This window comes from Aulostomus chinensis, chromosome 12 (assembly GCF_037954235.1).
Source record: "Aulostomus chinensis isolate RoL2024-O1b breed Wild chromosome 12, RoL_Achi_v1.0, whole genome shotgun sequence".
Classification (NCBI taxonomy): domain Eukaryota; kingdom Metazoa; phylum Chordata; class Actinopteri; order Syngnathiformes; family Aulostomidae; genus Aulostomus; species Aulostomus chinensis.
Window position 1 is genome coordinate 6,886,427 of NC_141331.1, and position 121,896 is coordinate 7,008,322.

At 43.1% G+C, this 121,896-nt stretch overlaps 18 protein-coding genes and 1 long non-coding RNA gene across 23 annotated transcripts in view; 7 read left to right on the plus strand and 12 right to left on the minus strand.

Moving 5' to 3' along the window:
* asic4a (acid-sensing (proton-gated) ion channel family member 4a) overlaps window positions 1-253 on the plus strand; it is a 100,365-nt gene extending 100,112 nt beyond the window's left edge. For both annotated transcript variants that reach the window (XM_086219805.1, XM_086219804.1), the window contains one exon: window positions 1-253. This exon is cut by the window's left edge and continues 2,690 nt beyond it. The gene's annotated coding sequence lies outside the window, so the exon portion shown is untranslated.
* A 4,827-nt stretch (window positions 254-5,080) lies between these two features.
* On the minus strand, window positions 5,081-12,726 carry chpfa (chondroitin polymerizing factor a). Its single transcript, XM_086219803.1, has 4 exons — window positions 12,227-12,726; window positions 11,021-11,585; window positions 7,880-8,062; window positions 5,081-7,720 (listed from the first exon to the last, which is right to left on the minus strand). The coding sequence occupies exons 1-4, from the start codon at window positions 12,502-12,504 to the stop codon at window positions 6,458-6,460; spliced, it is 2,289 nt and encodes a 762-aa protein (XP_086075929.1). The 5' UTR covers window positions 12,505-12,726; the 3' UTR covers window positions 5,081-6,457.
* Window positions 12,727-16,746: 4,020 nt separating this feature from the next.
* LOC147251854 (pyridoxal kinase-like) lies at window positions 16,747-23,682 on the plus strand. The gene is made up of 11 exons (XM_086219806.1): window positions 16,747-17,001; window positions 17,979-18,033; window positions 19,905-20,009; window positions 20,209-20,292; window positions 20,377-20,411; window positions 20,614-20,699; window positions 20,823-20,868; window positions 20,957-21,068; window positions 21,189-21,325; window positions 21,890-21,956; window positions 22,356-23,682. The coding sequence occupies exons 1-11, from the start codon at window positions 16,912-16,914 to the stop codon at window positions 22,481-22,483; spliced, it is 945 nt and encodes a 314-aa protein (XP_086075932.1). The 5' UTR covers window positions 16,747-16,911; the 3' UTR covers window positions 22,484-23,682.
* A 1,813-nt stretch (window positions 23,683-25,495) lies between these two features.
* On the plus strand, window positions 25,496-42,336 carry agpat3 (1-acylglycerol-3-phosphate O-acyltransferase 3). 2 transcript variants are annotated; one of them, XM_086219811.1, is made up of 10 exons: window positions 25,496-25,808; window positions 33,119-33,176; window positions 33,257-33,487; window positions 33,599-33,768; window positions 33,909-34,070; window positions 35,483-35,636; window positions 35,715-35,817; window positions 38,341-38,416; window positions 38,509-38,707; window positions 38,831-42,336. In XM_086219811.1, exons 3-10 carry the CDS (start codon window positions 33,310-33,312, stop codon window positions 38,920-38,922), a joined length of 1,134 nt encoding a protein of 377 aa, XP_086075937.1. In that variant the 5' UTR covers window positions 25,496-25,808; window positions 33,119-33,176; window positions 33,257-33,309; the 3' UTR covers window positions 38,923-42,336. The 2 variants fall into 2 exon arrangements, with proteins under 2 accessions (XP_086075937.1, XP_086075936.1); XM_086219810.1 differs by lacking the exon at window positions 25,496-25,808 and adding an exon at window positions 28,561-29,008.
* Window positions 42,337-45,471: 3,135 nt separating this feature from the next.
* Window positions 45,472-48,088, plus strand: LOC147251856 (uncharacterized; the record flags this gene model as incomplete). Its single annotated transcript, XM_086221171.1, has 2 exons — window positions 45,472-46,744; window positions 46,833-48,088. Coding segments are annotated over 2 exons (1,377 nt in total), but the record flags the coding sequence as incomplete, so codon positions are not given.
* A 2,780-nt stretch (window positions 48,089-50,868) lies between these two features.
* Window positions 50,869-52,058, minus strand: LOC147251857 (olfactory receptor 4B13-like). Its single transcript, XM_086219808.1, has one exon. The coding sequence runs from the start codon at window positions 51,883-51,885 to the stop codon at window positions 50,956-50,958; it is 930 nt and encodes a 309-aa protein (XP_086075934.1). The 5' UTR covers window positions 51,886-52,058; the 3' UTR covers window positions 50,869-50,955.
* Window positions 52,059-52,536: 478 nt separating this feature from the next.
* LOC147251858 (olfactory receptor 1D5-like) lies at window positions 52,537-53,985 on the minus strand. The gene has a single exon (XM_086219807.1). It carries the CDS (start codon window positions 53,845-53,847, stop codon window positions 52,879-52,881), a length of 969 nt encoding a protein of 322 aa, XP_086075933.1. The 5' UTR covers window positions 53,848-53,985; the 3' UTR covers window positions 52,537-52,878.
* Window positions 53,986-54,171: 186 nt separating this feature from the next.
* LOC147251859 (uncharacterized) lies at window positions 54,172-56,159 on the plus strand. Of its 3 annotated transcripts, none has more exons than XR_015118702.1 (3): window positions 54,172-54,879; window positions 54,952-55,451; window positions 56,130-56,159. It is a non-coding gene; the product is annotated as an uncharacterized LOC147251859 (long non-coding RNA). The 3 variants fall into 3 exon arrangements; XR_015118703.1 differs by lacking the exon at window positions 56,130-56,159 and adding an exon at window positions 55,534-56,118; XR_015118704.1 differs by lacking the exon at window positions 56,130-56,159 and having other exon boundaries at window positions 54,952-55,065; window positions 55,154-56,118.
* A 1,129-nt stretch (window positions 56,160-57,288) lies between these two features.
* On the minus strand, window positions 57,289-58,272 carry LOC147251860 (olfactory receptor 2A7-like). Its single transcript, XM_086219809.1, has one exon. The coding sequence runs from the start codon at window positions 58,270-58,272 to the stop codon at window positions 57,322-57,324; it is 951 nt and encodes a 316-aa protein (XP_086075935.1). The 3' UTR covers window positions 57,289-57,321.
* An 8,000-nt stretch (window positions 58,273-66,272) lies between these two features.
* Window positions 66,273-67,589, minus strand: LOC147251861 (olfactory receptor 5F1-like). The gene has a single exon (XM_086221123.1). It carries the CDS (start codon window positions 67,263-67,265, stop codon window positions 66,273-66,275), a length of 993 nt encoding a protein of 330 aa, XP_086077249.1. The 5' UTR covers window positions 67,266-67,589.
* Window positions 67,590-70,902: 3,313 nt separating this feature from the next.
* Window positions 70,903-71,820, minus strand: LOC147251862 (olfactory receptor 4B13-like). The gene has a single exon (XM_086221124.1). The coding sequence runs from the start codon at window positions 71,818-71,820 to the stop codon at window positions 70,903-70,905; it is 918 nt and encodes a 305-aa protein (XP_086077250.1).
* A 2,214-nt stretch (window positions 71,821-74,034) lies between these two features.
* Window positions 74,035-75,045, minus strand: LOC147251863 (olfactory receptor 52E4-like). The gene has a single exon (XM_086221125.1). It carries the CDS (start codon window positions 75,043-75,045, stop codon window positions 74,035-74,037), a length of 1,011 nt encoding a protein of 336 aa, XP_086077251.1.
* A 3,160-nt stretch (window positions 75,046-78,205) lies between these two features.
* LOC147251864 (olfactory receptor 52K1-like) lies at window positions 78,206-79,183 on the minus strand. Its single transcript, XM_086221126.1, has one exon. It carries the CDS (start codon window positions 79,181-79,183, stop codon window positions 78,206-78,208), a length of 978 nt encoding a protein of 325 aa, XP_086077252.1.
* A 1,526-nt stretch (window positions 79,184-80,709) lies between these two features.
* LOC147251865 (olfactory receptor 52E4-like) lies at window positions 80,710-81,687 on the minus strand. Its single transcript, XM_086221127.1, has one exon. It carries the CDS (start codon window positions 81,685-81,687, stop codon window positions 80,710-80,712), a length of 978 nt encoding a protein of 325 aa, XP_086077253.1.
* A 3,156-nt stretch (window positions 81,688-84,843) lies between these two features.
* On the minus strand, window positions 84,844-85,821 carry LOC147251866 (olfactory receptor 52K1-like). Its single transcript, XM_086221128.1, has one exon. It carries the CDS (start codon window positions 85,819-85,821, stop codon window positions 84,844-84,846), a length of 978 nt encoding a protein of 325 aa, XP_086077254.1.
* A 1,219-nt stretch (window positions 85,822-87,040) lies between these two features.
* LOC147251867 (olfactory receptor 4K5-like) lies at window positions 87,041-97,810 on the minus strand. The gene is made up of 4 exons (XM_086221129.1): window positions 97,791-97,810; window positions 94,672-94,921; window positions 87,744-88,031; window positions 87,041-87,085 (listed from the first exon to the last, which is right to left on the minus strand). The coding sequence occupies exons 1-4, from the start codon at window positions 97,808-97,810 to the stop codon at window positions 87,041-87,043; spliced, it is 603 nt and encodes a 200-aa protein (XP_086077255.1).
* Window positions 97,811-99,726: 1,916 nt separating this feature from the next.
* LOC147251868 (olfactory receptor 2F1-like) lies at window positions 99,727-100,653 on the plus strand. Its single transcript, XM_086221130.1, has one exon. The coding sequence runs from the start codon at window positions 99,727-99,729 to the stop codon at window positions 100,651-100,653; it is 927 nt and encodes a 308-aa protein (XP_086077256.1).
* A 2,956-nt stretch (window positions 100,654-103,609) lies between these two features.
* On the plus strand, window positions 103,610-104,708 carry LOC147251869 (olfactory receptor 2F1-like). The gene has a single exon (XM_086221172.1). The coding sequence runs from the start codon at window positions 103,678-103,680 to the stop codon at window positions 104,602-104,604; it is 927 nt and encodes a 308-aa protein (XP_086077298.1). The 5' UTR covers window positions 103,610-103,677; the 3' UTR covers window positions 104,605-104,708.
* A 2,128-nt stretch (window positions 104,709-106,836) lies between these two features.
* Window positions 106,837-111,974, minus strand: LOC147251870 (frizzled-7-A-like). Its single transcript, XM_086219812.1, has one exon. The coding sequence runs from the start codon at window positions 111,443-111,445 to the stop codon at window positions 109,742-109,744; it is 1,704 nt and encodes a 567-aa protein (XP_086075938.1). The 5' UTR covers window positions 111,446-111,974; the 3' UTR covers window positions 106,837-109,741.
* Window positions 111,975-121,896: the final 9,922 nt, after the last annotated feature.

A 121,896-nucleotide genomic window follows, 5' to 3' on the forward strand; every position in this document is an offset into this window, starting at 1 on the left:
ATTTTTAACCTCCCTGTAGTTTATCAGTTTGCTCTACTGAGCTTATCTGGCTTATCCAGAAAAAGGCTTTCTAAATAGTTTCCTCCCGTCATGTCCTCCAGCCTGCATCATCGGCCTCCAGCGTAACGTAACAAGGACAGTATGGTCGCACTTGCAAGTATTAGCCTCTTTTTCAAACCCCCACCGCGTAAGCTTGACTAGTGCACAGTGCTGAGTCAGATTCATGTGCTTCATCGTGTGGATTTTTTTTTTTTTTTTTTTTTTTAATAAATCAACAGACGACACTCCTGTGCAGAGCTAAAAGCAACTGGTAGAAAGTTTAGCTGGAGCAGGAATGATGCCGCGGAGAAGCGACATCTCCTGAACGAGCCACGTCTTGCTATGGTCGTTGTGCATGCTAGCCATCGTCCCCGATCCTACTGTCGTTTGTGCCTGCGTATTTCAAACCTCCAACACCCGGAGTCGAGTGCTGCAGCCATGACCTGGTTTATAGATGAACCTGGAAGTAAGCACCACCGTGGGTTCCCTCGGCTAAGAGGACACCTGACTTTTACGCTGAAGTTTGAAACTTTTTTTTTTCTTTTTTTTTTTTGGAAGAAAAAGAAAAGCTGCCATGTGTCTGGTTTGTCCAGGTGTTGCAAATAAACGCAACCCTGGTGATTCTTGAAGCAGAAGTGCCGTTGCTATGTTATATATTAAATACACTGCAGACACGTCACTTCACCGAAACTTGCTTTTTCTGTTTTTCCGCAAGATTCAATTGAACGCCTGCCCCCCCCCCCAAAAAAACCTGAAGTTTTGTTTAGCCACTTGTTAGCAGCCGACGTTTTTAAGACCCATAAACCCTGGAATGCACATTAAAAGTGCAGTATTTACTGATGTTTTTTACACATCAGAACAAAGTGTTTAATGATCTTCAGCAAGTATGAACCGTAGGCCTTATTTCAGACTTTTAACACAAAAACTTTCCGTGGGCTTTGAGACGAGGGACGCAGACGTTCACCGATGCTGACTTACTTCTGGGTTTAGCGCTCATTCCTGCAGCACCCCACTGACACGAGGTACGACTGCACAAAACAAACCTGCGTCCTAGGAGGTCTCCGACAATTCGACGTTCCAATTCGTCAAAAATTTAGATTTTGGGAAATGCAGGAAATGTTATGTGTACAGGTGAGGGCGTGATTTTTTTTCCGGTTAATTTGATTTTGTGCATTCTGTGGCTGTTAACATTGGCCGTGTAACACTTTAGCCCACAATGAGATTCCGCAGTCCTCCATCTGTCAAATCCCCTCCTCCTGTCAAGTAATCACGGGCTATACATGGCTGTTTAATATTCATAATCATGTGTCACTTTGACATTTTCAAAAGGTTCCCAATCACAGTCTCTGATGGCATCCTGAACAGGCTATGCATAACAATCTCCTCCTCTGTCATCAATAATTGTAGCCATCCTCAGACAAGTCACACAGGGCCTGGTGTGTTGGGATGAATATATTTTCACTGAAGAATTGTGTTTGATTATCAAAAGAAAGGGTTCTTCCTCCATGTCTTCACCAGACCACATCGCACCCGACAACCCGGCCGATTCTGCATCCGACAACACGAGAAGACGCAGACAGGGAAGTTGTCTGAGAGCTGATTTGCAGGTTTGTGCTGCAGCGGCAGCAGCAGCAGCAGCAGACGGGGCATCTTCCCATGTAGCCTGCATTCTTGGGATTCCCTGAGACGCTGCACTCGTCCTGCACAGCTCAACCTTTTTTTTTTTCTTTTTTTTTTTTTTTATAATACCATGACATTCTGCGTGTGCTTATTACATTTACCATCGAATCAATTTAATCCAGCCCGCCACCAATGTTCAGTTTAGAATATTTGCTGCTTTCTCCATGCTTTTCCTGTATTTTTCAGCTCCGAGAGGTCATTTGACTGTAGAAAAATATCAGAGCAAGGTGATGCAAGCAGCTGTCAAGAATTCAGAGGAAATTTCATCCCCTATCTGACTAAAATGGAAATGGACTTCACTGCAGGCTTACATTTTGTACAGAAGAAGTGTGATCTTGTGATTATTTCCTCTGTCAGAACACATTTTATAAATGTAAGAAGAAAAAAAAAAAACTTAAATATTATGATTATTAAAGTTTAGATTGGTAAAAACCAGTGCCTCCTAAATCCAGAGCCCAGTTCCCTTCCATGAATTTCTTTTTCTTCACAGCGGGCTGCTGTCACACATTTCAAAGCCTGATGTGGAAGGTTACGAGAAAACTGAATGCTTTTCGGAAGGTAAGCGACCCGGTTGAACAGGGTATTTAAATCTGTAAGTGGTCAACGGCGAAATGATTGCCCTCCGTGCAAGTTCCTGACAACTCTGGATGATTCTGCTTCTTTCCAACAACCTTCAGGTGACCCTGCACCGTCGTGAAAAACAAAACCCAAAAAAATTTCTGGCATCAGTTTCGGGAGGACTTGAAACAACGGTGTCCCTGTGTAGGGGGAGAAAGTCCTGGGATTGTACGTAAAGCCAAGTACAAAATGATGGCTTACAATTAAGTCCCAGCTGCTCTGTAATTATGTGGTTTTACGGCGTGCCTCGGGGTAGCGCATATGGACCCTTGAAATAACTAAAGCTGTAATTACATTTGCAACGTTTTCCCTGTTCTTACCCTAGCCAGACACCAGGAATACCTCCAGTCTGAGATGGGGAGGTATGTTAACTCCTGAGAACATTCCAGAACATTAATATGATCTACCTGTACCTGTAAGTGTACCTGTAAATGTCGTTCAGTTCTGCTCATCACGGTAGCTGGAGCTGCTCTGCTACCTGTGTCGCTAACGTGCTCTTCTGCTGACACCTAAAGGACAAACTGGATTTTACAAAAAATATCTTTCTTTTTTTTCCCCCTTAAAAGAAAAAAAAAATTAAATAAATAAAGATGGCAAAAAAATTATTAATCAGATTTTTATTTTTTTAAAAATCGCATTAATTCACAGTTCATTCAGAGTAATTCCATTAAAAAGTAAAATAAAATCAACACATAATGAAATGTGATGAGTATTAATTAAAATGTATTGCTTTGGTTATACTAGTACCCATATGTAAAAAATTATGTAAACCAGTCAGTCAGTCCAAACACCAATGGAGAAAAAAACGTGACCCTCTATAGTTGTTTTTTTTAATGAATTATTTGATTTCAAATGGTCTTCATGGTCAAATGACATCAGTTTCAATACATAAAATGTGGAATATATCCAATTTCGTTACCAAAATAATAAAATATAAATTGCTGTGTAAATAGAGCTAAAAAAAAAAAAAAAGTTTAAAAATACTGTCTATAAAATATTTATACATGTACAGAGAATTTCATGAAAACCTCTGCTGGTGCGGAAGTATTAAGAATCTGCATAATTCATAGGGAAATGAGAGATAAATAAATTATGGACACTTAGGCTCCACTTAGTGACAGTGGCTGTGTAACAGCAAAGGTGGGCAGTCTACCATGTTACCTGACCTGCAGACCCTCCCAGGTAACCCGCAGACCCCCATCAGAACTTCATATCGTCATTTCAGCCCTCCGTACGTCAGTGGTTTCAGGAGGATTTACAACTACGCACATTAATAGTGCCGTCAAAGAATCAAGGAAAACACACGTGTCACGACAGCAGAGTGCCGTCGCAAGGAAAGACTGCTCTCGTCGGTCAAGACAGAGATGCGTTACAGAACGAATGCAAGAAGTCAGAATCGACCTCCAAGGTCTGTGTTCACATGGAAGTAAATACAGCAAAAACCATTCAGGACCACCAGTGTTCTAAATGGTGTTTCATACAGACACTGACATTCAAATGACATAAAACGTACCTTTTTCATAGCGAGTCGGATGACGGAAAGTGTCTAGTTTCAGCAAAATACATTAAAAGTTCTTAGAAATTATTAGTGTACTTAATATTAAAAGGGACCAGTTTGTAGAATTTAGGGCGCAATCAATGGCAATCAAGTTTACTAGATCCAAGCCTGTTGTTTAGGCGGCCGTGGAATCAAAGCTACCCAGAATCTTGTCCGTCACCTATGGACACACTAAAACTCAACACTATACTTCCTCAGGAGCCAACAATGCACACACCAGGTTTGAGGTCCATCAGATGGAAGCTGGCTTCCATAGATAGGAGTTTTTAGTTGGAGACTAAGAATTTCGTTAGCTTAGCATGAGCTAACGTATCCACTTCCATTGCATTGTTTTACTGTCACTGGCAATCGTGCCGCTTGATGCCACTAAATAGTACCCATTGGTCCTGTAAGCAGAAAGCACTACTCTTTTTTTAAAGGGAGCATATTATGTTCATTTCCAGCTCTATATTTCTATTCTGGGACTCAACCCAAGTAGGTTTTAATGACTCAGTGTTAGAAGAAAAACAAAAGTTCTTGTGAATGTTGAGTTCAGCTCAAAATAAAAGTAGAGTGGCCTAAAGCTTGAGATTACGTCTACCCAATTAATTGAAACTCTGGACACACTAAACTAAATATTTGATATTATAACATATTTTATGCGACAGAAAGCTCGGAAAAGCATAATATGGCCCCCTTTAAGTAATGTAATAGACAGCATTTTGACATGCACATCGCTGGACTCGCAGCAAATGTCATGGAAATTATTGCCATCTGGAAGTCATCCAGTGCCGTTATTGTTTTATTGCACTTTTTATGTAATCTCTATTAACAACTGTCGGATGTCCAATACTGCATCCGCTACCAACGCCCAATAAAGTTGTAGCAGTGAAGCCTTCCACTGGCTTACACTTAGTCTGAGAGACGACCATTTCTTAGACTGAGAAGAGGACATGGAGGGCAAAGACATAACTCAATAACTTAAATATCTCAAACAATACAATCCAAGATACCTTGGAACACTTGAACATGTTAGAAAACTTCATAGAAACAAGCTACACATGTTGGAAGAGGTCAAACGTATTCAAACATCAGTTTTAATACTTTCTCAACTAATTCAAATCTGTTTCAAGACAATAAAATTGTAAAATAAAACACCTGGTTAACGACTCCAGGCTTTTTTTTCCTTTCCTTTTTTTAAAAAAAAAATCAAATTGTTGAAAATTCTTCTTGGCTTTCCGTGGAAAAATTCTGACCAAAAATTTGAAGAACAATTTTGAAAATTTGAATCAATTCCAAACTCCTGGCTGATCGTATACTGGCAGACCTACGCCAAGTCTTAATCCATGTCCTCTAGAGACCAGCAGCAGATTCTTTCTAGGAACTTCATTCCCTGGTTCCAGGCACATTTACAACCAAATCACCCATAAAACAGGTTAAACCAACAAAACATTCAATTCTCATACCCATGTAACAGGCTTTATCCACAGAGAACGACTGTCTGTGGCGACAATACATAAAACTCTTAATGACTTACAGCAACTGGAAGGATGACCTGCAAATCTATGTTTAAAAAAAAAAAGAAAGAAAAAAAATCATAAGAAAGATCATTTAAAAAATAGCCAGCATATGAAAAGTCAATGTCAAGGCACAAGACGTGCTTTCGTACGTTCTTAAACGAGCACATTTCAAAAGTGTAATGTTGCTTTCGTGTGAGGGGGCACGCACACTGCGGTGCATTACATCGATATCATGCAGTAACGAGGGATGCACGACTCGGTCGGCTGAAGTCTCTTCTACTCATGGTCGTCGTTCATGATGAGGAAACAAGGCGGTAAATATAGGGTTTATGGGCTTGTCCGAATCATTTGGAAATGTAAATTCACGTTTACATTGGTTTTGGACAAGATGAAAATATCATATGATCTGTCGTTTTGTTTTGTTTTTTTCTATTCTTTTTGTCAGAAATATTGATATAGGTAAATAGTGGCCAAAACATTTGGAAAAATTCTGACGTGATCAAATAACGTACATCCCGAAAACAAAATAACACCCCAAAGCTCATTTCAACAACATCTTTGAGATTTATGTTAAATACCCCCCCCCCAAATAACTGCATGCGTCTCCAAGTGCAAAGTAGCGGAGAAGAGTTGGTGCGCAAAAAAACCCGGGATTCAAATCCCAGTTAACTTTTAACAGGTGGGGGGAAAAATCAACAACAGAAGACTGGAATGGGTTATATTGTTAGTTCTGGGTCGGCAACTTTACCGGATCAACCACCTGTAGCTCAAGGCCCTGCTGCTGCGACTTAGTGGTCAAATATTGCTCGTGGTGGCTTTCACAATTGTGACAAGCAAAAATCATTTGGTTCTAGCGCCTCATGAGTGTAAACATTTCAGAAACCTGTCATTGAAATTTACTGCATTCATTTTAAGCAAACTAGCTCACGCAAAACACTCAAAGCACAATAGATCGTCAAGAATTAGTCAGAAGTGTCAGAACGTGGATTGCGTTTGGGGTTGAAGTGTTGCTCATGGTTCTCAAAGTGGGTCCTGAGCTGACGTAGAAGCTCCGCTGGTGCTTTTAAGTGCTATTTCCTTGTTCTTGTTCAAACAGCAGCATGGCGAACTGGGAGCGAGAGCCGAGGCCTTCCAAGTTGCTCTGAACACATCTGTGGTAGATGTCCTCACTGGCCCGTGGGTTGCAGATTTTGTAGTGGTACTGCTGGTGCAACGCCGGCTCAACCGCCCTGAATACATGCAGATCCGAATACTTGACAAACATGTCGTAGATGTCCAGCGTCTCCAAGATCTCGTCGTTCTCTTGGACATCCGCCGACATCCGCGTGTGTGCTGCCATATAGTCCGAATTGTAAAAGCAAGCCTCGTCAAACGACCAGCGATCAAACTGTCCTGCGTCCTTGACCAGGTCGATAGTGGCGGGAGGCTCCTGGTTGTGATACGCTATGTCAGGGTTGAAGTCCTGGAAGTGGATGGGGAAGAACACCTGCCAGTTGTTGATGGCGTTCATACGGCAGCGGTTCAAAAACTCAGTGTTGATGTTTGTTTTGACGCTAGCCAGGAAGAACAACGTGTCAACTGAGTGCTTCTTTGAGAGGATGTCCATGAATTTGATCTGGGATGGCGTTTCCGTCTTGACGCTTATCCAAGGGATTTTCACCGAAGGGTATTTGCGTTCGTAAGCATTAATTTGACTCTTCACGTTGGCAAATATATCATTCTGGTTCACTTGCTGTGCCTCCACGGGGTCATAAATAAACAAGAACGTCAGTATTGCGTTTTCGCTTGTCTCGAAGGCGTTGGAGGCAAAGACCTTGAGGAGCTGGTCGACAGCGCTCAGCTCCTGCAGTGTTAGAGGGATAATTATGTGAACCCTTGTTGCTTCTGTGACATAGGGCATGGGAATAATCTCCAACTGGCTCAAAGGTCGCACCAGGTGAACCCGCTTGGTGATAGAAAGGCTGCGACCTTTTTGGTTAACCACCTCGAGCTTCAGATCGAGGGTGTACTCCATGCCTCTGGTGGGGTCAAAGCGCCTGTAGCCGTTAATCAGCTGCTGCTTCTTCAGTTCCAAGACAGGCTTGTACTTCTTGTTGAGCTCACCCATGGCTACGTCAATAACATCAGCCACGTCCATGCTGTCGATGCCGCGCAGCTCACACTTGGGAGCGCCATCGATGCATGAATAAATCTGGTCTTCTGTAAAGTAGTCCCACTTCAGAACTTCAAACCGAGTTTTCGGCTCAAACGGCGGATTGATCCCCACTGGCCAGTGGGCGCTTCGGTTGCCTTCAAAAGCAACCACGCTGACGTTCTTTATCTCTGCCTGCGGAAATAAAAGACAGCGATATGGTTTCCAGCCGGCCCTGACACTGCTGTTACTACACTAAAACGTAGGTGCTTTAAACTGCGGAATTAAAGGCAGAAGGTTTGTGCATATTTGGTTGAACTAAAGGTGATTTGTGACAACTGAAAATCAGCTTACCTGCAGCTTAGCGATCTCATCGTAAGTCTTCTGCAGTTCAATCTCAGTGAAGAATCTGTGCAGCCGGTACATCTGCTCGGGGTCGGACACTGGATGGACAGTCAGGGCTTTCTTGAACTGCTCGTGCGCCTCTTTGGTCGGGTCGGAGTTTTTTTCCAACTCATAATGGTGATATTGGAGCCCCTGAGGAGAAACACAGAGGCCTGTTCATGAGGGGGTCTTAAGTCCAGCTTGACCGGCACACGTCTCACGCTTTATCAGGCTCTGCTGTCACGCCACACTTCATCCATTCGAACAAACGGCACACTTGCAGAGAGTGAGGTTCCAACCAGAGCAGCCTTTTGGTTATCTTGGAGCAACTTGTCACGGGAACAAGCAGACACAGAGAAGAAAGGGTGTAGTGATGACTTGGGATTTTTTTTCTTTTTTTTTTTTTTTTTATAGGTTGCACCCAAAACATAGAAAGACAGCCACTTAAGGGCACAGCCATTTAAGCTGGAAACAAAGTAGCACCTAAGGAGCTTGAGTGATTAAAAAAGTGAATCCAATCTGATCAAGCTATTAAAAGAACAAAGGAAGGAGACAACTCAGCTTAAGTGAGCTGTAAAGTCACCCGGCTGCAACCAGCATGTGGTGCTGCACTTACAGAAGCATTGTCTGGTTCTAATTGTCATGAATTTTCTCTCTTAAACAGAAAAATTGATGTGCGGCTCTGTGGTTTAAGCTTTTTTTTTTTTTTTTTTTCTCCCCTTTTCCCCTCCCCTCCCGTGCCAGGCCTCTTAAACCTCCACCCTGTTTCACTTATCTAGGGAGCTTGGCTGGAGCTTTCCTGGCTGGGGTTAGCAGTGCCACTCGCTCTCAACTGTGTAACGAGATGATTTCCTGCTCTTGGTCGAAGCCAAGAGGAGGAGTTTAAAAGGGCGCACAAGACAGTGCAGCATCAGATGAAGTCAACAAAAAAAAAAAGGGTACTGGCCCAGATTCAAGTGGTATGGAGTCATGACATGTTTGAGCCATATATCATTGTTGGCCAATATTCTCCTTACTGGCAGGCAGCACTCTGCAAACACGCTGGTATTTAACAATGTTTGCGCATCTCTAGTTTACACTGATACAGTCCAGGGAATGTGACTACGCCACAAACATTAGCACGGATAGAGCAGGCCGGGCAGACCTGTCACCTGAAAGGGCGCTAGCACAGATCAGGGCCACAAAGAGCTTGTTTGACCTTAAACACTAATGACATTACAGGAGCATAGCATGTTGACCCACAGGGGATTTTCACACCATTGAACCCAGGCAAGGCTCTGCTTGCCTGTTTACCGATTCCACACTGCTGCCGGAGCAGTAAAAAAAAAAGAAAGAAAGAAAGAAAGAAAGAAGGGTATTGGCAAACTACTCCGGAATATAACTACCACCTCGGTGCGAGTGTGGCAATTACAGTTTCATCCAGCCGTCGGTCAGTTTGAAGCCCCGATCCCGCAGCAGAGGCAGGATTTCTGCCGTGACAGCCGTGTTTTTCTGCTGCTGTAACCTGCAGCACATCTGTTCTGAGCGACAGTCTCCCGGCATTTCTTCTCCGCGGCTCCTCGTTCATTTTAATTGTGAGCTGCCCCTTTCTGCTTCCCCTTGAAGGGACAGTTCACCTGAAAATGAAATAACGCACTTAAAACAAACAGATTTCCCTCCCAACCCAACCTGGTGGTTTGAGCCTGACTTCAAGATCCTTAATTACTCGCAAGACAGGAACACTTACAATGTTACAGTGGGAGAACAGGATAGTCAAGGATAGTCAGTCAGACTGAGCCAAGTGCAAAACATCAGTAAACACAGAGCATTGTACACAAGTACAAGTAGTCCACAAGCAGCAGGAACCAAGATACAAAGAGATTCATGTAAATAAGTACATGTTTCATGGGAGTTCAAACACAGGAGGTCTTCAGCACGACACAGGTGTGTGAAGTATAGCACAGGTCGGGTTGTTCACGCTGCTCACCTTGTGCATGTAGCACAGGTTTATGATGGCAGACATCCCAAGACTTTTGTGGGGAGATTAGATGATGGTGATTGTTGTCAAACTGAGATGGTGAGCAGGTACTAGAAGTCAGACTCCTTCCATGTGTGGGCCTCGCCGACGTGTTCTGTTTCGAGCACGTGAGCGCGTCACTTACAAGTCAGGCTCTGGTGTTGGCGCGCTAGCGTGCGGCGGGCCCTCTACCCGGCGACTGTGTTGTTGATGCCGTTTATATTAGCGTTCCATCGGCAGCAGAGCAGCCATGATCATCACGGAGTGAAATCGGATGCTCTGAGCTTCCTACGGGGTTTTCTATCCTGAAGCAGCCTTGGGCTGAAATTCCTGGTGGTTCAGATTAGCACGTGAAACAATCTGGATTTCACCCCTGTTCTTTAATCGTGTAGTATCACCTCAGAAGAACCCAGATGTGACAGCGCGCACACACCCACACACACACACACACACCCACACACACACACCACATACCAAAACAATTTCACAATGCTTGCATTCACTTACATTACATGTGACAACTTCATGCTATTAAAAGAACCAATTAATTCTGTTACAAAATTTAAAAAAATAATAGATTAGAAACTGTGTGACAAAGCACGGACTGAAGGACATTTGACGAGAGATGTGAGTAACACACGCTATGACCGTCTATCACACAGATGCATGCCCTCTTTTTTTTTCTTTTTTTACACGCAACAGAAGGAATCTCACGCCAAACTTCCTGTAAAGCAACCTGAGCACATCTTGCCTGGAGTCATTAACCTCTCAGAGAAGATAATTCACCTGTGGAGTGCGGCTGAATGCAGGAGAGTCTGGAGTATTGTTCAGCCAAATGAAGAAGAAAAATAATTGTGGTATGAGGATATCTTGAAGCACCAGACAACAGTTATTAAAAACAAAACATTACAGTCTGGTTAAGTTCTGCTGTGACAAACACACAATAATCCAGTTTGAGTGAACCTTTAGTTTAGTGGAAGACAATGTGTTGACATTTTATAGAAATCACAATGTGGAGGATTGCATATAGATTATTGAAGGGGGGAGGGGGGGGGTTCGCTGTAAATGAGAGTGACATCAAGTCTTGAGATGTGCCGAGTGCTTTTGCGTCCTACCTCGTATTCACTGACACAGCCTGTGGAGGCGTAGTCGATGAGACATCTCCCGAGCCACTCGTCAGGCCTGGAGCTCAGGATGTCATTCCGACAGTTTTCCAGGAAGGGCTGAAGCCGCAGGAGCAAAGTCCGAGACAGGAGGTAGCCAAACCCGCCGCAACAGTACCTCCCCTCCATCCCCCCACCTATGAACTCCTGAGGCCGGCCCATGTAAAGCTCCCGGTCCACACTCAGGTGCCCCACCAGTTCTTTGATTCGGTCTGCTTCTGTGTACGCGTCGTCCTGGACGAAGTAAAACCAGTCGTACTCACTGACGTAGTGGTCTAAGATGTACTTGATGGTCTGAAACATGTTCCATACCAGCCTCTCGTCCCCGTGAGAGACTACAAACATGCCGTTGGGGACTTTACGCTGGTGCGTGCCCGTGAAGAAGACCACGGTGTCCAGGTGGTGGCTGATGGTGCGGTTGACGGCGACAGCCAGGGTGTTGATGGTGTCTTTGGACGTCAGGACTCCTACGAAGAGGCGCTCCCGCATGTCCAGCTCTGTGCTGATGTATCGAGCCCTGAAGAACAGACGCCAGAATTAGCTGGTACAAGTTCCAGGGTCACTTTAGTTTATCGACCACAATTAACTGGGAACTACAGCTTGGAGTCGGGGCTTTGAGGGGTCGGGATGGTCGTTAGTCCTGAAAACCCGTTCTTGCAATCGAATCTGTGGTTCTAACGAAATCTGGACACTGGGATGCTTCAGTTCCGAGCATCTGGGTGTGACACCTGTAATGTGGAGCTGACTGGCTTGACTCCTGGCCACCTTACAAACTTAATCCACATCCCTCTGATAAGAGTATGTTTTCAGAGATAATTAGTAATTGCCACCTCTCTAAATTTAATAATTATTACCCTTTTTTTTTTTTTTACCCCTATTGCTTTATATTCTTATGATTGGACCACACATCAATAATTGTATTTATGGTATTCATGGTAATGGTATATGTCTTTTTTTTTCGAAATCAATGACTAACATCTAAAGGATAGATAGATAGGTGCCATATGAATAAACATCATCGTCATAATAATAATAATGGCTTTATTAATAATCATAATCTAGCGGCCTGCAGCTCTGGAACGTCCCCTATATTCTATTTATTTGATTCTCTTTAAATGCATTTCAGAACGTCAACACCGGGTCGATCACTCCGCCTACCTGACAACTTTCTTGGCGGTTGCGTTGCTCTGCTGGACTTGTTTGTATGGGACGATCCTGGGTTCGAACTCCTCCTGGGACTCCAGGTCGTTGGTCGTGGAAATGGAGCTGGGTCTCCTGGCCCCGTTCAGCGGTCCATCCTGAGCCATGGTCACACCTTCTAGGTAGCACGCTTCTTCCGCCCAGTTCACGCTCAGCAAACTCAGCGTGAACCCCAAAGAGATGCCGATAATCACGGGTCCGACCGACCGCAGCGCAGAAAGTAGAGGAATTTTCATCTTGTTCGTCGGTGTCGGGTCCCGGCGCGCTTCAAAGGCGTGCAAACAGGCCTCGGGTCCGGTACTGGTTAACTGTACATCCAGCTTGTCGCGAAGCACGTATCTGCATCCAAACTTGAGGGGAGGACAGAGGTAGCTTCTTCCTTTAAGCTCACGCAGGATTCTTACGTGTCAGTGTCTGTGCTACCTGGCTCCTCCCCGGTCAGACGTTAGCATCGGGAGGCAGGTCTACTTCCCCGCTGCTGCGTAGGCTGCGCCGCGCGGAGGGATACTCAACAAGAAACGCTGAGTGAACTGGAACACACCAAGCGCGAGCCGGACCTGGTGATGTTTGAGACGGGCAGCAGTCATTCATCCATCCGTTCTCTGAGCCTCTTGTCCGTTGGGGGTCGCCGGGGGGGGCGGGGTTCGCCCTTGATGGGTCGCCAGTCCGTCGCAGGGCTATCAGGAGCAATTAGGGGCTCAGTATCTTGCTCAAAGATACTTGGACATCGTCACCAGGGGAGGTGGGGATCGAACCAGTGACCCTTAGGTTTCAAGACGGCCGTTCTGCCTCTGAGTCATGCCCCCCCCCCCCATTAATCAGACTACATACATTCCAGCTTAAAACAGTTTATTTAAAAGTTGTATCACCAAACTAATCCCACTAGCTGAGCAACACAGGGTCCATCCAGTTCTTTTCATGTAAAGTAGCCACTAAATAGTATTACTACATGTTGTACACAACTTTATTAGTACTGGTGTGCAGGAGCATTCTGCCTTGTTTTCCAACTAGTGGTTAAATATGACAGTTCTATCAGCTTTTCAAGGGAATTTCACTCACAACTAAGTATTTATGAGTTTTTTTCCAAAGTGATAAGATGATGATTATTCATCTTCACTCCTCACAATCGCAGTAAATTAAATACACAGTGGTGTGTATCATAATAACACAAAACTGAAGGACGCTTTGGAATCAGTGCAACACGCTACATGAGACTCTCCAGCGCCACTCGCCGTAACTCTTACAAATTAAATGACCGCCTTGTTGAGGACAGTGTCAGAGAAACCCGCAAACGGATGACACCGTCACGTCTAATTGTGGGGCAGTTATATTCCATTGAAATCGTGTACAGACGCGTGCGTTTCCGAATTTACCCGTCAAAAGTGACTATATAACGCAACAACTTGTGTGTAAAAAAAAAGAGGAATGAATGACTTTATTTTTAAATTTGAGTGAGTGAATCGTTTAAACGCGTGTTGATTTATGATTACACGTTTTTGTTTTTGTTTTGTTTTTTTTTTTTACAACCCAGTGAAATCTTCAGCTGTTCCACGTAGTTTAATTTACATACTTTTTTTTCCGGCCTCGGTTTTCATGATGTCACACTTCAGTCTCATTCCTCAACAGCCAGTGACCCCTGGGGCTCCTCTGCAGGACGTTTGCGCCGTCGTCTGCCCGGATCAATCTGATTTTTTTCAGTTCTCCTCTGACCCTGATCTCACCGGTTCTTCCGCCACCCCCCCCCCCCCCCCCCGACTCAGACGGGCCCAGCAGCAGCAGCAGCAGCAGCAGCAAGACCAGCACGTTCAGTTCCAGGTTCTGTTTTAATTTCTCACCTTCAGCTGAATTCAGGGTCAGGCTGAGAACAAAACTCAGCCCTTTTTTTGTGTGTGTGTGTGCGAATAGTGGAAATATTCCTGAAGGTCTTGAGCCAGTAAAGACAATCTCTCTACTCTGGTGCCCTCTAGTGGTGACAAAAAATGCCCCCAACATGCAAGTTTTTAATCACCACGGGGTGAAAGGTCAGTTGGGGTCAGAGGTGGAAGGAATTTACATTTGTTTACTCTCATTGCTGGAAGAAGTAACGATCGATCCAGAGTGTTGGAGAAGAAATAAATGTTTAAACATTGCGAAAAGGGGGAATAGTGATTTGTGCATTCTTACGATAATTTATTTATTTGTTTAGTCATTAGGCCTGTTCTTTTTTTCCTTTGTTTGTTTATTCTCACGTCTGGCCGGCCAAATCACACACAACGCTGAACAAAATGTGGCCTCGGGAATCACTTTGGCATCTAATTACATCCATGATGATTCAGCACTGAAAAGGTGCTTCGACTCCGAACACCGGAGGAGCAGATTTACAGCGTCGGCGAGGCTCCGTCAGACTCCTGCAGCGCTAAAAAGAAAGAAGAAGAAGAAAAAAAAAGCCATCAGTTGAATCTGGACGGTATTTTTGGAAAACAGGATTTCACTGAGGGCATAGATGTGACGTCTTCGCCCACACCAAGGCATTCGGCGTTGTGATTGTGACAAAATGAGCTTTTAGCAGGCCTTTTGCTGCATCTTGTGACCTCTTGGAGGAATAAGAGTCAGCCTTTTTTTTTTTTCTTTTTTGTTGAATCCAGAAATGGACGCCTCTGTGTGTTCTTTGTTTGTTTGTTTTTTCCCCCTCCGACCTTTCCATCCTAGTGCTTCTGTTGAAAGAATTACTGATGAAACCAAGAAATCATCTTGAGAGAGAACCCCCCCCCCCCCACACACACACACACACACACACACACTTTGGTTAGGAGCTCCTTTAATAACTGAGAAAATAACACGCGTATTTAAGCTTTCTTTTCCAGCGAGAATCGTTCCCGTTGCTGGGAGAGCAGCACTCAGAGGAGCTGACCTCCTGAGCTGTCGGCTCGTATCAAAGCTATCGCGTCATCCTGGAATCTCTGGTTAACGACCAGTTTAAAGCGATTCTCTCAGGACATTCTTTTTTTTTCTTTTTTTTTTTTGAAACCCTCACCAATCTGGTTCAGAGCAAAAACATCTCCACCACCCCGAGTAATTGTGAATGACACAGTGCCGGCCGTAGATGGAGCAGGAATGTGCCGCTCCTGTTTGTGGATCGGTAAAATGTTGCTTTTCGACACAGCTGAACACGGTCTTGAGAAAGATGAAGAGGATTACACACCATTAGTTGTTTTTTTCCAGTTCTGGAATTAGACTCCAGTGTGTGAAAGTAGATAATGATTACATTTACATTAATAAAGTAATTACACACCCTCAGTAACTTTAGTGTTTCAAAGGTAGTGGCTGAAACTAAGAACAAAGAAGACCAAATGTAGGTTAATCTCTGACTGAGGGGGCTGATTAGAATATATTTGCATGCGACCACTATCCATGGATTATTCTCTGGTAGTTTCACAGGCTATAAATATCGTGGTACCTGATCAGCCTGATATAGAAACACCATGTGACAGCCTTGCCAGTAAACTGCAGCAAGAAAAAAAGAAAAGTTGTTGCTTGTACAGGAACAGATCCATCTTTCGAGTGATTAGCAGGAAGTGGGTCATTGAGGCAGTTTTCGTGTCTGTCTTGGATTATGGAGATGCGATCTACAGACATCCTGCTGCCTCCGCCCTTAAACCCTCCAGCCTGGTGACCGTCCCACCCTCAGATCTGACTCTTCACCACCGGGTCGAGTGGTTGTCTCTGACAGAAAGCTGTGGCCTGCACCGTCATCTGTTTCTATAAAAAGACATTATTGATCACCCCCCTTATAGAGGATTAGTTATCTGGGCCATATTGCTCTCTCTCAGACTTCAAGCCCCCCGTAAATTCAATTTAGAGTACAAAGAGAGGTCTGAATGAGTGAATGAAGAAATAAATAACATGCAGACCTGAAGGACCCAAAAACCCCAGTGTGAACATTTTGTTATGTTTGATTGTTTAGTTTGTAATCCACTTGAAAATGAGCTGACAGTATTTGGATGCAGTATCAATTTCTGTTTTTTAAATGCTTTACTACCACTTCTACTATTACTACTTGTTTTGTGTACTATTATTTATACAACTAAACGTACCTATCCTACTAGCACTACGAGTACTCCTCCCTCTCCAACTATTACTCCTACTAATAATGATAATAATAATGATAATGATATAATTATAGATATTACATCATTATTGTGTATCAAATTTGTAATTTTTTTATTTTTCTTAACATTTAGAAAATACCACTCATTTTTTATAAGTTCAAAAACATACATTTCTATAGTACTATACTATAGTACTTGTCTAGTTTGTGTCAGCTTGTCTGTGGTGGTTTGTACGAACCACTGTGGATACCAAATGTTGTGCAGCTGTGCACTGAGGTGAATAATTTCCATGAAGTTTCTCCCTTTACAGGTTGACATTCTGGCAGGTGAAGTGACAAATCCGACATTTCTCCTGAACCCGAACGCACCAGTTTAGGTGTCCTTGCAGCCGCCTGAGCGGAAACAGTGAACCTCAAGCGTCGTCCTCCAGTGGTGTGGAGTTGTTATTCTCATGCTTGGCGTCGGCGTGTCAGGGGTTGCACACATCATCAATGCTGCTTTAGGACTCTTCCTGGCTCTGGTCTCTGTTCGGTGTTGAGAAACGCAGACAGTCTCATGGCGGATATGGAGTGTCGTGTGTTGTCCATTCAGAGTCATGTTGTCAGGGGATACGTCGGGAATAAGTCGGCAACATTCCCGCTGCAGGTAAGAACCAGCGATTCTGTCTTGGAGGCTGTGTAGCTAGCGGTACTTGCCTCCTAACGTTCCAAGCGTGACTTCCCAATTTATCAGAGGAATCCGGAATTTATCGGGCGCGTCTCATCTCATCATTGGCCGTCCAGTTACGACAGAACCAACTTACATGACTTACAGTGCATTTGGAATGAAAACATTCTGGATCTACTTAAGAATATGACGACATACCGGTGAGTGAAGCGGAAATAACCGTGACCCGGTCACGTTGCCTCCCAAGTAGCTACAGGTAGTAACCTAGCAACCAATATCCATACACCTCGAGATAAAAGTGTTTACATTTTAGACTTGAATCAAATTTTTTGAGACCCTCAGGATAGTGTGTGAGTGTTTGGTATTTATTTATTTATGCCATTGTAGCTTTAGCATCGCTGCTAAGCTGATAGAGTCGAATAACAGTGATTGGATGTTACCAAACTCAGTAGTTGTACTTGCATACTAATTATGAGGTACTTCTACTTCTACTTGAGTCTTGTCATGTCACTATCTCCTTATGGCAGTAAAGTCTTGCTCTTAAAAGACATATACATATGAATAATAAGCATAATAAAAGTGAATAAATCAGTTTTTCTGCATTGAAAACTTTACTTTTAAAACTTAAAGTAGACTTTTGTGTGTATGCTTGCAGAGTTTCAGTAAAGTAATAGTTTTGGTTCAAGAGTCTTTATCCTTTTGCACATAAAGGACGTGCACTGCACTACCATGCAGAGAAACCCTAAAGCTGGAATGTTGATTTCTTTACTTTACTTTAACAAGTTTTGCACACTGATGTTTGTAAAATCCGCCGAAAAGGAAAAGCGTTGAGCGCAGTGAGCTTCGTGAATCGCAGTCTGGTTCCTACGACCTCTCCTGACGTTCCCACACAGCTGGCCCTCCGTAGGCATCATTGTTCTCTGTTTTAACAGCTGCCCGCTTGTTCTTTTTCTCAGGTTCTGGGCTTTGAAGTGGACTCAATCAACTCGGTGCAGTTCTCCAATCACACAGGTGGGTGAGAACATACCAACACTGGAGCGTTTTTCTATTCAGATAGAAGCTTTTGATTAGTTGATGTGTTTTGGGAGCACTTGAGATGTCAGCCAGACATGTAACATAGTAAAGATTAAAGGTGCACTGTGTGAACTATAGACCACCAGAGAGACTCCAGAGGTCTCCTCTTATCAACTGGCCCCCACTGTGTATCACGTGACGTGCTCGGAGGGGGTGCAGATGCGGAGTTAATGACTGCCTCTTGTTCTTTGCCTCGCTCGTGTAGAGAACCCGGGACGACCTCAGTGAGAGGTCAACAGTGACTCATTGGTGCAGAAGAGGGACTCTGGTACTGGGTTCAACTCAGAGAGTTAATGTTTTCCAGCACCCGTTTTTCTGCAGCGAGTACATCTCACTGACATTTGCTGTGTCTATAAGTAAGTTACTTAAGGGGAATTCGCGCCAGCTCAGACCGGCTATGTCTGGTTAGCGCTCAGCTAACGAATGCGGATGACTCATCATAGTGTGCGTCTTTTTCTGACTTTCCAGATGTTGCCGGAGCAAAGGTAACACATTCCGATAGTGGAACGAGTGTTTTTGCGGGGGCTGTGTGATGCTAAAAACTAGTTAGTCCACCATTGTACATCCACTTCTTTCGCAAATGTGAGTTAATGGGGTTAAAAAAAACAAACCACCTTTTGAGGTCACAGTGCTTCACTAACACATCAGCCAGGTGCATAAAGAACAGAGAGTTTTCGTCAGTGCCCTTTAGTGCTGGATGAGCCCTCGGACATGACTCATTTTTAAAGGGAAACAGCAATTTTGGTGTAAAAATAAAAAAACCTCCGATAAGGTTTTTTTATTTGTATTTGGCTTTAACATGAGATTAATGAACCGTTAACACAGTGACACCTAATCATTTATTATTCATGGGACCTTTAACCTTATTACTGTGGTGTGTACTAGTACATATTTGAGGGAGTAGATGCAGTCAGGCCTGTCGGCTTCTTTCCAGGAAGGCTGAACAGTTATTGTGAAATACGTGCAGGACGAAGTAATTTGTGTAACTGCTGCAACATTCTGTTGACAGTTTGAAGAAAGCTGGGGCTCGTAACTTCTACATTTTGTTATCCTTTTGTACGCCGGTGCTGTAAAAATGTTACTCATTTCCCCCTTAAGATAAAGCAACATTTGAGGACAGTGTTTGAAACTGATAGTTGTTTGGCCAAAGCACCTGCAGAGAGAAGAGGAATTAATCCGGACGTCACGCTCCTAAGTATGTGAAGAATGTGTTTTCTCACTGCAGGGGCACCAACTAAACTCCAAATAAACGTCTGCTCCTCTGACAGGGGACCTTGGTCAGTGCTGATGGGCTAAATTACACTTGTGTTTGCGCTCTAATCTAGTCATCACACATCTAGTTTACACAAGCGTCTGTCAACAGTATTAATATTCTGAAAACCACCATTTCAGCGCAGGTTTCAACATAACTTTCCTCTGGAAAAACCTCCCTGCTAAGTCCTCCCTGTAGGAAGTGCACACTCGCTGGCACAGGATCAGGTTCAGGCTCCGTGTGAACTCTGCGCTCCTTTATGTACCCAAGTGTGTTTGTGTGTCCGTTCATTTGCACCCAGAACAGCTTTTGAGGGTTTATTCTAGGTTAATGGTGAGGGGCCACAAAGAAAGGGGGAAGCCTGCATACAAGCATCCTATTCAGGCAGTGAGGAGGCCCTGCCGGGTTTGACCTCACTGGATCCACAGAGGAGAAAAACAGATATTTACTGATGGCGCGACTCATAAGATACACAGACAGAAAACGTCTTGATGCGCTGAATCCAAACAGAACTTTTAAAACGTGTCCGAGTCTCATCCGGTGTCTCGTTTCCAAGGCTACACCCACTGGAAGGGGCAGGTACTGACAGCGGAGGAGCTGAACGTGCTGTACGAGGGTATCAAGCTCAATAAGGTGAACCACTATGACTACATCCTCACAGGTGAGTGGAGGAGTAGAGCTGCCCTCTGTGGACAGGTAGTAATCTGACATCTGACACCGAGTGAATGCAGTGACATCAGTGGTTGAGCTGGGAATTTTTTTTTTTTCTTAAAGGAAAATAATGTAATAATTTGAAATAATGCAGCTTTTCTGCTTTGTTTACCTGACATGAATTATTTCATGTTTTTCCCCTGGCCAAGGGTACAGCAGGGATACGTCCTTCCTGGCGATGGTGGTTGATATAATTCAGGAGCTGAAGAGGGCCAACCCCAGCCTGATCTACGGTCAGTGGAACGCCGGCTGTCCCAGTCAGAGAGTTCAACAATCAACTACTGTGTCTGAAGTTTACACCTCTGTTTTTCCCACAGTGTGCGACCCTGTCATGGGAGACCACGGTGCAATGGTGAGCATCTTGTTCTCAGTCTTCTCTTCTTCACGGACCACCTCTCGTACTTAGAAGAGGCTGGAGGCCATTCGAAAATTATTTTGGCTAAAATATTTTATTCTAATCCAATAATCTATTTGAAATGCATGAAGGAAATCCAGCACCATCTCCCCCAAAGATAAGTAATAGTAATTCATGTTGTGTTTGCTGCCTGTTGCAGTACGTCCCAGAGAACCTTCTTCCAGTCTACAGGGACAAAGTGGTGCCTTTGGCCGACATCCTCACCCCAAACCAGTTCGAAGCAGAGTGAGTACATGAAAATAAATGGGTAACAACCCTGGAAAACTAAGCGACTTATCATTCAGATGTCAGTTGATGGTGCAGAGACAAAGGCTGGGTTCATCTGTGACTCTTGCCTTCCCTCCACAGGCTGTTAACTGGGAGGAAAATCAAAACGCAGGAAGATGCTATCGAGGTGACTGCTTGTGTTTGTCCTTCTGCTGTGTTTGCTCTGCCACGCGGTCCAAAAACCTGAGTAAATGGGACCCTCTTGTATTCTCCAGGTGATGGATCTCCTTCATAAAATGGGTCCAGAGACGGTGGTCCTCACTAGTACAGATCTGCCCTCTAAACTCGGGGACCAGTTCTTAGTGGCCCTGGGGAGCCAGAAAACAGGTGAAACAGCAGGCCAGGGAGCCGGATCTTAACTGCTGGTCGAGGAAGCGTTTGAGGATTTCTTAAGGCTGTAATATCTGGTGAAGAGGCTTCATTCTCGCTCTGTTTTCCTGGCTGTAGTGAAACCAGATGGGGCCAATAGCTGTCAGAGGATCTGCATGGACATCCCCAAAGTTGATGCTGTATTTGTGGGGACAGGCGACCTTTTTGCTGCCATGTTGCTGGCCTGGACCCACCATCACCCCAAAGACCTGAAGGTCAGTCACCGATTCCTCTTAGTCAGTGAAGGTCAACCTAAGAGTTTTCCATTTTCCCGAACTCAGCAAATCTTTGACATTGTTTCCATGCAAAGCTTTGTTTAATTTTAACTCGGGGCTGTGCTTGTCAGTCACTTTTTACCCATTCGGCCTGTCATAGTGGATGAGGGGCGGGGCAAAGACCAGGTGCCACGTGGTACACGGATGAGTGCTCAGGGAGTCGAGAGCCCTAGTAACCGGAGGGTCTCCTCCACCGTCTCTGTGTGAATGGGAAAGCGAGGCAGCAGCACCTCGTGTTCCATTAAGATGGAAAAGGGATACGTCCAGAGTCCATTCAGCATTCATAGCAACCAAGACGTGTCAGCTGAAGAACAATACAGCACCTCCAACAGGTTCCAGCCTGGTGTTTACAGAGGAGCGTCTGGCATTTTCAGATGCAGAAAAAACAACAACAACAATAATAAAGTCCGCTGTGGTGGAGGCAGCAGCCTCCGAGCTGATGAAACCTAATGATACCAACCCTCTTTAACCTGCTCTTTGTTGGTTTGTTTTGTTTTTATACAGGCCGCCTGTGAAAAGACCGTTGCAGTCATGCATCATGTCATTAAGAGGACCATTACTTATGCTAATGGTAGGGTGTGTTCATATTGACTTGTTTGTGTTGCAGGCCTTTCATTTTATGCCAAGTCATGTTAACACACAGGAACACCGTTTGAGTCCGTCTGCTCTTTGGTGCTGCATCTCCAAATCAATATCAAGATATGAACCAGCAGAGTAGTTTATGTAGGTTCCTGCAGAACCATCTGAAAGCTCCTATCAAGACTCATATCTCAGTCGATAACGTCGTTCTTTCATCTGATGGACTTGGTCCCGGTTGTTCTGTATTGAGTAGAAATAAATGACTCATAGAAGGAGGCAAACACGTGATAACAGCTGCCTGGAAAGTGATGCGAGACCTTATGAAATCTAGAAAACGTCCAGTTGACTTGTGAGTCTGAAATCCTTTCTCAACGCTTTGTCTGTCTTCCAGAGCTGGCCGGGCCAGGGAACAGGCCCAGCCCTGCGCAGCTGGAGCTGAGGATGGTTCAGAGCAAAGCCGATATCGAGAATCCCGCCATTGTAGTGAAAGCTAAGGTCTTACAACAGTCTTCACAATGAAGATGGTGAAATTTCCGGGGAACATTCACTTTGTTCTGGTTTAAATCTGGGCAGTACATGTAGGATTTTTCCCATGAAAGACTATTACGCGTCTCTCCGCCTTACAGGATTTCTGAGGGTGTACAAGCTTGTCTTCAAGAGGAGGATTTGTTGTATGTAAATTCTGCACAGAAACACACTGGAATCACTGCCATATGTGTCTGTACTAGTGCTTCGGTAGACATCATCTGCCCTCGGTTAGGTTTATGTTTATAGACGGTGTACTCGAGTGACAAGTGTACTTGAATCCTCTTCTTTACAAAACGACGTGGGTAGAATATAACACCAGACTCATCGATGCATGCGTGTTCATGCCTCTGCTTGTTTTGGCTGTGCTAGTTCGTCCAAACTCATCGCGCACACATCGGCGCATCAGTCCGCTGTCCGCAATATAATCCAGAAACGGCGCGTCAGGCCAGAGGGGTCCTGATGGAACGGTATTTAGTGGGGATGCTAACGACGATGTCAGATTCACTGCATTTCATTGCCTTGTGGCATTTCTGGACTGATCGTAATAAAGCAGCAAAAAAAATTCCTGCGGCACGCGTGTAACGATCATAGTTTTACCGTCTTATACGTTCAGGCTGGACACATTTTAAGATGTGTGTTTTAACCCCCATAAAATTAAAACGTCATATGCAGTTCATTTGTAGTTTATAGCCTAATTAGTCCAGCTTATTTGACACTTGGATCAATTTTAACCATATTGATAATCATGATTGTAGTTGATGTCTAAGATTGTTCTTTTAATCGGTTTTCTTGAAATGTTTTTTTTTTTAAATTCTGCACCGTGTTGTTGAAGTAGCAGATGTGTACCTTGTTAGATCCATGTCTTTTAACATCTCAAATTGAGGTATTTTGCACAGATAATCTTTAATATAAAGCATAAACTAATGATCGCTGTTTTTTGGGGGGGTTTTTTTGTTGTTGTTGTTTGTTCTCATCGTTTGACTGTTGCCATATCTCCAGAGAAGAGTCAGTACGAGAGACCACAATGTTGAAAAGCCTTAAAGCAGCTCGCGAGAAAAACGTGGGGTCGTGAATGTTTTTGTGTACCGATGTGACGTTTGATTCTCACACATAATGTTAGAAAAGTGCCAAACCTTGAGCTGCTGCTCTGATGAAGAGCAATAGAAGAACAGAAATAATAAATTATTAATCTTTTACTGAAAACTGCTTCGAATCCTAATTTCATTGCTACATTATTGTTCACACACACACACACACTTTTGTTAGGTTTTCTCAGATGGCTACAGACAGACAATGTAATACTGAAATTATTGAGAAGTTTTGGTTTTTTCTTTCTTTTTTTTTTGTAAGGACGGTTATAATCACAAGATACAGGAGTACGTCCTGGTGCTAGCCGAGGCTAATTTGCAACCCCTGTTGAGTCATTTTTCTGCATGTTAATACACTCCTGGGGAACAAAAACAATCACAAAAAAACAGTTCCTGCAGAGAATTTGGTGTGGACGCTGTGAACTGAAGCGAAGGTGAACCACACCTGAAGGCTGAAGAGCAAAAAAATCAGAAAGGCTAAAATACTACATTTTTTATTTATATATATATATATATATATATATATATATATATATATATATATATATATATGAAGGCGTTGTAAGTAAAAATAAAAGTATTCTAGATTAAATATAACTGACAATCGGCCCTCCATGGAGGAGGAAGGTCAAGACTTCAAATAAAGTTTGGATGAAAAAGGGCTCAAACAAAACGTGTCTCTGTTTAAGAAACTAACACCAGGGATGTGGTGATGCCAATGTAGCAACAAAAAAAATGTGTTTACTTATGAAAAGATTAGAAGCGACTGCCTCGTCCAAGATGCATGATTTAATTAAAAGAAGAACCCGCTGAAGGGGGGGAGATGGAAGTCGTAAGACGAGGTGATTTAAGGTGGATTAATCAAGAAGACAGGTTCTGCGAGTCATCTGGCCAAGTGCTTACAACTGTTTATTGTGTGATTAGGGGCAGGTGAGGGCTCTGTCGTGCCCACGCTAATCCACAGAATGCCTAGCCAGCATTAACCCAAATAGCCGGACAGGCCGCCATGTCTGCCCAACTGTAACCTGAATACTTGAGAGGCCGTTGGGAGGACATGCTCCTGCAGGGCGGTGACCACCACTGCTGAGGAACTCCAGGTCCTGTTGGCAAAGACCAACACCGGCACTGAACGTGTCAGACGTGTCAGATCTGACATGTGAGACTCCTACATACGAGTGGTGTGCCTGCCTGGCCTCTACACACTGCATTCGGGCACCTGGTAGAAGTCTGGCATCTAGCAAGCCTGATCCCACAGCTCTGAACATGCAGCTGTTCAGAAACACCAGCAGAGGGCTCAAGAGAGCCAGAGTTGATCCTGCCTGCACCTTGAGAGCAGGAAGACGTGTTAGTACTACACATGAGGATAAAAATTAAAATAATAATAATGACAATAATGTGTATGCTAATTATATTTGTGTAAATAAAAAAAAATGGAATTTCAACTTTGAAAAAACAAAACTGGGGTGTCAACAAAAAGGCTTTTTTTTTTTTAGATTTATTAATTTGCCAATAACAGTTACATCAACCAGTCAAAGAAAGAAGTCTTTATCCTTCAAATTAAACGAAAGTCAGGTTTCCAACTAGTATTTTCTGATTTTATTGTTTTAACTACAAGCCATTTAAAGGCACTGTAGCACAGCAATATAACACTAAAATTGTTTCTATTTTAGGAGGAAAAAAAACTACCTTTATTCATGGCAACAACAACAAAAAAACTCGGAGTGCTTCAAGTCAGCAAGTACGACGCTGATCATAACTGTTGAGATGGGACCGAGATAAATGTATTTCTAATAGTGTAGTAATGCAAATATTCTCCAGTACATTTACCTTTAATGGAAATATTCGGTTCGGTAGGTGTGGAACTGTAGCGACCAATTGATACTAGTGTATTTTCTTGGAGAATAAATAGGGGGCCGGGCGGACCGGATGTTGGGCATGCCACCTTCAGATGGGCTTTGAGGAAATGTGGGGCTTTAACCGTCAAACAATGGTGCTCCTGAAAATCGCATGACCTCAAGTCATTCCGGTCCCGTTTCAGTTAACAGACCCAAGTGAAAAAAAAAAAAAGAAAAGAAAGAAAAGAAAAAAGAAAGAGGCTCCGTTACAGGCTTATTTTTCTTCCTCTTCTTCACGCCATCACAAGGCCGGAAAGCAACGGGGGAAAAAAGAAAAAAACAAAACAAAACTTAACAACAAAATCTACCGACTCTCCAGTGAATCATTTTCAGGTAAGCACAGACAAGAGTACGTTCGGTACCGCCACTGTCACCGCCGGCTAACGCGCGCTAGCTAACTAGCATAGCTCAACGTTAGCGAGCGAGCATCACGGGTCAACTACCAGTCGACCCCCCTCCCCTCTCAAAGGGTGTTATTGAACTAGAGATGTAGATTTGGAATGTTGTAGCATGCTAGCGTGTACCGTTAGCAGCCCGGTGTTCCTCTCGGTCGGGTATGCTAACGGCAGGTGCTGGCTCCCTGTCAGCTAGCTTGAACTAAGTTGTCCCGGCTACCGACCGTTAAACGGGCTCGTTAATCTTCTTTTCTCCCCCGATGCTTGTAACTTTTGTGTTCACCGGGCTGCCAGCTGACGTCCCGGGCACATGTGTCAAAAGCACACCGGTTACTGTTGGGTACAACGGGGCAGGGCATGCTGGCTAGCAGCTACCGGAGCATTTAACGAAGCTAACCATGCCGCACTTTGTGCAAGTAGTCACGCTGTGGAACGTCGGTTTATTCGAGGTGTCAAGCCCGACGTGCACCTGTGTTTAAGTGGTGTACAGATTGTGACGTGATACTGTAAAAGGGAAACGTATTGCACGGTTCGTTTTAATGAAAGGGGGTTGTAAAGCGTCTGCACCCCACCGCACTTCAGGCTAACCAGCTGTCTGCGAGTTCTCCTACGTAACGATGTCGTACCACGCATGCAGCTATAGGTTACTAGAGTTCATTGAGTTCACCATTTACCCACTGACGGCACAAGGGTCGATCCCTCACCCGAAACGCTGTTGAGTGAGTATTATAACGTTGTGGTGCTCATTGGGAACCAGCAGAGAAGTTCATTAGCTCTGTGGGAAATACAGCTACTGATTATTAGTGTCCCTTTATTCACCAAACACGTTCAAAACACACGGGTTGTGCTGTGTGTGGCGCTTGCACAGAGACTGTAGTAAGTGGAGGAGGTTGGTTACTCGTTAGTCCTTGAGACCATGTGCAGTAAACGGTGGAATTTCATTGTTAAAATTCACAGCAGTGCAAATTATGGATTAGCAGTTAATGCTTTGGCTAAATATCTGCTATGATATTGGTAATTTTCGACATGAGCATTACCTATTCATATCGCTTGGCCTTTTCTGTTGCTGTTGTCTTTTTTCTTTTCGTCAACTCAGTAATGTACCAGAGGGTGGAGGGAAAAAAAGTTTTTTCAAATTTAGTTTATTTTGATTGAAATGTTTTCGTTTAGTGAAATCCTGCTGGGAATTTCAGACACTTTAATTCTGCACCCCCCCCACACACACACACACACACCCAAAAAAAACCCATTATGTTGTATTTTTATTTTTCATCCAAATTAATTCACTAACAGAACTATCAAGGCTTTAGTGTGTGTGTGTGTGTGTCTGTCTGTCAAAGTCCAGTGACAAGTGCCTTCGCATGTGCAGTAACCTGCGGTGACCTGTTGAACCCTTATCGCCTCATCAGGCTTCGTCCTGTTGAACCGTGAGCCGTTTATGTGTGTAGATAAACGCCTATCTTCTAATGTGCCCATGCCGTTGAGGGGACCTCAGGTTTAAGCCATTTGTTTGATATCAGTTGACCACTTCCACGCCTTTACTGACTATGGAAAGAAGAACTGTGTCCTTGAGTCTTATCAGCCGTCTCTTGCTGTGGGGCCAAACCCAAAGCCCCGAGGGGAGCTTTGAAAAAGGGTGTAGCTGATTTCTATTGATGCAAGGAGATTCTCCGTTATCTGGCTGGGTGGAATCTTTGTTTGTTTGTTTTTTAGATTTTTTTTTTTCTAATTTTGACTTATTGTTTCCTATGTATTTTGAAACTACTCTGCAAATGTATTTTTGATTTCTGAAGAGCAGCTTAGCGTTGCTGTGGTATCCATGCGTTCAGGAGCACTCTGCCTCCATGTGTAGGTTTTATCAGAAGAATAAACTTCCTAGTCTGTATGTATACTGCTCAAATTTGACACCGAAATAAGAAATCTATTAAAGTTTATACGTATTTGTAATAAACTCCTGTTTCACTTGAATGACAACAGCTGGTTGGGCAGCCCTGAGTGAGCCTGGGTTAAAGTTATTGTTAGCTTGGAGGCTAAACACAAGAAATTGTTGAGGATTTTTACCAATAAATGATCTGACGTGTACACACAGAGGGCTGTTTGGGGCGAAGACATCATTTATTGATCCAGCATTGTTTCATTTCAGATCGCAGATGAGAGCTCTGCTTGTTGGAGCATCAGAAATAACTATGCTGGAAACTCAACCGTCTCCGTCGTCTTTTCCCACAAATGTTTGTGTGCGCGTGTGTGTCTCAGCACCTACAGGCTCGGGTACAGACATGTTGGTGCCTGAGACGGTGGCAGGTGAAGGCTTCAGGGGAGCGGACACATCGCATTTATATCTGTTACTCTTGACTGAACTGAAACAAAGCACAACTTGACAAGACAACAGGGGGTTACTTGAAGGTTATAATGGACACCCCCACTACTCTCACTTTCTATTTGTGGTCAGTCCCCCCCCCCAAGGCTGGGTGATAGTAACTGTTGGCCATTGGAAAGGTGAGGTAAGGATTGGTTGGTCTAGTGCACCAGATGCTGTTCTGCTTACTCCACCCTGGCTGGAGAGAGCCCGGCCTCCTCCCCTGTTAATGGTAATGAAAGGTGACATATCCAGGGTGCCTGTAGTTTGCTAATCAGCCCTAATCTGATCCACTGGATTAGAGGATGGGAATACATCTAAGACACTGCTTACAGAACCATGTGTGCCTCCCTCCCTCCAGGAGTGAGCCATCTTTCGTTCTGCCTCGCAGTCATCAGTGGACTCTACTGACGGTCACAGTGGCTATTAGATATCATTTCGGTGGCTGTTTTTATGTTTGGAAATCCATCCGTTTCTTGTGGGAGGAGGTTCTCTGGCCCCCAGTAAACACTAGCGCTGATCAGGTGGCTCCTCCAGCAGAAGGTGTTCTTGCTGTCATCATCATAATCTCCCTCTCGTCCTCTGCGGGATTATCATGGCTATGAAGCAGGACAGCCTGTGACGGTCCACTGCTCACTGCAGGCCCTTTCCTCAGTTTTTTTGTTTTGGCTTTGATTTGGTGAAGTACCAAAAGCCAAAATGCTGAACCAGAGCGCGGTGATGATCTTCACTGGGATCTGTGGGGCGTTGGTGGTCATGGCAATGGCCTACTACGTCTACTGGTGAGTTTAAAACCCGGGAGTGGCTGTTGGGACACTTCCTGAGTCTTTCATGTGAAAAGTGACTGCAATCAGTGGAGCGTAGAGCCTCAGGCCCAATGAATCGTGTCTTCATGGTGAAGGATTTGCATAGAAACTGCTCATCAACAGGTGTCATCAAATGCTTACTCACAGTTAAAGAAGTTGGAGGACTTGTGAAGCCAGTTGGCTCCTGTAGTCAAGTTGCTCACGATGAGTAACTGTGAGTATTCTAAAAAACATCTTCAGGAGATGATGGAGCCAAATTATTTCTCTTTTCATATTTTCTCTCTCTCGCTCTCTCTTTTTATAAAGAATTAAAATGGCATATCAAAGTTGCTGTTGCTGCCAAGACGAGAATGCCGAGAATGTTTTTGAAGTACTGTGCTTGTGGGTTTCGGTGTTCGTCTAAACAGTTTTTCCCATATCAAAGGTTCTTGGCAAACACAAACTACTTGTTGGCAGAAACAGCTGTCTGACCCTAAGCAGCTTTCGCCCAGTCACTGACTAATCCTTCCTCTAGGTTGAGTTGGGATGCTAGAGATGGGCCCGTGGGTGTACCAAGGGAGGAATACCTTCACTGGTGGAGCGGTAGGGCAGAACGTGTCTGTAAACGGTGCTAAAATCAGATGACAACAATTTAAAGGCCTATTTTTTTTGATGATCTTGAGGGGTCTGTTGTAAAAAATCAGTTTTATGGGTGTTCATTTAGACCTGGGCTCCACAGCCGATCACTGCAGTATCCACCCTGCAGGAAGGAACAATATCTGTGGAAGGCACCAAAGTAAATGTTAGGGCGCTTCAGAGATGTCATGCCAACCCATTGTACTCATCAGGCACAAGAAAACATCATGTGACAGGAAACACCCCCCCCCCCCCATAATGTGGCACCATTGTCATTTGAAAGGGTGTCTGTGACCCATTTAAAATGCCAGCAACGTTTGTCTCTCATGACAACAGGTTCATTTTACTATCAAATAGCAGCCCAAACATGAGTATTCACATGATCGCAGCATCACGTACCAGCGATCTGTGCAGGAGGTGAGCATAAAAATACGTCTTCTGGGGCCGAGTGCTCCGAATAAGCAGCATAGTAGCCTAGATTTCCTGTGTTAGAGCTTGTTCACGTGAATAATAGTCTTTTATACATTAGGAAGCTGCTGATTAACAACTTGAATCTTGCAGCAACCGAGGGCTGTGCTGACGAGCTCCTCTGATGATCAACGGACGGAACTGAAATGTCACGTTTCAGACCTAAGAATGAAATAAACAGGCCATAAGATAAAGCTCCGGCAGTTTGTCTTCTTGTTCCTCTTCAGAAATAGCAACATGTCGTTATGCTCTGGGATTAGTCTGGTGAGATGTCTGTAGACTGGGAGACCAGCGGCAGTAACGACGTCCCAGGAGTGCAGGGATGGCGTCCCACTAGAGTTGGCAGCCTAGGAAAGCAGCATTTTTTCTCAGTTTCTGTCGGGAGAATTGTCTGCGTGATCCGCCTCGGTCAACACTACAAAAACCACACATGTAAGAGCTGTTTAAACAGAACCTCCACAACAGTTTTCAGCTGATACTGATAAGTTTCCTGCTTTTCATAGCCGTTCAATAAGTGATTCACATGTCTTTATTTTGAGAAGTTCCTGTTCCTACTGTGCATGTTGTTACTCTTAAACCACTCGGTATCAGATGACCAGGTCATGCAGGCCAGGTATCTGGTGGCAGCTTGGGACGCTACGACAGGACTCTAAATGTGCAATTAGCCTGCACATCCTCAGCTTATTAATGTTCACCTTAGCACTCTCTGCCATTTTTGTGTTGCGTTTTAACGCCTCCACACTGTCTGTCTCACTCTTGTGAGTGCAGCATACAAGTGATGCCTCCAGGGAATTTCCTCCAAAATGGTACCACTGTATTGTACCTCACACGCTCAATAGAGAAGATCTGTAGGAGCCTGTTGCACTCTGAATAATCTTAGTCTCCTCTGGAAGAACAGTGTGTCCCTTCCTTTAAAAAGGCTTCAGTGTTGAGTTCGGTAATTGATTAGACTGGTAGGAGTTCTCCCTCTGCATGTCCTCTCCCTGAGTAACTACCAGGACAGGGGGTCTGCTGTTTCTCTGCTAGTCCACCTCAAGACCATTAGTCGTGCGTCTAAGCTGTCCATCAGTTAGTTGTCTGTGTTATTTACTTGAAATACCCTAAATTGGACTTGAAGTTGTGAAGGAATGCAACTGCATGCAGGACTTGGATCTTAGTTTGGCCACGTCTTTGACATCACCCTGTAAGCAGTCTTATAATAAGCCCCTTGTCTTTTACTGCATTATTGTAGAACCTAAAGTAACAGTTACTCTGCCAGTACAACTCTTGGCTTAGTAACACAGAACCAAGCAAAGCGTGTGTAACGTATGGATTCATACAGCATTCTGGAAGCCTAAACTCAGCAGCTTTTGTGTGTTGAAGGGCCGGTTCTATCATTCCGCTGGTTCTTTTCACACTGATGCTGATTTGGTACCATTACTGCCACTGCTGGTGGCTCAGAGGCACGAGGTTCTGTCCCCTTGTGTCTCCATCTATTTCCATCCAGGTGGCGAAGTGTAACAGCGCTGCAACATTCCCGCCTTGAAAGCGCTGCGTAAATGTTCCTGTTGAAAAGCACAGATTGTTATTGGACTGAGGAACTTTCTGAGACCTTTTTAAAAAAAAAAACAAAAAAAAAACAAAACTTGCATCCACAACCCGTAAAGCATGACCTATTTTTGTTCACCGTTTTAAAATCTCTTAGCTACTGTTGACATCATCATCATCATGACAAAGTCAAGAGTGATCTGTGCCACAGTGCAACTAAAGCGCTGCAAGTGGGAACAAAGGTCATATTTGCAACACAGATCAGATGAGCGTGAATGTTTGGACTTATAGTAAGATTAGTCAGGTGATCTGTGACACGCACAACCACGTGACAGCATTTCAACCACCCAGTGTGTTCTTACTTCATCTGGAGGCATTTTCACGGACAGTGGGCAGACACTGAGCTGAAGTACAGTGGATGCGCATGTAAGGTTTGAACTTCCTCAAAACCCAGACAACTCTATTTCTGTTCTGTATACTGTGTTGTGCTGTCATCGATGAAGGCTAATTTAAAAAAAGGGGGGGGGGTAGTGGAATGGACCTCTGCTCTCAGACTGGACGGATGCTGGGTTACTTATGTGTTTAAGTTTTACACGCTGGTAAGAAGACACTGGGTGCTGGAGAGGATTGTTATCTCAGTGTGTTTGAGTCTCACACATTGTTGCTGACACTTGTAACAGTGAAGGTGGAAGAATTGTAGACGTGTACTGTGTTCATGTTGCTTGTGTCGCAGTTGTATACTAATGAGACAGTTGTTGCCTCCACAATCGGGCCTAATTTGCTTCTAAATGTTGTTACAGAAGCTTTGTGTTTGACTCAAACATTCCCAGTGCACCGGTGAATGTTTCATTTTATATTCCCTTCATTTAGCCAGGAAGGTTTTGGAGCCTTAATTCTCTTTTCATTCATTTACAAAACATTAATTGCGTGTTCGACTTGAAATGGATGCTAATCATTTTCAGTATGCACAGATTGACCTTGACGACAGCTTTGTGGACTCACGCATCCCCTGAATGACTTTGTGAAAGCACAAAAATAAGCAGTTTGCAGCTGAACTTGTGACGTTATCAACATGATCCACTGCACAGTTCCTTGAGTTCAGATATGGAGCGATGTGGGACGAAGGTTGAGCCTACATCTTAAAGACAAGTTAAAAAAGTTTTCTGAGCTCTGTTTTTTTTTTTGTGTTTATTTTTAAATTGTGCCAGTGGAGTGAAAACTGTAATGCTAACCTATGCTTGCCTCCTTTTTTCTTTTTTAGAAAATTCTACTTAAATGTATATGGCTTGAGCTTTAACAATATTTTCCAGTGAAATTGGTTTTGTCGGTGCAATTCAGGACAAGCACAAAGTTTTAACAGCCCAGTGTTTAATAAAACAGGCTGACATACTAGATTCAAGTCTTTAACGGCAATGCACTGCTGCCTTCCAGGTGTTTCTGCCACCTCTCTGAACATCCTCTTCTTCTGTCTTTCAGGTCAGTAGTATTGGCTGAAGGACCGTGTAAACGCGGCTTGTAAAAGCATCCCACCGTGGTCAGAAACTCTCCTCTACCATCGCCATCTTGTCCCGTTCTTCTCCATCTCTCCCCTAAATGTTGTTTGTGCTCTCTCAGTTTGGTCGTAGTGTTTAGAGAGGAGCCCACTCACCTCTCCAGGCTCCTCCACCATGACTCTGCTGGGTTACCTCAAGAGCCTCTTCATCCTGCAGCTGTTGATGGGCTTTGTGTTTGTGGTCAGCGGCCTCATCATAAACTTCATCCAGCTCTGCACCTGCATCCTCTGGCCAATCAACAAGCAGCTCTATCGCAGAATCAACTGCCGGCTCGCATACTCCCTCTGGAGCCGTGAGTAGAATATATTCCTCACGTTTTGGGTATGAAAATCTACTCTTTTGTTCATCACAGGTGAGTGACAGGTCCTTACTGATGCACGTGATGTGTTGTCGTCCCTGGCAGAGCTTGTGATGCTGCTGGAGTGGTGGTCGGGCACAGATTGCACCCTGTACACTGACCAGGCTACGGTGGACAAGTTTGGCAAAGAGCACGTTATCATCATCCTCAACCACAACTTTGAGATCGACTTCCTCTGTGGCTGGACCATGTGTGAACGATACGGAGTCCTCGGGGTCGGTGCAGTCCCTAAATAAGATTGTTATCATGATGTAGTTCATATGAGATGCTCTTATTGGCCAGTTTAGACTTCAAGTCTGATTGTGAGAAATCCAAGCTTCACTATTTAAAACCTGTTCCTCCTGTTCTGTTCTAGAGTTCAAAGGTGCTCGCCAAGCATGAGCTACTGAAGGTTCCTCTGATTGGCTGGACCTGGTACTTCCTAGAAATAGTCTTCTGCAAAAGAAAGTGGGAGGAGGACCGTAAAACTGTCTTTAATGGACTAGACAGGCTCAAAGACTATCCTGAGTATATGTGGGTAGGTACATGCTGCTGCACATCCAGTCCTGCTGTTGCATCTGCTGCTCTAGTCCAAACTTCACAAGTTGCGCTGATGCGATTGAGAAATATCGTCTCCACACTTCCAGCGTAGACTCTGTCATTTCGTGGCCTGAGTAGATCATTCACTATGATGCTTCGTGGTCAGGACTCATTTCTCAGTGTTCACGTATGTTTGGCAGTATTTATGTTAGCTGCAGTCTCATTTTTTGCCGTTTTAGACATCATTTCTATCACTTATGATTCACTTTGATGATTTACCTTTTGTCGAAGGAGTCAAAGTACAGGCGACTGCTGGATATGCTGCTCGTTTGGGAAAAAAAATCACATCTCATCACCTAAGAAAACCAGGGAAAAGCTTCCAATAGCACAGTTGGACAAAGGTCTTGTTCACTGTTGCCATCCTGGCAAACACTGTAGGGCGTGTTTGTGCTGTGCTGTGTTGTACTGTGTTTGAAAAACGCTTGACTGTAGGTCAGAGGTCAAACATAACGTCTGTCTGCCAGCTGGGATTTATGTTTACAGTGAGAGCTTAACATTGTGGGTCATTACTGGCGGCCTCTTGAACTTCATGTCAGCTGTGATTCAGAAGCGAGCGAGTTAAAACGAGTGCAGACGTTGTTGACGTCCGAATTGATGGGATGAGATCCAGGTTGTGACCAAGCAGAATTATAATGTGAGATTTGATTCATAACGTGCTTCAAGTTTCATCGGAAAAGACTGGCCAGCCTTTGACTACACGAGGGACTCCAGACGCCGCCCTTTGACCCAGTTGTCTCTTACCTAGATTTATCTTGGCATTGACATACAAATGAAGTCCTCTGACAGGCCCAGCTGTATTTAAATCTCTCTACAGGAGGCTGTGTGATTATTTTCTTCTGTCAATCTCTCCACTGTGCAGAAACAGTCGGTGGAGTTTGTGTTTCTGCCATGAGATGCAAAACATCTTGTTTCTGTCTTATGAGTTGGCAGTGATTTACTCCCTGACAGTTTTAGAATGCAGCAGGTTCATTTTTCTTTTTTGTGATAGTTTTTAGCATCCCCCCCCAGATTTTCTCAGTAAGTTGACCAGTCAGCAGATTAGGCAGATCAGCGGTTGATCTTCAGTAATTACCCCACAGGTTAAGCATCTGTCACCGCTAATGATTTAAGTGTAGGTGTGTTCAGATAAACAAGGGGGTTTGTTAGAATTGTTGTGCCGACTTAGACAGAGTCACATGTTATTAGTGTAGCGTCACACTGACGCAAACTCCATCTGTAACTCACCCCAGCCTAGGCAGGGTCGCCAGTGGGACACCGGAGTGGCAGGCTCCTCACGTAGGCTGTTGATATGGTTCTCGTGTGTGTGTGTGTGTGTGTGTGTGTGTTAATGCAGCTCTTGTGCTTCCACAGTTCCTGTTGTACTGTGAGGGAACTCGCTTCACAGAGAACAAGCACCAGATCAGCATGCAGGTAGCAGAGAGTAAAGGCCTGCCCAAGCTCAAGTACCACCTGCTACCCAGAACCAAAGGTTTCACCACCACACTGCAGTGTCTTAAGGGCACAGGTGGGATGAACAGATATTCACACGTCACATTCACGGTGCTCAAAACACAACATTGTTTAAATCTGTGTTCTCTCACAGTGACTGCTGTTTATGATGTGACCCTCAACTTCAAAGACAACCAGACCCCCACTCTCCTGGGCATCGTCAACGGCAAGACGTACAAGGCAGACATGAGCGTGAGGTGAGCCAGCCTCGACTGATCCGTGCACCGCCACTGATCATAGCAGGAGCTTCTCTTGGGCTCATAACTCCTAACACATTAGCTGTGATGGTGCCAGTGACAGAGCAGACTGGGACCAGTCTTCCTCTACTGGCTGGGAACATGGACCTGTGACAGAAATAACTGAAATGGAAGAATCTGGGCAGAGGGTTGTGGTTGCATTTTTGTAAGCCTCATGTGGGAATGAATGTCATGTGTTTTAGCTGAGAGAGTCCCCTAGTGGTCACACAGTGGCAAAGACAAAGGAAGTGAGATGTTACCACAAACCGTTATGGACCCAAATTTAGTGATGGCGCTCCAACTGCCGTCCTGGCCTTAACATTTGCTCTGCCCACCTGCGTGATTGTGTGGCACCTAAGTAGTTCTTTAATGATCACTAAATGATTACGGCTGATTCTCGGGGCATCAGTCTCCCAGAGCTGCTCTGTACCGTAGTTGAAGCTTCTCCTTCAGTCTATGAAATCTTTTACAGCGTCTGAAAGCAGCAGCAAATGTATCGAGAAATCCGGTACCGCTGATTGGCTGTGAGTGAGAGCAGCGCCACCACACTTTACCCGTGAGAACTCACCAGTGCAGGTCTAACATGCCTGCTGTATGGAAAAAAAAGGCATCTTTTGTCATGGAAACCTCTTGCAGGGAAATGTGAGCTCGTTGACCTGACAGGAAATATGATTAAAAAAAATTCATATTTATCACAATATGAAACTTGATGAAAGGTTTCATTAGAGGAACATATAGTTGGGGTGAGTTATGTGAACAACATTCTGGAACCGTCTTCCTCTGTTAATAATGTGACGTGGTTGCAGCGATGACTGTTGGCGCACTCGCAAAATATTAACAGCACAATTAGGATTTTTGATTAGCATCCAGAGTGTTGATGCAGGAAACTTGTTAGAACAGCTGGAATCGTTTGGAGAGTCGAGGACAATATTTAAGACCTATCAGCACTATCAGTGTGAGATCGTGTTCTCAGTATAATACTGGTTGCCCAGTCACAGTGCGAATGCTAATGCTGCCACGTCCGAATCAGAATCATCATGGCTGAAGTAGCGCTGCTTTGTATTTCTGTATAAAACACATGAGCTTCATCATGGAGTCTAGGGCTGTAATCTCCCAGTCGACTGGTCGATTTATTAGTCGATACGTTCTGGCTCGACCAAAATTCTGATTGGTCGATTTTTTTTGCCACGTTAATTTCATCAGGAGGAAAGTACCGAAAGCACCCCCGTTTCATAGATAACAATCTATCTTTGAACACCCCCTTGTTTTTTGCTATTTTGGACTAGCCCGACCCGCTAGACACAGACAGACTGAAGAGTCCTAGAAGGCCAACGTCTGGTGGTTTGATGAATGTATTTTTAGTTTTGACGGTTTCATTTAAAGTCAGTCCTCGTCCACCAAGTCAAAGACATGTGCAGCGTGGCAGCATTTCATGAAAATAGATAATGGGAAAAAGTCGAACGCAAAGTTTGCAAACAACAGTTTTCATGTCACAGCTCCACCACAAACATGACGGCGTATCACCTAGAAACGGTGAGCTAACGTGTCCACCTTAGGTTGCCCCGTCAGTTTTGAGTGTATGAACATATCATATATAATATATAATATATATTATCACATATATCATATGTAATATAACATTGATATTTCAATGTTTTAGTCTAATAATTGTTTTGTTGTAATTGTAAAAATTCTTACCGTGGACTGGCCTTTTGTGTTTAAGAGTAAAGTTTTAATTTAAAAGTCTGTTTGTGTCTCAGCCGCGATGCTGAGCTCCTCTGTTCAGTCTCGCTCTGTGCGCAGGACAAATGATAGCGTCGGTCAATTATGATGACGTGACAAAAACAATTGTCTAAATATTCCTCAACAGGTTTTGTGCTGACAGTTGACACAGTAGAGTTTTCAGATATAAAATTATTCGAATTTTTGTCGAAATTTGAGGGCTTCAGTCGACCAAGAATGTCTTTGGTTGATTCCAGCCCGATTGGAGTCCTCAGTTCACCTCCCAGAAACGACAGGATTCCCCAAAGAGGAGTCAGCAGGTGGGGTGGCCATCTAGGGTCTTGAAGGGTCAGGGGTTTGATCCTCCCTTTACCCTGGAGACCCTGTCGAAGGGTGTGTGTGTGTGTGTGTACGAGGCAGCATTTTAAAGAGCATCAAGTACCAAAAATAAGGTGGAAAGGCTGAGTCCCTGTATTGATGAACCGTGAGCTGCTTCGCTTTTCCTCTTTCAGAGGTTATTAGTCGCCACCACCGTCACAGCAGTGGGCACCCACAGTTGAGCAGCCAGAGACTGACCATGTTGTTGTAGCCGTGGTCTGTGCAAGCGACCTTCGAACTGTGTTGTACACCTTCGTTCCTGAATGTTGAATCATGCTCGTCTGCATGGCTTATTCAAGAAGTGCAGCAGTCTTGCTTTGGAGACAGTTTCAGTCCTCTGTGCTCGTCTCACGTCTCTGCTTTCGCTCGTCTTTTCCCCTCCAGGCGGTTTCCTGTAGAGGAGATACCAGATGATGAAAAAGAGTGCGCTAACTGGCTGCACAAGCTCTACCAGGAAAAGGTAAAACACTGCTAGCATGGCTGTAAAGGATTGATGAGGATGATTTTATGTTTCTTAGTAAGCTAAAAGCCCCCCCCCCCCCCCCCCCCCAGGATGCCTTACAGGATATTTACAACAAGGAAGGCAAATTCCCCGGACCCACAATCATCCCACCTCGTCGGCCATGGACGCTGCTCAACTTCTTGTTTTGGGCCACCGTGCTGCTCTCACCCCTGATCAACTTTGCCTGCGGGGTGGTGGTCAGCGGTTCCCCCCTTCTCATCATCGGCTTCATCATCTTCCTCATCATCGGTAGGTTGACATTCTCCCCACGGGCCCTCGCAACAAAACCACTTGGTCTTCTTCATGTGGAAATTTACCGCTTAAAAATTCACCGTCGTCCTCATTCTCCCCACTCCTCTGTTCTCCCTCCAGCCTCCATCGCTATCCGCCGTCTCATTGGGGTCACTGAGGTTAAGAAAACCGGCTCCAGTTATGGCAACCAGGAGGCTAAGAAGCAAAACTAATGTGTCTCACCCCCTCCGTGTACAACCATTTCCACACGGTCGCTCTGCGGCGTCTCACCCCCACCCAACTCCATTCTCCTCCTACTGTTGAGTCAGTTGGTCGGTGGGGGAGGAGACTCAGCTGAGAAACCGTGATAGAGACCAGAGTTAGAAATACTAATGGCACTAGAGCAAGAGCATGGGAGGTGTGGCATTGAAGCTCTCTGGTTTAACACAGAACACAAGGAGGGGAGTTCCAGCACCGTGTTCCCCTGCATCCTAATCCAGCCGGCGACCCACTGTCCCCATCCAAGTCCCATTAAATCCTGGTTAACACAAGGTTAAGCTCCTCAACTATCTGTGGTCACATGGACAGCCAGTCAACTAGCCCATTTCCTGCTTTGCACTACCTACCTCCACTTCCTGTCGCAGTCATCAGCCAATTAGGGAGTGGCGGCATACCTGTTGTTTTTGGTCACAGAGCACAAACCGAAGCGCATTTGATCTTTTCTAATTGTAACCTCCATCCATTTCACTGAAGTGGGACTTGCAATGGGAACCGGTGCCTTGAGGCCCAGCCTGGTTTCCTTCATCGCACCGCCTCAGTTCACCCGAATCACAAAGGCCACCAGACTGAGTCGCAGCCGTGATTGACTGCTGCTCCCTTGCAGTGGAGGTGGATGTAATTTGTTCATGGTAAAATAACCTCTGCTGCAGTGTTTTTATGTCTCGCTTCATAGAAAAACATTGACAGCTCTTAGTGGAGGCTTTATTTTGAGGGTAAACTTGCCCCAGAACCTGCTAAACGATATCTGTTCTTGACTTTAAGTACAGATGTGTAACCAACTGAAGCTCCACCAGTGAACCTAAATTCACCCTGGAGAGTTAAATCACGTTTCCACGGCTGGAGTATTTTTTTTAGTCTTGTGATTGCAGTGAACTGACCCTTTATAACGTCCTGGTTTGGGAGGCTGGTGTCTGCTAAACTCATAAGGGCTCTGAATGTGTAAAGTGTCCTCATCAAGGTTACCTGGCTGCTGCAGGTCTCATTTGTAGCCCGAAGTACCGACACCCACAGACTCATTCCGATACATGTCAGTAGTCCTTCACCTGCTTTATTAGGATTCCATGGTGTAACACATAAACAGACCACCCCCACCCCTACCCCCTACCCCCTACCCCCTACCCCCCCACCACTCTCACCCTGATGTGATCTTATTTCAACCAGGGACTCTAAACAGGAAGGCAGCTGTCTGATGCCAGGCGGGACAGGTGAAGTGCACCCTGGTCTGGTTGATGGGACTGTTGCGCTGAACCCAGTTTCTAGAAAAGGTCACCGACTGTTGTCACCTCACCTCACAGCTGCTGGCGTGTTCTCCTCGTTGTAGTCCAGATTTAGACTGTAACAGTGATGTTTAACCTTTGCCTTAACTCAAGCTTGCTCGGGCAAGGGATCGCTTACTCGTCACCCCTTTAAAACACTGCGGTCCACGCATACACGTTCATTTGGGTCGATCACCAGAGGCTTTCAGTGGGAGGCCATTTTTAATCACTTGAAGTGGTAAACGATGAAGCTGCTGTTTCATTTACTGGACCGCTGCTCGACGTTTTACTGTCATCACTTGTCAGCCAGTCTCGGTGCACTCGCTGGTCTTTACATTTCAGGTTTGCATCTGTTCTACAGGAGTTGTTTTGTTTGTTTGTTTTTTTACTCTGACCCAAATTAAACGTTAACGGATTTATACCAAGCCACATTTCCTCATCCCAAATACACACAACGGTAGCACGGCGTATCTCCTGTCCTGCTCTCTCCTCTCAACCCCCCTGTCCCCGTCCCCCCCTGTGCCACAGGAAGTATTAATCATAACTTTGTTCTGTCGGTTTGATTGCTGGGATCATCACTCCTCAATAGTGTTATGTCGTGTACTTCCTCTGTATTCTAGAATCAACCCAGACAGATTTCATGCAAGCCTTAATAGTCAGTGCTGCTTAATTTTTGTGTGAAAATGTAGAAGCTAACTGAGCCCAGGTGGTAGTGATGCGTTTAAAGTTGAAAATGTCCTTCAGTATAGCAAGCAAGCTTGTGGGGCTATAATCCCAAATTTGCTTGTTGATACAACTTTAAAAAGAACTGAAGAAGAAGTCTCCTCTTGTGTTTGGAGTTGAAACGAGCTCTTTGTAACCAATCCACATTTTCTACAAGAAGATATTTTGAGTTGAGTTACCTCAATATATTTGTGAAAAGCTTTAGAATCTTAGCCTGTTTTTCTCTTTTCTTCAAAAGACCTGTTCTTATTTTGATCCCAACCTACTGCATCCGTTATGAAGGCATCCTGTCCTACAGGAGGGGAAAAAAAGTGTTTATTCTTAGAAAACGGGAGATGCTGAGACATTTTACACTGGATGTTTTTTATTCGGTAAAGTAAGTAAATGTTATTTCTGGTTGTTTTTTTTCTTCTTCTTCTTTTTTCTTTAATCAAATGTGACAAATTGACACCACTCTTGACTTTTTAAAGATCGTGACTATACTTCAGCTAGTTGGACCTCTTGCATCAGCGTTTGTTTTTAAAGCTATTATTATGTTTTCTTCAATTACAACACCTAAAGAATATTAAAGAACTGAACCACAAAGCAACTCTTTTGGTTTATTTGGATTTGTGTGAATTTCTCTACGCGGAAGGCAGCACAGCGTGATAGCTGGATCCACACACACAAACAACCTCCCCCACCCCCCACCCCCCCACATTCCCCGTCATCTCATCTTCACCGAGGCACGTAGGCATCCATCCATCCTCCACTCATCCTGCTCTTCTCCATCGAGATGCAGTGTGAAGTCCTAGAAGTGTGACAGGACGTAGAGGCTGCGTTACTTGAAAATATGTACATAAAACACATGAAGAATGTCACTTTAACAAGTTGTAGAGCTGTTCTTTTGCTATAGACCTTGTATAATTCCATCAGGCCAGACATGTTGAGATGCTGTATGAATGTGTACATAATGTAAATGAGAAATCCGTTTAAGGAATGGCAAACGCGTTCTTTTGTTGCTAAACAGGCCGTGCACTCAGGCCCCAACCAAACGTACCACTGACACCTAGAAGAGAGAAGCGACAGGCGAGGAGGATTAAGCTGAGCTGGTCTCCCGGGTGCAGATTACCTGCTAAGGTTATTCTCAATATCTCACCTTTGAAGGTGGAGCTGTAAATACACTGGTGATACCTGTCTTGTATTTAAAGCAACAAACAGAAGGCTGCAGTCACAGATGGTGCTTGAAAAGCACTTTTCAAACTTTGTAATCAATCCTGGTTTCTTACTGTAGTCAGTTACTTTTTGCATGATGTGCAAAACTGCACCGTCACTGAATCGAGTTAATTCTGACTCAGGGATTCTTTAACAGGCAATGCAACAGCTGTGGCATTAACTCTGAATTTGAATCTGAATAAAAAGGCTTTCTGGGGAAGCTGAAGGAGTGTGGGTGTTGCTTTTGTTAATACTTCACTGCACCTTTGACATTTATTACTTAAACCAGGGAGGAACTATTAATCCAACTGATCAAAATCGCTACACGACCTCGAAAAAAATCTTAATACAACACATTTCAGCAACAAGGTGCTTCTATACTGTACAAAAGAACATCAGAGTATATTTAAATAATAGAAGGAAATAAAACTAGAAATATGAGAACAGGAACTAAATCAGAAAGGGATAGATAGATAGATAGATAGATAGATAGATACTTTATTAATCTCCAGGAGAAATTCACAAGGAGGGAGATGAAACAGCTCAAACGAGCGGAATCAGGATAAAAAGACACATGAAAAGCAAAATGATGTGGAAATACTAACTTAATAAAAAGTGACATTAAAGTCATCAATCTAGTTTTGAAGGCACTGACGGTTTTAGCAGTTTGTTCCAGGTATTTGTTGCTTGGAACCAGAACATGTTCTGCCTCAACATGTTCTCCTCTGACTGCGGGTTCAGGTCGTGGACCGGTCTCAGATTATCTGAGAGGTCTGGATGCTTCCCGGGTCAGTGGAAGGTCTGTACTCGATTAAAATAAATAGACTTCTAAAATATGAGCGGTGACACAAAAATAACTCCCTCTGTTATTGTTGATGCATGTCGCAATTGCAATAAGAGTCAAAATGGTGTCTTTGGAATATGCCAAACCCCCTCAAGCACACAGTCGCTCCTATAAAACAGTAAACCCAGCGACAATCAAAGTCAGTTTGGGGAAACGATCGTGGAGTGGATCTATTACCTCGGGTCTGATTTGATATCCACTTTGATATTTTGGCGTGAACAGCCACAAAAGAGATTGCTTTATTGGTTATCGATTGACCCAGAAACCAGTGACAGCACATGACAACAAATAAAAGAGTTGAAAAGTGTCACCGTGGGAAGCAACTCCACTTGAACTCTGGTGCAGTGCCGTACAATCCAGTATCTGATTTCTCACCTCTTACGTGACGAGCGCTCGGCCGGACTTTGACCACTGAAAGAGAAAGCTGACTCGGACACTGTAACACGGGTTGACGGCAATGCATGTTTGGCTTCATTTTGATTATAAGATACAAGCATGGACAGATACAGAAGCTGAACCAGAGATGGAGGGGGAAGCTTCACCCGCCTGCAGACAACAGACGTGCAAAGGTATGATGAAGAAATACATCGACTCGGCCCTTTTGATATTCAAAGGAATCATAATCATGAATGCAGTTCATGAATACCCTCTGGAAACTTATTTCATATTGTATTTAGAGGCTGTTTGATCGTATCAAGTAATCTTCAGCCTCTGTTGTGACATTTTGTTTTTTCGGAGCAGTTTAACTTTCTTTCTTTTTTTTCCACGCCGAGATTGAAAACTGGCCGCTGGCAAAACAGTCACAAGGTCAAGGGCTGTTGTTGGATTCCCTGTCTGAAAGACTAATGTGCCTTCTGCTGTTTCACAATCCTAAATGAACCTCCAGTCTCCATTAATTCACCGAAAAGTTTTATGATTCAAACTGACCTGTAATGTTGTAGTTTATGTTCTGAAATCAGCTTCATTTGCACTGTTATTCAATGACATATTTGCTGCTGGCTCACCTCTGCTACCACCAGGGAGCAGTCTCCACCCACAGGACCTGAGGATGGTGCTCCTGGGACCTGACTGGCTGGAGAAGAGTGCAGCGGGTAACACCATCCTCCAACGACAGATGTTTGACCTCAGCAGGGACGTGAAGATGTGCACTCGGAGGCAGGGTGTCCTTGACGACGGCCGCCGAGTCATCGTGGTCAACACCCCCGAGAGGGGGATCCACTACTCGGTCCAAGACCCCAACATTTTGAATGGGAACATGTCAGCCTGCATGTCGACGTGCCCACCGGGACCTCACGCTTTCCTCATGGTCATACACGTCAGTTCTCACCGAGGCCGGGAGTGGTCCCTGGAGGCCCCCCCGTACCTGCTGGCTGACTCTGTTTGGAGGAGAACAATAGTGGTGTTCACCAGGTGTGGGAGACTAAGGGAAACATCTATGGAGGGTTACATCACATGTTTTGGAGAGGTGCGGAAACACGTACCACCTTTTAGACAAAAGCACCTGGAGGGAGGATGACGCTGCTCAGGTGACAGAGCTTCTCCAGAAGATTGACGCGATGGCGGAAGGAGGAGCCGGTTGTACAGCCGCAAATGACAACGTCTCCAGAATGACCGAGCCGGAGAGGAAGGAGGTGGAGGAGAGGGCGGCACGGAGGGGAGGGAGAATGCTGAGAGCAAGAAGTGCAATCAGATCTGTGATGGCCGGTAAGCGTCACTCAAAGCACCTGTCACCTTTCCCCAGTCGGCAGCTCACCGTACCTTCATTGCTTTCAGATCTTAAAAGGAAAGTTCACCCATGAATGAAAGTTCAGTCACTGTCTCCTCACCCTCGTGCCGATGGACGGTCAGGTGAAGTTCTGTTTTGTTTTGTTTTCAGTCCACAAAAAAACTGCAGGGTTTTGACAGTTAAATGTTGTGATTGGAGACCAATATTCAAATTTAATAAAAAAAACAAAACAACAACAACAACGTAAAACCAGCAGGGCTTCCATGCTGGTCATCTTGAATTAATCCAAGTGTCCTGAAGCCTCAACGTGCCAAGCCCACAGTCACGGCCTAAGCAGCAGGTTTTATTTCAACACTGTGTGGTTAAATTAATCAAGATGACATCATCCCGCTTTAAAACCCCTCTGTAGACACTCCCGTTGTTTGCTAACCTGACGTGTCAGATTTTTAAAAATTTTATTTATTTATTTTTTTTACAGAACATGACCTCACAATACCAGATGCAGGGCAAAGTGAGGTAAACACTGCCGTGTGTTGGGCTCTCAGGGCCACCGTACTCAGGAAGATTAGCTCGGCTCAGTTTACACTTGAGATGTGTCACTTTGTTGCAGCAGGTGCTCTCTGTGCTGGTCTCATTTTGCAGAGATCATTCAAACCTGTCAAGCCGAGACCATACGGTTCCCTAAACCCTGCGTGTTCTAAACGCAGGAAAGTCCCCTCCCCTTTCTACCCTTCGACTTCTGATCGTGGGACCCAAACACGTCGGGAAGAACACCATCCTGGGTCGAGATGTCTTTGATGCTGGACATCCGACGTCACAGAGCAGCGAGAGACGTGGCCGTGTTCCCAAGAGGCGAGTCACTGTGGTCGACACTCCAGGCTGGTATGGGAGATACTGCTCTGAGGACACCCCACGCCATGTACGACAGCAGATTTCCCACGGCGCATCTCTGTGCGCTCCCCTCCCTCATGCTGTCCTGGTGGTGGTTCGCTGCGATGAGACCTCCACTGAATCCGACCGGATCAAACTAGAGGAGCACTTGAGCCCACTTGGAGTTTGGGTGTGGACTCGGAGCCTGGTGGTCTTCACGAGGGGAGACAGACTGGGGGCCACTCCCATTGAGGAGCACATTGAGAGGTGGCCTGCCCTGCAGTGGTTGGTGGACAAATGTGGAAACAGATACCACGTTTCTGATAACACAAAGCAGGCTGGAGGGGTTCAGGTGTGGGAGCTCCTGGCGAAGACTGAGGAGACAGAGGTGGCCGGTGATTCTGAACACTTGCTGACGTGCTTCATGGAAGTCAAAGAAAGTAGCGGGAAACTGGATGAAAGCTTGAAAAAGATGACGAGACAGCTCAAGAGGGTGCAGACCAAGAATGAACACCTGAGGCAAACACTAGAGGAGAAGGAGAGGGCAGTGGAGGATATGACTTTAGCAGCTGCAGAGAAGGAAAAGCAGATTGAAGCTCTGACGGCAACAATAGCGTCGAAGAAGGAGACAGAAGAGAAGTGCAAGAAAGACGCTGAGGAGGAGATGGACAGAATAGCGGAGGCAGAGAGGGAGAACAACCATCTCAGGCACGTCATCCTAGAGAGAGATGAACTGATAAGAAGCCTGAGTGAAAGATCTGCTGAGAAAGACAGTGTGATAAAACCTGTGAAGCAGAGCGGTGAGGTGAGAGCAGCAGAGCTGGAGGAGACAGTGAGGGGACAAGAGCAAGAGATTAGAACCTTTAAGAACCTGTGGGAGAAAAAAGACGAAGAACTGGAACAAATGGCGAGGGATGGCAAGAGACAAGCGAGCGAGCTCAGAGGGACGATCGAGCAGCTGGCGAGGGAAAACGAAGACATGAGGAAGGTGCTGAGTTCCGCGATTAAAGGGATGCAGAGACAACGTCAGACGACGGAGACCGACGGTCAGACGGACGCCGAACACCTGACCACAGCGGAGAACCTCAAGCTAGCAGAAGAACTCAGCCGACAACAGACATGGGCCTTCACGGTGCCGTCAGGTCACCATGGCAACGCTGCCGGTGAGTAACCAGCAGCTCTCATCCTGCAGATATGAGCTCCATAGTTTTCGTTTTTGATTTAAAGATGAACGTCTCTAACATCTTAAAGGTACAGCGACAGATCAGGAGAGGCTGGCGGACTCTGACGGGACGCTGCCACAGGAGAAGGTGGGGGGAAAGTTCTGGAAAGCAACTGTTGGTCAGACACTGTGAAGGTGACATCTTTTTTTTCTTTTTTTTGGAACTTTTTATTTAAATTTTTTCAGTTAAACATTGAACAATGCCTGAGACAAGGTCAGTGATGTAAAAAGGTACAAATGGCGGTACAAATGTATATCAAATAAACATTACACATTGTGATAATAAGGATAAGCAAACAAGACGGACAAAAATGAATAAATAAATAGCTCATAATGAAAAAAAATGAATAAATGATGAGGTTGATAATAATAATTTAAAAAAAAAATAAAAATTCCACATCGTGTCAGGGTCCGTTTCCATTACTTTAGGAACAGCCTCAACAACCCAAATAGTTCATATTGTTAGATATTTTCCGACCAAGCTCCACCTTCGTTCAGAAAGGTCCACTTTCAACTGTAATGATGCGGTCATTCTTTCCATGAGATAAACCTGTCTCAGTCTCTGCTTCCATTCAGCCACAGTCGCTGCTTTAACTTTCTTCCAGTTTGCTGTTATATTTTTCTTGGCAACCAATAATAAAATATGCAAAATATATCTTTGGTCAGCAGTGAAGAGGTCGACCGGTACAGCACCCAGCAGGTAGAGCAGCATGTTTGATGGAATTTCTCTTTTCATAATTCTCTCAATTTCGTCTTTAATCTTTTTCCAATATTCAGGAATAACCGGACAGTCCCTGAACATGTGCGTGTGATCACCTATTTTACCACACTGTCTCCAGCATAGAGCTGCTGAGGGGTCTTCAACGAAATTTGAAACAGCTAAAGGGGTGCGAAAAAATCTGATTTTAAGTTTCCCGTCGAACTCTTTCCACTGCTGACTGCTGATACCTTTATGACTGCTGTTACAAAGTTTATCCCAAAGTCCGTCTACTATCATTATATTAGATTCCAATTCCCATTTTTCCTCAATATTATAGGTATTTTCATCTAAGTCTGATGAGAGTCTTTTATAGAGGTGGGAGACATGTTTATGTAATGGAAGACGTTTTTCCCAGATTCCAATGAAATCCATCCATCTTCCGCTTATTCCTACACATTAAGGGTCGCGGGGGGGCTGGAGCCTATCCCAGCGTCAACGGGCGAGAGGCGGGGTTCACCCTGGACAGGTCGCCAGTCCATCACAGGGCCAACACATAGAGAGACGAACAACCATTCACACTCACAGTCACACCTACAGTCAATTTAGAGTATCAATCAGCCTCGTCCCCTCTTGATGTCTTTGGACTGTGGGAGGAAGCTGGAGTACCAGAGAGAACCCACACAGGAACAGGGAGAACATGGAGACTCACACAGAAAGATCCCGTGCCCGAGCCGGGACTCGAACCCGGAACCTTCTTGCTGTGAGGCCACAGTGCTGACCACTGCACCACCGTGCCACCCCCATTCCAATGAAATATTGTTCTATATTATTTGGGGTTTTTCCAATTCGCTCTTTGTCTTCATGATTTGTAATATAGTGCCTAATTTGCAGGTATCTATAAAAATCAGTAGAGGGGAGGTGGAATTGTTCCTGAAGCTGGGTAAAGGACTTTAAGTGTGTTTCTTCAAATAATTGATTAAAAATAATGAGACCTTTAGCAGCCCATCTCCTAAAACCATGATCTGAGACCGAAGGTGGAAAATCAATGTTGCCCACTATGGGCATAGCTCGAGAAATAGATCCACTATCTTTAAACATCTTTTTAACTTCCGCCCAAATCTTTGTAGTATGTTTTATCCATTCATTTTCAAGCTTCATTTTATTGACATGTTTCAAATCCACAAAGGGTAGGACAGCCAACGGTGCACCTTTAACTTCACCCTGTTCTATTTGAATCCACTTGGCCTCCTCGTCGCCGCTGATCCACCCCACAATCGCTGCCAGCTGAGCTGCCCAGTAGTAAAATTTCAAATTCGGCAATGCCAGACCTCCTCTATTTTTAGCCAAATGAAGTATTTTAAGTCTAATTCTGGGTCTCTTGTGTTGCCATATAAATTGAGAGATTAATTTATTTAACATATTAAAAATGGAAATTGGAACTCTTATGGGCAGCGACTGAAATAAAAACAGGAGACGGGGAAGCAAATTCATCCGTACTGTTTCGACTCTGCCAAACAGAGATAGCGGGAGGGCTTCCCAGCGGGTCAGATCGCTCCTTATTTCTTTAATTAGCTTGTTATAATTTGCTTCAAAAAGTTTTGTAGTTTGAGATGTTATAATAATTCCTGTTTAGACCAGTGAAATGTCTCATTAAGCTGATCTGGCCACGTCCCTGATATCATCATTGCCTCTGATTTGCTTTGATTAATTTCATATCCCGAGATATCTCCATAATCTTTCAGACACTGCATGAGTCGAGGTATTGTAGTAATGGGATGTTTTATAAAAAGCAAAATATCGTCCGCAAAGAGGGAAATTTTATGAATTCTCCCCCCGCCATCCTTAATCCCTTCAATCTGAACATCCTGCCGTATGGCCTCTGCCAGAGGCTCAATGCTGAGAGCAAAGAGGACGGGGGAGAGAGAATCTCCCTGTCTTACTCCTCTCTCTACATCAAAGAAATCCGAGCAATGCCCATTTACTCTGATTTTCGATTTGGGATTTTGAAGGTGACATCTTTGCTGTGTTTTTATGACGAGGTTTCATCCTCTGGCGTACAGGAACAGGCTTTGTTTCTCATTGTATTCTAAGTTTCTCCAGAGTTTATTTTCTCAGTGTTTTTTGTTGTTGTTGTTGTTGTTGTTGTTGATATTTTGGATGATTGTCACAGATACACTTTGTCCCTGCCTCCTCATCTCTGTTTGGCTCCGCCTCCTTCTTCACCCTCCAATCAAAACCATTCCAGTTGTGATTTTGTGTTCACAGGGCGCTATCGCCAACCAATCGCTGTGACTTGAGGGAGGCTGGCCTCCGTCGTGGCTGTGGGCTGGAGGGGCAGTGCTGGGGGCTGCGTTTGGGGCGGCCACTGGCTCCTTCAGGTTAGCTCCAGGACTGAGTACCAGGTCAGCTGTTGGGGCTGCAGCCGGGGCTCTGCTGGGAAACATGCTGCTCCAGAGAGTCAGGCCCCAGACCAAAATAGAGCAGGATGCCAGCTATGAGTGAGTCTCAGCCATGACAGTGGCCCAGATAACAAATTATATTCAGTATTGTGTTATTGTTCGCACTCAGGGAGCATCCGTCACCCTCCGATGCTCCTCTTCATCCAGAACTCCCCTCTGAGCCGTTTTTCACTGTTTCACCACAGACAAGAGGCCTGATTTTCTCTCTGTGGGCTTTGATGCTCAAGAGCGACTTCTATGTTGTTTGAAGCATTCAGTTAGTGTTTATTTGCATGAATGCCAAGTTTTCAAACTGCATACATCCAAGTACATTTACTATGGCTGACCTGGGACCAGCTGTCTGCTGTGGCTTTGTCAAGTCAAATGAGTAATAGTGACATCAGGGTTATTGTGCTCTTTGTTACAATTCATGTAAGAAAAAAGTGAAACCACCCATGTATATAACCTGTGTGTGTGCGTGTGAGTGTGTTTGTGAGTGTGAGGTGGTACATCATCGTTGACAGGATGTAGTGACTAATTTTATTACACTGCACAAAAAAATATCAACATATACACCAATCAGGTTATACCAAACAAAAACATTTAGATAATCAGTACACACTTCAGTAGTGAGGAAACATGCAGTCAACTGTGGAGTGAAACATCACATCATGATACACATAAACTGATATCAAGACGGTATAATCAAATATAATCCAATTAAACGGCACTCAATAATACTATTTTCATGAAGTTTCTTAAAATTTGGGTTTAACTGTTATTACGGTTGTAGTTTGCAGTGCCGTTGAACTGGACCGCACTGATTTGAGAGGTATTTCAGATATGGTGCCTCATTTCCGTCCGATCTATTACCTCCGATCAGGGGAAGCGCGGCACAGCTCAGCTCAGAGCCGTAGTGCCGGACTGCAAAAATATTGTACGTAATGAAGCAGGCAGGCTACAGGAGTTGCAGACATCCCGCACGCAGCACATCACTCACACTGCTTCTTCCTGTCATTGTGTTTTCACGTAAATCAAACTGAAAATTCTATTTCGGATCTTGGTCAGTTTGAAGCCGTATATGAGAGGGTTCATGAATGGAGGGATGAGCAGAAACTCTATGGCTATGAGGTTTTGAAGGCTCTGGGGTAAAACCGTGGCGCTGAATCTCATATGCATCAAATCAAAAACTATCATGAAAAGGAACGTGAGTAAAGAGATCAAATGAGGCACGCACGTCTGCATAAACTTCACCCTGTCTTCAACAGACTTGACGCATTTTTTAACAAGATGCATATACGTCCAGATTATGAAAAAACCATGAGACACATACACCCATATTGTAATATTTGCAAACACTTGGTTTGAAAAGGTGTCTGATTGAGGGCAGGCAAGTTTCACAATGGCCCAGTTGACACACAACAGTTTCCCAATGTTGGAACTACAAAAAACGAGTCTCGACGTCAGCAAAATGTTGACGGCAAAAATGCAGAGAGGCGTCAGCCAGGAGAAACCGACCAGCTGGGAGAGTCTTTTCTTTGTCATGACGGAGCGGTAGTGCAGGGGGCGACATATCGCCAGGTATCGATCGTAGGCCATGACTGCTAGAATAGACAACTCGCCGCAGGCAAACGAGTACACGATGAAGGCCTGAAAAAGGCAGCCGCTGTAAGAGATCTCTTGAGAAGACGACAGCAAATCCAAGAGGAACTTGGGGTAGAAACCCATGGTTCCATAAAGGCCATTGATGCACACGCTGCACAGCAAAATGTACATGGGCTCATGCAGATGTTCAGTTAAGACGATGATCATGACGAGAGCGATATTGACAAACAGGATAAGGCAGTAATACATTAAAGTGAGCGAGAAAACGGCCACCCTGTAATTCTCATTTATCCCTGAAAGCGTAAACACTCTTACCGCCGAAACGTTGTCCATCCCCATCTCTCACCACACGCTCTGTACCGCCGGCGGTCGGCTCTGACACCGACCTACCATCACAGCACCAATTAATAATCACTTTGACAACAATAACAACAACAACATCGCTGGGATTTCAACCCAGAGGGAGTATTCACACCTCCCCACCTCCCCTTCAACGGCCCTTCAGAGCAAAAAAAAAAAAGATTCTGTTTTGATGGCAAACTTCTTCTGTTATCCAGGTGATGGGGTGACTCGGGGAATCGGATCAGGACCAGGAAAACAGAAGAGAGATGGAAGTTTGCCGTCAGAACAGAATCTTTCAGGAAAGTTGAAGGCAGCCTTCAAGCCTTCTCGGCGCGGCGTGTTTTCGTGATGCGGCTCAGCGTCGCGAAAAGACGGTGGAAGGATTTCGTGTTGTTAGGGTTCACAAATATCAGAAGTCAGAATTAGGAAAAGACAAATCATGAGCTGGGGATGAGATCCTCAAAAACATCACGATAGTGACAAAGGTAATGAAAAAAAGTCTTTCACATCCACACCATATGTTCTGTATTGCATGTAAGAGAATAGTCTCGCGCAGTTTCATTGTTTTATTAAAGTTCGTACTTGTGCTTAATTCATCAACGCACCAGGCTGCGAGAAACGGACGAATCGTCCACTTTTGAAGGACCACAGTGATAGAATGTCACAAACATGAAGAAAAGTGGAAATGAGAAAGTTCAGTCAGACAGTTTTTTTTCCAGTTTCAGTCCAAATGCTCAAAATGTAAATGCAGCATGAGCTGGCGCTGTGAATACGTCAGTGGGAAGTGAACTTGTCCTGCCCAGGACCCCCCGAGAGGGGAGGGCAGCCTGCGTCTGCAAGCAGGCTGTAGAGACTGAAGAGAGGTTAACAAGTAAAACACAGATGAAACCGTCCGTACGCGACGTGGCTCAAATCAGACACGGCCGTGCAGCCGTGAGTCGTTACAACCCGTTTAAACCTTTTAAAATTAGTCATTCAAACTTCCAGCGATTAAGACAGGAAAGCTCTCTCTCGATTGGTCTGCGTGGCTCTGAAGCTCTCTTTCTGCTCCTGAAAAAACAGAAGGATCTTTCTTCGAATTTTGCTGAGCTTTAACCCGTAAACAAGAGGATTCATAACTGGGGGAATCAGTATGAATTCGATCGCCATCAAGTTCTCCAGGCCCTGAGGCAACATCCCGGAACCGAACCTTGTGTACATCAGATCGAAAAGAACGGCAAAGATAAAGTTCATCAAAGAGATTAATTGTGGAACGCAGGTTTTCATGAACTTGCTCCTGCTCTCCTTGGATACGAGACAGATTCTGACCAGATACACGTACGACCAAAAAAGGAAAAAAATATGAGCGATGTAAATAATAATGTTGACATAAGCAACGTATGTATTTACTATTGTGGTGGAGCAAGCGAGCCTGCTGATCAGATGGTTTGAACAGAACAGTTTGGGTATGCTGGAGCCGCATAACTCTGACTGAAATATCGTCATGGTGTTGGTGAACATGCAGCACAGGGGCAAGAGCCAGGAGAAAGCCATCAACAGAGAGGTTCTTTGCTTCGTCATGATGGAGTGATACTTCAGCGGCCGGCCGATGGCCACGCATCTGTCGTAGGCCATCACGGCGAGAGTTGATAGGTCGCTTCCAGAAGACGAGTGTATCACAAAACTCTGCAGAAGACATCCGACGTAGGAGATGACGTGGAGAGGAGACAAGAGATCCACGAGGAATTTGGGATAAAATCCTGCTGTCACGTAAAGTGAATTGATACAGAGGTTACACAGAAAGATGTACATGGGTTCATGGAGGTTCCTGTCCAAAACGATGGTCACAATCAGAACCACATTCAGTATCAGAATTATCAGGTAAAACAGCAGCGTCAGAGCGAAAAGAACGACCCGGTGCTGCACTGTGTAGTTCAGTCCTGAAAGAAGAAAAAATGTCTTTGCTGAAACATTATCCATTAAACTGTGTCAGCGAGCAGGGTTTCATTCATTTAAATGGTCACAACAATCGCAACATGAATACCACATAATAATAATAATAATAATAATAATAATAATAATAATAATAATAATAATAATAAAAAAAAGTCTCAGGAAAAGATTCCTCTCACACACAAATGTTCTCGAGTTGCTGGTCGGGCAGCCAAGACCCCGGAGCCGAGCGTCTCTGTTTTAAATCATCTCCCTCTCTGATGACTTAGCACAACCTGGGAATTCTGGCGCTGGAATTGACGGCGAGAGACAGAAGCTTCTGGGGAAAAAACACAAAAAAAAACAAAAAACAAAAGGTGCTGACGTGTGACGGATCAGAAGGCGAAAGTCAGAAGAGCGATTTTGAAACACGGCTTCAAACCGCCTCCTGCTCAGTTTCGTGACTGCGCCAGGGCCCGATGGTCCCTAAGTAAAAAATTCTACTTCAGCAAAAGAAGAGAGGTATTTGCTATGTAGTTTACATGAGTATCAGAAGTACACGTTGTACATGATTGCTGTGTACTTCAGCGCTCAACCTCTAAAGGTCGTGCAAGTGTATCCTAGTTTTATTGTTCTGGCTATGTCCTCTAGAAGTTAGCGGCCCTCAGATGCAAAAAAAAAAAAGAAAAAAAAAAGTTCTCTTCAAAGTAACAATTCAGCGATGGTTTCAGATAAATATAGTAGAGTAAATAAAAAAAAATACAATTTTCTTTCGAAATTAAGTGGAATAAAAGTATACATTTCCTAAAAATGTACTTGAGTAAAGTACAAATACTCGTATGTTGCGCTTGAGTCAAATTACTTCAGTTACTTTCCATCACTAGCATCTTATTTCGGACCAACACAAAAATCCATACCGATCCAACTGACGAGGTAAACACAAATAAAAACAGAAACAACAACAAAACTAACTTGACTTCCTCCCGCCACATATTAGTTTGGTTACTTTCCCCTGGAAAACCGAGAGGGAATTTGCCACCAACCGTTCCCGCTAGACAGTCTCTGTCATGGGGAACTGTGGTGAGGGCTCATGGTGACGCGAACCACAACATTTTCCTAAATCACACTTTAATTTAAACTTTGGTTTTCCAGGCCCAATGAGTCAGATGAGGCTTCCTGCCTGGAAACCTTCGTGGAAACGTCTCCCCGGTGCTTCTGTCCTACCATCTTCGAGCAAGGACACCAAACCGACAGACCAACGTCAAGGTATCAAGTTCAAGAAGCTCAAACCATAAAAAAAGTTACTCCTAAGAGCTTCAATGACAGTAAACAGGATGAGAATAATTCTTAACAGGTGAAATGCGATGGGTTTTACGCTCAATGCGCCACAAGTTTATCAAAAGCGAGCACGATGGAGTTGCGGCAGGCGGAAGCTAACGCTAGCTAGTTAGCTAGCTGCAGTAGCCGCGTCGAGGCCGGCGTCTCCAGCCCACCAGGGGTGCGTCTCCCTGCCGCTGCCTCACACACGGAGGACCGGCCGACTGGACCCGGCGGGAACGTAAAGAACCAGGGGGTGAGCCTTGCCCTCAACAGTAGAACTACAGAACCAAGAATTTGGACGCTACCAAGCCCGTCTGGTGAACTGCTAACAGGTGAGTACATGTTTTGACTTTTCAATGGGGTGAAATTCATGGATCTAAATTAAAAAGCAGTGTAATTTCTACCTCTTATAAGGTGGACATTCCCACCAGCGGCTGGTTGTGGTGACATTCGGCCGCTGATGAGAGGGGCTCAAACTCTTACTTGGTGTCAGTTTGTTCTGAGTGTTTGTTGTCAAGCTGAGTGGTGGAAAGTAACTTCAATATTTTCAATCAAGTACTCTATGTCAACAAAATTTCAAGGTATTTGTACTTTACTTGAGTAGTTCACATTTCATATATACTTGTTTTTTGTTTTGTTTCCATTTTTCTGAACCCACCAGTATCCTGTCGTTGCAGTTGTACTTGAACGCTCCAAAACACTGGAATACACAAATACCGTGTGGGATGTACACGTTGAAATTTTTAAATACTAACCTACTTTTACCTGAGTAAAGACTTTTTTTTTTAACCTGTGCCATAGTTTTATTTTATTGGGGGTATTTATACTGTTACTTTACTACTAAGCTGTTTCAGTGGTTTGATAGGTGGATAAATCAGGCATGAACAAGGCATCTCTGAACTGTTCAGTACCCTAGAGTTCAAATAAATTGCTGTGAGTACGTTTGAATTTTTAGCTTTTGGGTGTATTTATCTGTTTGTTTGTGTAATAAGAGGTGTTTTGTGGGTTAGGACTTTCTTCGGCGAGGCGGCTTGATTCTCAAGAGGGCTTGTGTCCTCTGAGGAGACTGTGAGGAAGAGGAAGATTTTATTTTCATTGCACATAGAGATCCCTCTGTAGCGTCAGATCTCATCCTGATTTGATTTGGGGTCCAGTTAAAAAGAAGAAGAAGAACAACAACAACAAAAAAAAAGGAGCTCTGCACCCTGAGGTTCAGTTTTCAGCATTTTATTAGGACACGAGTGATGGTGATGGTCTGAAAAGAGACTCAGTAAATTTGTTCTCCTCTTAGACATTTGTATATTTTATCATAGGTTTGTCTCACATTTGTCCGTTGTGTGTTAAAGTTGAATTGCTTCTTCGTTTTTCTTCTTTTTTTTGGACATTTGGTCGCTGCATTGTGACATATTTCATGATGGTATATTCAAATCGAAAGACAGCTGGCATGTAGATGTTACATGAAGGTGCCTTTTGGAAGTTGATTTTCATCTTTCATTTGTGTTTTCTCCAAACAATCTTCCCATCAGTTATAAACACACACACACACACACACACTCAAAAAAAAAAACATTTTAACCAAGAACACATTCATGAGAACAAGTGCTGCTGGTGGACAAAACTCTCATTTGCTTGTCACATGTTTAACACTTAAAAAAAAAACGAAACAAAATAATGAAAATGATATTAAAACATTCTAATATCCTTTTAAGCGTAACTGAGTTTTAACATTCAAAACATTATTCTGTATATTTTATTTTCATGTAATTACATTTCCATCCTCCCACAAAAATCATACTATTTTGGAAATTATTTGGCGGCCCACTTGCGATACCTTCACGGCCCCGTGGTGGGCCTTGGCCCACATGTTGGGAATCACTGGTATACAACTACGAGATATAATGGTTCACGAAGGCTTTTATCCACAACGATCACTCCATTAATTGTCACATTCAACAGCCAGAACACCCAGTAACAAAGTAACGTAGTGGCAAAGAGAGGAAGGCCAGCCAGCCCGATGAAGAGTTTGTTGTAATTACCGCAAAGGCTTCATCAGCTCTGGCTTCTTCAGATGCTACAGTTGCTACTGCGACATGCAATTTAATGCAGAGCAACGTAAAACAAGATTATGTAAAACGTGATTTTGTAATAATTTATTAAAAGCCAGAAATGTTTTAAAATGATGAAAACCAGAGTTGTTTGATTTCAGAAGAGTGGCTGCAGTCTAGGTTTACAACTCTTACGGCACATGACATTTTTAATTTTGTTTCTTATCCGTGTCAATTTGAAACCGTACATGAGGGGATTTAAAATTGGAGGAAAAAGGACAAATTCTATTGCCATGAAATTTTTGACACTCTCTGGTATGTCTTTTGAGCCAAATCGCATGTACAGTAAATCAAAAAGCAAACATCCAGTAACAGTAAATAAAGAAAATAGCGGAGGCAGACATGACCGCATAAATCTACCCCTGCTCTCACTGGATGTGAGGCACTCTCTAATCATATGTAAATAGGACCAAAAAATAAAAACAAAATGTCCAAAATAAAACGTGTAATTAAAAGCTGGAACAATAATTCTTGATATGGAGGCAGAGCAAGCTAGATTTGAAACCAGCCAATTGACACAGTAGATTTTTGGTATATGTGAGCCACATAACCTTGACATTGATGTGGCTATTGTGCTTATGAGCACCAGGTAAGTAGGCATAATCCAAGCCACAAACATAAGCACACAAATCCTTTGTTTAGTCATCACATGGTGGTACACTAGAGGATGACATATTGCCACATACCTGTCGTAGGCCATTAGAGCCAAAAGAGAGAAATCGCCACAAGCTGAAGAGTGCAAAACAAAACCCTGCAGCAGACATCCGGTATAGGAGATGGCGTGAGAGGAAGATAGAAGGTCCTTGAGGAATTTTGGATAAAAGCCTGCTGTCCCATAAAGCCCATTTATGCACAGATTAGAGATGAAGATGTACATTGGTTCATGAAGGCTTTTATCCACAAGGATGACTCCAATAACTGTGACGTTCAACAGCCAGATCACCCCGTAGCACAGTGAAGTCAGAGCAAAGAGAGGGACTCTGTAGTTTGTTGTGCCGTTTAAGCCTGACAGAGTTAAGATAGTGATTGTTGATGTGTTATCCATCATAATATTGTACCGCTTTTCTGTGTCATCGCCTCAACGGCACAGAAAATTCCTTTCACACAACCAGGTATGCGTGAGGAAGAGAGTGGTGTCCTGTTTGGGGTTTGCCCCATCCTTCACTTGGTAAATGATCCCTTATATCTTCTCATAAACAATGATGCAACACTTCAGTGGTTTGTTTTTTCCCCACTGGCTTCAAACTATCCAATCAGGAAGTGGTAATTCATAACCCCGAAGCTAAGCACAGCTAACAACATCAGCTTTTAATTTTCAAAAATGATGTCATTTTGGGACAGCATTGTTTTTTTTGTTTTTTTTGATAACCTGTCCTGTTCAGTAGCTGAGGCAAGCAGCATCAATGTTCCTGGTGCCTTGTTGTAGCTTCCGCTTATTCCTACACATTAAGAGTCGCGGGGGGGCTGCAGGGCCTGTGACCAACCCCAGCCCAACCACCACGCCGGGAAGAGGACCACCCCCCCCCCCCCAAAGAGCCCTGGCCAGGCCCCCAGGCCTGCAATGGTGCAGTTAGCAAAGGAGGCAGCACTGGACCCACTCCCCGCCCCAGCTGCCCCCCCATCCCAACGTGTGCAGGGGAATGTAGATGTGATGATGTGGATGACTAGAATGTCATTAAAATTGGTGGAGGCACCCAGGGCATGGGAGCCCCGCCGGTTGCAGACGGCAGAGTCTCCCAGTACATCCTCATGCACTCCCCCAAGCCCTAAATGTCTACGATGTGATTAAAATTGGGGGGTCCAGCCCCTCAAGGCCTAGTGACACATAAGATGTGATGTGATGGGACAGAGAGGCAATGAGAGGGGCTGAGGAATGGGCCAGACCTGCAGGGGGCCAACTTCCAGACTGGCCCCGCTGACCACCCCGTCACCACTGCAACCAGCTGACAGGGAGTCAAGCTTCCCTGGTCCAGGGGTCAGATTGGAGCACCAAGGGGCACTGTCTGGAGATCCGGGCAGAGGGCCCACCACCGCGCAGTGCGAGGGCAGGGAGGGCCCAGGCCCCCAGTGCACAGCGGAACCCTCAGCCAGCAGCCCGTGGTCAGGGCCCCCAGTTCGATCAGCATCAAGGAGGTCAGCCCCCATCCCTCAGACGTCCCCCAGCATCCTCCCTTTGTCCGGAGTGGCGGCAGTTCAGGACACCGTGCCAGGGCCCAGCCCGCCCGAGGGTGGGCCGAGGTTAGCAAACCCCTCCCAAATGTGGGTGCGACCCCCCGGGGGAGCGGCAGGGCATCCAGGCCAGCAAGTCCCAGGCGCCAAGCAATCCACCTCTACCTCACTCTCCACCCCCTTACCTCCCTCCCGACCCCCCTCCCCCTCAACCCCCCTCCCTCTCCAACCCCCACCTAACCTTCCTTCCTCACCCTCCTCCCATCGTCCGGGGGCAAATATGCCCCAGCCGCCACGGCAGGCCCCAGCCCGCCCCGCCAGTGCCCGGGGACCGGGCGACCACAGCCCCCCCACCACAGGACCCCACCGGGGGACCGGCGCGAATCCCCGGCACCAGAGCCCAGGGCCCCCGACCTCCCCATGCCAGGTGGAGGCCCCGACCCAGCCCAAGGACCCCCAACCCCCAATCCCACAGGGTGCCGCCATGATAGGGGAAGCCGCCCCCGCGCCCCCCACACCATCCCTCAACAGGCGAGACCCAAAGCCGCCTCAGAAGGCAGTAACCCCGGGCCCTCCAGCCCAGCGAGCCACCGGACACCCAAGGCAGCCAGCGTCCATACCCACCCGCCCCGGAGCCAGAGCCACGAAGCCCAGAGCCACGAAGCCCAGCCCCCCCCATCAAAACTATTTGATGGATTTAATTATTGGAGACCAGATTTGTTTGAACTCTGACGATCGACTTTCCTCCCAAGCAGACATTCTCTCCATGGAAATGTGGTCTAATAAAAGGTTTCTATATTGAGTAATGCTTAGGTTGTTCTTGGATTTCCAATTAATCAAGATGGCCTTCTTTGCGATGCTTAGAGCAGTGAGAAGCATGCAGGATTTGTTTACTTCCATATTAACATTAGTGAGGTCACCTAGCAGACAAAGTGAGGGGGAGATGGGGATGGGGTACCCTAACCACCGTGATAGGTCTTTACAAACCCCCTGCCAAAAATTGTTAACAGGTGTACAAAGCCATATAGCATGCAGATAGCAGTCTGCTGAGCCAGTCGCACAATATGGACAAATGTATTTTTTGTGTGAGGCCCATCTGGAACATCCTTTGTCCTGTGTAGTGTGTTCTGTGGAGAACCTTGTAATTTATTAATTGTAGGTTACCACTGCGAATCATTCTAAATGTGTTGGAGCAGATTTCTATCCAAAAGTTAGGGTGTGGGTTGATCGACAGATCTTTCTCCCATTTGGATGAAGGAATAGAGATTATAAATTCTGTTGTTGAACTGTTGAGTTAATTTTAGACAGTAGCTTAGGGGGTGAAATTTGTAAAAAATCTGTTATTCTAGGTGGAAGCTCTAAGTCTAACTGGGTAAGGTCAAACCGTGCCTGTATTATAGATTTGAGCTGAAGATATTCCAGAAATTTGTTTTTGTTAATACCATAATTTGCTGTAATTTGGTTAAATTCTATGAATTCTTTGTCTTGGAAGATATGCTCTACATTTTTAATCCCTTTATTGGCCCATGCAGCAAAATGTATTGTTTTTTTATTTTGCAGGATGTCAGGATTGTTCCAGATAGGTGTGAGCCTGCAAGGGGTGTTCGAGAGCCCATTGCTTTTGAGAAATTCCCACCAGGCTATGAGGGTGTTGCTGATGCTAATGTACTTAAAGCAGCTGTGATGCTTGATAACAGGGCTGATAAAAGGGAGATCGGAGATTTGGATTTCTTTGCAGAATGTTTGTGCAATATCGCGCCATGCTTGGTCTAATGAGTTTGGCTTTAACCATTTTAGTATGTATTGTAATCTATTGGCCAAGTAGTAATTATAAAAATTTGGTAGTTCCAAGCCACCATAGTCTTTACTCTTTTGTAAAGTCTTTAAGCTTATACGTGGTGGCTTAGCTTTCCAGAGAAATTTTGAGATGTTAGAGTCGAGTGTTTTGAACCAAGTCCGGGGAGGTTGGGTTGGAACCATCGAGAAAACATAGTTGATTTTTGGCAAGATCATCATTTTCACTGTTGCTATTCTTCCCATAAGTGATATGGGTAGTGTGCGCCACCGGGTGAGGTTGTCTTCTATTTCTTTAATTAGGGCGGTATGATTTAGCCGTGTCAAGTCAGACAGTTTGGCAGAGATGTTGATGCCCAGGTATTTAATGTTTCCTGACCGTAGTGGTGCGGCGAGCGTACTCTGGAAACCTGAGTTGATGGGAAGAACAGTTGACTTGCTCCAATTAATTGAGTAGTCAGAAATGGTTGAGAATTTGTCAATGAGTGCTATCGTTTCAGGGAGAGATGATGGTGCATTTCGTAGGAAAAGTAATCCATCATCAGCATAAAGGCTTATCTTATGGTTCACATTTGTAGTATCAATTCCCTTGATGTTGTTGTTTTGCCGGACTGCAGCTGCGAGTGGCTCTATGAATATAGCAAAAAGGGAAGGGGAAAGTGGACAACCCTGTCTGGTTCCTCTTTGGAGAGAGAAGCTTGGAGAAGTTTGATCATTTGTTCTGACACAAGCACTGGGAGCGCGGTAAAATGTTTTGATCCAGTTTACAAAGTTATCTCCAAACCCAAACTTTTGTAATGTGGTGAGGAGAAAATTCCAATTTACCCTGTCGAATGCTTTTTCTGCATCTAGGGAGACACTTATGGCATCCTTGCTCTGACTGTTACAGTAGTCTATCTGGCTGATAAGTCTATGTGTGTTGTTGGTAGAGTGCCGTCCTTTAATAAACCCGGTCTGGTCAGGATGTATTATGTGAGGTGTTGCTTTTTCGAGCCTTCTAGCTAGCGCCTTGCAGATGACTTTAATATCTGCATTTATAAGTGATATTGGACGATAGCTTGATGGAAGTGCTGGGTCTTTGTCCGGTTTAAGGAGAAGGCTAATAATCGCACGGTTCATGTCGGGTGGCATGGTCGGGGTTTCCTGTATTTCAGTGAACATTTTGTAGAATATTGGTGCAAGCTCAGGCCAGAACTCTTTGTAGAATTCTGCAGGAAAGCCATCCGGTCCCGGGGCTTTCTTGTTTGGCATATGTTTAAGGGCTTCTTGAAGTTCCTCGATTGAAATAGGTGACTCCAGAGCCATTATTTGGTCTTGATTTAATTTTGGCAAGTCAATTGTGCTTAGAAAGGTTTCAATGCAAGATTTGGATGGGTTAATCTCAGGTGAGTAAAGTTTTTTATAGAATTCCCTAAAAATGTAATTGATTTCTTCTGGGTCACAGATTGTTTCCCCATTGGAGTCCTTAATGGAGGACATTGTTGCTCTTTCTTTGTTCTGTTTTAGTTGGTTCGCTAAAAATCTGCTGGATTTATTGTTATGTTCAAAGTTCTCCAAGCGTAGTCTCTGCAGCTGAAATTGTGTTTTGATGTTGAGTAAATCATTTAGTTTTAGTTTTAATTCCCTTAATTCTGTTAGTAGGTGTTCCTCTTGGGAGGCGGCATAAGTTGTCTCCAAGGCTTTAATTTTTTCATTTAATTCTGTTTCGAGAGCTTTCTCCTGTTTTTTCTTATATGAAGAGTAAGATATTATTTTGCCCCGCATGACTGCTTTTGCCGCCTGCCACAGCACACAAGCTGAGACATCAGGCTGGTCATTTATCTCACAGAATATTGTCCATTCCTCCTTAAAGAATTTAATAAAATTGGGGTCCTTGAGCAATGATGTATTAAATCTCCATTGTTTAGAAAGCAGTGTTCTAGTTTTTTTTGTGAGTGTCAGAGTGACTGGTGCGTGGTCGCTAATGGCAATAGGGTGAATCTTGGTGTCAAAGACATCCTTCACAATTGAGTTACTAATTAAAAAGTGGTCCAAACGAGAGGAGTGGTGCACTGGCGAGTAGTAGGTGTATTCCTTAAGCGTGGGGTGGCGTGAGCGCCAAGCATCGCAAAGACCGAAATCACTCATATACTGCTTAATTATATCGGATGATTGGCAATTGCGTTGACTAGCTGCTCTACTGATTCTGTCCACTTGTGGGTTGAATGCCAGGTTGAAGTCCCCCCCTACTATGAGTGCTGTGTCTGAGTGGGCTGAAAGTGCAGTGAAGAAGCTGTGGAAGAAGGAGGGGTCATCAACATTTGGACCATATATACTGGCCATGCATACCTCTGTGTTGTGTGTGGATATGTTGACTATTACAAACCTACCTTCCGGGTCTATAATGGTATTTTTACAAGTGAACCTGACTTTTTTGTGAATCAGAATGGCTACGCCCCTTTGCTTGGTGTTATAACTCGCTGTGTATGTGTGCGGGAACTGTGGGCTTAACACATGATTACCTGTTTTAGGTAGATGGGTTTCCTGTAATAGGACAATGTCTGCTTGTAAATTTTGTAGGTGTGTTAAAATTTTTAGCCGTTTTTCACGTGAGCCGATTCGATTTGGGACAGCATTGTTAAGTCATCGACTTGGCCAACAACCCCCTCCCCCAACATTTTTTTTTTTGTACTCTTCAAGTGAGTTTGCGTGATGCTGCGTTAAGACAGCCAATCAGGATCGATATTCTCCCGACGTCACAGATGTGCTGAAGGCGAGAACATCCTCGCGTCTGGCCGTTCAGTCAGACACAGCAGTCAACAGAGTGCCGAGTGTGAATACTCGGAGCTCCTCCAACACCATTTAACATTTCGGGATTGTGCTATGAACACGGACACAACGTTGTGGTGTATAACGGCATTTCAGGATCGCAGCTCAGATATGATGATTATGCGTATAGATAATGAAAGAAGAAAGGACAAGCCCCACCTTCCCCGGCATAATGTCACTAGCTAACGCTCATGTCTAAACTGTGGCTATATGTAACTTAAGAGACCAGCAGGTGGTTTTATTAACCTGGACTTGATGTTGTTAAGTTTCCCGCCTGTCTACACCTACCTCTACAACTGATGAAGTCCGGCAAAAATGTAATGCCGACCATAGTCGATGGTAGGAAATGCCGAGACCCCCCTGTTCGGAAGAAGGTAATGCTAAGTTAACATGAGCGGACTCAACATGGACTCGTCCATGAGATTTTTTTGTTTTGTTTAACAAGATGATGCTGTGAAAGGGGAGGAAAGAGCCGCATCTTTGTTGCGTTTAGTTCATGCGTGTGTGTTCATGGTGGCATGGAATGTAATGGAGCGGGAATCTCGTGATTTGGTGGAGAGAAAAATGTTTTGTATGTCTGAGGGTGGAACTGTGACAGATACAATGTCCCCTGACGCGTGATGGAAACGATTCCAAACGGTGGACCGTGGACATATTCTAGTTGTCAGCTGTCTATGATTGTCACATCGCACACCCCAAGCTGTACCAACACTGAGGGTTTCATAATAGTATTTCACGTATGTACAGAGGCTTAAGACGAAAAAGAAATCCACTGATACTTGCCCAGTGCTAGCTTGATCCCAGTCGTGCCAAATTCCTGACGTGACATTAGCCAACTATTTTTGAGCTCAGTGCCGCATTAAATCTTATGTCTTATGAAATGTTGGTTAATTAAATGATCATTGTAAAATGAACATGAGGCAAAGCAACACGTCAGATGGGTATGTTAGCGGGGCGCACCCAAACATTGCACCAACTGTACTGCTCTCTGCCTCCTTAATTGCTGCCCCACGGGGATAAATAAAGTTTTCTGAATCTGAATCTGAACCACAAACATGGCAGCGACTGGGGGAAAGCTGGATCTTGTACCAAAGTAAGGTGTTGCTATATCTGTTAGATGGAGTTGGTCTGGTTTTCTTGTGTCGGACTTAGAACAAACTCGTGCTCTCTGTAAGGACCGTTCAAAAGCGACTGCAACCAAAGGAATCAGCATGACAAATTTATTCCAGCGCCTAAAGCAGAGGCACGCAGCGGAAGTTTTTTTTTTAAATAATACTTTTGTTAGTTTTATCAAAAATGACTTAAATTTACAATTTTGAAGGTGTAATGTGTCGTTGCCAGGTTTAAAATAAGATATAATAATAATCATAAGATATACTTTCTCAAAGCTTTCTTAAAATTCTAGAAGTGTTTACAACGGCGTGGCCTGCCTCACCTACAAGCACGTTTTTGGCTTGACAGATTGCATTTTAACCTTAAAATAATTTTAAAAAAGAATAAAGTTAAAACTTGTTTTGAGCCCTTTATTTGTCATCTGTTGTTTGCTCTTGAGTAGGGCAGAAAAAAATAGAGTAAAATCAGAAATCGGATTTTTTTTTGTACAAATATCAGAGATTTTATTTTTAGGTCATATCACCCAGCTCTACCCGAGCGTGTTAATATACGCATGAACTTTTCTTGAGACCACCTTTTTCATGTAGACACAAGTACAGTTCGCTGATTCATGCCAGGAACTGTAAACATTGCTCACGCTAACAATAGAATTTTCTATGAAGTAGGAGGCCTCTTGTTTCCTGGAGTTTGCAAGAACGGTGTTAATATTCCACTTAAACTGTGTGGCTGGAGATCCTAAAATTCTGTGAAATGAAAATAATGAGGAAAAATATGATTCATCACGCAGCTGTATCACGTGATGTGAAGAGAGCCCTGAATTTGTACATTGTGTTTGTCGGGTCTGTACAAATATAAGAAAGTCAAATCTACGTTGACACTCAATTCATGAAAGCAGACACCCAACAAAAAGTACTCCAGGCAGTCATTTATTGAAAATGTTATTAATCATTATGATAGACACTTTTTTTTCTAGATCCACTGATACTTGCTAGGTGCTAGCTTGTTTCCCAACTACTTTTGAGGTCAGTTAAGCTTTAAATCTTTTGAATTATGAAGTGTTGGCTAATTAAATGATCGTTGTTAAATGAACATGAGGACTAGACTTGCAAAACAAGCATTTATTGAAAATATTTATAATGATTATGATGGACACTTAATTCTAGTCTAGAGAAAAGGTTTGTACACGAACTGGACAATCCTGGTTCTTATTTGTGTCAGTTTTAAGCCATAGATTACGGGATTGAGAACTGGAGGAATGATGAGAAATTCCATCGCTATAAAATTCTTGGCAGCTTGTGGTAACTCCATGGCTTCAAGTCGCTGGTTCAGCAAATTAACACATAAACAGGAACAAAAAATAATTAAAGATAATAAATGTGGCAAACAAGTCTGTATAAATTTCTTCCTGCCCTCTTGGGATGTAAGACATGTTTTAGCTAAATACACATAAGACCAAATAATAAAAACACTATGTCCAAAATAAAAGATATAATTAAGAAATTGAAAAACGGTGCTTGCGACGGAATCGGAACACCTAAGTTTACCAATCAACCAGTTATTACAGTAGATCTTAGGTATGTGATAGCTGCATAATTTTGATGTTGACGTTGATATTGTGACCATGAAAACCACATAAAAGGGAAAAAACCAAGCACCAAATACAAACACACAAACTCTTTGCCTTGTCATCACGGAGTGGTACACCAGAGGTCGACAAATAGCCATGTACCTGTCACAGGCTATTAGCACCAGAATAGAGAATTCAGCACAAGCAGAAGTGCTTAACACAAAACTCTGCATAAGACATCCAGCAAAGGAGATAACATGGGAAGTAGATAGAAGGTCCTTGAGGAATTTTGGAAAAAATCCCGCGGTCCCATAAAGCCCGTTGATGCACAGATTACAGATGAAGATGTACATTGGTTCATGAAGGTGTTTGTCCACAACGATGGCTACTATAATTGTCACATTCACCAGCCAGATCACCCCGTAACACAGTAATGTAGAGGCAAAAAGAAGGATTCTGTAGTTTGCTGTTTCATTTAACCCTGAGAGAGTTAAGGGAGTGATTACAGATGAATTATCCATTAAAATGTTATTGTAAAAACAACTAATCAAATGCCAACATAACAGGCAGGCAAACCAGTGAACGTACATCTGATGTCAGGTTTGGTGTCTGTCTGACCCTAACAGCCTGAGCGCTCATTCTGATTGCAGTTTATAAACTGTTAAGGCAGCAAGAGATCGTGAGCTGACTGGGAGAGGGATTTAAAAAAAAACAAAACAAAACCAACTGAGTTGCCGTAAGAGGTGGAGATTTCCCAGATCACACCGAACACAACATAGCAACTAATTAATCCCTGAAAGAGCAAAGAATAGCGGGGAATTGTCTTTGCTTACTGCTATTGTCAACCATTGTCAAAAGCACTGAACCGAATCAGACATATTCTATAATTCCCTTTTCCCACTGTATTCATAATAATGGCCCCTGTTAGTACAGCCTCTGTGAATGTACAGATGAGACGAGAACAATCCATCCATCCATTTTCTATACCATTTATCCGTTAAAGGTCGGGGGGGGGGGGGGGGGCTGGAGCATATCCCAGCTGACATTGGTTGAGAGGCGGGGTTCACCCTGGACAGGTCACCAGTCCATCACAGGGTCATCAAGAGCAATGAGGGGCTCAGTATCTTGCTCAGGGATACTTAGACATGGTCACCGTGGGGAAGTGAGGCTCAAACCAGCGACCCTTTGGTTGCTACTCAGCCGCTCTACCTCCAAGCCACGCCGCCTTCAGACTAGAACAGGACCAGGTCAAAAAACAAATGTTTTGCTGGACTGTGTTTGGTGAGAGATTGTGGCCATTTAGTCGTCAGTGGGTCCATGATGTGAATTCTTGGATATTGAGGATATTGAGGGCCTGAACTTAACCTGCCAAATGCAGGTAGAATTTTGCTTGTGAATTTTGGATGGCTCCCACTTCCATGATGAGTTTTGTTTTGTTTTGTTTTGCTTTGTTTTGTTTTTTTGCAGTAAAATACAGCAAATGAATTTGGTGACATTCGCGGCTCAGGTGCAAAGCAGATTAAACATTGATCGCAACTTTGGAGTTATAACACTCGTCAAGTTCTAAGTTGCTGGCTACAAAGGATGTTCAACCAAAAGGTTGATATTAAGTATAGACTTTCACATAAGAAATTAAGCAATATTGTAGTGGCTGCCACAAACGTACCATTGGAAGTAGATAGAGAAAAGATTTGATTTTAGCCTGGGGATCTCCCCTTTCCTGGTTAGAAAAGAGTTTGTGCTTGTCTCGAGGGCTGGGTGGTATGACGTAAAATTCATATCACAGTATAAATCGAATCCCTCCTTGGTAACGGTATATATCATGTTATAAATTAAAAAGTTTAAAAGTTATAATAAAAGGCAAATATGAATGGAATATTTTTAGAGTTTTTATTGTGCAGAAAGCAGAACTCAGAACTCAAATTTAAAACCCAGCACTTTATGGTGCCAAACAGTGCAAACAAACACGAATAACTCATAAAAGAAGTACAAAAGAATGTTTTCTCTATCGCAAAACAGATGGTGAAATAAATTGCTCGCATTACCTCTGTTTGCCGTCACTGCCACTCGTCACATCTCGCAAAATATTGTTTTCTGTTCAGCAGCCGATATTTTAAATCAGTACTAAGTCCAAATCACGCATGTAGCACTTATTTTGTTGTTGTTTACCAGCTCCTCCTGGTCCACTGTTTCTGTGATCGCAGCCATTTTGAGGAAGGTGCGATGATGTCATCAACGATAGGACGGTAGAGCGCAAATCTCTACCATAGGCCAAGTTTATATTATTTCTACTGCGCAGCCCTACTTGTTGCCCATCAATTGTCAGTTGATATGTGTCAAAAACTCACACACCTAGAGAGTCTACACAGTAAAGCTTAAACAGTCAACTGGTTTTGACTCCCTCACCCTGTTGAGTCTTCCCAGTTTGAGGAACTGGGAACGGCTAAGGCTGGTAGGCAGAGCTCTTGAGCCGAGGTCGAGCCTGCGGCCCCTCCTATCCCTCACTGGCTGCTGCACTCAGCTGCTTTTGTTCGTTTGGTAAATATGTGTCAGACACAGCTGGATATACAGCAACTCATTTTCAGTAGAATTTTATGTGTTCCTCTTTTTTGGAAGGAGTAGGAGAGCACTTGATTTATTCTGAGTTGTTAAAGAAAGAAAAGATCCAGTAACCAGTGCAATTTGGGGGAAACTGAAAGAGTAATATTTCTTTAAGTATGCATGATTCATTCATATACATACTTGTTTATATGTTGTCTATAGGTTGGCTCGTATATATTCTAGTAATTTGACATAGTTATTTTTATTTTTTATCTTATTCTATTAGGCTGCACGGTGGTGCAGTGGTCAGCACTGTGGCCTCACAGCAAGAAGGTTCCGGGTTCGAGTCCCGGCTCGGGCGTGGGATCTTTCTGTGTGGAGTTTGCATGTTCTCCCCGTGCCTGCATGGGTTCTCTCTGGGTACTCTGGCTTCCTCCCACCGTTCAAAGACATGCAATTGGGGACGAGGCTGATTGATACTCTAAATTGACCGTAGGTGTGACTGTGAGTGTGAATGGTTGTCTGTCTCTATGTGTTGGCCCTGCAATGGACTGGTGACCCGCCTCTCGCCCGTAGATGCTGGAATAGGCTCCAGCCCCCCCGCGACCCTTACAAGTAAGGAATAAGCTGAAGATGGATGGATGGATCTTATTCTTTTATCTTTATTTTATGTAGACCTTTACATAACTGTTTTTTTCAAAGAGAGCTTAGTAAACCAGAGTCAAATTCCTTCTTTGTGTTACAAACTTGGCCAACAAAGCTGATTCTGATTGTATGTGCTCATATTCTGTCAAATATAGTTCCTGACAGAGTCACACAGACAAAAACCATCAGAATTTGCCTAGAAAATGCAATCAGTGCATCTCTAATCCTAAGACTAAGGAGCTCCTACAGCCACTGACCTGATGCTGACTGCCTTGTTATGTAGAGCAGCTGACTGCATGCTCAGTGTCACTGTCAGACAGATGTGTGTGTGCAGACAGATGTGTGTGTGCAGACACACATGTCGGACAGAAAGAAAAGGAGAAGTCCTATTTATTTGCAGGCCAGAGGAGGGTTGGGTTAATACTTGGGAAAATTGACAGTGTGACTGTGGACCTGGGGATTGACGACTTCAGTGCTTACTGTTTTTTTTTTTTTTCTTCGTTTTTTAAAAAAAATAAAAGCACCCAGTCTACTCTTCTTTTTGTCTGCAGCTTGATGCGTGATCTGATGGAAAGAAAAAAAAGCTCAGCTTCATTAAGTCGTGTCCAAGCACCGCTGAACTACAGTACTCTGTTTATTTGTTATTTTCCAAACAGAAGTGAGTCGATGAAGGAATAAATCCTAAATGGTGTACAAGCTAAAGTGAAAGAAGCGAATCTAGCACACTGCGAAGTAGGGTTGGGTGATAGAAAAATTAGCTCGCCCAGATCTGTTAAATGGAGATCGCTGATCCAGTGGAGTTACGCCACAGACATTGCTCTTGAAGTCTATGAAGCTTTTCCCCTGCATATCATGTGCACTTTGAGGTCCACCCAGAACACTGTACTGTACCTGTTCGAACTCATCGCAATCCTCAGCTGAGAGAACGGGGAGCAGTCCGTTACACAGAACATTTACATTACTTATCCTTTCTTGACTAAAGCGACCCCACTGTCTTTGTTTAAAAATAAATAAATAAATAAAATCATACTCCAAAACATGTTACCAAAACACCTTTAAAATGTGCCTCCTAATTGCAGGTAACTTCAGGCCATACACTAGAGGATTCAGAACTGGAGGGATAATAACAAACTCCAGAGATAAAATGCCTGCTACGAATGGGTTTATGTCTTCAAGATCATACCGGCTAATGGCAATATCACAAAACCCTGTGATGGAATAAATGACAAATGAAACGATGTGTGGAACACAGCTCTGAAATACTTTCCTTTTAAATTCAGCGGAACTTCTACAGCAAACAATAACAATTCGCAAATATGTAAAGAGGACATAAAAAAGAGGGACGAAAGCTGTGGTTGTGGTGAAGAACATTCCCACGATGTTGTGAGTTGTTGTTGTAACACACGACAGTTTTACAACATTCCAGTTGGCACAAAACACTTTCTGTATTTCATTACCACATAGAGAAAGCCCGCTGGACAAAGCAATGATTGCTACAATGCCGCAGATTGACCAAATCCACGCCAGTGCTGTCAGCTTCATAACAGCTCTAGAAGTCATCTTCTTGTGATAGTGTAAGGGATGACACACGGCAGCATACCTGTCGTAGGCCATGATGCTGAGAGTGGTCATCTCACTGCAAGCATATGTGTAGATGACAAAGATCTGAGTAAAACAAGCAGGGCGCGAGATCAAATGAGTGTCAGACAGCAGGTCAGCGAGGAACCTGGGGAAGAAACCAGTTGAACCATACAAAGCATTAAAAGATAAACAAGCAACAAACATGTACATGGGCTCATATAGAGTTTTTTCTCGAGCTATTACAACTAAGATAGAAAGATTAGCGCACACTATGAAGATGTAGAGCAGGAGGCAGAAGACAAAAGCTGGATAACGGTAGTATCCGATGTTCACAAACATGGTGAGGTTGAAGGAGGAGGGAAGAGTAAAATTTTCCATTCACACAGCTCGCTGAAAAATAATTAACCGTGTACAAAATTGTAGAAGCTATGTAATGAATTCTTGTCAATTTAATGATAGTGAATGCATTAATATTCTATAAAATATAAATCAAACCTACAGTAGTCTCACTCTTCCACCATGGAGTGGTCAGTAATCTCAAAGTCTGTTCTTCATCTTGCACTTTTATCCGTGGTCTATGTTCTATGGTCCACAACCGTAAAGGGAGGCACTTTTTCATGTCCCCTGAAGTGTAACTGTGTATGATGTCATATTCTCATGATAGTTATGGTGGTAACATTCTAGTTTAAATCTTGTGACCGTCACTACTCGCCTATCGTTGTGGTATTTGGAGAATATAATAATGTTAATAATGATGTTGACTATTAGTTTCTGTATAGCTGCCGTCTTAACGAAGGTACAAGGTTCTTGTTGAAGAGAAAAATAAAGGAAAAATACAACTTTAGTTATCCATCCATCCATCCATCCATCCATTTTCTTCCACTTATTTGTCAAGGGTCACAGGGGGGCTGGAGCCTATCCCAGTGGCATTCGGGTGAGCACTGGACAGGTCACCAGTCCATCACAGAACCAACACATAGAGACAGACAACCATTCACTCTCACACTCACACCTACAGTCAATTTAGAGTATCAATCAGCCTCGTCCCCTCTTGATGTCTTTGGACTGTGGGAGGAAGCTGGAGTACCAGAGAGAACCCACACAGGAACAGGGAGAACATGGAGACTCATGTGCCACTTAACTTTAGTTATTTTAGATGTAAATAATTCGTTGTTTTTTTTTTTAAACAATGTCGGGTAGGAAACATTTTTCACATTCTTAATGGAGGTGAATAGTTCCTAACTCTTGAGAGAAAGAAACAGTTTTTCATCTTGGCCTCTGTTTTCCAATGATCTTGTTGCTCTGATATTGAATATTTTAATCAAGGTTATGGACACATCAAGATGGAAATCATAGGCTGATACCGATATTTAAAATAAGAATTTGGCTGATAACTGATAGCGATATTCAATTCTTTTGAACTTGAAATGCCACTGGAACATATTTTGCAAGCATCAAGTGGGTGATTTGTGAAAAAAAGAAGAAGAAAGAAACGTGCATGAGGGCTGTCACTTTTTATTCTCAGTTTGAATATTTGTTTGTTGCTGGAAGTAAAATTTGCCTTCAAAATTTCATAACCTGTTCAAACTGCCACACTAAAGCAGCAGGTCAGTGAGGGAGAGGGCGGCGACCAGACCGAGAAAATGGTTGGAAAATGGAAAAGAGTACACGCCATCATATTCTACTGTTTAGGGTTATCGAACATGATAGTTTTAATCATGTGATCACCCATGACTTTTCCATATTTCAATTTACAATCTGTCAAAATAATTAAACAAAACAAAACAATAAAATCATCCTGTTTTGTTGTGTTTTTGTTTTTCCACTCCCTCTGCCATTTGTGGTTTTCACACACTGAAGTCCCTGGGCAGTGTTTAACCCGGGAGTCAAACCTTACGCTGTCGGGGAGGAATAATCAACGCGGGCAAAGCCACGGGGAAACAAACAGTGGACAAAGAGACACATTTCATGCTGTCTTAGCGTCAGGAGTTGTCATATTTTTTTAGTGGCCTTTGAATTTAATCCCTTTGCTTGCCCCTGGTTAACTTGTTTTGGTAAACAATGAAAAAAGGTGAACCACATCAACGTCTGACTGCCACAAGCACGATTACTTACTTATTATTTTGACTATTAAATTGGGTGTTTAACTGCTGTGTGCAGGAAGATGATTTGCAATAAAGAACAGAATCCAGATGTCATGGTTTTCTCTAAATGAGAAATGAAATGTCTGCAACTTTGATTTCTTCCCTCAAACAATCGATGGTGTAAATACACTGCTGGAGGCAGACTTGCTTATATTTCAAGCAGGACAATAACAATCTTTAGTTTAGAAAACTTGGAAAAATTGAATGATTATAGAAGGTTATTATTGTAAACGTGCACCACAACTATAAATTATGAAAAATATCGTTTGTATATTTCTAAGAATGTGCTCAGAAAACATCTCTCCACCACAAATCCATAAACATCTAATCTGAGTGGATTACTGTATTTGACATGAGAAGCCAAAAGAAACTAAGTACAAAGAAAACAAATACTCTATATCCTCCACTAAATAAGAATATTGTAGGTTAAGATTAAATAAATACATGGTTAAACATTTTCAGGGAGCACAGAGCATTCATAGCATCGGTGCTCCGGTAGGGTTCTGACGGAGTTCTTTGGGATTTTGGGTTTTAAACTTAAAATCCTGACAATGTGTTTTCTAATTTCTGGTAGTTTAAGACCATACACAAGAGGATTCATTAACGGAGGAATGACGACAAATTCAAGTGACAAAATTATGGCCGCAAATGGATTAACGTGTTGGAGATTTTGCCGGCTCAGGGCAGTATCACTGAATGATGTGATGGAATAAATCAAAAATGAAATAACGTGTGGAAGACAACTGTGTAATACTTTTCCTCTGACCTCTGATGCTTTTTTCCAACAAGCAGCCACAATTCTCACATACGTGAACAAGATAAAACTGAATGGAAGATAGGCTATGATTATAGCTCGAATCATAGCAACAATTTTGCTTGCAGGATCAGTAACATTGGTAACACACGACAATTTTACAATGTTCCAGCTGGCACAGTAAACCCTTTCTATGTTGTGACCACACAGAGGAAGCCTAACAATCATATTAATGGTTATAGTAACATTGCAGACCGGAAAAATTACAGCAAATAATATTAACATATTGACTGTTTTAGTGGTCATCTTCCTGTGGTAGTGTAAAGGATGACATACAGCAATGTACCTATCATACGCCATAATGCTGAGAATGGTTAGTTCACAAAAAGCATATGAATAGATAAAAAAGATCTGAGTGAAACAAGCCGGACGCGAGATGAAATGAGAATCAGACAGAATGTCAATGAGGAATCTGGGGAGGAAACCAGAGGAACCATTTAAAGAGTTAGCAGACAAAACTGCAATAAAAATGTACATTGGCTCATGAAGTGTTTTCTCCCATGAAATGATTAGAATGATGAACAGATTAGCAAACACGATGAAGCTGTAGATCAGGAGGCAAAAGACAAAGGCTGGATAGCGGTAGTGTCCGATGTTCAAGAAGAGGGTGAGGTTAAAGTAAAAAGAGTGAGTAGCATTCTCCATCGTCCGGGGTGACTCATTTGAGAGATGAAGTCAGCTGGGTTCAGTGCGATCTCTGCACAGACACATCACAACTGTGGCCTCTGCTCAACGTTCACACGTCTTTATCTTGTCCAGCCTGGTGGACGTCACCACATTTGCTGTCCTCTTGAAAATTATTTTTTTCAAAATACGTGTTAAGTTTGAGCAGGTGGTGAGTCTGGTCCCTCTATCTTACTGAAATATCTAAATCCATACCTGTTAAGTGTTACAGGAGAAAATAGATTTATTCATGTATACTAGCCTTTAGTTACACATGCGTACAGAATGTGAATGTATTGTATACGTACTGCAAATTGTGCACAGGTTGATGGTGAACCAATAGAAACTGGCGTTAGTTTTCCATTAACAACTCCCCTGTATTTCACAAGGACAGCTTTTGGTTTGCCACTAAAAAAGTTTCATTGATTGATCAGCGGTTAAGAAGTTGGTGTCCCATAAAAGTGAACTTAACTGGCAGTTGCTGTACAGAATTACACTTACGATTTAAACAACTTATGTTCTCAAAAGCTAAGTATTTAATTTTCATGAGATGTTTGTAATCTTACAGTGGACCAGTTTAGTCCCAGGAAGGACTAAATTTCAAGTGAATATTGCAGACCTACAAGTACAGTTTTAGTACGTTAATATTCTTGGTACATAACTCCTCAAATATACTTGATCTCAAGTCCACACCTTCAAATGAACTTGAGATGTAGTTCTTGTGAGGGCTGGCATGCATTCCCTTGACTTTATCTTCGTATGTATTACGATGGCTTATTTCATAGTTTCCTATTTAAGGTTGGGACGTGTTTACATGAGAAAAAGTGCTGAAACCTGTCATACCAAAGCACTTCTTTACCTGTGACCACTGTTGGGCAAAGTTACTTTTGAAAATAACACGTTACATACAGTACAGCGGCACGGTGGTGCAGTGGTCAGCACTGTCGCCTCACAGCAAGAAGGTTTCGGGTTCCAGTCCCGGCTTGGGCACGGGATCTTTCTGTGTGAGTCTGCATGTTCTCCCTGTTCCTGCGTGGGTTCTCTCTGGTACTCCAGCTTCCCCCCACAGTCCAAAGACATCAAGAGGGGACGAGGCTGATTGATACTCTAAATTGACCGTAGGTGTGACTGTGAGTGTGAATGGTTGTCTGTCTGTATGTGTTGGCCCTGCGATGGCTGTACAGGGTGAACCCCGCCTCTCGCCTGAAGGCTGCTGGGATAGGCTCCAGCCCCCCCCCCCCCCCCGCAACCCTTAACAGGAATAAGTGGAAGAAAATGGAATGTTACATACAGTACAGTATATCATTATTAAATATACCGTAAATTCTGGACTATAAGCCGCGACTTTTTTTCGCGGCTTCATGCCCTGCGGCTTATACTCCGATGCGTCTTATACGAGGATTTTACCTACCCTGGGGTGTGGTGGGCAGCGGCAGTGGGCAGTAATTCCCTATTGTTCCTGATGGTAGCTCCAAGTACCGTACTTAGGGAAATTCCCGGCCAAATGTTATGGTAATTTCTCTAAGTACCGTCCAGTCCATGCCGCGGTGCAGTGTAAAAAGAGCATCACACGATATTTTCAGTCATTTGTACTCACCCTCAAGATGGAGAGCAAAAGAAGGAATGCTTATGATGCAGCTTTCAAGTGAAAGGCAATCAATCTGGCGGTTAAAGATGGAAATAGAGCTGCAGCACGTAAGTTTGGCATAAACGAATCGATGGTGAGACGCTGGAGGCGGCAACATGACGAACTGACCCAATGCAAAAAGACTACAAAAGCTTTCAGAGGTCATAATAGCAGATGGCCCGAACTTGAAAACGCTCTGGAAGACTGGGTCAACACGCAGAGAACGGGCGGCCGAGGTGTTTCCACCGTGCACCGCGGCTTATTTACCGGTGCGGCTTATACGTGTACAAAGTTGCTTTTTTCCCTGAAATAAGCATCTGCGGCTTACATAACGGTGCGCTCTATTGTCCGGAATTTACGGTAATCCAGCATAATTCCGCTGTAAAATACAACGTATTTTGTATGTCTATTGTTAAGTGTTGTCTCTCAATATTGGCACAACTCAAACAGTTTCGGGTCTCCATCCGTTCAGTCCAAAAAAACTGGCAGTAGGGAAAAGAAGAGAATGTTGATGTGCTGGTAGTGCAGACTCCTGAGCACCGGCCCACTTAGTTTGGAAAGGGTTAGTCGCTGAATGGCCCCTAAACTAGTTGCTCCTAATCTGCATTAGTGGTCATTGTGCTCTCTCAGCATATCGGAACCGATCAGATAGTTGACGTCCCAATCAATCCGATCTTATCCTCTGGAGGATATGAACACTTGTGAAAAATAGGACATGATTTATTTATTTTTTTCATAATTTGTCTCTTCATCAAAGATCTGCAGAATTTTGATGTCTTTTCATGATGATGCAGCCTGCAGCTTCTCACTCAAGACAGTCCAATGTGTGAAGTGTGATATGTTAGGTGAAACAAAATATTTTGTCTAAACTAGAAATAATGTGTTTATACATGATCGTGTTCTCTCAAACCAAGCATGGTTTGACAGCTATAATTTGGGCTAGAAAATCATTTTCAGAAAAAACAAATTGCTCTTCGATGAATATTGAATTCTCATTATTATGATTGAACACGACACAGAAGTAAATTAGGTGATTTTCTCTCAGATTATTGAGCAAAAACTGTTGTAAAATCTTTGGGAGCTCAGAAAAAAAATAATAAAAGAGGAGCCTCCTGGACGGATTAGACTGCCCCCGTGACCTTCAGTCGGAAAGCCTTATCAAGCAATAGCAACACGTGTTTTATTTAACTTAGTTGACATGGTTGCATTATAAAAACCGTAGTTCCAGATTTAACCTGAGCTTCTGTCACAAATCTTCTCGATTATCACTGCGTACTAAAAGCAACGCCACAGATTTAAATGAATAGCTTGTGCCACAAAATCTATAAATTTTATTATTGTAAGCAGATGTTGATAAAATAGTTATGATTGAACTTCATGAGGATCATGATCGTGATGGATCGTTCCCCAGTTATTTTAATGCAACAAACCTGACAGGGACACTGGATACATGGCGATTTAGGGATTTGTGGATTATTTTGCCCCTGTAAATGATTTAAAATCAACTCAGAAGCATCACATTACTGGTGCAGGGTCTGGTATGATTCTAATGGTGCTCATTTTGACTTGGGGTTTTAAATTGAACATTCTGATAATGTGTTTTCTAATTTCTGGTAGTTTAAGACCATACACAAGAGGATTCATTAACGGAGGAATGACAACAAATTCAAGTGACAAAATTATGGCCGCAAATGGATTAACGTGTTGGAGATTTTGCCGGCTCAGGGCAGTATCACTGAATGATGTGAAGGAATAAATCAAAAATGAAATAACGTGTGGAAGACAACTGTGTAATACTTTTCCTCTGACCTCTGATGCTTTTTTCCAACAAGCAGCCACAATTCTCACATACGTGAACAAGATAAACCCAAATGGAAGAAAAGCTATGAATATAGCCCCGAGCATAGCAACAGTATTGTTCACTGCATCAGCAACGCATGACAATTTTACAATGTTCCAGCTGGCACAGTAAACCCTTTCTATGTTGTGACCACACAGAGGAAGCCTAACAATCATATTAATGCTTACTGTAAGATAACACATTGGACAGATTACAGCAAATAATATTAGGACGCTAACAGTTTTACTGGTCATCTTCCTGTGGTAGTGTAAAGGATGACATACAGCAACGTACCTATCATACGCCATAATGCTGAGAGTGGTTAGTTCACAAATACCATATGAGTAAATGACAAAGATCTGAGTGAAACAAGCCGGACCCAAGATGAAATGAGAATCAGACAGAATGTCAATGAGGAATCTGGGGAGGAAACCAGAGGAACCATACAAAGAGTTAACAGACAAAACTGCAATAAAAATGTACATTGGCTCATGAAGTGTTTTCTCCCATGAAATGATTAGAATGATGAACAGATTAGCAAACACGATGAAGCTGTAGATCAGGAGGCAAAAGACAAAGGCTGGATAGCGGTAGTGTCCGATGTTCAAGAAGAGGGTGAGGTTAAAGTAAAAAGAGTGAGTAGCATTCTCCATCGTCTGAATCAAATGGTTGCTCTTGTTTGGCAGAAACGTCAGTATAAATCTTTGAGGAAAGCTGCTAAAGTGCAAAAAAATAATGAGCAAACGAGATCTTTAAGGCTATAAAACTGAATATTTACAGCTTAGTTTTGGTGACATCTTTCCACAGACCTACCACAACTGTGGCCTCTGCTACTGTAGGTGTTGACCGTCTTTTATCTTGTCCAGCATCGTAGATGTCACCACGTTTGTTTCCTCCTGAGAAATGTTGGAAACTTCCCCCACAATGTATGTCAAGGTTCATGCAAAACACATTTGTTTTGTGGATGAACGTAGGACCTTTGGGAAGCCTAGGCAGTGATAGCAGCTTATAGATGTACTGAAGTAGGCTTTTACAAGAAAGTACAGATGAACGAGTCAACAAAATATTCAGAATGTGTATTGTTTTGTAAAAGTTAACATAAAGGGCCCTCGCCAGAAGACAGGCTTGTAGTGAAGCAGTCTAAATCCAGATGGTGTCATTCTACTGTCACAGTATTTTGCAATGAACAAACTACTGTTCACTTCAAAATGACAACTTATGTATCTCCAGTGTTAAAGAGCACTTTTTTTAAACAGGTGTTCGGTAAATTTTGTACTGAAAATATACTTTTACACTTTGTGTATATTTGAAAATATGAAGCTGTAGTTTATACGCTTAAAGTGGACTAGTGTTGTCCGTCGGGTACTAGATATACGAGATACTACTTGTATATTGGCACGTAACTTTGAAAATAAACTTGAATTTTACACAAGTTTATTAAGTATAATTACATTTAGGTGTACTTTTTTGGGAGGGCTGGCATGCATTCCCCTAGACTACATGTCCCACATCCACAGTTTGAGTCTTGTCGTGGTTTTTGAGGAAGGATTTTATTTATTTATTTATTTATTTCGTTTATTTTGTTTCTTTTATTTTTAACAGTCCAAAAAAATACCATATTTCAGCAAAAAATATCCGTTGCCTGGTAATCCCAAATTTACAGTATTTTCAAAATGGGTTATTCTCAAGGAAGTGGGGGGAAACTGAGAGAACGAGTCCCAGGAAACCAGGCACATCTCCAAGGTGTTAGTATTAGAAAAAGGAAAATAAATGTTTGCGGACAAGATTTTTTATGTTTCAAAAAGGTTTTTTGCGTTTGCAAACAAGACATTGACACTTGAAAACAAGATTCAATTTCATCTCTTCAAAGTTTTAACTTAACAGATTATGTTCTTGATCAAAGTTGATCTGAGACACCTGAAAAGCAATCGTGAACATAGAACAAGTCTTTTTCTATTATCAATGGACACTATAATTAACACCACACATCATAGACGAGATTCATCATGAGTTTGAGTGAATAATGCTTTTATTAAGAAGTGAAGCACTTTCCTTGCCCCCTGTTATGTTGGTGTAACAAATCTGACAGAGACAGTAGAAACATTGTTGTTGAGGGTTTTGTGGATAATTTTGCCACATCAGATGTTCTATTATCATTTATTATATCAACAAAGAACACTCACGTTAATGGTGGAGGCTCTGGTAGGGTTCTGATGGAGTTCTTTGGGATTTTGGGTTTTAAGCTTAAAATCCTGAAAATGTGTTTTCTAATTTCTGGTAGTTTAAGACCATAGACAAGAGGATTCATTAACGGAGGAATGACGACAAATTCGATCGACAAAATTATCGCCACAAATGGATTTATATCTTTGAGATTTTGCCGGCTCAGGGCAGCATCACTGAATGATGTGAAGGAATAAATCATAAATGAAATAACGTGTGGAAGACAACTGTGTAATACTTTTCCTCTGACCTCTGATGCTTTTTTCCAACAAGCAGCCACAATTCTCACATACGTGAACAAGATAAACCCAAATGGAAGAAAAGCTATGAATATAGCCCCGAGCAAACTCACCATATTGTTTAATGCCAAGGCAACGCATGACAATTTTACAATGTTCCAGCTGGCACAGTAAACCCTTTCTATGTTGTGACCACACAGAGGAAGCCTAACAATCATATTAATGGTTGTAGTAATATTACAGATTGGACAGATTACAGCAAATAATATTAGGACGCTAACAGTTTTACTGGTCATCTTCCTGTGGTAGTGTAAAGGATGACATACAGCAACGTACCTATCATACGCCATAATGCTGAGAGTGGTCACTTCAAAAAAAGCATATGAATAGATAAAAAAGATCTGAGTGAAACAAGCCGGACGCGAGATGAAATGAGAATCAGACAGAATGTCAATGAGGAATCTGGGGAGGAAACCAGAGGAACCATACAGAGAGTTAACAGACAAAACTGCAATAAAAATGTACATTGGCTCATGAAGTGTTTTCTCCCATGAAATGATTAGAATGATGAACAGATTAGCAAACACGATGAAGCTGTAGATCAGGAGGCAAAAGACAAAGGCTGGATAGCGGTAGTGTCCGATGTTCAAGAAGAGGGTGAGGTTAAAGTAAAAAGAGTGAGTAGCATTCTCCATCGTCCGGGGTGACTCATTTGAGAGATGAAGTCAGCTGGGTTCAGTGCGATCTCTGCACAGACACATCACAACTGTGGCCTCTGCTCAACGTTCACACGTCTTTATCTTGTCCAGCCTGGTGGACGTCACCACATTTGCTGTCCTCTTGAAAATTATTTTTTTCAAAATACGTGTTAAGTTTGAGCAGGTGGTGAGTCTGGTCCCTCTATCTTACTGAAATATCTAAATCCATACCTGTTAAGTGTTACAGGAGAAAATAGATTTATTTATGGATACTAGCCTTTAGTTACACATGCGTACAGAATGTGAATGTATTGTATACGTACTGCAAATTGTGCACAGGTTGATGGTGAACCAATAGAAACTGGCGTTAGTTTTCCATTAACAACTCCCCTGTATTTCACAAGGACAGCTTTTGGTTTGCCACTAAAAAAGTTTCATTGATTGATCAGCGGTTAAGAAGTTGGTGTCCCATAAAAGTGAACTTAGCTGGCAGTTGCTGTACAGAATTACACTTACGATTTAAACAACTTATGTTCTCAAAAGCTAAGTATTTAATTTTCATGAGATGTTTGTAATCTTACAGTGGACCAGTTTAGTCCCAGGAAGGACTAAATTTCAAGTGAATATTGCAGACCTACAAGTACAGTTTTAGTACGTTAATATTCTTGGTACATAACTCCTCAAATATACTTGATCTCAAGTCCACACCTTCAAATGAACTTGAGATGTAGTTCTTGTGAGGGCTGGCATGCATTCCCTTGACTTTATCTTCGTATGTATTATGATGGCTTATTTCATAGTTTCCTATTTAAGGTTGGGACGTGTTTACATGAGAAAAAGTGCTGAAACCTGTCATACCAAAGCACTTCTTTACCTGTGACCACTGTTGGGCAAAGTTACTTTTGAAAATAACACGTTACATACAGTACAGTGGCACGGTGGTGCAGTGGTCAGCACTGTCGCCTCACAGCAAGAAGGTTTCGGGTTCCAGTCCCGGCTTGGGCACGGGATCTTTCTGTGTGAGTCTGCATGTTCTCCCTGTTCCTGCGTGGGTTCTCTCTGGTACTCCAGCTTCCCCCCACAGTCCAAAGACATCAAGAGGGGACGAGGCTGATTGATACTCTAAATTGACCGTAGGTGTGACTGTGAGTGTGAATGGTTGTCTGTCTGTATGTGTTGGCCCTGCGATGGCTGTACAGGGTGAACCCCGCCTCTCGCCTGAAGGCTGCTGGGATAGGCTCCAGCCCCCCCCCCCCGCAACCCTTAACAGGAATAAGTGGAAGAAAATGGAATGTTACATACAGTACAGTATATCATTATTAAATATACCGTAAATTCTGGACTATAAGCCGCGACTTTTTTTCGCGGCTTCATGCCCTGCGGCTTATACTCCGATGCGTCTTATACGAGGATTTTACCTACCCTGGGGTGTGGTGGGCAGCGGCAGTGGGCAGTAATTCCCTATTGTTCCTGATGGTAGCTCCAAGTACCGTACTTAGGGAAATTCCCGGCCAAATGTTATGGTAATTTCTCTAAGTACCGTCCAGTCCATGCCGCGGTGCAGTGTAAAAAGAGCATCACACGATATTTTCAGTCATTTGTACTCACCCTCAAGATGGAGAGCAAAAGAAGGAATGCTTATGATGCAGCTTTCAAGTGAAAGGCAATCAATCTGGCGGTTAAAGATGGAAATAGAGCTGCAGCACGTAAGTTTGGCATAAACGAATCGATGGTGAGACGCTGGAGGCGGCAACATGACGAACTGACCCAATGCAAAAAGACTACAAAAGCTTTCAGAGGTCATAATAGCAGATGGCCCGAACTTGAAAACGCTCTGGAAGACTGGGTCAACACGCAGAGAACGGGCGGCCGAGGTGTTTCCACCGTGCACCGCGGCTTATTTACCGGTGCGGCTTATACGTGTACAAAGTTGCTTTTTTCCCTGAAATAAGCATCTGCGTCTTACATAACGGTGCGCTCTATCGTCCGGAATTTACGGTAATCCAGCATAATTCCGCTGTAAAATACAACGTATTTTGTATGTCTATTGTTAAGTGTTGTCTCTCAATATTGGCACAACTCAAACAGTTTCGGGTCTCCATCCGTTCAGTCCAAAAAAACTGGCAGTAGGGAAAAGAAGAGAATGTTGATGTGCTGGTAGTGCAGACTCCTGAGCACCGGCCCACTGAGTTTGGAAAGGGTTAGTCGCTGAATGGCCCCTAAACTAGTTGCTCCTAATCTGCATTAGTGGTCATTGTGCTCTCTCAGCATATCGGAACCGATCAGATAGTTGACGTCCCAATCAATCCGATCTTATCCTCTGGAGGATATGAACACTTGTGAAAAATAGGACATGATTTATTTATTTTTTTCATAATTTGTCTCTTCATCAAAGATCTGCAGAATTTTGATGTCTTTTCATGATGATGCAGCCTGCAGCTTCTCACTCAAGACAGTCCAATGTGTGAAGTGTGATATGTTAGGTGAAACAAAATATTTTGTCTTAACTAGAAATAATGTGTTTATACATGATCGTGTTCTCTCAAACCAAGCATGGTTTGACAGCTATAATTTGGGCTAGAAAATCATTTTCAGAAAAAACAAATTGCTCTTCGATGAATATTGAATTCTCATTATTATGATTGTACACGACACAGAAGTAAATTAGGTGATTTTCTCTCAGATTATTGAGCAAAAACTGTTGTAAAATCTTTGGGAGCTCAGAAAAAAAATAATAAAAGAGGAGCCTCCTGGACGGATTAGACTGCCCCCGTGACCTTCAGTCGGAAAGCCTTATCAAGCAATAGCAACACGTGTTTTATTTAACTTAGTTGACATGGTTGCATTATAAAAACCGTAGTTCCAGATTTAACCTGAGCTTCTGTCACAAATCTTCTCTATTATCACTGCGTACTAAAAGCAACGCCACACATTTAAATGAATAGCTTGTGCCACAAAATCTATAAATTTTATTATTGTAAGCAAATATTGATAAAATAGTTATGATTGAACTTCATGAGGATCATGATCGTGATGGATCGTTCCCCAGTTATTTTAATGCAACAAACCTGACAGGGACACTGGATACATGGCGATTTAGGGATTTGTGGATTATTTTGCCCCTGTAAATGATTTAAAATCAACTCAGAAGCATCACATTACTGGTGCAGGGTCTGGTATGATTCTAATGGTGCTCATTTTGACTTGGGGTTTTAAATTGAACATTCTGATAATGTGTTTTCTAATTTCTGGTAGTTTAAGACCATACACAAGAGGATTCATTAACGGAGGAATGACGACAAATTCAAGTGACAAAATTATGGCCGCAAATGGATTAACGTGTTGGAGATTTTGCCGGCTCAGGGCAGTATCACTGAATGATGTGAAGGAATAAATCAAAAATGAAATAACGTGTGGAAGACAACTGTGTAATACTTTTCCTCTGACCTCTGATGCTTTGTTCCAACAAGCAGCCACAATTCTCACATACGTGAACAAGATAAACCCAAATGGAAGAAAAGCTATGAATATAGCCCCGAGCATAGCAACAGTATTGTTCACTGCATCGGCAACGCATGACAATTTTACAATGTTCCAGCTGGCACAGTAAACCCTTTCTATGTTGTGACCACACAGAGGAAGCCTAACAATCATATTAATGCTTACAGTCAGATTACAGATTGGACAGATTACAGCAAATAATATTAGGACGCTAACAGTTTTAGTGGTCATCTTCCTGTGGTAGTGTAAAGGATGACATACAGCAACGTACCTATCATACGCCATAATGCTGAGAATGGTTAGTTCACAAATACCATATGAGTAAATGACAAAGATCTGAGTGAAACAAGCCGGACGCGAGATGAAATGAGAATCAGACAGAATGTCAATGAGGAATCTGGGGAGGAAACCAGAGGAACCATACAGAGAGTTAACAGACAAAACTGCAATAAAAATGTACATTGGCTCATGAAGTGTTTTCTCCCATGAAATGATTAGAATGATGAACAGATTAGCAAACACGATGAAGCTGTAGATCAGGAGGCAAAAGACAAAGGCTGGATAGCGGTAGTGTCCGATGTTCAAGAAGAGGGTGAGGTTAAAGTAAAAAGAGTGAGTAGCATTCTCCATCGTCTGAATCAAATGGTTGCTCTTGTTTGGGAGAAACGTCAGTATAAATCTTTGAGGAAAGCTGCTAAAGTGCAAAAAAATAATGAGCAAACGAGATCTTTAAGGCTATAAAACTGAATATTTACAGCTTAGTTTTGGTGACATCTTTCCACAGACCTACCACAACTGTGGCCCCTGCTACTGTAGGTGTTGACCGTCTTTTATCTTGTCCAGCATCGTAGATGTCACCACGTTTGTTTCCTCCTGAGAAATGCTGGAAACTTTCCCCACAATGTATGTCAAGGTTCATGCAAAACACATTTGTTTTGTGGATGAACGTAGGACCTTTGGGAAGCCTAGGCAGTGATAGCAGCTTATAGATGTACTGAAGTAGGCTTTTACAAGAAAGTACAGATGAACGAGTCAACAAAATTTTCAGAATGTGTATTGTTTTGTAAAAGTTAACATAAAGGGCCCTCGCCAGAAGACAGGCTTGTAGTGAAGCAGTCTAAATCCAGATGGTGTCATTCTACTGTCACAGTATTTTGCAATGAACAAACTACTGTTCACTTCAAAATGACAACTTATGTATCGCCAGTGTTAAAGAGCACTTTTTTTAAACAGGTATTCGGTATGTTTTGTACTCAAAATATACTTTTACACTTTGTGTATATTTGAAAATATGAAGCTGTAGTTTATACGCTGAAAGTGGACTAGTGTTGTCCCTCGGGTACTAAATATACGAGATACTACTTGTATATTGGCACGTAACTTTGAAAATAAACTTGAATTTTACACAAGTTTATTAAGTATAATTACATTTAGGTGTACTTTTTTGGGAGGGCTGGCATGCATTCCCCTAGACTACATGTCCCACATCCACAGTTTGAGTCTTGTCGTGGTTTTTGAGGAAGGATTTTATTTATTTATTTATTTATTTCGTTCATTTTGTTTCTTTTATTTTTAACAGTCCAAAAAAATACCATATTTCAGCAAAAAATATCCGTTGCCTGGTAATCCCAAATTTACAGTATTTTCAAAATGGGTTATTCTCAAGGAAGTGGGGGGAAACTGAGAGAACGAGTCCCAGGAAACCAGGCACATCTCCAAGGTGTTAGTATTAGAAAAAGGAAAATAAATGTTTGCGGACAAGATTTTTTATGTTTCAAAAAGGTTTTTTGCGTTTGCAAACAAGACATTGACACTTGAAAACAAGATTCAATTTCATCTCTTCAAAGTTTTAACTTAACAGATTATGTTCTTGATCAAAGTTGATCTGAGACACCTGAAAAGCAATCGTGAACATAGAACAAGTCTTTTTCTATTATCAATGGACACTATAATTAACACCACACATCATAGACCAGATTCATCATGAGTTTGAGTGAATAATGCTTTTATTAAGAAGTGAAGCACTTTCCTTGCCCCCTGTTATGTTGGTGTAACAAATCTGACAGAGACAGTAGAAACATTGTTGTTGAGGGTTTTGTGGATAATTTTGCCACATCAGATGTTCTATTATCATTTATTATATCAACAAAGAACACTCACGTTAATGGTGGAGGCTCTGGTAGGGTTCTGATGGAGTTCTTTGGGATTTTGGGTTTTAAGCTTAAAATCCTGAAAATGTGTTTTCTAATTTCTGGTAGTTTAAGACCATAGACAAGAGGATTCATTAACGGAGGAATGACGACAAATTCGATCGACAAAATTATCGCCACAAATGGATTTATATCTTTGAGATTTTGCCGGCTCAGGGCAGCATCACTGAATGATGTGACGGAATAAATCATAAATGAAATAACGTGTGGAAGACAACTGTGTAATACTTTTCCTCTGACCTCTGATGCTTTTTTCCAACAAGCAGCCACAATTCTCACATACGTGAACAAGATAAACCCAAATGGAAGAAAAGCTATGAATATAGCCCAGAACATAGCAACAGTATTGTTTAATGCATTGGCAATGCATGACAATTTTACAATGTTCCAGCTGGCACAGTAAACCCTTTCTATGTTGTGACCACACAGAGGAAGCACAACAATCATAATAGTGGTTCCTGTAAGATAACAGATTGGACAGATTACAGCAAATAATATTAGGACGCTAACAGTTTTACTGGTCATCTTCCTGTGGTAGTGTAAAGGATGACATACAGCAACGTACCTATCATATGCCATAATGCTGAGAGTGGTCACTTCAAAAAAAGCATATGAATAGATAAAAAAGATCTGAGTGAAACAAGCCGGACGCGAGATGAAATGAGAATCAGACAGAATGTCAATGAGGAATCTGGGGAGGAAACCAGAGGAACCATACAGAGAGTTAACAGACAAAACTGCAATAAAAATGTACATTGGCTCATGAAGTGTTTTCTCCCATGAAATGATTAGAATGATGAACAGATTAGCAAACACGATGAAGCTGTAGATCAGGAGGCAAAAGACAAAGGCTGGATAGCGGTAGTGTCCGATGTTCAAGAAGAGGGTGAGGTTAAAGTAAAAAGAGTGAGTAGCATTACCCATTCTGCCAGTCTGTTTTGAGAGAAAAAGTCAGAGAAAATATTTCAGCTCTGTTTCAATGAAATGTTTGCGCAGACATCCCACAACTGTGGCCTCTGCTAGGTGTTCACCTTACTTTATCATGTCGAGCCTTGCAGACTTCACCACATTTGTTCTTGTTCTCTCCTGAGACGGACATTTCCTGATAACGTATGTTCAAGTTTTTTAACAATGGATATTGTTCACGCCTACTTTTCAAGTAGACTTGTACGAGTCTCTGTAAGTTTCCTTACAGTGTACTTCAAAGTGTAGCTTCATAAACTGAGATGTAGGCCAGAATCATGAGTCATGACCAATCTAACAGGATACTTACAAGTTCAGTTAATTTACCGCGTACTTGCTGTACAGAATAAAATATATTATGACCACTTTTACCCTAAAAAGTATAGTTTTCTGAATGTGAAAACTCCTCCTGGAACCGTCACCTTACCGTGGAGGAGTTTGAGTGCCCTAGTGACCCTAGGAGCTATGCTGTCAGGGGCATTTTGCCCCTGGTAGGGTTACCCAAGGCAGACTGGTCCTAGGCGAAGGGCCAGACAAAGAACGGTTCAACAGACCTCCTCATGGAAAAAACAGCAAGTGTAGTGTGTTCCCTGCCCGGAGGGGCACCGGGGCCCCGCCCTGGAGCCAGGCCTGGGGTGGGGGCTCGAAGGCGAGCGCCTGGTGGCCGGGCCTTGGTCTGTGGGGCCCGGCCGGGCCCAGCCCGAAAAGGAGACACAGGCACGTCCTCCCTTGGACTCACCACTCATCGGGGGAACCGGAGGGGTCCGGTGCAATGTGGTTTGGGTGGCAGTTCTAGGCGGGTGCCTCGGCTGTCTGAACCACATACATGGAAGCTGGCTTTTGGGACATGGAACGTTACCTCTCTGGTGGGGAAGGAGCTGGAGCTGGTGGAAGAGGTTGAGCGTTACCGGCTAGATATAGTCGGCCTCACCTCAACACATAGCTCTGGGTCCGGAACCCGAGTCCTTGAGAGGGGTTGGACTTTCTCTTTTGCTGGAGTTGCTCCGGGTGAGAGGCGGAGGGCGGGGGTGGGCTTTTTGGTTGCCCCTCGACTCTCTGCCTGTACGTTGGGGTTTACCCCCGTGGACGAAAGGGTTGCTTCCCTGCGCCTCCGGGTCGGGGAACGGGTCCTGACTGTGGTCTGGGCGTATGCGCCGAACACCAGTTCAGAGTACCCACCCTTTTTGGAGTCCTTGGGAAGGGTACTGGATGGTGCCCTGGCTGGGGACTCCATTGTTGTACTGGGAGACTTCAACGCTCACGTGGGCAACGACAGCATGACCTGGAGGGGTGTGATTGGGAGGAATGGCAGGCCCGACCTGAACCCAAGTGGTGTTCAGTTATTGGACTTCTGTGCAAGTCGCAGTTTGGCCATAACGAACACCATGTTCGAACATAAGGATGCCCACCAGTGCACATGGCACCAGGACATCCTAGGTCGCAGGTCTATGAGCGATTTTATAGTCGTATCATTTGACCTGCGACCGCATGTTCTGGACACTCGGTTGAAGAGAGGAGCTGAGCTGTCAACTGATCACCACCTGGTGGTGAGTTGGATCAGATGGCAGGGGAAGACGCCGCGCAGACCTGGCAGGCCCAAACGAGTAGTGAGGGTTTGTTGGGAACGCCTGGCAGAAGAACCAGTCAGAACGATCTTTAACTCCCACCTCCGGCAGAGCTTTGATCACATCCTGGGGATAGTGGGGGACATTGAGTCCGAATGGGCCATGTTCCGCTCTGCCATTGTCGAGGCGGCTGCGGTGAGCTGTGGCTGCAAGGCTGCTGGGGCCGGCCGCGGGGGTAATCCCCGAACCCGCTGGTGGACACCAGAGGTGAGGGGAGCCGTCAGGCTAAAGAAGGAGGCTTACAGGGCATGGCTGGCCTGTGGGTCTACAGAGGCAGCTGACCAGTACCGGCAGGCCAAACGGTGTGCAGCTGTGGCGGTCGCCAAGGCAAAAACTCGGGCGTGGGAAGAGTTCGGTGAGGCCATGGAGAATGACTATCGGTCGGCTCCAAAAAGGTTCTGGCAAACCGTCCGTCGCCTCAGGGGGGGAAGGCGGCAACTTGCCAACACTGTTTACAGTGGGGGTGGGAGGCTGCTGACGTCAACTGGGGAGATAATTGGGCGGTGGAAGGAATACTTTGAGGAACTCCTCAATCCCACCAGCACGTACTCCGTGGAGGAGACAGAGTCTTGGGAGTGCTTGGGGGGGGTCGTCCAATCTCCGGGGCAGAAGTCGCCGAGGCAGTTAAACAACTCCGCGGTGGCAGAGCCCCGGGGGTGGATGAGATCCGCCCTGGGTATCTCAAGGTTCTGGATGTAGTGGGGCTGTCTTGGCTGACACGTCTCTGCAACATTGCGTGGACATCGGGGGAAGTGCCTTTGGAATGGCAGACCGGGGTGGTGGTCCTTGTTTTTAAGAAAGGGGACCAGAGGGTGTGTTCCAACTATCGGGGGATCACACTTCTCAGCCTCACTGGTAAGGTACTGGAGGGTACTGGAGAGGAGGGTCAGGGCGATAGTCGAACCTCAGATCGAGGAGGAGCAGTGTGGTTTTCGTCCTAGCCGTGGAACCGTGGATCAGCTCTTCACCCTCGCTAGGGTGCTGGAGGGGGCATGGGAGTTTGCCCAACCAGTCCACATGTGCTTTGTGGACTTGGAGAAGGCTTACAACCGTGTTCCCAGGAGCATACTGTGGGGGGTACTCCGGGAGTACGGGGTGGATGGCCCTTTACAAAGGGCCATTCGGTCATTCTACCGGAGGAGTGAGAGTCTGGTCCGCGTGGCTGGTAGTAATTCGGACTTGTTCCCAGTGAGGGTTGGACTCCGCCAAGGCTGCCCTTTGTCACCGGTTCTGTTCATAACTTTTATGGACAGAATTTCTAGGCGCAGCCGGGTGGTGGAGGGGGTCGAGTTTGGTGGCGGGAGGGTGTCGTCTCTGCTGTTTGCAGACGACATGGTCCTCTTAGCGCCATCGGGCCACGACCTCCAGCTCTCGCTGGGACAGTTTGCAGCCGAATGTGAAGCGGCTGGGATGAGAATCAGCACCTCCAAGTCTGAGGCCATGGTCCTCAGCCGGAAAAGGGTGGTTTGCCCACTCCTGGTCGGGGGGGAGGTCTTGCCTCAGGTGGAGGAGTTTAAGTATCTCGGGGTCTTGTTCACGAGTGAGGGTAAGATGGAGCGGGAGATTGACAGGCGTATTGGGGCGGCATCCGCAGTCTTGCGGGTGCTAAACCAGTCTGTTGTGGTGAAGAGGGAGCTTAGCCAAAAGGCGAGGCTCTTGATTTACCGGTCAATCTACGTTTTAATCCTCACCTATGGTCATGAGCTTTGGGTAATGACCGAAAGAACAAGATCGCGAATACAAGCGGCCGAAATGAGTTTCCTCCGCAGGGTGGCTGGGCTCTCCCTTAGAGATAGGGTGAGAAGCTCAGTCATTCGGGAGGGACTCAGAGTAGAACCGCTGCTCCTCCATGTCGAGAGGAGCCAGTTGAGGTGGTTCGGGCATCTGGTGAGAATGCCTCCTGGAAGCCTCCCTCTGGAGGTTTTCCAGACATGTCCAACTGGGAGGAGGCCTCGAGGCCGACCCAGGACACGGTGGAGGGATTATATCTCTCGGCTGGCCTGGGAACGCCTCGGGATCCTCCCGGAAGAGCTGGTTGAAGTGGCTGGGGAGAGGAAAGTCTGGGCTTCCTAGCTGAGACTGCTGCCCCCGCGACCCGGACCCACCGGATGAAGCAGAGGAGGACGACGACGACGAACTAGACCAGTGTAGTTCCAGTAAGTATTTAACCAACTGTATACTGCTTATTGTAGAATTGCATGTCCACTACTTTAACATTCGTAAACTTGGTAACAGGGTTGTGTGATCTGCTCTTTATTCTCATCATCCAGTCTTGTTCAGTGGAGATCTCTGGTTTATTGTTTCAGATTATTTTTGGTTTTATGTGGACGCCAAAAGTCAGCCTATGGACGCTATACACTATACTGGTTTTTATGTGGGGACTGGCATGCGTTCCCTTGACTTTGAACATATTCATGTGAGACATGATGGCTGTTTCAAAGTGTTACTCGTAAAAGGCCATGCAAAAGCTAAAACGGACGCTGAATTTGTTTAAGCAATCATTCTAAATTCAGAGGGCCCCATTTTCCAGGCCTCATTTGTTAAAATGATTGATGGGAGCCAGAGTAATATGTTTTTCCACTGTTAAGTGAGAACGCTATAACCAGGAACCGCAAAATGGTTGTAACCTTACTGACCAGCTTTGATTGTTCTTGACAGTGTCTGTCAATATCATTCCAAGGGAACCTTTGCTTACATTACTTATTCACCTTCTGTTCTGGTGTTGTAGAGAGATGCGTTTTCAGACTAAACGGTTGTAGGAACTTTTTAAGAGGAACCAGCCACTGGGGAATTCCCGGGATCTAATCACTTTTTCTGCTGTTAGCATCCGCTGCCCTAAAAAGAACCGTGTGAAGCATTAAGCCCATCAGTCTTTGGTTGGGGGTGTCCTAATGAGTCAGACCCTCACATTGTGAGGGTCCAAGCTTGGCGACCCAGCCTTGAGCTGCTACGGTTGATGGGGATTGTGAGGGGTGACTGTCGGGTCACCAGAAGCTGGGAGCAGATATAACATGCTAGCGTTCTCTGCTGGCAGGGTGTGTAGCAGGACTAATGTCTGATGTTGCTCTGCCAAGGAATACTCTTGTTTCTGTGTTTACAAGGGGGAATCAAGTTGGGGGATGTCTAGCTTGAGACGATTGCATTGGTGATTTCCATGAGTCAAATATTCATGAAAACTCAACACTACATTGCTGATAGCTGCACTCGTCACCTTGCTCTTAACTCAAAAGACATTTGACTGACCATCGAGTGAAATAACGTCAGCATTATGCATTAAAAGCATTGAAAGGCAACAAGCACAGTGTGATGGGATTGTTTTAGAGTTTATTGACAACTTTTAATGTCAATAGGCAAAGTCATTCACTTGGAACATAGAAAAAAAGAAATGTGTAAAATATGACATCATGGATTACTTTCATATAACCGCATCAAAACACTTCTCCGTCAGAAGTCCCTTGAGGCTACTTACAGTGGCGGCTTGATCATATCGAGGTGGCTGTAACCGGACTGGTGTACTGTTGTCTTGTTGTGTGTCCATGCAGTACACCAGGGAGGTGGCATTAATGACATCCAGCACAGCTCTGGGCCTCTGAGAATGGTGACAACATGAAGTCAGCCTGGAGATCAGGTTTCATCATTGGACACTGTTGTCCACTCGTCTCTCCGTGGCATCGCAAATACACACAAGTGCTCAGAAGCCATTCATCAGTTATGTCTCCTGAGTAATTTGATGCCAGGTAATTCCTGTGACAGTATGTACAGATAACCCCTTGCCCCACCCTGAGACACACACACACACACACACACACACACACACACACACACACACACACACACACACACACACACACACTCTACATGGAAAACCTGTAGTAATACATTTTTTGACAATAAAGCAAGTCTAAGTCTAAGCCTCCACACACACACATACACACATGAACGCACACACACACACACAGGTAGGCCAGTGAACCACAGAGTATTTTAATGAATTGCTACAATAATGTTCTGTTTAATGTTGATAAATGTCTCTTATTTCATGGTATCATTATATGATGTATTATACATCATATAATGATGTATTATATCTATCTATCTATATATATATATATCTATCTATATATATATATATATATATATATATATATATATATATATATATATATATATATATATATCCACACACACATATACACATATACATACATATGTATATGTGTGTGTGTATTAGTGTCACCATACAATGACAAAGCAGAGGGACAAGTATGGAGAAAGCCACCAGATAAACAATCCTATTTTTTACTCATCATGGAGCGATACTCCAGAGGTCGACATATCGCTACATAGCGGTCATATACATAACCATCCAGGTACACACGGGCACACGCACATGTATATATGCATATATATATATATATATATATATATATATATATATATATATATATATATATGTATATATATATATATATTTGTAGTCTTTGTTTTCTCTTCTTTGCTATTTTTAGTCTATTCTATGGTAACAGTGCTGTGAATGTATGTTGAGGAGAGTGCAATTTCCCTGGCGGAACGTCCAAAAGGGATTAATAAAGTAGTCTGTCTGTCTGTCATAGGCCATCGCTGACAGAAAAGAGAACTCAAGTGCTGCATAGGAGTAAATAACAAACAATACACTACTGCACAATACAACTACTGTAAGCTATGACCTGAGTGTTAGACAATAGATCCATAAGAAATTTTGGGTAAAAGGCAGCAGTCCCATAAAGACTATTTATGCAAAGATTACATTGGAAGAAGTACATAGGTTCATGAAGTTTTTCCTCCTTCATGATAGTAACAATAAGAATACCATTTACAAGCAGAATCAAACTGTAGCACAACATAGTTAGGCAGAAAAGCATTATTCTGTGCTTTTCTGTTGTATCACTCAATCTGATACAGAAAAGGCATTCACTGTCGTTGCGTTGGACATTGTTTACCCATTCTTAAAAAAAAACAAAAAACAAAAACACCATTGGAAAGTTGTCTCTGCCTTCTCTGTTGACTTGTAATAAAAAAGATGCAACAGTGTCCACCTGTCCAACCCTGGAACTTCTTTTATTCTTTAGTGAGTGTTATCAAGATCCAGTCAGTAAGTAGATTCACTAAATCTCCAGCTTTTAATTATTCCCCAAAGGATATAATATTGTTCCCGCTCATGTTTTGTGTTCTATGCAGTACCTTATGTCAGTGTTGTTTTCCGAGGTCAGATGTCACAATTGATTCCCATGAGTCAATGAGGACAAAAAAGTACAGCAGCTCGTGGTAGTACTTATTCGGTAAAGTACCACAAATCTGTTCTGCTCAGTAAATATGAATATATCTTCTCAGCTTAAGTGGTTCTTGCTTTGAATTATACATGAGTAACGTGCAGCTCTTTTTTATTGCTTCCTTAAACTCTATATGAGTATTGTGGTGCCGAAAGCAACTTTTAAAAAAATATTTGTCATGAGCTGACCACTCCTTTCACCAATGCATACGGATTTTTCTCCATCTTTATTAACGTCTAGTGACGTCCTTTTTTTGTGTGGTCATAATTCATAGGCCACTAGATGGCATCCGTCACATATACATGATTGTAGATTGTTTTAATCACTTATATTTGGATATTATTCTGGGGAGGATACGCTTTCTTGAGAGAAAAGAGCCTTCTCAGTTACAATAGGTGTCAGTAACAATCTGGCATCCCTCGAGGTTCAATTTTCGTGCCTCTTTTATTTTCTTTTTACATGCTTCCATGTGTTTTTTTTTTGTCTTGCAGAAAACCCTACATTGTGTTTCTCACAGAAAACGCGCAGTTTCCATAACCGATATTACCTGAGAGTAATGACTCTTAGTGAGTTCTTGGACACTTACTGAACTAATTTATGAAACTTGTCAGTTGTGTTTTTATTGAAAGATCAGCCAAGAACCATGGCCAATGTTGGTACTGACCTTGTGAAATTCTGGATGCATTGAAAGAATTTTACTATTTAACTACCTGAATTTATTGCTCCACAGTATATTACTGAGCTGAGAAGTTCATAGCCCTCAGGTCTCTTGGATCCTCCTCACAATCACTCCTCACAGTGTCTCACTTGTGTCCCAACTGACTGGGGAGTTTCTGTTGCTGCTTCCGGGGTTAGGGTTACATTCCTTGATGCTGCTGATTCTTGAATAATCTTCTATCTCAAATTCAAATCAAATTTAAGGAGCCATATTCTTAGAGTGCACTCAGCTGGCCCGTTTTCCCTGTGCCATAGTGAAGCACAATTGCTAGTTGATGTGAATCTACAGGAGACAGTTTCTTCTCAGAGAAGAGAAGGAGTATAAAGACAAATTTGGCACCCACAACTGCCAGGATGTTGTGTGAAGGGCTTTTTTTCCCCAGGCGTTGAACCAATGTACCTACTTAAATGTGTGTCTATCTCGTTCTATTTTTAAATATCATAGTGAGAGGACCATGATTGTTTTTTTAAATGTTGTGATGTACACCTCGATTGACATGATTGGATTTCATCTGTGGTCAACATGGTGGGTCCTGCCAGAGTACTTGAGCGGACTGAGTGAAAAGGCAAACAAAAGTGGAAGAGGGCATCATTAAAAAAAGTGCCATGGAAATCCCCTGAAGGTCATCAAAACACACGTTACTTCTGTGCGTATGAAAACTAGCTGTTAAGGACAGTAAACTTCATTCAAAACATGTGAAAACTCTGCTAAGTGTGTCAAAGGCTGTCATCAACCCCATGGAGAATATACGTGTGCCGTTTATCAAGAGTGTCGTCTTGTATCAAACGTAAGTGCAGAGGGACGAAGCCTCATGTTTGTTCTGCATGGAAACGGCTGGTCCCAGAGTATGGGATCAACAATAAATTGATGTCCTGGGGATCAAGAGACATGGTGGACTAATGACCCTGAGGTTTAATCATCGTGTTTACTCACTGTAGGTCGGTGCCCCTGTGAAATGGCATCACAATAGATGAACATTTCATCAGCTAGTTAACTATCTTATCAATAACAAGAAAACATCAATTTTTCTCCATGGTTAAGCCAAGTTAAGCCATTAAAGTGTTTGTTAGTTGCATAGATATAATCTTAAATAAAGGAAGAAACCACTGTGTTGATGTTGTTTTCACGATGACTTCATATATAGTCTGTGGTGTCCTCAATCTTGAGTTTTGAAGTATAAATTCTGATGTAGATGGTAAAAATAATGGAGGATTTTTCGAATATTTTCCTGATGAGCTGATGAAACCAGACAAAACTATTGTCAACAGTTTGTAATGCATCCATCCATCCATTTTTCACTGCTTATCCTGTTAAGGGTCGTCGGGGGGGGGGGGGGGGACTGGAGCCTATCCTAGCAGCTTTCACGTGAGAGGCGAGGTTCACCCTGGATGGGTTGCCAGTCCATCGCAGGGCCAACACATATATAGGCCTGGGCAATATGGACGAAAGATAAAATCTCAGATTTTTTCACAAAAAATTCTTTTCATGATTTTTTCAGATTTTTTTCCCGTGGGTAAATGATTCCACCACAGGAAGCTGTTTTTTTTTTGTGAGTTTGTCAGTTATAGCGGTCCTGTTCCCCTTGCAAACAGCGGCATTTCTCCCACTCGCCTGAACGCCCCTGTTTTAGATGCTGAAATAAATTCGATGTGCTGCTGCCTTTTGTTGCAATGGGCTTAAGACAAACTTTGCAGCGTTCAGTCACTTGTTCAACGTCTGTCACTGCAAACCCAAACCAGTTCCAAACCACGATACTACTTTCTTAGAAACAAACTTCTCGCTCTCGTTCGCCATGTTGGTGCACAGGAAACAAGGGGGAGGAGTGAGGGGGAAAGCAATGGAAGCTCCACGTCTCCAGTTTGGTCCCCTGCTTCAGATGTTCTTGTGAAAACTTGTTCTCACACTGCGTCCCTCTCTTTACGTGTCCATGTTTAAGACATAAACCATGTAATACAGTCATTTAGGCCTTTCTGATAGAGTAGCCAGACAGATATTCCTCTTCACTAAAAATCAGTAATATATCTTGAAGGGTGCAGCCAGACTCGCATGCAAGAATGCAAGTCACTAAGGTGAAAACCAGGATTCAGTTCCAAAAATCTAATCCAAATCAGAATTATCCTTTCATAAGAATCCAGTGGTTTTCTGCTGTAGAAAAAAATTGCAACTAGATGTTCGATACAGTATAATAAGAAAACACTGAGGTGGTCTGACATCTCTCCGTAGCCCCTGTACTTGCATGTGTGTTTCAATTTGCTGGGATGTTTTGCCCCCAAGTGGTCAATAGTGGTATATCATAAATCAATGCATTCTTAAAATAACCGTTTGTCTTTTTTTTCTTTTTTTTAAACCAAAAACTGAGACAAAACATCATGACGAGCTGATTCAAGCAAAAAGATAATTTTGTCAAATGATATAGGCAATTATTTTAAGACGGTAACAAAATGTAACTTCAAGAAGCTATACACCTGTTGTGTCCTACTTTGTTATTGCTTTATGAAACACGGCAACACTGACTCAAGATTATATATATATTACATATATATATACATATGTATATATATACATATGTATATATATGTATATATATATACATATGTATATCATATATGTATATATGTATATCATATATATATATATATACAGTGTATGATATACATATATATGATATACATATATACTTAGGTTGCCCTGTCAGTTTTGAGTGTATGAACTTATCAATCATTGATTTTTCAATGTTTTAGTCTAATAATTGTTTTGTTGTAATTGTAAAAATTCTTACCGTGGACTGGCCTTTTGTGTTTAAGAGTAAAGTTTTAATTTAAAAGTCTATTTGTGTCTCAGCCGCGATGCTGAGCTCCTCTGTTCAGTCTCGCTCTGTGCGCAGGACAAATGATAGCGTCGGTCAATTATGATGACGTGACAAAAACAATTGTCTAAATATTCCTCAACAGGTTTTGTGCTGACAGTTGACACAGTAGAGTTTTCAGATATAAAATTAGTCGATTTTTAGTCGAAATTTGAGGGCTTCAGTCGACCAAGAATGTCTTTGGTTGATTCCAGCCCTACAAATCCTCCAGGCCTGTATTACCTCAGGCCTCTACTGCAGCCCAACCTACTTTACAGCAGTATAAAGTTCCGCACAGGCATCTGTCTGCTCCAGTCTTGGGGAGAGAAGTAGCTGGAATGTGCAGGTTTTAGTGTCCTGGGATGCCTGCAAACATACGTGTGAAACATTGAGTGAGGTTGCACTGATATTTGTCAGGATAATAAAAAAACAACTGCTTCTGACTGGAAGGAATGAAGATGGAGGAGGAGCACTGAGGATTTTTGCTTAAAATCGGACATGTTTGAGCAATTATTTGCATCTAAGTCAGTGTTCTGTTGTTATCATTGTTGCGTTCCTTGATGCCCTCGATCCTTTCAGCTTTGTTGTTGTGATCTGTGTGATGATGTATGTTTCATCAGTGTGCTGTTGCGGGGATCAGTGTTGTGACATCATGATTTGCTCTTTAGACATCGAGAAAATCAACTTTAGACAAATTCAGACATTCAAATTGATGGAGTTGCCTGTTTCTTTGGAGCCCAGAGAGGATTATTAGAAGTGTTTTTATTTCCTGTGGCTCTGACCTCTTTCAGGTTAACTGTCAATGACACCACTACTGAGTTGGTGTAGCTGGTAGCCTCTGTGTTTTACCACCATTCAATAAGAAATGGAGAACTCTACTGAGATTGTGTCTTTTGTGCTGGGTGCCTACGGTAACATTGGACAGGTAAAGTACTTGTACTTTGTTATAATGCTGATATGGTACCTTTCTATATGTGTGGCCAACTCCGTCCTCATTGTGGTTATATATGTGGACAGACGGCTGCATGAGCCGATGTATATATTACTTTGTAATTTATTTGTGAATGAAATAGGTGGCAGCACGTCTCTCTATCCTCTTATGCTCTGCCAGATGTTTTCAGATTTCCATGAAGTGACTCTTCCGTGGTGTTTCCTGCAGATGTGTTTTATATACACGTCCGCTTCTGTTGAGTTTTGCAGTTTAGCAGCCATGGCTTATGACAGATATGTCTCCATCTGTTACCCTTTACACTACAATGCCATTATGAGCACAGTAAAAGTGGCCATTATCATTCTGCTCATATGGATTTATTCATTTATTAATTATATCATCCCGTTTTCATTTGTCATGGGTATTGAATTATGCGGAAATCTTATTAACAAGGTGTTCTGTGACCATCATTTAGTCATTAAACTAGCGTGTTCTGTATCTTTACATAACACCGTGTCAGACTTAATTTTTGCCTTTACTTCCATCTTTGTGCCTTTTTGTTTCATTTCAGTCTCGTACTTGAAGATTTTGTCAGTTTGTTTAAACACGTCCACAGAAAACAAAAAAAAAGCCATCACCACCTGCACACCTCAGATAGTTTCAGTGTCAAACTTGTTTCTTGGCTGCATTTTCCACTTTGTTGATTCCAGGATTGGTGTCACTCATGTGCCGGATAAATTACGTGTTCTTTTTTCGGTGTATCTCCTCGTTTGCCAGCCAATGATCACCCCCTTTATGTACGGATTGAAACTACCCAAGATAAAAGAGTCCTGTAAAAGATTTCTCTTTGATAGAAAATAAATTAGAGATGCTGTGTGGAAAACAAACAATGTTTGTTTGAGTGTTTCACATTTTCTTGCAAAAGGACGAAAGTGCAGGGTTTAGCGGTGAGGTGAAGGAAAATACAAAGTAAGATCTTCCATTTAATACACCCAATTAATATTTATGCATTAAATTACATATTAATTTCTGTATTGACATGCCATATATTGCCCAACAATAACACTGAATTATAATAATGAATTAATCACTTGATGAACATAACATAACCTGCAAATTTTAAAAATTTTCCTCTGGATTTACTTACCTGCGATAATTAACCTTACCATAAAATCTCTTATTTTTTACCTTACAGATTTATCAGATTAATTTGACATCATTATTTTTACTTTGCATTTTTGTATTTTCCCTTAATGTCCCCAAAATAATGTATTTCTGTAAAGTCCTAGCCACCAGTTTGAGGTAAAGACATGTATCCATAGTTAACTCCATGAAACACCTTGAATTCCAGCCATCTCATCTACGTAATAAAGGTATAAAAAAAATAGAAAATTGTGAAAAAGAAAACAAAGGTACAAATGATAAATGGGAAATTAAATGAGGGGGAGATGCAAGGGAAATAATTAAACTCATGGAGAAGCAAACAAATAAAATTCAATATAAAATGTGAAAGCACGTAAAACATAAATACGATTTTTTTGTCATACTTTATCAGTGCCTAAGTTTATATCTAATATTATTTTGACTGACCTTATTGATATATTGATGAATATGTTTCTTTCTTTATTATGTATGTTGGCAGTTTCAGTCCTCCATACATGCCACACAGTAATGCTTGACACCCGTAGTTGAATGTGGCCACCTACATTTACTCAAGAGCTGTAATCAATTTTGAGGTACTTTGCTTATTTCTATCTTATCATATTATAGAGTTAAAAAAAAAAATTTCTTGATTGGTGTGCACATTTCGGTTACTACATAAACAATATTCAACAAATGAATCCAGATGTAGGCCAAGTTTTGTCAAGAAAAAAAGGTCCAAACCGGCTCTCACGTCACCCGCAACTTGGTGAATAGAAACAATCCAGTCATGCCTGATAGTGCATATGATCCTGGCATTGTACGCTCTCCCGAAGTAATTTTACTCTTGAAAGTTTAAGTGATTTGACTCTTAATTAAATTTCGTTTAAAATGATGGAGCATCCGCACATTTTGTTGTTAGCTTTGTACTTGTAAAAGATCAGCAGCTACTCTGACAGCTGATCGATTGTAACCCATCATGCTTGATAGTGTCAGTTTCGAGGATCTCATATGATATAATTTCCAGTTCCCTTTCTATTTTTTATCTTCTGCACGTCTGCATGAAAGACTGTTCATTGCTTTAAATAATCATGAGAATATTTGCTAGTTGCAGCCCTGTTTTTGTTTCTGTATGTGTCGCAGTGGGAAAGATGGACTGAAAAGGACAAGGATTCGTTGATGAACGTTGTCTAAAAGATGTATATACATGTTTTGCTTTTTTTTTTTTTAAGGGTCTTTTTGCCCTACTGAGCAGCTACAATATTTGCTGTTCATAGATCCCACACCAACAGTACACAAATGTTCGATGGGCCAGCGCAATCCTTGCATGAAGCCATTCTGTATCCCCACGCAGTCATTGAAGCGTTCATGTCAGAACTCAATCAATCCTTTATTATTTTTGTCAATCTATCCTTTATTATTTGTCCCCAATGGGGCAATTGCTGTGCGACACTGGGAGCAACATATAAGGCCACATCAGTCTCTCAATATCATGAATGCATTAACAGAATAAGAGTACTTGATCAGTATGGATAAAATAATAAATACAAGTGTAGATGTAAAACCACAGGGGAAAGGGGGGGTTGGTTGTTAGAAGCAGCACTAAGTCCAAGTCCAAGAGGAAGAGATCATCTTAAACTATGTCTTCCTCTTGGAGTTCAATAGGGAGACAGCTGAGAGAACTAATGAATGTTTATATCTGATAGTCTTGTACATATGGAAGTCTAAGAAGGGAGCCAGAGGGAAGAAACTGGAACTGTTGATGGAGAGGAGGAGAGCAATCTAGCAAGATGGATTCTGCTTTATTTTAGTGCAGATGTTAACCCCCCCCCCCCCCCCCCCCCTCATATAGTAAACTTCTCTGTTTGACCTTGAGTGATTGGAACCAACAAATGAAGGAAAAAGTTATCACAGCCTCGATAAAAGAATGATAAAACATGGCCAACAGGGTTGAGACAAACTTGAAATTTTAAAAATTTCCAAAGACAATATAGGTGCTGCTGTTTTTTTTTTGTTTTTGTTTTTTTGTTTGGTAGATTTTGTCATCTATGCTTTGGTCCACCTTTGCAAGCTAACACTTAGCAGGAAAATAAATGATAATAGCCATTGATCTGAAATCTGCTACTTTTTTTTTTAGATAATGGTCTGCTTTGTGCAAATGAGAGTTCAAAAGGGCTGCGAGGTCATGAAGGCAGTCTTTCTGTATTTGACACAAACGCTCCAGGCTGGTATTACCTTGGGCCTCTCATGGAGCCCATCCTACTTTACAGCAATATAAAGTTCACAGCAGCGTGGTTCTGTGTAGGGGAGGGCTACAGCTCCTACCTGCATGCTCTCATTGGAGAGCTCACTGGAACACCCGCGATCCTACATGTGAAGTACAAATACTGTATTCTTACTGTTCTTACTCACATATACTGACATCTCAGATGAGTAAAAAAAAAAAATTCTCTGCGGCTAAATTGAAGGAATGAGGATGGAAGAGAGCTTTGAGGATTTTAGTTTAAATGCAACAAACATGCTTGGGCCGTTATCTGCATCATAATCCACTGTTCTCTTGTTATTATTGTTGCATCCCTTGATGGCCATGGTTCATTCAGCTTTGTTTCTTTGGAGCCCAGAGAGGATTATTAGAACTGTTTTTATTTCCTGTGGCTCTGACCTCTTTCAGGTTAACTGTCAATGACACCACTACTGAGTTGGTGTAGCTGGTAGCCTCTGTGTTTTACCACCATTCAATAAGAAATGGAGAACTCTACTGAGATTGTGTCTTTTGTGCTGGGTGCCTACGGTAACATTGGACAGGTAAAGTACTTGTACTTCGTTATAATACTGATATGGTACCTTTCTATATGTGTGGCCAACTCCGTCCTCATTGTGGTTATATATGTGGACAGACGGCTGCATGAGCCGATGTATATATTACTTTGTAATTTATTTGTGAATGAAATAGGTGGCAGCACGTCTCTCTATCCTCTTATGCTCTCCCAGATGTTTTCAGATTTCCATGAAGTGACTCTTCCGTGGTGTTTCCTGCAGATGTGTTTTATATACACGTCCGCTTCTGTTGAGTTTTGCAGTTTAGCAGCCATGGCTTATGACAGATATGTCTCCATCTGTTACCCTTTACACTACAATGCCATTATGAGCACAGTAAAAGTGGCCATTATCATTCTGCTCATATGGATTTATTCATTTATTAATTATATCATCCCGTTTTCATTTGTCATGGGTATTGAATTATGCGGAAATCTTATTGACAAAGTGTTCTGTGACCATCATTTAGTCATTAAACTAGCGTGTTCTGTATCTTTACATAACACCATGTCAGACCTAATTTTTGCCTTTACATCCATCTTTGTGCCTTTTTGTTTCATTTCAGTCTCGTACTTGAAGATTTTGTCAGTTTGTTTAAACACGTCCACAGAAAACAAAAAAAAAGCCATCACCACCTGCACACCTCAGATTGTTTCACTGTCAAACATGTTTCTTGGCTGCATTTTCCACTTTGTTGATTCCAGGATTGGTGTCACTCATGTGCCGGATAAATTACGTGTTCTTTTTTCGGTGTATCTCCTCGTTTGCCAGCCAATGATCACCCCCTTTATGTACGGATTGAAACTACCCAAGATAAAAGAGTCCTGTAAAAGATTTCTCTTTGATAGAAAATAAATTAGAGATGCTGTGTGGAAAACAAACAATGTTTGTTTGAGTGTTTCACATTTTCTTGCAAAAGGACGAAAGTGCAGGGTTTAGCGGTGAGGTGAAGGAAAATACAAAATACTTCATCCTGCTGATTTCTCCTGAGATCATTCTGACCATTCAATTCTGTTCCTCAGTTGCAGGCTTCCACGCTTCTCAGCCTGATCTTAATTTAAGATCTTAAAACTCTACTTTCATTTAACTGCAATGGCCCTAATTTGTCTGAAATAATCCACAGCAAAAGAGATGCTTTTTTTTCCCTATATTTGAATCTGCAAAATATCAGAAACTTGACTTGCTGATCAAATCCAAACCTGAGAACACTGAATCCTTCTTTTATGTGTTAACCAGGTATCCTCAGATATTAATGAATTTTTTTTTTAAACAGCAGTGTAGTCAGCTGCATTGTCAATTTAATGAGGGGAATGTGTCAAAACCTGCTAATATCAGTGAAGCACTGTGACGCAACAGAGATGCCGCAGCCACATCCACGCATGAGACAACATGTCGGGTTGGTACAGACCCCGGCAGACAACACATCATTTTTGGTGTGTGTGTTTTAATTAATACTGTATGCAAACCTTACCATTCCCACGAAAAAAACAAGTTGTATCAGAAAAAAAAATATCTGTCAAAGTCATCAGTTGCTTTGACTATTGAGGATTAAGGACAATAATTTGAAATTACGAAGCACAGCAGTTTCATGCGGCACATTCCCAGTAAAGATTACACCACTGATGTAAAACCCCACAGAATAACTTTGTTTCACTAGATATTTCTGCTCACACCATGTCTTTGACAATGCTGATATGTCACCACAAATAAGCACACACACACACACAAACACACAGGCAGCACGTTGCAGCTATATTGCTATAGCATGTTGAGGCCACCAGGGGTCAGTGTCAGGCCTGCACGACTGCAGACGCCATCAGTACAGCAAGTTCCATCAATCCTTTTAAAAAGTGTTCTCAGTCCTTCTGCTTATGGTGTGGAATATAATTTAGCACATCTGTTTTAATCATTCACTGTGTGAGAATATACCTCTGCTCTATTCTCCGAAGTCATTTCAGCAGACATTCGTTGAGTAACAGCCAAGTCACTGAGGTGCTTCAGGCAAATACACCTATACTATTGGTAGAACTTTGCTACATTAAGTACATTGAATTAAATGACATTAGGATTGTGACGTGCACTGTGACGCTGAAATGAGCTTGATTTAATAGTGACGAGGGTTTCTGAGTTTGGATGTAGGCTGTCCCTCCGGGGTCAGAAGTGATGTATGTTCTAGTTCTGTTCTCAGTTCTGCTCCTTTCACTCTGGTCAGCACCAGCAGGGAGAATGAACCGTTCATGCATCTGCCTGGAGTATGCACTGCTCTATCAGAAACTGTGAGCTTGCCACAGCTCTGAGTAGGTGCTTCTCTGCTGATGAACAGACAATCTCAGGCTTTAAGTTCCTTTGAAAGAATGAATTGTGACATCACACATGAATGCATGAATTCAAAAAGTCTTGTCACATTTTATCCTGAAAATGGACATAATGACACAAATGCTTTTACTTCTGGCCCCTTGAACACAATCTGACTATAAGTTACCTTTTAAAAGCATTAAATTTGTACCCGGCTTAACTTTTGAAACAGAGCTGAAATCAGCAACTACTCTGACAACTGTCACTCACGTCATACATTCTCAGGTTCCAGCACCATGGTTCCTTTCTACATTCTTTTTGAACATTTCATAGAACATTTGATTGAAAGAAACGCCCATCAGATTAAATAATTATGAAAATATTTGTTAGTTTCAGTCCTGCATGTATCAGTAACATTCAGGATTGAAGGAACTGCATTCTTTACTGACGGCCAAGGTTTCCTGCTAGGTCGACTCACAATGTTGCCTCTGTGTCATGGCTGATGTCTAATAAGTCATGCGTCTGCATGAACTAAAAGTATTTTTACTAGGAAGCCATTACCGTAAGTTTAGGTGGAAAGCTGAGCAACAAGATCCAGACCAGTCTTACGCCTCTGCTCTATTTAACAATGGAAACATCAAGTGTATAAAGACAAAACAAGTTGAGCTCAATGTCCACTTCCTCCAATATTAAAATCTGTTTTGTCAACTCAGGATTTTAAGGTCAAGACTGAGCTGTCAACATGCGTCCATCTTCTCCTCGGAACACAAAGCACAGGATTCCACCTTTTTTACAAATCGTAACGCTTTTATTCAGACTGTACAGATACAACAGACTTATCTCATTTTTAAAAATAAAACAAGTAAAAAAAGACAAAAAATGAGTATCCCCATAAATACAATATGCCTTTAAAAGCAGAGTGTGTTGCAGCTTGCGTATGTTTCAACGAAAATACACACACTCACACACACGCATAATCCTTCTGAAATCATATTGATGCAAAGCAAAGAGGTGAGTTTTTGTGTCGGTTGCAACTGCAGAGGTGGTGTGGTGGAGCCGTCTCCTTCCTACATACATTCACACAGGAGAAAAAAACCCAATATTTTCTTGTATATAAACTGCCTTAATGTTACACTGTGAAAATTAGTATATAAAGTGTGTTTTCTATCATTAAGATGTGCACTCACGACACAGTTGCAGTGATAAAATTTTAAAAAAAAAATTGTCTCCTCAATGTGAACTCTTTCATTTATACATGAGGCAGGTAGAGAAATGTGCTAGAAGATGAGAAACAAAAGTTTCAGACAATCATGTGCTGCCTTGCAGCTGACTTAGGAAAAAAAAACAATCATTTTTCTGCTCCGGTCTCCACTGGATTAGCCGTGATTTCATTCTCGTATGACAATTTTAGATTCTTTTACGGCACAGACAGAAATCCATCAACATTAGCAAGTATTGAAAGGTGTCTTGTTGTTCAACACTACACTACAGCACCTAAGGATTTTTGTTTTTTATCTTGGAAAAACTGCTTTAAGAGGGAAAATGCTGCAATGAAAGGGTTGAAACAGTCAAATTAAAGGTTGGTTTATGTTTTCATGCTATGAAACTGTTTTCAGGGGTGAAAAGGCCCATGAGCTGCAAACTAAAGACTTGAGACGACGTGTGACATAATTTCCATAAATAAAAAAAAAAGAACTGCTTTAGAACCAGTACAGAGTCAAGGAATCAGTGAGGTCACCAACAAAAAGGTGTTTAACAGAATTTAGAGAGCTCGGGTCAGATATGAATGGGACTGCATCATCGTAGGTTACTTTCTACCGCCTTGAATCCCTAACAAACGAAGACATCCTTATGTTGTGTGGTGTTTTTCTACTTGTAGTTAAAATCTTAATGTTTTTGCATGCATTTATTAAAAAAAAACCCGACTTAGATTACATAAATGAGCAGCACTCATCTTAAAAGCACCCCTGGGATGCATCGGACAGCTTCTCTAGCGAGCCTCCTTTGAAACTGTTGAGGCCATGTCACTCTTCATGTTGCTGGAGGGACCTGCCATACAATCACTGGTGATTAGGCTCCACTGCACACTTTCAGAAACTGTGTGGCTTCTTAGTAGTGTTTTTATGATTGAGAACTTTAGGCGTGAGAGCAGAAACATCATTTCTTGACACGCAGAAAATGAATGACATTCTGTGTATTGTGACTGCTTCTCACTAACAACAGTGAATCATTAAAAACTAGACTGCAACATCAGAGGGAACGATAAGGTTCAGGAAAACAGTTTTAACACTTAGAATGAAATTATGAGAGCATGGCAGGTTTGAGTGGGTACAGTCTTTTTTTTTTTTTAAATATCCAGGATAAAACAAGTTTCAACATCCAAAACAACCATTTCCACAGATTAAACATGTCTCTCTGGTGAGGCTTCCAACAGTTCAAGGACCACACACAGACACAGACAATGAGCTGTTGCATCACCATCACAGAGAAACTCGGGTGTGTGTGTGTGTGTGTGGTCTCTTGAACTGTTAGGGTAAAACCAGCCTTGGGTCGGCGGGGCCCTGTTGTTTGAAGGTACCAGTGAGACCGTTTAAGACTTAAGAGAAAGCTTGTTGGATTCAGATTGTTTGCTAGTATTTAGCCCTCTCAGACGGGCTTTTACTGCTACTCTGGTAGATTATCACGTACAGTATCCAATGTAGCGCTTCGTTTAAGTAATCCACCGGGCGATGAACGTGTTCGCAATGATTGGCTGATGCAGCGCCTTGTCGCATGACATCATGATCGCTAGTGGCTGAACTGGAGCCAGACTCAACTCTCTAGCCAGCGCTGGCTCTCCAGCTGCGTCAACCTACCGCCCAAGTCGGTCTGAATGCGGCCTGAAGTGGAACAGTCACTTCTTTAACACTTTTTAACCTTTAGAAAAGCTGTGCAAACCAACACATACAGTAACTTCATTCACCTTCGGAGTGAACATTCAATGCGGGAGCAATAATTCAACAGTGTGGAAAAACAAAAATTAAAGCAATACGAGTTTTTCTGGAAGATTTCTGGGCAGCCACTTGGCACAAATAAAGACTTGAGCTGCTGAATTATTCTTCAGATTGAAAGAAACAAAACAAAGAAACAGGCAAGATTGTAATTTAACATCTAACACACAATTTAAAGCGTTTCAGTCTGTAGTTAAAAGCAGAGTAAATTAAAATGTACATATATAATCCAGGCATACTATTGAATGCATTCACAGTCAGGGGGTGTGGCTGCAGGGGTCAAACCTTTGACCTTTTTGCTGCAGCAAGCACATCAGTCTTTTCTGTTCCCTTGGAGAAACTCACACAAAAATAGACAAGGAGTACATTCAATTTGTAATATAAAAGGATAAGTAATGAGTTTCATATTAAAAGTAACTTCAAGTCCGGCATTAATGTTACAGTCCAGGGACCAGTGTGGTCATTTATACCATGTAAAATCCAGAAATACAAAAGCTGTCTGGGAAAAAAACAAAACAAAAAAAGCAACCAAAAGAAAAACAAATTGTCCGTTTTCTATGGATATCGACAAGTTTGTGTTCAACAACACGGCTTGCTGTCACAAATAGAAAAAAAAAACACCTACTGACAAAATACTTCCAAAATAGAAAAAAATGAAAGCTTTCTGACCTCATTTTTACGGATTTCACATCGATGCTAGGAAAACTTTAAACCGTCGTCTCTCCATGGTTACCGTTGCTAAGACGCTTGTAGAACCTCCGCCATGATTGAAGCGTCTTCCCGGACCAGACCCAGAAGCCAGAGGTGATTCCGACTATCATGGTCATCAGGTATTTGATCATGAACACGGTGAAGTCAGGGGTCATCGGGGCAAAGTTGTGAACCGGGCAGGGGACGGCGAAGCGCTTGCAGGTCTGCATGTGCCAGGTCCGCTCCCAGTGCTCCCTGAAGGCCTGCTCGTAGAAGTAACAGGCGATCACGATCGTAGCCGGGACCGTGTAGAGGACGCTGAACACGCCGATTCGCACCATCAGCTTCTCCAGCTTCTCCGTCTTGGTGCCGTCGTGCTTCATGATGGTGCGGATCCGGAAGAGAGAGACGAAACCGGCCAGGAGGAAGGACGTACCGATGAACAGGTAAACGAACAGCGGAGCCAGGACGAAGCCCCGGAGCGCATCCACATTGAAGATCCCGACAAAACACACCCCGGTCAGGACGTCCCCGTCCACCTGGCCCATGGCGAGGATGGTGATGGTTTTGATGGCTGGCACAGCCCACGCGGCCAGGTGGAAGTACTGGGAGTTGGCCTCGATAGCTTCGTGCCCCCATTTCATCCCAGCTGAGAGGAACCACGTCAGGGACAGAATCACCCACCAGATGGAGCTGGCCATTCCGAAAAAGTACAACACCATGAAGAGGATGGTGCAGCCCTCCTTCTTGGTCCCCTGGGCCACAGTCCGGTACCCGTCATCCTTGAATTTATCCACACAAACAACTTTGTCCTCCAGGAAAAATCCCGCAGCGTAGGCGACCGCCACCATGAAGTAGCAGCCGGACAAGAAGATGATGGGCCTCTCCGGGTACCTGAACCGCCTCATGTCCACCAAGTATGTCAGCACCGTGAATAAAGTGCTCACACAGCAGAGGATGGACCAGATACCGACCCAAAGCCGGCCGAATTTCACCTCATCCTCTCCGAAATACATGATACCAGTGGGCTTGGTGGGCTCACATGGAGCCCCGCAGTCTTTGACCCCCATGAATCGGTAACCCAGGTATGAAGGCACCTCCAGCTGCAGGGGGCAGGAGAACTCGTGGTACGGGCTGTGCTGGGGCGGGCGGGGGTTAGGTCGGCCAATGTTGGGTGGAAGGGTCACAATTTCGGGTGCATAAGAGGAAGACGAGGAGTCCGGGCTGCTGGGTTCCGACGTGTTCTGACCCACACATATCTCACCAGCCCCGTGGACGGGGAAAGCCTCGCAGCGGAGCCTCTCCGGCCACTGGAACCCGAATTTATTCATCAGGGCTTCACATCCCTGACGTGCACGCTCACACAGGGACCGGCAAGGGGGGATGGCCTGCTCCAGAACCGTGCACACCGGCGCGTACATGGAGCACAGGAAGAACTTTAGATCCGCGGAGCACTGAACCTTTACCAGTGGGTAGAACTGGTGTACCTCCAGTCCTGCGTCCTCCTGATTCGTGTGGCCCAGGAGGTTCGGCATGATGGTCTGGTTGTAGGCTATGTCTGTGCAGAGCGGGATCGAAATTGGTTGGCAAAAGCCGTGTTCTGGCACGGAGATACCGGACTCACTGTTGTAATGTTGAGCAGAAGTGAGTGAGGACAGTCCGCATACTAGCCACATGATCCGCAGGAGCACGGAGCCAGTGGTGGACCTGGCCGCCGCCATAGTTGAGGAGGAGGAGGAGGAGGCGGAGGAGGGGGAGGGAGGGAATGAAAAACTTTGATCCAAACTGGGGCGACTTAAAAACAGCTGAAAAGCGATGCAAATCTACATCTGGTGTCCCCACACGTACATAATAGTCCGAGTGACTCGAGTAGGGACAGTCGCGATCGAGTTCTCCGGTGTTTTAGGAAGTTAAAACCAAATGGAAGCTCAGTCGTGTCATGACTTCTTGATGGTCTTTGTAAGTGACTCCGAGCAGCCCACTCTCACTTCTCCGATGGAAAATAAGTCCACTCTCTCCGGAGGAAAAAAAAGAAGATAAAACCGTTCACTCGAAAAGTCCACCGGCGTCTTAAACACGCGTCAGTTCTCGTTTCGACGCCTAAATCGTACCGTTAAAAGGTTTATATTCCAATTCTTTCCTCCCGACTTGACTTCTCGGAGTGTCGGCTCTCAGGCGGTTGGAAGTCCGGAGCCTCGCTCTCGTCACTCTGAGCAGATTCCACCGGTTTCCAGGCGCCCATCCATTCACAAGCCTCCCCCCGACAGAACGCGGGGCGCCTTGAAACCGGTGCTGCGTCTCAGCCAATCCCAGCACTTGTTTTCCTACAGGACTGGTTCCTGATTGGACGTTTACTCCCCCATCGAAGGAAAATATGTTTCAGTGATTATATTACACAAGAGATTTGATCGAAATAATCACCACGGTTGAGTTTTTCGCAACAGCGCGGCTTCACTCAATGAGAAGTTTAATTAAAAGTCCTAATTGCGCCATGTAATAAATGGTATTATCTGATTGCAAATGGGAAATATAGCAAAGCATTACTTCCAAACAAGATAGCATCACCTTGGCCAGTTTTTTTGTCTTTTTTCCTTTTGTCCCTCCTTCCTTTCTAGCCCTGCGTTTTTCTGTGATGCAGTATCTTAAACTATATGATCTGTAATGTATTGAAAATGAAGCAATATTAACACTTTAATTAAGCCTAAAGAGCAGGGATTTATTAAAAGTGGAAATGAGTTCAGGTGAAAAAAATCTGCACATTTCCTTTAACTTTCTGAGTGACTTTTTCTGCTAATTGGGGAAACAGAGCTTTTTGTGACTGAAAACACTGCAAATGACATATAAGGGGATAAAAACACAGCAGGATAGCTTCAACCCTTTCAACTGCTGCTCAAATCACAGGCTTAGTAATGTTAATTATGTGAGAATTAAATTACAAATTATTTTGATTATAAGGCTACAACATCCGATAAACTGTGCTGTCATGCCTGTGGAGAATCTCATTCTCTCCACATGGACTGAGACGCAGTTACCAACAGTAAACGTTTTCTACTTATTTTCCGGAAAAACAGCATATTCAAAAGAAACCTGTCATTTCTCCTCTCATGGTGACCTCCTTTGTTTGAATCTAAATGATTTACATCAGATTATAAAGTAGTTTCACACATATATGAGTGTTTATTATTGCCTTTGTTCGCAGGTTCTCCAGTTATGGAGTATCTGAGGTTTATCATCATGGTATATCTGCTACAAAGATAGCAAAACACAAGCTGTGTAATACAGTATGTCTTTATTGGAAAAATTGTAATTGCTGACGAGTAGTCAAAGGTGGCAAAAGTACATACATTCTTTACTTAGGTGTTTTAAAAAAAACAAAAAGGACTGGTAAAAGTAGAAGTACTGATTCAATCTGTTTACTCAAGTAAACATAAAAATTACAGGCAAATATGCTTGTTTTCCATCCTCCCAAGAGCCAGACAAGAAGACACATACCCCTCTCTCTTCTGTGTGTACATCGGGGAGCTGAGTCCCACAGGAACTCAGGAAGTGGATGGGCAGGTTATCATACTGTCGTCAAAAGTCAATTGAACACACATTCTCTATCAAATGGTCGTTGGCTGCATTCGTAGAATTTGGGTTCTGCAAAGAATCACTGTGAAAAACAATGTAAAAGTAGGAGGGATTGTAATTTTACATTTAGATATTCTGAACTATGTCATGCAGCGCTGGCAAAGCCCCAATACACGACGGCCAACGAAACAAAATGATGTTAACGACTAGAGGAGCAACTGCTGCACCTAACCCTGGCAGGCTTTGTAGGAGAGGATGATGGTGATGATTCCTTCAAGACAAACCAATTGTGCTAAGCTAACTAGCCGTCAGCCAGTGTGCGTGGGAGGGGTATCTCTCTTCTTGTCTGCTCTGGGGACGACGGCAAACACCGGTGCGTGTATTTCTCGCAAAAGTTGACTCGATCCTAGAAAGCAAACAAAATTAATTTTGCTGTAATGTCCAAATCACTTTTAAATGTCAGCAACGGAACTGAAAATATTATGACAACAAGAAGCTTCACGTCCAATTAAGCCTTGAGCTGGGGCGTGGGTGTTTATGAGTGACTTACCCTGATGGATATACCATAGAATCATCTTTGGTATGTGTTATTCTCCTGTCCAATCTGGTTGATTTCAGTACTGATGTTTGAAATGCGTACAGCGCTTTTGCAGCAAGTCTGTTTTTTAAGAAGGAAGTAATAGAAAATACAGACACTGTATTTGTACAATAATTTATTATTGTATTTAACTATTTGTAAAATAGTAAAAAGTACCTAATCCAAAAACAGACATTGAAAAAGTCTTCTTAAATACAGTGTTTGTACTTTGTTAAATCCCACCTCCACATGTAGTGAACAACGTGAAAAGCTTGAAATTTCTTTCTGTCTGTTTACAGTTAATTTATTGTGTGTATTTCTGCGACGGCACTATCGTCACAAGTGTGAAGTCAAGTTCTCTTGGTCGCTGTGTGTTGGATATGTAAACACACTGCAGCAAAGCCCGCACACCATGCACACAAGCTCATGAAACCCAGATGGATTCAAGTGCTTTAACCACTCAACCACAGCCTGCACCTCTTGTTGTTTACTGTGCTGCCTGAAGAATTTAGTTTCAAACACTTTGGTGCAGCACCTCAACCAGCCAACGTGGGAACAAACGGCCACCACAGTCAAAGCGGCGGTGATTTGGCTTTACAGCACGATCGATCTGCCCACAGGCCACAAGTGTAGGAGGCGGTTCCCGGTGGCCTCGCTGCATTTGGTGTGCTTCTACTCTGAGTGGGATGAAAGGAGGTGGGGGTAGGTCGAGGTGGGGGAAGGGACAGGAAGAAGAGAGAAGGTCGAAGAGGGCAGGGGGAGAAAAGAGAGGGGGGAGAAACCAGTTAGGGAAGCTGAGCCCAAAAGAAAAATCAGTGCTAGAGTTCCCCTGGCCTCAATGCAAAAAGTAAACTTGTATTAAAATAAAGTGACAATTTTGGATATACTACAGAAGTATTTAGTCTAAATCTGATGGTATTCGTACAGCTTGTGTTGGACGTCTTTATCTGTGTGAACCCACGTGGTATGCAGTTCTCTCAAAGGCCCATTTTATTCAATATTACATGCTTCCATTTGGTCAAAAAGAATAAAATTGCACAGTTCTGCAAATTATTTCAGTCACCAAGCGAACACAGGCCCATACAGACTGCTTTCACAAGTAAAATGAACAAAAAATGACGGAATGTGTCTAACTGTTTAGTTAAAAACAAATATTGAATTGTTTGGAAGCCAAAGGTTGAGTCCATCTGTCATCTCAACTCGTCTCTGTTAATCATTTTCTCAGTTTTACACTGATGAGTGAATCAAGCCATAACGTCTGCACAGCATTATGACAAATAAAACACCCATTCAAGAATGTGTAAGAAAAACATCTGCAGGCCAAAGAGACTAAACACGCCCTGAAAGACGAAAAACATTTCTTAACAATGATGTAAAACACAGCAACTTAGAATAATCTACAATGGAACTTTTTTGTGTGTTTTTCTGGAGCTGTAATGCATTCACTGAGATTGAATTTAAAAAGTTTAAGCAGCCACGGTAAAAATGCAGACTGTTTAAAGAATGTGAAACCTAAAACCTTGTTGGCAAGGTGTAGCGAGATGACCTCACTTGTAACTGTCATCTCAAATCTTTATCCAAGCTGTGTTTCTAATACAATTCACTGATTACTGAAAAGCAGCTGCTATTGATGAGCCAAAGCGGAGGTCGGTCCAGCTGTGGTGTCTGCTTGTTAGCAGACATACGGACTCTATGAGGGCCACATCTGTCGAAATAAACATTCAAACTACAGCCGGAAGCCTCAGACAGCTTTAGAGGGATTAATTCAATATGCCGATCACGTCTTATGATTACAGGACTGTTTTCACTGGTGGGGCTCGACGTCTGTACGCAGAGTTGATGAGCTGTGTGATAATTAAAGACACCTGCAGTTAAGGCTATTGATTAAGAATGTTGTTAGCTCACTTTGATTTCCCCGGAGAGAAAGCTCCAGACAGCTGAGTGTCTCTGAACCGGAGATGTGCACACACTACGGATGGATGGAAGCAAGTTAATAGATGAATGGGTGACTGGATGTTTGGCCAGGAGGATTCTGTTTCATTTTTGAGCTGTGAACCAATAAACAATCACTGTGGTTGCTGACTGGAGTGAAGGCCCCGCTGAAACTGAAGGAATCTAGGTTTTGTTTTTTGTTTTTCTTGCCACATTTATCACTTCTTTTTTTTTTTTAGAAGCTAAACATGCTGGAAAACTCACAGAAGTCACCCTTGAGGCACTGTGAAATGCCAGAACCTTTAAGACGCGTGAACTTTTCTGAAACAGGATTGAAGTTTACTACACCCCTAACCACCAACATAGACTTGCTGTAGTGTATGGATTATTTTCAGCAACCTGGCCATTACTGTTGAGTTATGGCCAATATCTCGGGGTGGACTGTCCTCTTCAGAGCTTCGTGATGATTTATTTGGAAGATGAGCTGCAATGTGATCCACATAAACAGTGCTCACTACTCCTAGCTCCTTGTTCAGGTTCTGTCAGATCACCAAAACATCTTCACTCAACTAAATTGTTCCATTTGGAACATCCTGCAATGTCTCCAACACAGGCAGCACTTCCTTCCTCCGTTGCTCTGGAAACGCAGTAACGAGAATTGCAAGAACCCATTTGTAAGGGTTTGAATATCAGGGACATGTTGGGGATATCTTTGCTTTTATATTGAATTTGCAAAACTTTGTGAGGCAAACCAAAGTCAGTTCAGATCTCCAGGGATAGTAATTAGCCAGTCAAAATTCACCGGTTTCCTAGAGGCATGAGACTAGCAAATGATTTATTAAATTGATATTGTGTCTTTTAGGTAACCTGTCTAAAGCTTTTGAGTGGTCGCAACAATAAAAATGTTATCCAGTGTAAACATACACAAACTCCTTTGGGACTGTTGGATAATCTTTCTTTCACTCTTGGAGTGAAATAATGAACCAGTTCCTCCCATCCCAGTTTGGAACACGTTCATTATGTTTTTCAATGGACTGTGTAACCTTGGCGACGCTGCATGGCAACAGCCCGATCATCACCACCTACAGATTTATTTTGTGATAGGAATTTGTTCACCCCTGTAGGAATATTTTTTGCTGAAGAGAAATGAAAGAAAGACATAAAAAATATTTTCCTGAAATTTGAACAAGATTATCAAGTTTATACTGTATGTCCACATATAAAATGCACGTCCCACATAGCGCTTAAAAAGTTACAGCAAAAACTTTCTTTTTTAAAGCATGCTGTTTTTAGAAGGTTCATGTAAATTTGGGATTTACTTGTAAGTTGTTTTTTTTTTTTCCATTGCAGCAAGTATGATATATATGGAAAAATGTCTAAAAGGGTAGTTGTGGAAATGTCTGGATTTTGTTTGAACAAATATTGGAAAGTGATGACAAATTGAGTTTGTCATGTTGGTACTTTGTTGGAGTTTGATGGCTAAACATCTTGAACGAGACTCGCCAGTATACACACAGAAATGTAAAAACATACACTCTTCAAATATTACAAATAGAAGGGCCAAGGTGATTGAGGTTTCTAATGAGGCTGTACTACGTCTCTCCCTGCCCCTCACTCTGGTTTCTCTCTGTGGTGTAAAACACGGCGTTAAGCCGCCACGCCAGGTCAAACCGATGCGTGTTGGCTTGTGCAACTGAAGCTGTTTGTTTGTAGTGTCTGCAGTGGTCAGGCACATGGAGGTAGTCCAGCAGGTTTCCAGACAGTCGGCTGGTGTTTGGACTGCCGTCTGCTGCCGCTGGACATCTGCTGGAGAGTGTTAGACAAACAACTAAATTTACAGTAGACCAAGGTGAAATAAACAAAGGAAGAGAAAAAAAAAAAGATTTTGGTTCAGGTTGTGCTTGCTCAGTTCAAGGGGAGCCAGACCGCCACGCAAAGCACTTGAGCTACCGTGTGAAAACCAATACTGAACAACTATTTATATATGGCCTTGAGGTGGAAAAACACAGGCCGTTTAGTTTGGTCTGAGGAGGTTTTCCAATTTGAGGATGGCTAACAGGATGTGTTGGCTAACCAAAGTGGTCTACCCACCATGTGAAGTGTTCAGGAGGAGGGAGCTAGAAAGGTTCATCCAATGTGCTTGTGGGTATTTATGCTTTAATCCATCTATTACCTGAGTGATTATGTAAATTCATATGGACCAAACTCTAAATCTGACTCGTACCTTGCTGTGCTATTGCTATACTCTCTGTGCTCAATGTGACATGACTTCTAAGTGTACCAGAATGTTTTTAGACATACGTGTTGAAACTAACCCACGAGGGGCCTCCTGGTAGCCAAGTGGTTCTCTCACTCTCTGCTCATTTCATGACAGCCTTTAACTGTTATCTAGTACATACTTAAGAAAGAACTCTGGGGCCTCATGAAACCACAGAGCCGATCTACAGTTACTCTTTCATGCACTTTGCCAAGGAGGTAAAATTGCCGTTTGCCTTTTAGCAGGATTATGCAATTACTATGAGGCTGATTTCACTAAACCTGGTGGAAGGTTGCAGCGTACCAGGGAAGAACACATCAGACAGGTTTAACAAATGAAAAATGGGCTTTTCTTCCTGCTGGATATAGCTGATGTCTTCTTTCGTCTCTGGGCGCCTGTCTGTCAGCAAGATGCCTGAGTGGAGGTATGTGCTCTCTGAGTACCCTCTAGTTTATTCGACTTGTCTGCTGCACACCAAGAATTCAAATCTTGAGCTTCTCTAGAGGTTCTTGAACTTACTGCAGATTTTGGACCACTTCACGTTGTCAGACACTGTTGAAACCAGGTTTTACAATCAAGGTGAGATTCGTCGACGCGACGAGGGCCAGGCCTTTACTGGTAGGAACTAGTTTTCGTGACATGTTGTCTGAGGCATCCATAGTGATGCAGTTGTTGGCACACATCAGGAGTGCCAGAAATAGTTGCGTGCTGATTTTTTAAAGAGTAACTGGAGAGCCAAAGGGAGTCACAGAGAAATGTTTCCCGTGTGGTTTAACTTTCTGACAAGTAATTCTAATGAATCATACTGGATCTGACATGTTGATGGAAAAGTCTTCAGGTTCAGAGGAAACCACTTGTCACAAGACAGATGAAAACACCTCATGTTTAGTGGCAGTCACAGACACATTTATATTTACGGTAAAAAATGGGATATAACTTTTTAACGTTTATATACTCAGGGTTGGTTCTCTGAGAACGATGCTCTCTTTAGCAGGAACCACTCAAATTAACCTGCCGGAAACCCTGGTATGTGATGTCAGAACGGCCCCTCTGATTGGGGTTTACAGGGTCCTAAAATTGTCAATAGGTGGCTGTAAAACTGTCTTCTCCCCCCTCCCCTTCAAATGGATCCATCCGTGTAATATCAGAGGTCAAGCAGAATCAAAAGAGTTAGAGGTTTGAGTGAAATGGATATTAAGTGTCCAAAAAAAAAAAGGAAAAAAAAAGAGAAAAGGTTAGAGACAAAGGCTGATATTGCAAAATGTTGTAAAGTTAAAGATTTATATGTCAAAAAAATATGTTGTTGCTGAATGCATTGATCTTCATATGTCAGGAACTGCCCCGCGACAGTACAGCTACAATTACCCCGTACAGGGTGAACCCTGCTTCTCGCTCAATGTCAACTAGGATATGCTCCAGCCCCCCCCCCCCCCAACAGATAAGTGGTATAGAAAATGGATGGATGGATGCATTGATGATGCAGTGTTGTGCTAAATCCTGCTAGCTCCAGTGAGAGTAAATCTGCTGGGCATTAAATGAAGAGGAGGAGAGATTTCAAATCAACTGAGATGACCCAAAAATGCCTCAAGGCCTTTGTGCACGATTTGACACAAAACAGAGTTAGGAAATAATGCATTGCATAACGCAGTACTTTTTTATGATGAAGCTTTTAAAGTCTCAGTGTTTGTTATTTGTGCAGTATTGCTTACTTGTTGGGTTTTTTTGTGTACCTGAACTGTGAATTTTCCATTGCTGAGGTACAGACACTGCTGGATTTGAGTTTATATAATATTCTGTTTATGCTAACTGTGATTTCTGCTGAGATACACGTGAATGTAGATTTGTGTGTATGTGTGTGTCGGGGGGGGGCAGATGAAAATTGCATATACCATTAGAAGTGCATGTGGGACTCTCGTCTCAATGGGGGCGGGGGAGATCGACCTTAAGAATTTAGGAGAGAGAGAGGAATGCAGGCAGCTGGTTTGTGTCTGTCAGTGCAACACAGAGAGCTCACAGTACAGGACAGAAGACTGCACACACACGCACACACACACACACACACACACACACACACACACACAAAAGCCCCACAAACATACTTAAACGAGGCCACACACCAACATACATGTACAGTGATGAAAGAATGATTTATTTAGACCAACAGAGAGTGTGTTCGGCAGTGAGAGGTTCAATAGTGGACATCTCAACAACTTAAAAAAAAATCGCAAAATGTGAGCGCTTCGCTTGGAAAATCCACGTAGTACACGAATATGGAATTAGAAATCATAAATCATATCAAATGCAGCCAAAGTTGAGATGGAGGAGGCTTAGGTCAGTTTCACACGGATCACCTCCCCTCCATTCTGAAAAGAATTATTGACCTCATTATAGCTGAGAAGTAACACGTACACTCCTGGGCTGAAGCCAGACCACAACAGCCTCTTCAGAGAGGACAACATTTCTGTGTGAACTGCGCAGTAGAGGTCCTTAATGATGACCACACCAAGGAATTTGAAACTTTTGACACTCTTAACCTCAGATCTGTTGTCCTGTGGGGGGGGGGGGGGGGGGGGGGGGGTCATCCTCCTAAGGTTTCCTTGTTGAGGTAACCCCTTTCCCACGGGCTAAAAACATGCTAACACCCGCTAACATCTGAGTTTTGAATGCAGTGGGAACAAGTATATTCACTCGTTGGTGAAAAGACCATGCATTAGTCACAAGTAGTTAACGGCTCTAGCTTTGACCGGGATCGGAACCAAGGTGAACACGGATAGCCACCCTCATACGAGGAGCACTCGGAGCTCCGCTGTGAACAATACACCCCATGGAAGCAATGAAATCTTGATGCTTCCACTGGTAACGTCTTAACAGCTTTTTGTCATGTTGGCTGCAAATGTATCCTGTCAGCATTCAAGCAGCAGTCTAGCATTGCTCAGTAGGTGTTGAATTAGAAAAATAAACTGGAGCAGGAGATGTGAACCAGTAACCACAGAAACTGTATACAGATATAGAATGTGACACACCAGGAAGACAAAAAGGCAGCTCCTCATTTACTCTAAATGGGAATCAATTTGTACCTCACTAGCAGCTTAACTCAGGTTGATAAAAACCTGTGTGTACCCGGGTAGCCAGACTCCACACAAGTGGCCATCTGCCTCGAACAGTTGTTTTGAGATAAAACGAGAAGGGGTGGATAAATAGTGTTGACATCGTTTTGTGTTTTTTTTCTCCTGATAAATGCCACTTGGAGCTGGGATCTCTGGCAGAGTTCCTGGTTCTAGTACTGGACCCACATTCGCTGCACACGGTCTTAAATTCGCAGTGTTTTGTTTTGTGTTTTTAACTGCCACCAACTTGGTGACAACGCATTTGTAGTTGCCCTGTCAAGGGAAGATTCGCAACTTGTAAACATGGGAATCTTTCTCATCTGTCTCATGTATCCCTTATGACATTACATGTGCTTGAGGTCAGCGAGGAGGAGGAGGAGGAGGAGGAGGAGGAGGAGCTGCCAATTGTCACCACCTGAGGCCTATTCATCAGGAAGTCAAAGACCCAGCTGAGGAGGAAGGTGTCAAGTCCCATACTCATGTCACTAAAACTAGTGGGTTGTGTTCTTAATTTAGACATTTTGGTTTGTTTTGGTCATCGGTAAGCATCTGTCAGCCTGCAGTCTTGGAATAGTCCGGAAGAGTGACATCTTAAGCAGCGTCTAAAAGTTTCCTCTTGATTTAATTTGATTTTTGTTTGCTTGGAGCAGCAGAAGGGAGACGTGATCTGCTCTCTCAGAGGGGTTTTATAGAGTTGAGCACCAGTCTCTTGATTTAACTTTAGCTGAT

Excerpts from the sequence above, each read along its gene's own strand:
- chpfa (XM_086219803.1), bottom strand. The coding sequence starts at position 12,504 with ATGAAAATTCCTCTACTTTCTGCGCTGCGGTCGGTCGGACCCGTGATT. Across the intron at positions 11,586-12,226 it reads ACCGCCAAGAAAGTTGTCAG|GGCTCGATACATCAGCACAG; the intron begins GTAGGCGGAGTG and ends TCTGTTCTTCAG. Across the intron at positions 7,721-7,879 it reads ATGAGATCGCTAAGCTGCAG|GCAGAGATAAAGAACGTCAG; the intron begins GTAAGCTGATTT and ends TTATTTCCGCAG.
- LOC147251861 (XM_086221123.1), bottom strand. The coding sequence starts at position 67,265 with ATGTACGTTCACTGGTTTGCCTGCCTGTTATGTTGGCATTTGATTAGT.
- LOC147251854 (XM_086219806.1), top strand. The coding sequence starts at position 16,912 with ATGGCGGATATGGAGTGTCGTGTGTTGTCCATTCAGAGTCATGTTGTC. Across the intron at positions 20,293-20,376 it reads CAACCCCAGCCTGATCTACG|TGTGCGACCCTGTCATGGGA; the intron begins GTCAGTGGAACG and ends TTTTTCCCACAG. Across the intron at positions 20,700-20,822 it reads CCAAACCAGTTCGAAGCAGA|GCTGTTAACTGGGAGGAAAA; the intron begins GTGAGTACATGA and ends TTCCCTCCACAG.
- LOC147251867 (XM_086221129.1), bottom strand. The coding sequence starts at position 97,810 with ATGGCGAACGAGAGCGAGAA. Across the intron at positions 94,922-97,790 it reads ATGGCGAACGAGAGCGAGAA|ATTGAGTGATACAACAGAAA; the intron begins GTTTGTTTCTAA and ends TTTCTGTATCAG. Across the intron at positions 88,032-94,671 it reads TAGCTTACAGTAGTTGTATT|ATCTTTTTTATCTATTCATA; the intron begins GTGCAGTAGTGT and ends TGTTTCACTCAG.
- LOC147251865 (XM_086221127.1), bottom strand. The coding sequence starts at position 81,687 with ATGGAGAATGCTACTCACTCTTTTTACTTTAACCTCACCCTCTTCTTG.
- LOC147251858 (XM_086219807.1), bottom strand. The coding sequence starts at position 53,847 with ATGGATAATGTTTCAGCAAAGACATTTTTTCTTCTTTCAGGACTGAAC.
- LOC147251864 (XM_086221126.1), bottom strand. The coding sequence starts at position 79,183 with ATGGAGAATGCTACTCACTCTTTTTACTTTAACCTCACCCTCTTCTTG.
- agpat3 (XM_086219811.1), top strand. The coding sequence starts at position 33,310 with ATGACTCTGCTGGGTTACCTCAAGAGCCTCTTCATCCTGCAGCTGTTG. Across the intron at positions 33,769-33,908 it reads AACGATACGGAGTCCTCGGG|AGTTCAAAGGTGCTCGCCAA; the intron begins GTCGGTGCAGTC and ends GTTCTGTTCTAG. Across the intron at positions 38,708-38,830 it reads CATCATCTTCCTCATCATCG|CCTCCATCGCTATCCGCCGT; the intron begins GTAGGTTGACAT and ends TTCTCCCTCCAG.
- LOC147251868 (XM_086221130.1), top strand. The coding sequence starts at position 99,727 with ATGGAGAACTCTACTGAGATTGTGTCTTTTGTGCTGGGTGCCTACGGT.
- LOC147251866 (XM_086221128.1), bottom strand. The coding sequence starts at position 85,821 with ATGGAGAATGCTACTCACTCTTTTTACTTTAACCTCACCCTCTTCTTG.
- LOC147251860 (XM_086219809.1), bottom strand. The coding sequence starts at position 58,272 with ATGATGGATAACACATCAACAATCACTATCTTAACTCTGTCAGGCTTA.
- LOC147251863 (XM_086221125.1), bottom strand. The coding sequence starts at position 75,045 with ATGGAGAATGCTACTCACTCTTTTTACTTTAACCTCACCCTCTTCTTG.
- LOC147251857 (XM_086219808.1), bottom strand. The coding sequence starts at position 51,885 with ATGGGGATGGACAACGTTTCGGCGGTAAGAGTGTTTACGCTTTCAGGG.
- LOC147251870 (XM_086219812.1), bottom strand. The coding sequence starts at position 111,445 with ATGGCGGCGGCCAGGTCCACCACTGGCTCCGTGCTCCTGCGGATCATG.
- LOC147251869 (XM_086221172.1), top strand. The coding sequence starts at position 103,678 with ATGGAGAACTCTACTGAGATTGTGTCTTTTGTGCTGGGTGCCTACGGT.
- LOC147251862 (XM_086221124.1), bottom strand. The coding sequence starts at position 71,820 with ATGGAAAATTTTACTCTTCCCTCCTCCTTCAACCTCACCATGTTTGTG.